General features: G+C 40.5%; 1 protein-coding gene across 1 annotated transcript; it reads right to left on the reverse strand.

The window, feature by feature from the left end:
- Window positions 1–18,868: 18,868 nt before the first annotated feature.
- On the reverse strand, window positions 18,869–88,781 carry LOC136866726 (uncharacterized). The gene is made up of 6 exons (XM_067143837.1): window positions 88,739–88,781; window positions 69,945–69,997; window positions 67,390–67,425; window positions 34,888–35,041; window positions 23,670–23,725; window positions 18,869–19,020 (listed from the first exon to the last, which is right to left on the reverse strand). Exons 1-6 carry the CDS (start codon window positions 88,779–88,781, stop codon window positions 18,991–18,993), a joined length of 372 nt encoding a protein of 123 aa, XP_066999938.1. The 3' UTR covers window positions 18,869–18,990.
- Between the last annotated feature and the right edge of the window lie 55,398 nt (window positions 88,782–144,179).

The following is a 144,179-nucleotide window of genomic DNA, read 5'->3' on the forward strand; positions in this document are numbered from 1 at the left end:
GTCCTAAAAGCCCTGAAGGAAATGAAATTCGAAGATCTCAGTGGAACGGCAATCAAAAACGACCAAATCTTGCAGTCAGTGCGCATGTTGCTTTGCAATTAACACAAAGTACCGTACCGAACACTGCCGCTATTGTTAGGGAGAATCCAACAGTGGGCCTTGGCATGAGGGTTTTATTGGCCACCTTTGTTGGCAAAAATGAACTGTATTGAAATATAGCATTTTCAGAAAGAGTTTTGCGGCCGTATATATCTCAGTATCTCACATGTGCAGCGATATGTTACCTAACTCGCAATGTCATTGCTGAGCTGCACATTCTTTTAATTTCTTTGCTTTGTTGACTCGCCTACAGTCCGAGGACAGTTTTCCTGAGTGCCGGTTCACGCGAACCCTAACATTGGCGTAACGGTTCGTATGTTTTATCAGATTCTTGTTATATTGTTGGCTAAGGATGGTGTTCTTCTCTAACTATTCTCTTCAGTGTAAATAGATGATTAGTATCTGAATATGTTCTTTTTTGTCGAGTCCCTTTTGAAAGTAATTACAAATTAGGCATTCAACATGTTTTATTAATTACGCTTCTAACTTTAGAAAATGGTTCAGAGAATAAAACATGTGCAGCAAGAGCAGATTTTTCAACTTCCCCATTAATTATCACTTCACTGTGTGAACCTCATAAGATAGTTTCTATGATTACCATCACTTTCGAGTTTTTAACTAGGGGTAGCCTCACTCTTCTTACAGGACCAGGTGTATTTCTCACTGGAATAAACCACCTTAAGCACATTTGTGTTCGTTTTGATTTTCTCATAAAATTCCCTGCAGATCAAACTGAAATTTAATTTACAGTAGAGCAAAGCTCGAACTGTGTTTTCGTCCAGTCTATGTCTGTCAGGCGACGACACGTTTTTCATTATGGAGAACACACGTTCCACGGGAGCTGATGTTCCAGGCAGAGAAAAATCAAACTCAGCTACTTTGTGAAAATTACGAGTCGGAATCTTCTGCTCATCGAAGTGTTTGAATATTTTGACCCATTTATCTTAAAGTAGCCCAAAACCTGGTTCTGAATTAACATCTTGCTGTTTAATAAATCTCTTAATCCAAGATACCTCATCACACAAGTCGTCAATGTTTATTCTATACCGGTACTGTGACTATCACACTTTAGTGTTAATTAGTTCTGCTGTTTTCTAAATTTAGGCCACTTAATTTCAGTTTGGTTTATCCATCTGAAGGATTCCATTCCACGTCATGAAAGTTTCCGTCCCACAATTCAATATAGCCTACTCAATGCATTTTGCATAAAATGCAACCATTTCTTCTTTGAAAACAACAGCATTTACACTTCCATTTTCTTCAATTTCTATAAAAAGAGCATTAGCGCCTTCTGGTATGAAGTAGTTCTCTTCTCTGTCTAGTAGGCTTTCTTTCAGTTGTTTGAGTTCGCAGGCCATTTGGTGTTGCAGTGATGTTAGTCTTCTCCATTCTGAGAATTCCTGGTTAAATAAACGCAGTTGTCAACAAACAAACTGCAAGTATGCTTCTGCACATTTATTCTCCGATAACTTATTAATTACTGCCTGAACAGTTCAGCCTAAGCCACTGGCGAGTGCAGACGTATTGAGCGGAGGGTCCCTGGAGTGGGAGAAGGGAGTGTAAGTGCTGAGTGCAGGAAGGTAGTGAGGAGTTTACAGACAATGATTGGTGTGGAGCAATACAGGGTGATCATAGGAGGATGGCAGGGAAGAAAGAAGAAGTGAAGACAAGAGGGTGTAAAATAGAAATGGAATCGAAAGGAGAATTAATGCTATCTGTGGCGGTGATTATGGTAATGCTATGGATTGGGGGGGGGGGGTAGAACTGAACCTAGGTCCCACTTCCAGTGGAAATATGAGCTGGGAAGACATGGAAGCAATCAGAAGAGTTGTAAAAGAGGTGGTTGTAGAAGTCTGCCCCTTTGAGCAACTCAAAAATATGATTCAAGAACAAACGAGGGAGTTTGAAAAAATGAAGGGATGGTTCCGAGAAAGGGCAGAAGACACAGCATCGCAAGTAAGGAAAAATACCGAAGAAGTTGCAGCATTAAGAGAGAAAATAGGACGATTAGAAGAGGAGACGCTGAAACTGAAAGCTGAAGTGGAAGCCAACACTCTAAATCGTAGAAATAAATGCCTATTTATATACGGCGTACCTGAGGAGAAGAGGGAGGGCAAAGTGCTTACAATTTATAAAGTAGTGGGCCTAATTCAGGGGAATATGAAAATCAATTTTAGTCAAGCGGACATAGACGATGTGCAGAGAGTGGGAAGAATTAGAGGCAACAGGCCTATCAAAGTACAACTATTTTCTACATTGATGGCTGATATTGTGGTTGGCCATGCGGGTAACATGCAGAGGGAAAAAATATGGATCAAGAGAGACATGGGAACTGAAACGATTAGGAACGAAAAAATTCTTAGGAAACATATGATACGAGCTAGACATCATGGGTTGAGAGCAATCATCAGAGGACAGGAACTAGTGGTGTCAAGCAACAGCTGGAGTAGAATCTGGTCTGTGAATAGATTGATGGACCTAGACATGAAGATGAAACAAGACGAAGAAATAGAGAGAAGTGTAGCGATTAGTGGGTAAGATAGGCAAGTGAAAGATAGTGATATTGGAGAAGATGAGGATGGTAGAAGTGGAAATACCGAAAGTATCAGTGTGATGTGCGAAGAGAGACAGGGAGAGGTGCCAGGTGAAAGTGCGAATATAAACACCGATAAGGAAGGAACAGTGGATAATGGTGCGGGAGTAGATAGGCTTAGGGACACTGACACAGTCGCGCTAGAGGCAAAGGAAGTCAGCAGAGTGGAAACAGTGAAGAAATGGCGGCCCAGAGAGAAAGGGAACGTTCGGAGGTAACCTGAAAGAGAATAGAGCGGCGCTGGAACGAAGGGTGCAGCAGAAGGGACGAAGGAAGAATAGACGAAGGAAGGTGTAAAACATTAAGAGACATGTGGTGAATAGGTGGCAATGAGAAGGGTGTTGTTACAAGAAGTAAAAACGTTAATAAAGCTAGTAAGAAAATTGTTACAGAAGGCAGGGTGACAACAAAAGGGATGAGCATGGTATTCTTGTGAAATGGGCTATGGTTATTTTACGTTAAGTGTATGTGAATCGGTGCTTGGTACGATGTACGAACAAGAGGCAAATAGGAGGTATGAGATTAGAAAGTTTGAAAGTTCTAAGGAAATTTGGAAAAGTAATTAGTGAGTTGTTTATTAGATTTAGGAGTGAAGTATGGTAATTTTATGTCATTTGCATATGAACTGCGTTTGGTATGAATAGTGAATTGATGAATATGGTAGTATAAGGTTGAGAGAAGTGAGTATTAGGTGTGTAATCTGGGAAAGTAATTAATGGGATATCTGATAATGTTATTTGTTTGGAGGCTTGTTTATGGTGGTATAAGGCTGGAAAAAGTGGTTAATTGGTATAATGATAGTTGATGCAAATTGTATGTGAATATGTGTTTGGTATGATGTACGAATAAGAGGCGAATAGGAGATATGAGATGAGAGAGTTTGAAAGCGTGAAGGAGATTTGGAAAAGTAATTAGTGAGTTGTTTATTGGATTCAGGAGTGAAGTATGACAATTTTATGTTATTCGTGAGTTGTTTATTGGATTTAGGAGTGAAGTATGGTAATTTTATACTATTTGTATGTGAATTGTGTTTGGTATGGATAGTGAACCGATGAATGTGGTGGTATAAGGTTGAGAGAAGTGAGTACCGTATAACGTCTATAGAAATTACACCCACTGCTCTTTGAAGACAATTGTGCACTATATGGGCAGCATAGCCAATACCCAAAAGTTCTCTGTCAAATTCATTATTAAGCTGATGGAAAACATTTTTCCACCTCTTCCTTTCACTCCCCCAAAGTTTGTGTTGCAGTTATCTGCATAGAAACCTATAACTTTCTGCTTAAGTTCATACTACATGATGACAGATACTAAAATGTTGCTTAATGTTTCCGACGTTTCCCTTGGAACTGACGAAATGTCTGTAAAAGTTTTACATTCAATCCCTCCGAAGTTACGAACTGATAACATTTTTATCTCCCGCATGTTACAGGTATCAATGGACACGGCTACAAAAGAGGTTTCTTTTAAATCTTCCGTGATTTCGTCAACTGATGAAGGAGCTAAAACTGCGCATAGCGCTGATTCACATTTCGTACGTGCTAGACTAAATTTGGCGTCAAATAGTTGCGAAATTAGTTTCGAACTACAGTCAGCTGATTTGAAACTGAAATCATGACAGGCTGTGTGGTAAACAAAAGTTGCTTCTTTAGCAGCCATTGAATGAATGAAAGGTTTATTGCAGCAAAAGGCCAGAATAAATACAATAGATACAATAAAAGATATCTACTTGTAGTTAATCACTGCACAATTTTGTTTGTGGTATTTGTCTTTTTTGCACATATTAGCATGATACATTGATTGTTACAAAGTTCGCATAAGCAATCCTCACTTGGAAATTGAAATCTTTTGTTGGTGCATAGCTTGTGGTGAAGACTATGCACTGCAAATCGCGCGATGGCGTGTCTCAGTTTGTAATTGGCCTGTCTCCAGCGTTCTGTCAGTATGGCATCAGTTATATAAAATTCGCCCCAGATGGCGTTTCTTTTCATAAGCAATATTTGATAGTTTTTTCATAAGTCTTGGTATTCGGTAGATGCAATTGCAACCTCATATCTTCTATGAAGCTTTCTTTCATCATAATATAGGTCAGCCTTTATGGTGCTGATATTCATACTCCAAGCACTCTCTTCATAAATCGGACCTTCATTTTTTAGAGTGTTAGGAGGTGTTTTACTGTAAGAGTACCCCATATTATGTCGAGTCCGTAGGTAGCTGTTGGTATTATTGTAGTTTGAAAGAGGTTCATTCCTGTTTGGGTTGCGAGCTGTTGGAGATTTTTGATGTTATATGTTGCTTTTATTGCTGCAGCTGCCCTTTCTTGCACATGTAGGCTACTCTAAAAGATGCCAGCGTTGTAAGGAGGGTGATACCCAATTATTTAAATTTTGAAACAACTTCTAGTGGTTCATCGTGGTGAGTCAAAATGTCTTTCGAAGTTTTCCTCCCTCCTTTCCTGAAGGTCATTTCTTTAGTTTTCCGTTGATTTATTTGTAGACTGTTTGATTCTGTCCATTTTCGAGTCTTAATAGCATTTCTTGTAATTCTTTTATATCAGCTGATCCTAGGACCATGCCATCTGCTTACATTATTAGAGTACTTGAGGTGTTTTCGACGATTGAGGTGATATCTGTTGTCATGATATTGAAGAGTGTAGGACTCATTGGATCACCTTGAAGAACGCCATTTGTGTGTAGTATTTTGTTTGATAATGTTACTCCGTCGTCTGTTTGACTGTAGTTGTGACTGTTATTATTTTTGTAATTGGGTTAGCCTCCCCAACCATCTGTCTAATTTTGTGGACGAATATCTGTCTATGTTGTCGAAAGCTTTCTTGTAGTCTATGAAGACTGTATAATATTTTTTCCAGGATTTCGTAGGGTATTTTGTCTCTGCTCTATCAGGTAAGTGATTGCGTGTTGGGTGCTTCTCCCCTTCCGAAAGCCGAACTGATTTTCTGAGAGAGCTGGGTCTATAATTTCCGTAAGTCTGTTTGTTAAGCTACGGTATTTGAGAACATTTTATATGATATAGATGTTGATTCCCATAGGGAACCTGAAATATTTGTCCCGAATGAGTAAATTTATAATACCAATATAAATGGTCCGTTATTGGACATTATAAATTCTCCAGCTAACTCATTCTTGGTTGCCAGCGTTTCGCTCCCCGTGAGCTGAGTTGGGCTCATCAGTTGGTACATAGCACACCCGCCAAGACGCATGGCTAGTGCATACCGTTGAGGTCACTGCGTAAGCCGGTGGCTCCAAGTAGCCTACGCAGTGGCCTCCACGTAATGCACTAGCCATGCGTCTTAGTGGGTGTGCTACGTACCAACTGATGAACCCAACTTAACACACGGCGGGCGAAACGCTGGCAACCAGGAATGAGTTAGCTGGAAAATGTATTTCAACTAACAGACCATTTATATTGGTATAACATTTAATATGGCATATTTTCATTAGCAGCCATTGCGAGTTCCTTGTTCTTGAGGATCCTCTTGAAATACGAGGTGATAATCGAATTAGACTCTTCTGATACGGCAGATTTGTGCTTCGCACTCCGCACATGCTCTACGATATCAGATCGATCTCCATGTGCCACAGAAAACACACTGCCACAATGTGAACACGTAACTCGGTTTTCTTTATTACACAGTGTTTTCATAAACAGATATTCTTTCCGAAGCTCATCCGTAAACTTACAACTCCTCCGTATTGGCATTTTGGAAATAAAGAAGAATCACTAGCACAAGAGGAAGGCAACATTCGCCAAACAAGAGAGAAAACAATGACCAAACGCCGGTTATTTGCGTCATTATTTTGATTATATTTTCCCGTAGCTAAACGACGTATATGGCGTAAATCAATCAATCAATCAATCAATCAATACTGATCTGCATTTAGGACAGTCGCCCAGGTAGCAGATCCCCTACCTGTTGCTTTCCCTATTTTCTTAAATGATTTTAAAGAAATTGGATATTTATTGAACATCTCCCTTGGTAAGTTATACCAATTCCTAACTCCCCTTCCTATAAACGAAAATTTGCCACAATTTGTCATCTTGAATTCCAACTTTATCTTTATATTGTGATCTTTCCTACTTTTAAAGACAACACTCAAACTTATTCATCTACTAATTACATTCCACGCCACTTCTACGTTGATAGCTCGGAACGTAACACTTAGTCGAACAGCTCGTCTTCTTTCTCCTAAGTCTTCCCAGCCCAAACTTGGCAACATTTCTGTTACGGTACTCTTTTGTCGGAAATCACCAAGAACAAATCGAGCTGCTTTTCTTTGGACTTTCTCCAGTTCTTGAATAGAGCAATCCTGGAACCATACTCTACTTGGGGGTCTTACGAGAGACTTACATGCCCTCATTCATTCATTCATTCATTCATTTATTTCAATTAATTCCAACGAGCCTGCAGGCTCATACATAGGAATTGTACAGGACATTACATACTGGCGGGCACTCCTTTACATCCTGCCGGGCTGAGTGGCTCAGACGGATGAGGAGCTGGCCTTCTGACCCCAGCATGACAGGTTCGATACTCGTTCAGTATGGTGGTATTTGAAGGTACTCAAATACGTCAGCCTCGTGTCGGTAGGCTTACTGGCACGTAAAAGAACTTCTGCGGGACTAAATTCCAATGCCTCGGCGTCTCCGAAAACCGTTAAAGTAGTTAGTGAGACGTAAAGCAAATAACATTATTATTTTCGTTTTGCAAGCTGCTTCACATCGCACCGACACAGATAGGTCTTATGGCGATAGGAAAGGCCTAGGAGTGGGAAGGAAGCGCTCGTGGCTTTCACTAAGGTACAGCCCCAGCATTTGCCTGGTGTGAAAATGGGAAACCACGAAAAAACATTTTCAGGGCTGCCGACAATTGGGTTCGCGCCCGTAACCGCACGGCCAACTCGCCCGGTAACATTATTATTTAAATTCTTACTACAACCCCTAAACACCCTCATAACCATGTACAGAGATCTGTACCCTTTATTTACAATCCCATTTAAGTGATTACTCCAATGAATATATTTCCTTATATTAACACGTAGGTACTTACAGTGATCCCCATAAGGAACTTTAACTCCATCAACGCAGTAATTAAAACTGAGATGACTTTTCCTATTTGTGAAACTCACAACCTGACTTTTAACCCCGTTTATATTCATACCATTGCCTGCTGCCCATCTCACAACATTATCGAGGTGATTTTGCAGTTGCTCACAATCTTGCAACTTATTTATTACTCTATTTAGAATAACATAATCTGCAAAATGTCTTATCTCTGATTCAACTTCTTTACTCATATCAATAATACTGCATTGAGGAATTCCCCTCTTAATTATTACAGGGTCATATAAAGCCTCGGCTACTTTAATTCTCTGAGATCTATTTTCTAGAAATATAGCAACCATTCAGTCACTCTTTTGTCTAGTCCAATTGCAGTCATTATTGCCAGTAGTCTCCCATGATCCGCCCTATCAAATGCTTTAGACAGCCCAATCGTGATACCGTCCATTTGGCCTCCTGAATCCAAGATATCTGCTATATCTTGCTGGAATCCTACAAGTTGAGCTTCAGTGGAATTACCTTTCCCAAACCCAAACTGCCTTCTATCGAACCAGTTATTAATTTCGCAAACATGTCTCATATAATCAGAAAGAATGCCTTCCCAAAACTTACATGAAACGCATGTCAACCTTACTGGCCTGTAATTTTCAGCTTTATGTCTATCACCCTTTCCTTTATACACAGGGGCTACTATAGCAACTCTCCATTCATTTGGTATAGCTCCTTCATGTAAACAATAATCAAAGAAGTACTTCAGATATGGTACTATATCCCAACCCATTGTCTTTAGTATATCCCTAGAAATGTTATCGATTCCAGCCGCTTTTCTAGTTTTCAACTTTTGTATTGAACCGTTCTCCTCATGTGATATTGGGAGTAATATTTATGCAATTATCATAAGTAGACGAGGCCACAGAGGGATGATGTAATGTGCTTAATATGACGCAATAGTGCGCGTTTTTGAGAGCATCATAGCTTCAGTTGGGGTGTAGTTTTGTGCCAAACAAAGAGGGAGATAAGCCAAGCCAGCCACTTCACTTCGGGGATTTTCTGTAGCCAAGATGTGAGAGAGATAAAGCGGGAGAATCCAGGCCTGTCAAAAATTAAGCTTGAGAAGTATCTCCGTCCACGGATGGAATCCAGAAAATATAAAACGATAGGAATACTGAGAGTAATTTTCTGAGCGATTTGATATGCCTCATTAAACTAATTATCATCTCGAATTAATTGATCTTCATCTCGAGTACCGTGGGAAGCAAGCCAGAGCTAAACAAGAAACTCAAGTGGCCCAAGCGGGGAAAACTACGCGTGGCTTGGGATAGTCACTCCAATAAATACTGAGCTGAGAGGACGCGGAGATCATTCTCTACACTCAACTCTGTCCGTGTGATACGTGTCTTGTGTCGGTCGCGCTTAGATAGAACAAAGCATTTTATACTTGTGATTTGCAGTTAGTGAACTTTTCCTTTGTCTGTGTATTTGAGCGAACAGCAGATACAGAAAACTTGTGTCATGAACTGAGCAGAAAGCCGATTAAGATGATACGAGTTAGAAATAATTTTTATTCACTACAATTATTCTTCGAGTAAGTAGAAATCCAGTGTAATCTGAACGTTAACTTGTTCTTAAGTCGGCGTAGGCTCGAAATGAACAATATAATCTAACTGCGTTGTAATGAACCATTTCCACATGCACAGAAATTAATCAGCTGAAACATTAGGCGGTTATCTCGAAGAAACGCCATAAATTGTAAATATGTTAATTAGCGTGGCATAAGTGAAGGAAAGAAGTAGCCCAGAATTTCGTTGCACGTGATATTAGGAGTGAAGTCCGTGTGTGATCTCACATAATTGTCAATTCAAACTTTATGCAAATAAACCTCAGGAGTGCACTGATATGCGAAATAAGGAAATATGCATTTAACCAGACACACATGTTAACATTGCATTTTCCTTCCAGTTGCATTATATCACACAAACGCTCGCACGCAAATGCTAATAGATCACTGCGTGCCCAGCTGTACGAGAAGGTGAAGGGAGACTTCAGTAGCTGCAGGGAGAAGAAGATCCATAATTGTGCTGCGTTGGGTCATCGCGGTCCGATCGAGACATCAGTAGCTGCAGGGAGAACAAGATCCATAATTGTGCAGCGTTAGGTCATCACGGTCCGGCCGAGACATCAGTAGCTGCTGTTCCAGTTAAGAAGACAGAAGACAATGGGGATGTTGTTGGAATCAAACCTGGGAGTGCTGCCCTGTGTCAACGGCAGTAGCACGACCTGCTAAAGGATGCAGTACGCCATGGAGGATTGTTAAGATGAGCAATTAATTAAGGTCAGTCAGATTATAACATTTAAGCATGAGATGGCTTCGCTAATATTGTAAATAGGAATTTTTTGCCCTCCAGGCGACTCTGTTAACAATCTTGCGCTCACAACAAGCATGCAATGGTAGTGTGTGTCATTCTCAATTGTTTATAGTTCTAGGTTGTTTTCTTTGTTTGTGTACATAAATTTGTCATTCAGTTGAAGGAGGGATTATTCTGTAATATCATCAATATTATATATAGGAACCAACCAGCACGGTCTAGTAAATGTGATAGGAAGACTTTGTCAGATAACCGCATGAGAATGTCTTAACGAAATGATGTCATAGGTATTTGTGATTATCGTTAGTAGGGACAAAGGCCGCAGCTGGCCCAGGGGCTAATGCGCAAGATGGCGGCTATACATGGGCTCTTATTATGCGACTAACTCCTGGGAGCTGAGCCAGGAGCTACTGCGCAAGATGACCGCCACGCGCAATCCACCTCTAGCTACGTGCTACGACCTCTGACACCTTCAGACAATAGGATGTCATCATCTTATGGAATACTGTCGAAAGAGGCTACTAAAAGGGACGCCTGACTTGAGAGGGCATGGGTTAGCGAACTGAGGGTCTTTAGCTGAGGCTAGGCATGATGTATTCTAAGTTGTTGTCTATCTAACCTTGGCCAACTCTTGTAGGACACTTCATTCCGAGGGGGTGGGATTGATCAGAGCAAAACTCCTCCAGGGGCACCCTTACCTTAGGTAGGAGCCGAGCAACCTGTGCTGTTGTTGTGTCTGCATTGGCGAACTCGAGGTTTTTACCTGAGTCTAGGCATGATGTGTGCTAAGCTGTTATCTATTTAAGCTCCTTAGTCAACTCTTGTAGGACACTTTATTCTGATGTTGTGGGGGTCGAGTAGAGTAAACCTCCTCCAGGTGAACCCTTGTCTTAGGTAGGAGTCGAGCAACCTGTGCTGTTGTTGTGTTTGCATTACTGAACTAGGGGTCTTTAGCTGAGTCTAGACATGTTGTGCTCTAAGCTGTCGTCTATTTAACTTCCTTGGCTAACTCTTGTAGGGGACACTTCAGCCCTAGGGGAGCAGAGTAAATGTCACTCCTAAGATTTGAACGTGGAGTTGACATAAACTCAAAACTAAAGAGCTTATGTGCAATTCAAATATCCTCACCCTGATTGAAATGTGCGCACGATGGTGGTACTGACTACAGTACATGTGGAGACATGCACATCTCAGCAGAAAGAAAAAATGACTTTGCTAGCTAAGCTGCATTTTTCCTATATGGTGTTGTAAAGGAATGCGACAGTGTGTTATGACGTAAGACACCTAACCTGAGAGAACTTAGAGTTTTTAGCTGCAGGTCAAAGCTTGTTCGCAGTGATGTTACTACAACTCTTGCACTATGATGACGTTACTCTACTTAGATCTGAATTCTTTTATGAGGTAGTGTGGAGGGGTGGAATTTTATTAATGGTATACTGCTAGTCTTAAGGGTGACTAAAAGGGACGGGCTAACTTAGGGGAGAGCTGTGCTAGGACACAGGGGTAAATAGACATACACAGAGCCTTATAGAGGCATTCTCTAATTTTTTCCTTCTTATTTTTTTCTTCTTTATCTCTTTACTATTTAGGGTCGGTTTTCTCCATCGGACTCAGCAAGGGACCCTACTCTACCGCTTCAAGGACAGTTTTCTGGAGGTACAGACTCTGGGTCGAGAGATACAAATGAGGAGGATGGCCAGTACCTCGTCTTACATGGCCTATCGTTAACCTCTTAACACTTAACTGCTGACCTGATTATAGTTAAGAGTGCTAGGTTAACCCATGCATATGACGCTAGGCTTAACTTTACAAGGGCGTTATAGTCTCAAGTTTGAGATTCGATCTTACGCTCAACCTAAGTAGACGAGATGAGACATGATCCATGGACTTTGATGCTGAGATTGGTGGAAGCTTACGGCTACACATAGGACTAGGGACATGGTGTGAGGTGTAATACAAATGCTTTATTTACAGACGGCGTAATATTGGGAAGCATCATCGAAGTTCTAAAAAAACTAAAAAATCCGGCTTTTAACCTCTGCCTTCCTACTATCATACACAATGTCATTCATTTCATCTTAGTATCTTCCTTTATGAGGTTTATGTCAGGAAAGGCATCCGGTTATAAAAAATCCATCTTAAAAGATTCATCTCACCACAAACCAGACACCGTATGGAAACTGGACAACGAATGGACACACATTAGATTTTAACGTCGTGCAGCCTTAGCCAGCAGTCCGCATTTCAAATCACCCACGCTGTGACGTCACAGCTCTGTCAGGAGAAGGCCTGCGCGTTCGGTTCTGTAAAGATAAGCATGCATGTTTAAATCGCCCGCGCTTATTACGTCACAGCTCCGTCACTACAACAAGGGGGAGACTGGCAAATAGCCTGTGAGTGCGTGAGTAATCAGTTTTACAGTAACTTGCAAACTCGCCATCAGAGTGTACCTCAAGCTGATGTACCGCGAGTGTGAGCTTGCCTCCGGGAAATAGTGGGTTCGAATCCCACTGTCGGCAGCCCTGAAGGTGGTTTTCCGTGGTTTCCCATTTTCACACCAATCAAAGGCTGGGGCTGTACCTTAATTAAGGCCATGGCTGCTTCCTTCGAGCTTCTAGGCCTTTCCTATCCCATCGTCGCCATAAAGCGATGTAAAGCCATTACCAACAAAAGCCTAGCTATCACCCTTTGTTTATGTCTCTTGCGGGATCTAATAGGAATTTGTTTACAATAACTCACGAAGTCGCGGCGAGGTTGCACTGTTATATCTCTAGCGAGATCTCATAGTCTTTTGATTACAGTAACTTACGAAGTCGCTGCGAGAGCGCACTAATATGTCTTTTGCAGGATCTGATAGTCATTTGTCACGCTGAGACGTCACATCTCTGTCAGGAGAAGGCCTGGGCGTTCCGGTTATGTAAAGATAAGCATGCATTTTTAAATCACCCGCTCTTATTACGTCACAGCAATGTCACTACTCCGCGGGGTAGACGACAAAGAGCCTGTGAGAGATTAGGTTAACACACGTGTTAACCACACCTACAAGTCACCTCACTAGTTGGACTCCTCCAAAGGGAACCCGTCTGAGGTTAGGTTGGCGTTCCTCGTAGCGAGGTTGGGTTAACACGTCATAATGACGTCTTAATCTCATCAGCAGATCAGCTAACTGATTTGTGGCTCCTCCATGGGCGCCAGATCGATTCGGCTGCTCCAAAGGGGTCCGCGACCCTTCCGACTCTGCTTCTCCTAGCAGTCAAAATCACTCCAGGTTGGCCAGTGAGGTTAAGATTGAACTCGTTCGTACGCGTATGACGTCATAACCTCATCTATGGGGGTCGAAAGCACTCCAGATCATTCCCTGAACAATTAGGGCTAGAACAATTTTGTTACTTTCATAGATCTGTCTCTGTCTTATCCTTGGCTTTGACAATATGAAAGTGAATGAGGTATGAGCGATGCTAGTAATGCCAATCCTTATGCAGCCAGTCCCTGCTATGTACGGTGTGAAAATGTTGCTTATAGGGTCGGTTGGTGTATGCATTTCAGTAAGCTTGGCATACTGATATGTAATAGCAACTCTGGCTCGGTGAAGAAAGCAACGGGAAACTACCTCACTCCTCATGTCCCCAGTACGCCTCTTCAGTGATGCCTAGGCCATCTATGACAGCTGATGGCAGAGCTGGTGAGGATCCCACCAGCGTTAACGCTGACGGACTGAACATACATACATACATACATACATACATACATACATACATACATACATACATACATACATACATACATACATACATACATACAATGGAGTCTGTGAGGTTAGGCTTGTTCTCGTACGCAAGCTTATGGCGTTATTCCGAGTTTAGTGGTCTAGAACCTTACTACTCAACTAGGGGTCAATGACCTCGCATCAGTTTCGGCATAGCCTTACTACTCAACTATGGGTGGGAAAATCCTGACTCAGCACCCATTGTTTTAGAACATACATTGCTCATCTACTTACATAATGCACACTTAAGGTGAAGAGGTAAACCAAAAGATAAAAATACAAAACATTACTTTTGAAATTTTGAATTTTCTTAGAAATTTTTCCTACTTTCAAAATATTCAAAAACTTGCGTTATTTCAAAATGTGACGCGTGTTGCGTGTTTTTATATATTTGGACTAATTCAAGTAAATTTTGAATTATTTAAAAATTGTATTCATCTTTATCGTCGAAATTTGTGGGACACCCTGAACCGCAAGTGTCGAATTTTCTGAGACTTGCACAAAACACGGGCTTCGGTATTTTCCGAGGACAGGACAACAAGCGTCAAATTAAAAAAAACGTCTCTTGGTTTAAACGAAATCGAAAGGTATCACCTGTGCGGTCAGTGGCCATTTATTTTGTTGTGCCGTTTCCTGTTGCACAACCCAGCGTGGGCTATTTTCGGGAGGCGCTTCGCAAGGGAGATTCGTTCTGTCTTCGGGATCATGTAGAACAGACGTGTTGTCCGGGAGCTCTGGTTTTCTTGGGGTTAGCAATTCTTTTATTTCCGAATGTAATTTCATTTAACTTCATTTTGTATCTTTATTTATCACAGGAGTTTACCCGTCGATCTTTCTATCAGAAATAAATTGTAATTTACGATATTGTAAAGAGGATCCATCTTCACTTTGGCACGAGGAAAAACAATTTGTACCTTAAAAATAAAATTCTCACTAAGCTTGTCCTAAGTGAATCTGATTTATTTAAATAGGTTTCCTGTGACCTGTATTTCTCTAGAGTGAATGGTGTCGCTTCACATTTTCAACTTGTAATCGATTACGAATCTTTTCTTTGAATATCAGTAGAGCCCTGCGCGGATATACAAAATAATATCCGCATCCGCACTTCTTTCATCCGCACCCACATCTGCATTCGCGAATGTTCATCCACATCCACATCCACAAAATGGCTATCCGCGGATATTGTAAATATTTAACTACAGTATATTACACCCAAGATATTGAAACGGATAGATCTGTTGACATAATACAATAGGCCTGACACCTGGCACAAGAACCCCTACAGTCACAGGTTCATGAGGGACTTCCTCTTGCGAAAACTTTCGACGTATTGACCTTTGTTCTTTCCAATAATTTAGGACAGGAGCCAGCTAGGCTTAGGTCAGATTTTCGGCTTTATATGGTCGCAAGGCTCTTTATATATCACTATTCTCTCATACCAGTGTCAAGGGTCGCCTAACCACAAGCAAAAATAAGAGTATACCTGAGTGAAAATCAATAAACATAATTATTTAGAAATTATCAGCAAAATTATTCACACTGCCATACAGTTTGTATCCGCCAAGACAGTAACTTCGCGGATATCCGCGGATAAATGTACGGGTATCCGCATCCGTGCAGGGTTCTAAATATCAAACCACTCTGCGCAGTGGACCCATTCGCTTTCTTATCTAAACTTCGAAAGGTATTTTCCTTCAAGGCTAGTACCGGCAAGATCGTTGTAAGACTGCAACTTAATTACCTACATTAGGGTTTGTATTTCAATTTTTGTGTTTATTTCCTTTTATTTAATGTTTTTTATATAATAAATAGGGTTTAACTAAATTATTCTTTGTTGAAGTTTCGGCCTAAAAGACCTTCGATCCATAACCTCGTAGGGCTCCTTTCGCTGTCCACATCCTGCCGTTAGTTGCCATGCATTTTAACTGGTTTACTGTAATTTTGATTTAATGGCATAGTTTTAATGATTCCAAGTTGTTTTGTTCTACATTTCCTTCTTTTTATTTGAATATCCCGCACAAAATAGAAAAAGGAACCGTATACACGTCAAATATTTCTATATTAAACATAGTGAGAATGCATTTTTAGGTAAAATCAGTTATTTATTTGGAACAAAATATTTACAGGAACTCACCTTATTAATTCAGCAATTTCCAAATTGACTCGTATTGGGTGTCAAAATCAGCGGCCTTATGTTTCCGACAAGTTGTTTCATCAGCTGAACGTCTCCCCTTTCGTACCCATGACTTGACATATGGTTGTGGGTTAAATGTATACACAGGAGGTCCAAGGCTGGTTATGAAAATAAGTCCGCTTGATCTTGCAACCGTCAGCCTATTTCTATTTTCGGTGTGGATCACACTCATGGTACTGAAAGCTCTTTCAACTTCTGCTGAAGAGATGGGAATGGTCTGTACAGTCTTGATTAAAGGCATCAGCTCCACTGGAATTTCCTTGGTCTCGATATACTTTCTAAAAGCATTAATGTACCTCCTATTGTCTGACATGTGGAAAAAGTCACAAAGGTTGCCAACACTCTTATCACCACAGCAGATATCCAAAGTAGAAGTGGAGGGCCAATTATTTTTGTATGTTACCTTTGAATCACTGATAACTTTTGTCACTCACTCATGTCTCTGCTGACTAGAGCTGGAAACAATTTGAGATGATGTGGACACATTTTCCATAAGCCTGTTATTTCAATTGCTCACAAGACTTCTGAAAAACTGCTTTCTGGTCAATTTTTACAACTTTTTTAGAATCACCTAATCCTATGTTTCTAAACGTTGTGTTTTCTGCTGCTTTAAGAACTGTTCTGTAGTATTATCCAGAAGCTGAGTTGCACATAGATTCAAACACTTTTATAGTGCGCTTGATTGCATTTTGAGCCACTGTCAGACTTGTCTCTCTTTTTTTCTGCAACTCTAATGACAAATCAGCTAACTCAACAAGAGCATCATACATAATTGCAATATTTTCTAGAAATTCTACACATGTTAACATATTTTCTAGACCTTGGAATTTTTCCCTTTCTTTGGAGTCTCTCTGGTGGTCATTTTTGGCTTCTCTAAAATGTTTTACTAGTGCATTATAGTTTTCCCAGATAGCTTTTACAGTTGTCTGGCTTGATGTTACCCATCTTATTGTAAATATTTTCCCCATCTTCTTAACTCTTTGTTCCAGTGAAGCAGCACAAATGTTGAGTTCCCTTTGATTTTTGGGAGACATGCAGTGTAAAGAATACAATTTGTCAAAGAAAGAATGGAAATGGTTAAAACCTGTAACATCATTTCTTGTATCAGAAACGGCCAATTCCAAGCAATGGTTTAAACAGTGCCAGATTACTATATCTGAAAATAACTTTATAAACTGTGCTCCAACTTAATTTTTTCTACCTAACATTACAGAGGCCCCATCACATGCTAGACAAACTATATGTTTGGCAGAAAGTCTTCATTCATCCCATATGAAGACAGATTCTTCAATATCTCTCAAGTAATAACATCTGTTATAGTTTATTCAAGTTCTATCAAGTCCTAGAAAAGGGAAACAACTTCAGAATTATCTGAAAGAGCACATCTCAAACATAATTCTAAAACAGATTTTGCACTAACTGTTGTTGATTCGTCAATCATAATACTGATTCTCCTCTGATTTTCTGTTGTTGATTTTGCTATTTTATTTCTCATTTCCTGTGAAATGTGTTCAATAATATTAGCACAACTAAAATTTGTATGAAGAACTCGTCCCATATATAAACCATTTAATTGTTGAAGTTTAACATAAACCTGTAGCTCTAGGAAGGGTCTGTTTCTTTTCGCAATTGAGTATGCTGTTCGAAATTCTCGAACGGTGGTTTCTAGGTGTTTGACATTCATATTGTGTCCAAGCAACTTTCAAATATCTTTTTATTAGATTCTGATTTTTCTAACATACCTTTTTTGTGAGATTCTGAAATTTTGTGCTATATTTTTTCCGAAGGCTTGTTTGTTGTTTATTAATATTATTTCTGTTGGGATGAACCTTGCATTCTACCCATACTTTCATTAGTTTAAATCCTGCCCCTTTAGAAACTCCTAATCCTAATTTACTTTCCTCTTTACATATATTGCAGCCTAAATTTTTATTTTCTGCAAATAACCACTTGTTCTCTGACGAAAAATAACGGTACTGGAAAATCTTGTTTTCGGTGGCTGGGTCCTTGAATTTCACAGTCGATGGTAGAAGGGTAGGACCATAACCTAGATTCTCCCTTATAAGCGCATCACGCGTTTCAGATACATTTAACCCAGGCTCTGTCTTTATACTCACGTCCTAAATGAAACTAATGTTCTCGGAACTCCATTCAGCTTCGTTTTTACTTGAGCGATCACACACCCTTTTAGTATTCTTCGATTCTTCATCTTCATTCCCAGCACGTTTTATTGAACCCAGCCACTTCAGTAAACTCATGGCCACACTCACAACTCACTTTCACAGCCTCTGGAAAACATGGAAGGTACTACGGGGCTACTGATGTTCATTAACTGCAGAGAGATTCCATAATATCTGCTTCAGAACAACACATTGAGCAAAACATAAAATAAAACTTGGATTCACACAAACATAACCAGTGAAAGAAAGTTGTTGTGCTCACTTCCCGCTTTCCGATCCAATAGCAGTGTAGCCAAGCTTAGAGAACCAGAAAACCGCCCAGGAGTGTAAAAGCGACCATGAACATAACACCGTGAGGTTCGATAATAGTCCGCTAGAGTACACCCATGACGTTTCAGCGCTATGTACAGATTATAAGGTTTTCTTACTGAATTTAAAAATGTTACGTCATTCTGAAGCGGGAAAATTTCCGCAACGGTCCAACTAAACCACTGGATAAAATAAAGTTAATTATGTGGGGGAAATAGGAGATCAGCTGGGATCCAAAGAGTTAAGATGTAGGTCTAACTAATTTGGTGAAATGTATTATTGAAAGAAGTTATGTTTAATCGAATCTTTTAATATCTTGTATTACATTTTTTACAATAAACATTTGAGTAGAAATATTTCTTATTTTGCAAGAAAATGAAGCAGGAGAATGCCAGATGTAGTCCTCATCCAAACAGCGATTGTACTTTCAAACTCTGTAACGAGAAGAGAACATTTTAAGTGATTACATAGTTGTTCTAATCTTCTTAATTAATGATATGGTCCCGCGTACACTTATATTGAGCTCTTCTGATATGGACCATATCCCTTCAGTTCTAAAGTGCTGATTTAATCATTATAAAAACACACTTCACGCTTCTTAAATTAGACTGCTGAATTACATTATCTTATCTTACACATCACTGCAAGTACTATTTTGGGAACTCGTAGTACCGTACTCTGCGTAACAAGCGAGCGCTCATTATTTTCGAAGTTCTATCGAGTAGCGAGTTCAGTTTCATTTTTTCATTCTTATGGAATTATTTATTTATTTAATCTGACGCAAGTTTTCCTAATGACGCAGAATAATACACAGTATTTTTTGATGAAAGATGATAAATCAGATTAGTCTTAAAGAATATATGTTATAGCTGGCCGTGTTAAATGACATGAACTCTACATAAATAATGTCAAAGAATCGAGACGGTGTATTTGATTATTGAGTTGACTATATCATCTTGCAGATTTACTCGACAGTTGATTTTTTTGTCACCATGTCACGAAAGATTTCAGAATTTTTCCCCTCGCGCCAGAAAGAAGTCCAGTCACAGTAATTTTTCGAATGTTATATGATGATGATGATGCTTGTTGTTTAAGGGGCCACACATCTTCGCGGATAAATGCCACTTAGGGTTATAAGACTCAAGGAAGAAAGCATGGGCATTGGCCGGACTACACTATAAGGCCGGGACAGTGGAGATCCGACAACGTCGCTTGGAATGAAGCCTGTGACTTCTGAGTTCGTAATTTGTAAACAAGTCTAACGTGATGTATCATTATACTTTGTGTTGTGCGTGAATTAACTTGATGGCATTGTTTTCAATTCAGAGTATACTGAAGATATTTTATGTGTTATAGTTTGAAAAATTAACCTACACACTATTTGATACCCTGGAACGACATTAATGTACGTCAAAGGTGAACTTTCTCATGTTGCAGTATGTATAATAGTGACAGTACATATTGTTTTTAAAAGCCATTCTGTGTTTCTATTTTTCAATATTTCAGGTTTCTTTTGGGAATCTACATCTATATCATCTGATGGCCAGGCAGGCATCAATTTTTTGCAAATGAGACAAAGTCTCTCATAGTGCATTGGCACTGCCGGCGGCTCTAAGTAGCCTACGCAGTGGTTGTCCACGGCACAACAGGTCACCTCCGTCTACTGTCCTGTAGAGGAACTTCATCGACCGGTGAGTAATGCTGATCTTTGTTTCGTTATGTCCAATGGGAGCCCTACACCGTACGCTGTCATGGCAATTGAAAGTTGCTTGAAAATGTGGTCAGACAGGTGGACGAAGTGCTCGTTGTGGGGTTTCACTCCGGAACTGTTTTTCTATCTGTGTGTGTCCTGAGCAAGGCAAGGAGGTCGCTTGGGTTGACTTCTGGACTCTGAGGGGTACCAACCCCTATATACTTAGTGAAAAATGGAAGGGTATGTATAGGTATTTTAAGGCAGAAACAGGTTCCAAGAAGGACATTCCAGGAATAATTAATGAACAGGGGGAGTGTGTATGTGAGGATCTTCAAAAGGCAGAAGTATTCAGTCAGCAGTATGTAAAGATTGTTGGTTACAAGGATAATGTCGAGATAGAAGAGGAGACTAAGGCCAAAGAAGTAATAAAATTTACATCTGATAACAATGACATTTACAGTAAGATACAAAAGTTGAAAACTAGAAAAGCGGCTGGAACTGATCAGATTTCTGGGGATATACTAAAGACAAAGCTTTGGGATATAGTGCCATATCTGAAGTACTTATTTGATTATTGTTTGGTCGGAGAAGATATAACAAGATGAATGGAGGGTTGCTATTGTAGCCCCTGTGTATAAAGGAAAGTGTGATAGACATAAAGCTGAAAATTACAGGCCAGTAAGTTTGACATGCATTGTATGTAAGCTTTGGGAAGGCATTCTTTCTGATTATATTAGGCATGTTTGTGAAATTAATAACTGGTTCAATAGAAGGCAGTTCGGTTTTAGGAAAGGTTATTCCACTGAAGCTCAACTTGTAGGATTCCAGCAAGATATAGCAGATATCTTGGATTCTGGAGGTCAAATGGACTGTATCGCGATTGACCTGTCTAAAGCATTTGATAGGGTGGATCATGGGAGGTCCGCCTCTGTGGTGTAGTGGTTAGTGTGATTAGCTGCCACCCCCGGAGGCCCGGGTTCGATTCCCGGCTCTGCCACGAAATTTGAAAAGTGGTACGAGGGCTGGAGCGGGGTCCACTCAGCCTCGGGAGGTCAACTGAGTAGAGGTGGGTTCGATTCCCACCTCAGCCATCCTGGAAGTGGTTTTCCGTGGTTTCCCACTTCTCCTCCAGGCAAATGCCGGGATGGTACCTAACTTAAGGCCACGGCCGCTTCCTTCCCTCTTCCTTGTCTATCCCTTCCAAACTTCCCATCCCCCACCAAGGCACCTGTTCAGTATAGCAGGAGAGGCCGCCTGGGCGAGGTACTGATCATTCTCCCCAGTTGTATCCCCCGATCCAATGTCTGAAGCTCCAGGACACTGCCCTTGAGGCGGTAGAGGTGGGATTCCTCGCTAAGTCCGAGGGAAAAGCCAACCCTGGACAATAAACAGATTAAGAAAGAAAGAAGAAGGATCATGGGAGACTACTGGCAAAAATGAGTGCAATTGGACTAGACAAAAGAGTGACCAAATGGGTTGATTTCTAGAAAATAGATCGCAGAGAATTTTTTTTTTGCTAGGGGCTTTACGTCGCACCGACACAGATAGGTCTTATGGCGACGATGGGATAGGAAAGGCCTAGGAGTTGGAAGGATGCGGCCGTGCCCTTAATTAAGGTACAGCCCCAGCATTTGCCTGGTGTGAAAATGGGAAACCACGGAAAACCATCTTCAGGGTTGCCGATAGTGGGATTCGAACCTACTATCTCCCGGATGCAAGCTCACAGCCGCGCGCCTCTACGCGCACGGCCAACTCGCCCGGTCGCAGAGAATTAGAGTAGGTGAAGCTTTATCTGACCCTGTAATAATTAAGAGGGGAATTCCTCAAGGCAGTATTATCGGACCTTTATGTATAAAGCTTCTGCCCTCACTACCTGTGTATGGGCCGGGCTACTCCTCGACCGGGTCAGGAATGGAACGAATGAGATCCCCATCTCTCCCCTCTCAATGTCATCGCTTCTGAACTCCGCGTCATGCACGGCGGCGTGTAGTCGTAGCGTGTAAGTTAATTAGGAAGCGTGTAGTACACAAGTAGGAGTGAAAATGATAAACAGATATGAGTTTGAAGGCATCCTTCAAGTTGAATGTGATAGATCATGCTGCAGGAAATGAAGAGAACGCGGCGAGTAGTAAATATAAAGTGCAGCCGTGTATGATCCGTTATTGAAGAAGAGAGAAAAATCTAATTCCTTCTACGGCGTGTAGAAAGAAAAATACGAAAGGTGGACATAAAAGTTCTGTAGTGGATTAGAGAAGCAACAGTCAACGGCAACATTGTAAATCACGAAGAGATTCAGTTTAAAGCGCATGAAATTAAACGAACTCTTCGAATTGCAGGAAAGGATTTTAAAGTAAATAGAGGTTGGTCAGAATGCTCTTTGTGCCGAATAAATATATCACTGTGCCAGCGGCTTCCATCAAATTGTACCGACAAAATAATCGAATTTCACCGCTTTATTGCAAGACTTCGGACATTGCAATGCTGGGCACCCGTGAACTCCGTGCGGCGCTGCTGCTGTGGTTTGGGCGCGGTGTTTAGTCTCAGCTGATACAAAACTGTTCAAATGTGCTAATATCACTTTTTTTGCGTGTGGATTTAAATAGCTATTTTGCAAGAGTCAAGAGAAAACAAGGGAGACCGAGAAAAACATGGCATGGAACATTCCAAGAAGACCTTCGAACAGCTGGCATCAGATGGGAGGACAAAGAAATTGCTGCTTTAGACACGATCACTGGAGGAAGCCCAGGGGTGTGAAAAGATTTGATAATGATGCTAAGACCGCTATTGACATATGGATCCTTGATCTGGTGAAACACGACTTTAATATTTTAAGAGTGAGATAATGCGGAAATTCTGTGGTATAGTATCTTTAGTAAGTAACTGGTGCTGTAGGATTAATGATGAGCTCTACCAACTGTTCAGAGGCTGTGACCTTGTGAATTCATTGAGGTAAGCAGGGCAGATGGGTTGGATATGTTGTAAGGACAGATGAAAGTGATCCTGTAGAGAAGGCACTGCCAGTACCCACTAGTATTAGTAGGTACTGGCACTGCTCACTGGATCAGGAGGCTGATATCGAAGAGGATGACCCAAGTTACTCTGGGAAGAGAATCTAGAAGAGGATGCAGCAGGGTTGCAGAAATTGGAGGAAGACTGTCCAAAACAGGGATCTCTGGCTGAAATTATTTAGGAGACGCTGAGGTCCATTCTGGACTCTAACACCATCCATGGTGGAGGTGAACGCAGAATTCAAATATCTTTCTTTATGCAAAATTTGCGCCTAGACTAAAACTGGTGATGAAGATGAGTATTTAATGCTTTACAATAACTTTGTTTACTGGAAAATATTTTTCATGAGATGTGAAATATTCTCTGTATCCGTGTCCTTACCTTTGTTAATGTTCTGAATGCACAGTGCAAGAACTCTGCCGATCTGGAACATTCTCCTGTAAACAGAGTAAGTTTTCATTAAAATGACTGTTTTATTATTTAGTTGCTATTACTACTATCAGGCGCGCCGAATTCGGATAATTATTGCGGGGGGGGGGCATGATTAACATAACACAGGCATGTGAAATGTAGAGCAACCATTAATGCAAACATTCATATATAATAACAAAATTCACAAGAAACGAAAAAAAAAAGAACAATAATAGAGCTTGTTTCTCAAAGATATTTTTAAACAAGTCTTATGTACGGAGTTTTCAATAACATTCACAAGTAAACAGAAAAATTGAACATGATTCATAAATGAATATTTTGAAGGAATATTGTATGTACAAAGCTATCAAAAGTAAAACAATAGAACTTGCTTTATAAGTACATTTTCTTTATAAATACCACATTACCATACTATACCGGTATATTATGAATTTCTCGATCCTAAATGTGAAGAGATCTACCACCATATGTATCGCTTGGACATTCTCCAGTTCTCTGAAGGAATGCCTGCTTTCTAATCTCATTTCTTGATTTACTACCATCTACCACCTTCTCGAGATTTACGCCTTGGTACCCTCCGAAGACTACCAAACTCAACGTTTTAAGGGAACTTAACAGCTAGGAGGGTGTCCGCCTCCATGGTTAGCTAAGTGATTAGCGTGCTGGCCTTTGGTCACAGGGGTCCCGGATTCGATTCCCGGCAGGATCGGGAATTTTAACCATTATTGGTTAATTTCCCTGGCACGGGGCTGAGTGTATGTGTTGTCTTCACCATCATTATTTCATCCTCATCACGACGCGGAGGTCGCCCACGGGTGTCAAATGAAAATACCTGCACCTGGCGAGCCGAACCCGTCCGGGGGGTCTCCCGGCACTAAAAGCCATACGCCATTTCATTTCATTTCTTTTTTTCTAGGAGGGATTCTTTTTTTTGGGGGGGGCGGTCAAATGGCACTCTGCCCCCCCCCCCTAAGATCATAACGCCTTGCTCCTCAAAGTCGACGCCACTGACTACTACTACTGCCACCGGTGGTGGTGCCGACTCCCAGATAACTGGAGAAAAGGCCAGGAAAGGAAATAATAATAATAATAATAATAATAATAATAATAATAATAATAATAATAATAATAATAATAATAATAATAATAATAATAATAATAATAATAATAATCACATGGTCTCGCCTACGGTGGGCAAACATTTTGATTTGACGTCATTTAGACTGCCCGAATATCAATTTTGTCGTTCTATTTCACTCTACCATATGGTAGAGCAAAGGATCTGTGTTGGGTGATCTATGGCTGAGCTATTAATATTGTTGGGTTAACACCAAATGTATCACCAGAGATACTTTACATGCCGACATCATATGACACGGAGTTCCACATGGACTTTCATCCGCCCTTCAAAAATCCGACTTCCATGCTTGAACTCACGACTTTGGGATCCGGAGGTCCGCACTCTACTACTGATCTACCGAGCATAATAATAATAATAATAATAATAATAATAATAATAATAATAATAATAATAATAATAATAATAATAATAATAATAATAACAATAATAATATGACTAAAGTGTCGGGATACAAGTTGCTATGAAATAGGAAATAAGATATTCTGAGCCATGGCCCTCCTTCTGCTCAGTCGACGATTGTAAATTCCACCGGTGATCCCTAAGCCATTAGAATGAAACACTGTCGTTTCTACCATGGAATTCTCCAAGCACGTTCAGAATCGATGTGACCTGCGTCTATGTCATGGACCGACATCTAATCTACTAAGTTACTTTAAAGTCATTGTGGATGATGATCGTAAGGAAATGAGGCTACAATGGCATATGGCCCTAATCTAAGTCACTGAGGTTGATGACCCCCCTGACCATCCAAGTTTCTAGGCTGAAGGCTAAACACAATTAAGTTGATGACCAAAGTTTCCACTTTACTATCCCCAGCACATTCACTGCTCAATCAATCAAAGTTCACTAATTACAACAATAGCAATGCTCACAAACTTTGTGGCAGTAAAATCCATTTCCATCGGATATGTCCCCTTAATCGTTACTTTATATTTAAATATTCCCCCAGAAAAACAAACTAAAATTTCCAGAATGCATCTCCAAATTATTCGCTTGATTAAAGTTATTTCAAATGCTGTTTCACTGAATTTAACAATTAAATAAATTTAAATGATTTAACGAAATGTTAAAGAACAGTAAATTTTATCTCCGTGGACCCTGGTTCCTTCACAAATTCCTACGCAGCTGTGATATGAATTCAATCTAGTGATATTTATCTGGCTGGAAAAGAATTGTTACATAATTCATGTCCAGTTATATATCTTGTCTCCTGATCTCACACTTTTAAAATCTAATCTAGCCCTAACCGTTATTAGCACTTGGATATCCTAATAATCTACGTACAAACCAAACAACTCGCCATATAATTACGATGTCATATCTCGTCATACCATTTATGAATTTTGCACACCCCTCACAGACAAACCAATCATCACGACCATCGCTCTATATTTTGGACAACCCTGAATTTGGTTACTCTGTTCCTTATACTCGACGTTCATGGTTTCAAATGTTCATTACGTCCCCAATTAAACAAATTTTACAGTATTTCACAATACTCAGATCATTACTGGCTATGAATTTCAACTAAATCCAGCATTTTAACGTTTTCCCCGGCCGAGAATACAGTACAATCTCAATTCCACGCCTGTCCCGTTATCACAGCTGAGGCCTCTCGTCCCCAAGTTCGCTTGGCAGTAACATGAAACACCTGGTTTATTCCAGTTTACTGGCTTCTCAAAATGCTCACCTTTTAAACTCTGCCGACATAATTAAACAAATACGATATTCTAACCAACAAAATGCACAGATTAAGCTTCAAGATGCCCACACTAATTATACGCGTCGCCAATTAATACCGCTATGGATTTCTATGAATTTCTTTCCATTCCCAACATTATAAAATATACCTCGGGCTATCGTGTCCCGGCTTCAATGACAGGACTCTAACCTGATTCGCACATCTCATCTCAACTCATATAAAACATTCCTCGGGCTTTCATGTCCCGGCTTCAATGACAGGTCCAACCTGATTCACAAATCTCATATCAACAAACTAACCTCTGTTTCCCAGCTCCACAATTATCATCGACAAAGAACTGGAATAAAATCCTTACTAGAAATCTCGACGTCTAATATCGCACAATGCATTAATCATGAATAACTTCGCATAAATGATATCGTATTTTATAACTTGATTTTTACGAGAAAATGACTGAAACATTCTACTAGATCTTTTATTGTCAGTCAGACACAGTTTAAAATGGGCCTAGAAAAACGTTTCTCTCCGTGACCAAATTCATCACCCTAGGTTCTCACCCGACAGCGCGCTTCCACTCGATTGAAAATGAGTAACCATGGATTTCTACATTATTAACGTCAAATTGCAGACAGGAAAAATTTACGTCGAATGAACATCTTAATTTGACATCACAAAATATAGGCAGTACACTCACACGGATGACGATCTACATTGGACGTGATATCACTTCGGAACCCTATTCAATAACTTTTTACAACCTTATACGGCACTCGCAAGACTTCAAAAATTTATCCAAGTGGAAAATAAAACAAATGACTCTTTTAGTCGTACTCTTACATTTACAAAACTTAGTAGGGGTGACCACTGCGTCGTATATCCCCATTCAAATACACTTTTAGAGATCATGAGACAAGATATAAGAGGTAGTAAGATGGAAAGTCACCTACCTCATGTAGTCACACCATTGTTCGTCATAGGGCTCACCTGCGACCCTGGCATTTTATTTAGCCATTTTTACATTCATGGCTTTACAAACCATTTTTATATTTCTTCAGGTTTCGTGGAATAAAGCATAAAAAAAGAAAATACCCTTCACTTGTTTGCTGAGCGCACACGATGGACTATAATTATTTCCGCACACGAATTACTTAATCACATTAGAATTTATTCAGTACTTTGACCGTCCTATCTGGTACAATTATTTCACTCAAGAAAACTATCTCCTCATGGAGACAAGACCTAGCCACAATGGCTAAAATCTGCAGTTGAACACAGTCTACTTTCGTTGGTTTGATTTCGCAGAGCAGCTCAACAATTTTTCGTCTGCTTTATATCACAAATGCCGGAGAAGGAGACTTCGTCATGGCGTCCCTTCATATTTATAGCAGTTACCCCCTCTCTTCGGATATCTCCCTTTGCCGCCAAGAAAATTTCTATAAATTTTCTGACTTAACTATAAACTGTTTTGAAAGTGACTACATGCTTGCTACATTTCTGGCGGTAGTGTTCATGGACATTTAAAATTTATACGGGTTCGATTTGTGAGATGATTGACCCCCTTTGATAGGCACTATATTTTTTGACTTGGCTTGGGTCACGCCATGTACACGCGCTTTGAAATAGTTCACAGAAATGACTTGAGATTCTTCCGCCGTCGACACGTGTGGCTGACGTCACGTATCCCAGAGCGTGGGACCGAAGGTAATCACCCCCTCGTCACGTGTCAAATCCATGCTATCAAGAATCCAACTTTTAGTTTAATTGTTAATTTATACATAATGTTCTTAGGGCACAAAGGTCATGGGTTCATATTTCCCCCAAGACACGAATTCCTTTCGCACAGTGACAAGGAATTTCCTTTAAATTACTCCAGATGGTGAAATTTCTAATTTTGACGTCTGATGAAACATGACCTTTGAACATAAATTCCTTTCTTCTCTCTTATGCAATTGCTTATCTCCTGGTGTACGAATACTGGTTGATGCCTTCAGCTTCCTGGTAGTTCTTGGTTGCTTGGAGAGTTCGGGGTTGAATTGTAGTTGACTTATTGTATGTTAGGTGGTTTGTCCTTCCAACTTCTCGACGAACTTGCATTCACATCAAAATGCGAAGTTTCTGGGTTCAAATCCCTGTCCTCGTTACTGTCGTTGTCACTGACTTTCTTCATTTTTGCAGGTGGTTTACCGTTCTTCTTCTTCATCATTCTCCTCATCTTCTTCATCTTAGCAGCTGGCTGACCCTTCTTCTTCATCATCCTCCTCATCTTCTTCATTTTAGCAGCTGGCTTACCCTTCCTCATCATCCTCCTCATCTTCTTCATTTTAGCAGCTGGTTTCCACTTCTTCTTCATCATCATCCTCCTCATCCTTTTCATTTTAGCAGCTGGCTTACCCTTCTTCGCATTTGCTTTAGCCTTTCTTGACGGACTATAATCGTCATCGCTGGCATCCTCGTCTGAACTTTCGTCCCTCTCATCACTGCTGCTTTTCTTAGGCCTCTTCTTCTTATTGGCACCAAATCGTTTAGGTTTTGATTTTTCCTCTTCAGACCCATGCCATAGATCAGAATGTCTGGATTTGTAATTATTCCACCTTCTATCGGCTTCATTTCCACAACGGGGTCTGCGTCTTTGGTAAGAATTTTCCCGACATCGATCCTTGTTCCTCCTACATGGATCACGGCGTCTATTCCACTTTCCGTACAGGTAGCTAAGCTGTCCCCAGTTCTTACTATCCTGGTTTGGTATGGTTTCAAACCGTTGCCCATTACTTTCTTGTATGACTGTCTGCGAAACATCCCTATCCGGTCTACTCTCTTGGATGTGGTTTACGACATTCACTTGGTTTTCCACATGCGTAGTTACTTCTGACGCTGATTTGAGAGACTGCATGTCATCTAGCTGTTCCAGTGTAGTGTCCGGTTTAACATTCACTATTTCTAACTTCTCCTTCAATTCTTTCGCATCCGCCCTTATATTTTCACTTAGTTCCTTCAAGTCTGCTTGTACCTCCTCAATACTCCTAGGCGTTTCTTCCTGACTCATACCTAAATTCCTTATATCCTCTTCTACCTCTGTCTTCAGATCGGCCCTAAGCTCAGCTTGATCTGACATCAACTGCTTATGTAGTTCCCTACTTTTGTTGACGTGCCTATCGAGGTCCCCTCTAATTATGTCCTGATTTTCACTGAGAATACGATGTAGCTCGCGACTTTCTATGAACTGCTGATTTATTTCATGTTTAAAGTCAACCTGTGCTTTAGTGTTCTGCTCCACCTTCACATTTAAGTCACCAATGTCCTTCCTAATATCAACGCTAGCTTCCTTACAACTATCCTGAGTGTCCTGCACTTTAATGTCAACATTTTGAACCACTTCCTTCATACCTTTTAATTCTACATCCGCACTATCTAATTTATTGTCCACTGTCTCTAGCTTATTATCCACTGTTTCCAACCTTACACTCATAGATTTAATATTCTCACTTAAGTCCTTGATCATTTGGTACAACTGCCCTGGGGCCATTTCTCCCTTCTGCATAAACATACTGTATTTAACAGAAAACGATAGGTCATCGGTGAGCCCGAGACTTCAACGGCGTATAATAGGACTACAACGATAAACATCACAACATATTCCTATCTAACACATCACACTGTTAATGCAACATTCTCTAAAATTTTATTTAATAAAATGTGAAATTCAATGTTCACTCGATCAAAGTGATCAGCCAAAACACTCAAACCAGTATTCAAAAATTTTGGGAAATTATTCTAACACATACTTAGATTATACCTTTCATTCAGTAGATAAATTATTCTCATAGTGGTATCTCCTAGCCTTACTCATCGGGCGTTTATCTATTTCTTCAAGTTCACTCTCATAAGAGTTTTAGCTTAACCTTACGGGCGTAACCTAACTAGGCAAGATGGCGGCTATACACACTTCCTCTGGGTGTAACGTTATAAAACTATCTCAGGGGCTGATAACTTGTAATATAGGTCCTTTAGCTTTATCGACCTAACTTTTGGGAACGGACGCAAGGGCCATTAGACAAAATGGCTGCTATACACTAGTCTTATGGACCGAAGTCTAAACATCTACCTTAGGGGCTCATAACTTGTACCTTAGAACCTATTAGTTTTATCCGCCTAACTTTTGGGAATTGAGGCAAGGGCTATTAGACTAGATGGCTGCTATACACTATTCTTATGAATCTAATTCTAGAGAGCTATCTCATTTTCTGAACTAGATGGCTATTACACTGTTCTTATTGGTTATGGGACTAGGGAGGCGGTGTAAGGGCTAATGCGTATGCGTTGCTTATATAGGATTAACTCTGGAGGGCTACCTCAGGGACTCGGGAGTTGAGCTACTGCGTTTGAACAAGATGACGGCTATAAATTGTTCTTATGGGACCAGGAAGGTGTTGTTAGAGCTAATACATACGCATTGCTTATATAGGAATAACTATGGAGGGCTATCTCAGGGCCTCGGAGATGAGCTGTAATTCTGAACAAGATGGTGGATATAGATTGGTTTTCTGTCTTAAGGGCTGGGCCAGAGAATAATGCGTATGCATTGCTCTATTGGGCTAATTCAGTGGCCTCATCATCCAGTCCTTGGCGGAGTGATGTAATAACTGCGGCATTTTCTTTCTCTATAGAAGGAAGGGTGGTGGAATACTGCCGTAATATACGGCTAGAAGGGGAACGTAGACACTTTCCTCTTGGGATCGTGGATTGACGACAATAAAACATCTAGCTGAGCCTGGCGTTATTTTAGTTTAACCTTCTCTGAATAGGGAAACGAGGGTTCGGCTGGGTGGTAGATTTTAATACTTCTGACTCGAAAACATTCTACTGCAATAACATGCAGTTTTCTATACACAGCAGATGCTGTCTACCCTTGTAGAACCGAGCTCGATATCTGCAGTCGCTCAAGTGCGGCAAGTATCCAGTATTCGGGAGATAGTGGGTTCGAACCCCACTGTCGGCAGCCCTGAAAATGGTTTTCCGTGGTTTCCCATTTTCACACCAGGCAAATGCTGGGGCTGTACCTTCATTAATGCCACGACCGCTTCCTTCCCAGTCCTAGCCTTTTCCTATCCCATCATCGCCGTGAGACCTATCTGTGTCGGTGCGACGTATAGCCAATAGCAAAAAAGCCCTTGTAGAGACATCGAACTCGGGGACTAGGCACTTCTCTCGAGTATAGTGTGGTATAGCGATGAGGTACCGGCCCACCTGAATTTTTGGATGTGAATTTCTAAGACATGTGACATAACATGTGAGGAGGATACTCGCTTGCTTTCTAAGAACGTTATGATTTGGGATACTGACCGCTTTGTGCCTTCAGGAATCCGCTGACGTGTACAAGAAGCCCTGGTCGTGCGATGTAAGCAATATATTTGATCACAGCTGCTAGTAATTAAAAGTCAGGAACACAACTCTGCTTTGTAAGACTTCAGCATCGGTTGGCGAAAATGGATATATAGCTGAGTCTAGGATTACATCCACTCACTTTTTGCAGAGCTCTTCACTTTTATTTATCCTGTCTAACCATCTCTGTATTGGTAAATGGGGGCTTCAGTCTCTGGCCGGGTAGAGGATTTTAACTCTTCTGACTAGAGGGTTGGGGTGTTGGAGGGCTAATGAAGAAGATGGAGTAATTGAAACTTCCTCAGGGGTCTCACAACTTGTAACTTGGAATCTATTAGTACGGGAGCTAATGGCGATACATTACTCTGATGGGGGCTATATCTGGAGAGCTAACTTGAGGTCTCGGAGCTACTGAAGAAGAAGATGGTTGACATATATTGTTCATAGGGGGTTAAATCTAGAGAGCTGGCACGTGCGCTAATGCCAATGCATTTCATTTACTGGACTAACACTGGACAGCTAGCTCAGGGACTTACATCTTGTAATTTCGAGTTGACTCCTTGACTAATCGTAACCTTACAAGCTCGAGTTTAACCCGCCGGCTAAAGTAGAATGCAATTTCTGAGCTTGAGTTTGAAGCTTCGATTTTCTAAGCTTACAGCTAATTCTGCTACTGGAAGGGGCTCTATCCCCTTCCTCCTCATAAGAGGCTCTATCCACCTCCTCCTCCTCATAAGGACTCTATCCTCCCCCTCATTAGAAATGGCTTTATCCTACTCCTCCTTATAAGGGGCTCTTTCGTCCTCATAAGGGGTTCTATCCTCCTCCTCACCCTCACGAAGGACTCTATCTTCCTCAAACTGCAACAGAGGTGAGTACTATGTTAATTTATGAAGACGGATTGATGGATCTTTTTTGTGTAATAGCAGAGTGATAAATGATCTGAGTGTAACGCGAAAAAATTAAAATCCCCGACCCAACCAGGGATCGAACCCGAGTCCCCTGCCCTTGGACTGAAGAACAGAATGCTGTATACTTAATTATGCGCTAAAAGTTTGAGTTCAATTCAATCAACCTCCCTAGCCATAGGAATTAAAGGTTAGAATCCTTAACGCGCCCGGGAAGAGAATGGCGTAGGCGCTAATGACAATACTTTACATTAAACCGCCAGTAAATAAAAAATAAAAAAAAGCAAACGACCAGTTGGAATGCTTCTGGAAGTTATACATTACAGTTAGTGCTTACTGGAAAATTTGCCAAGCCTATATAGATCATTTAATTTCTATTCCTAGCTTGCCAATGCTTTATTAGAATTCAAGAAAATGCTTGTATAGATACGGAACAGAATATTTTCTAAAGGAAAAATACTTGTTTTGAAAAGAAATTTCGCTTTTTTGGATAATTGCCCTGCTCATACTGTTGCTGACGAAATAGCTTATGATGAACTCAAGGCTTCAAACGATGGACCAAAAGGTGTTAAGAAACATCAAAGGAAACCACAAACGAAGGCAGTTGAAAATTTTTCCCACAATTGAAGAAGAAAGAGGAGTTGTCGAATGATTAATGGCTAATTGAAACTCGATAAAGGATGTAGTTTATATGCCAACAACGGCATGGAAGGGAATTCAACCAGCCAAGTTATATAAAACATGGTTAAAAACTTCTGAGCCATGCAAACAAACCACAAAATAACCTAAAGGGACTTTCTGGACAATCTGAACCTAGCCAAGAATATCGCAGCAGCTGAACGAATAAAGTGAAACGATATAGGTCTAGGCCTATTTTGCTTGAAGGTTCTAAACCAAATAAATATAGAGTTGTTTATAATAGCTCCGGTGGACAAAGGAAAGTGTGATTAGCTTGAAGCGGATAATTACACACCAGTCAACTTGACTGTGTTTTGCATTTAAGCTTCAGCTTTCTAACTATATTAAAAACGTGGCGAAATTACTGACTGGTTTGATATAAGGTAGTTCGTGTTTAGGAAAGGTTATTCCATTAAGGCTCAACTTTAAGCATTCCAGTAAGATATAGCAGATATTTTCGACTCAGGAGGTCAATTGGACTGCATCGCTATTGACCTATCCAAGGCTTTTGATAGAGTGGATTATGGGAGACTACTGACGAAAATCGAGGCTATTGGACTAGACAAAAGAGTGATTGAAATTATTGAAATTATAGAAATTATATAAAACAGAACTCAGAAAATTAGAGTAGGTGAAACATTATCTGATCCTGTAACGATTTAAAAGGAGATTCCCCAAATGAAGTATTATTGGACCTCTATGTTTTTTTACATGAATGATGTGAATAGTGAAATGAATCTCGGATAAACTTTTTGCGGATTACATTATACTGTATAAGTTACATGATTGTAAGAGATTAAAAGATGACCTCGATTACAGATAGACAGCAACAATTGTATGTTAACTGGGTGGAAGGTCGGGTTGAAAGTTTTACGAAGAGGAAAAGTCCTCTCACTTTTAATTCCTGTGTTGATGGAGTTCAAGTACCTCATGGGAATCGTGTTAAGTACTTACGTGTTTAGGTGTTAATATAAAGAAATATATCCATTGGGGTAATCACATTAACGAGGTTGTAAATAAAGATTATGGATCTCTTCGTATGGTTAAGTGAAAACCTGAGTAAGCAATTGATAGGGAATAGCTGTCATTGAACTATTCGATTTTCTGTGCCTGTATATTCCAATTCCTGCCCATTGGATCCTACACACCCAAGTACTTGTAGGATTCTTTCGGAGTAGCATACTTACCCTTTATTCAAACCGGTGTATGTACTTTCATGATCATTAGTAACTAGTGGCCAGAAATATTCATTTTAGGCAAGGACCTGTACAGCTCTTTGAACTCTGCAGTGCCGGCTTACACTCTCTCTCTATGAATTATTCTATTGTACACGTACTTGCATATAAAACATAATTTTACCTTCATCTTCAGTTGAACTCATTGTTTGTCGGCACCGATTTACACCATCTCTCCATCTATCTCCGTCTATCACTGGTACCACTCTATTCAACATATCGATTATGGTATCCATAACGTGTTCCACCATGTTGCTATTAATTGCGCCACCTTCAATCTGCAATCAAAAGAAGAAGCCTTTGACATTTCTCTAGTATTTACGCCAAGTAGATTTCCGTAATATTATTGGTTATTTTCTATTTTGGAATAGAAACCAAGATCATCATTTTAATTTTCATTTATTGTCTATAGCACTTTACAGTTGTCAGACAACGTCAAGCTATACCCTGTATACAACAGAACTTATATTCTAGTTTATATACAAATAACAACCACACATTCTGATTTACAGTTCATTTATGGAATACAGGCACATATTAATTATGTGCTATTTTAATCTTTTGAAATTTTTTCCATTAAGATGTTTGATATCCTTAAACAGTTTGTTATAGGGTAATATACCCTTCACATATGGACTATGGTCCATCTTTCTGGTATGGTGAAAAATCACGTGGTAATCATTCCTAGTTCGTGTGTTGTAATTGTGGATATCACTATTACTTAAAGTCAATGTTTTATTGTGTTTAATAAATAGAGTGAATTTAAAGATACATATGGAAGAAAGTGTCATAATATTATGTGTTATGAAAGAATGTTTGTAAGTACTTCGCTTCGAAATGCGAAAAATGATCCTTAGAGATATATTTGTAGAATAAGAAGTACGGTAGTTCAAAATATTCATTTGCCACACAACGCCAGACAACTATCACATAGCTAAATAACTCCATAGTACACTTTTAGAAATACATTTGTATCTACTATTTTTGATGCCTATGTAATAAATATATTACAGTTACTAACTCTTTTACAGATATGTCTGTTAGGTCATCAGCCCAGAGGCTGGTTGGATCCTCAAATAGCACCACTAAACCAATGACAGCACCAAAATGAGGCGTACTAGGCAAGATGAGGAGTGAGGTAGTTTGCCATTGCTTTCCTCACTGGGTCAGAAAGTACTATTGCAGCACGACTGACCCTATGAGCAGCACCTTGCGTAACACTCAGACGCACTAGTGCTCTGAATGTCATTACTCAGCACTACTCATACCCCAGCAGCTTCCATATTGTCACTGCCATGGATGTTGACTGGGCCTTGGGTGGAAGCTACACTTTACTCTGGCCTGTGCCAAGAGATGGATGCAAAAGTACTGTATCCATCAAGAAATGACAGCAGATATAATTAACGCGATTCTTCCAAGACATGTCAATCTAGGTCAATGCATAAGAATTTAGTACATTTTGTTTGAAGGTATGTGCCATTCAGCCGAATATTTATATCATCATTGCAACGCCTTTTAAAATCAAAGTTCATCACGTTAATTTTATGAGGATTCGCTATAAGGAAAATGGAAGTGAAAAATCGGTTGGTATCTTTTAAGGATGCATTAAGAATTTTTACCATTGAATTGCTATCTTTTGCCCAAGTAATAACAGATATAATGAACTCACCTGCCTCACCGACGACTTGAACTTCCGCAATCTACTGCGAAAGCTAAACAATAGTGATCGCCTCAGTATGTGCTTCGTTAAGAACTGTATACTTGCTATTCCCGCCCGTAACAAGGCCTTATAACTTCTCTAACCTCGCCTTTCGCCTATGGAAAATTCTAGATCTATGTCATGCTTGTACTTGTGCTGGTCACCCGATACATTTCTATCAACCTTTCCAATGACGAAACTACTCCTGATTCGCTATCCATGTGTCCTGCCTTCTGCTTACGTAGCCCTCTCAACCCTATATAAGTTGAGTGCATACACTACTCTCAATTAACTGAAATCCTAACACCATCAGTGCCTCTCTTTGATTCTGTAACTAAAGAAATTCAGGTTCATAACTGCCACTAATTAACACCTAGAAAAGTCTGAACACGTTACAACACAATCATATGACCATCGATGATGGACACTTCAAACTACCTCTGTTCACTAGATTAAAATACATCATCATTTCCCTGTCACTATCCACGAGCAATTCATTTTCAGCCTGCAACATTTTAACGCAGTCATCACACTTTTTCCGTAATATTTCAATCACTTGTAAACTGGTGTGGCTGACAATGCAGACCAAAATCTGCAGTGTTTCAAGTCTTCCAAAGAAAATTAACCAAGTTTCACAGAGCTTTCGCAGACCTGAGATTCAATACAACGAACACTTTGAACTTTCTATCAGACTAAAAAAATTGTTCCTCAGAAACATTATAACTGAATCCACTTTATCTTCTCCAAGCACCAAATCTTTCCTCTAAACTGTCTGTCTGCAATTTGGCAGTAACCACATAAGACCAGTGGTACTTACTGAAAATATATTTACCCAGTTCTACCAGTGTGGTAGGTGTGTGTGTCAAAGCAGTGTATGTTTCATTTGTCAGTCTCCCTTCTATTTGTGACGTGCCATATGCCTATGTATGTTTCTAAGATGTAAGGAATAAACGTTTCACGTCATCGGGCCCATAAATTGGACTAGCATCTCCATTTCTAGTATATTTACCTTTCATGAGACGCTGTACATTACAGACTGACCACCATTTTTGAATTAATTTTAGAAACTCGATTGTGCCATTACTAAAAATCTTTGATCCTAAGAATGTTGCTGGTTTGGAATTGCTTAAAAGATGTGAATGTCTCTTTTGAAACACTCGCCAGGTGCAGGTCTTTTGATTTGATTCCCGTAGGCGACCTGCGCGTCGTGATGAGAATGAAATGATGATGAAGACAACACATACACCCAGTCCCCGTGCCAGGGAAATTAACCAATGATGGTTAGAATTCCCGACCCTGTCAGTAATCGAACCCGGGACCCCTGTGACCAAAGGCCAGCACGCTAACCATTTAGCCATGGAGCCGGACATTGGTACTATCGAAAAGTACTACATAACAAAAGTTATACAGAATACAATTTCCGACCATTCTTGTTTTATTCAATTTTACCGTACCGACTATGATAGTGGTATTTCAGAGTCGGAAGAAAACTAAATGTGAAGGCCTACAATAATGATAGCGCATAACATTGATCAACAATAACATTACATTGACCATTCCCGACCCTGCCAGTAATCGAACCCGGGACCCCTGTGACCAAAGGCCAGCACGCTAACCATTTAGCCATGGAGCCGGACATTGGTATTATCGAAAAGTACTACATAACAAAAGTTATACAGAATACAATTTCCGACCATTCATGTTTTATTCAATTTTACCGTACCGACTATGATAGTGGTATTTCAGAGTCGTAAGAAAACTAAATGTGAAGGCCTACAATAATGATAGCGCATAACATTGATCAACAATAACATTACATTGACCATTGTTTGTGGTGATGTTCTTTGTCTCTTATGTTGCCGCTCAACTCCGATAGATGGGATCAATGCTGCGTACCGAGTATAACAGCCTGACTGGATATTGGCGGGAAATGGGTGGGGAGTTAGAAAACTTTCTTCTTCAGCATGTCATTCCTCTGGTTCATACATTTTCTGAAACCGTACTGCTGGTACGTAACTCACTGGTTCATCATAGTATTCCAGCTATTCGACCCCTACTCTGACGGGCTGTTTTGAATGAACAGTGTTCACTCTTAAGGCAGAGGCTCAATCAGTAGTATTAGTAGTAGTAGTACTAGTAGTAGTATGACCTGGTCTAGAATTACAAATTAGGCATATTCCAAATTATACCACCACAATTCACTAAATAAATCAAAATTCAACCCTGAAAAGAGCCGTTTCTTAAAAAGAGATTCTTCCTCTTCATTTTTATTAAATTCTACATTCATTTTATTCAAAATTAGCTGCGAAGAGGGGGTTTCTCCTCTGGCTTGGAGGGAAAAATTGCATCCAATTCAGATAGATTTTCCCGCCGCCAGTGTAGTGAATTGAGATTTTTCGACTCATCGGGTGCTCCTAGGAAACAGATTAGTAGAAGGGCATAGTTTTTGCCCTGGGACTCTCCACTATTCGAGGCCCTCCCCTCCGAAAAAAGACTAAGAGTGTTCACGGATCACGGTTGTCTGCGGCCTGGTCATTCCAGCTCTGGAACGTTGGACTGTTAAATCGACAGCGTAGTACTGTTCGTTAAAAGTGAGAAAATGTGTGGTTTTTCATTTGATCGAGTATTTCATGTGAAATCATTGCTTTTACTCGCGCCATTCCTACTGACGTCATTGTAATGACTAGAGCTCGGATTTCCATGCTCAATCAAATATCAAATTATGCATGCATTCATGCACGATCATATGGGAAAACATGCGCAATAAACTGGAAAACGTGCACTATCAAAATTCAGTTCCTTTTGAAACATTGTACAACTAATTTCTCCTAATTGTTTTGATTTAAGCTTATCCGTTTATATGTCAGCACATTCTTAAGCACAGAAAAAGACCTTTCTACGTCACAAGAAGTAACAGGTGCATTTTTAATTGTGGACTTTTGGGACAAAGTGAGGTCGAATTGTACGTCTTTTGCTCTTTCACCACAATACGTCTTTTATAAGCTTGACGAATTCAAAATCAGAACTTGAACGGATCACTTTCTTCAACCTATCTGTACCTGCCGCAGCTACTTCTCCGTGCGATTATTGCAGACACATTTGAATGTCCTCAATAACTGGTAAGATTGTATGCTGCGATAACAAAGACATGTGGCAATTGAGAGTTCCGGGTAGAAAATTCCAGGATAACAACAGAAGAGGATTCAATGCAAAACCGAGGTTTGTAAGCTAATATCTCAGTAACGCGCCACCACAGAAGAGCGATATAAGTTCTGTTTTGTTCATCTAACATAAACGAAAAAATGAGCCGTCAATGAGTAATGAACAATTTGCGGTTCAATTTATAGCAATGTATAACTGGGACTTTCAGTACACGGCTTTCACTACAAGCTGTGTATTAACAAGCGATTTCACAAACCAGACGGAGATTGCGTGTGTGTGCTGTGCGGCAAAAATTGTGACACATACCATATACTAAAGTGCACGAAAAGAACGAAGTCGATTACAGACTACAGTAAGGACTAAGATGCTCAGCTGAGCGCACCTTCTTCTTATTATTATAACTGGGACACCTTATTCCTAAGAATTACAGAGATCGACGTGGAGCCTTCCTGCTTACGTTAATGTTTATTCAAGCAACGGATAAGAAAGTGCTTGGTTAAATTGGATTATAGGACCTCTACCGTATGTACTAACTTTGGTTGTAACATAGGTTGCCAGGAATACATTCTCTCCGTCTCTCAGTAATAGACATACTGTGTAACATGGAAAACCAACATTCATAAAGGGCACTATCATGCTAGTTACCATTATATATGCACCAAAGTCATATTATGCAATATCAAACGTTCAAATATTCGCTATTAAGTCCAAAATCTTCAAAGTATGCATTATGCATGAATTTTGCCCTAAAAAGTCCGAAGCATGCAAACATGTACGGAAAAAAGAACGGTTACTTGGAATTGTTAAGCCATAAAACGCATATTTGCAAAGTTTGAGAAGTGTAACTAATTTAAAAACATGCATTTGCATGGAAATCCGGGCTCTAGTAATGACCTATGATCATTTCAATTGGGAAAACCACTACGACAGCCTTACTGAAGATATAAAAAAGCAGGGGAGAGTGAGTGTCTGCCATTATAATGCAATTCCCCAACCTGACTGATGGTAGGCAAGCGGGCCTACCATTACAATGAAAATTCCCTAACGCAGTCTTCATATGAGAAAAGAAGTTTGGTGATTTCTCCGTCGCGTTTCCAGGGTAACGTTAAGAGCTATGCAATTTAATACATTCTTTCTCACAACGTGTACTCCACCTAACCTACAATTCTGTATATACTATATAATTCCGTAGCGAAGCACGACTACATCAGTAAATAAATAAATAAATAAATAAATAAATAAATAAATAAATAAATAAATAAATAAATAAATAAATAAATAAATAAATAGATAGATAGATAGATAGATAAGTAAATAAATAAATAAATAAATAATGAGCGTATATACTTTTATATCATGCCAGTTTGAGTTTAATTTCATTTATTTTACCCCGTATTTCCAGCAGGACTAGGCTAGTGAATGCATATTTTATTTCACTGTCCTGGGTAATTTGCGTTTTTCTTGTAATATGTTGTGCATTGATGTGGTTTACCAATGAATGTTGGTTTAATTAAGCCATTTTAAAGTGTACTGGCTGTAGCTTTATGTTAGTGTGACATGTAAATATTTAAAGTAGCCTTGGTTGCTGAATTTCTTATTTACTGAGTGCAGTATGTCATTTCACTTTTATGGACGTTCTGTGTTTTTCTTGTAATGTGATGTGAAGTATTGTTTTACCAACGAACATTAATTACATTTTCACATTGTTAAATGTACTGGCTGTAAGGTTATTTTAGTCGAATACCTGTTTCGATTTTGGTGTATTATTTCAAACCGTTTCTTTCCTATCTATGGAAATATGATTTATATTTCATATACTAATTCCTTTTTACGGAGATTATGAACGTTATCGGTGTTAATGATATTACCTTGTTAGGAATTAATATCCAGCTGCGTCTCACAGCAGACAGTGGCCAAATGTTTCCGCCATGTTGCATTCTGATAAATTGTAGTTGGTGTTGGGATATCTGTGCTTTACGCATTCGCAATATGTCACTCTCACACAATAAAATACATGAAACAGGCTAGAATTTACAAGTCCCCGAGGACAGAGAAACCTTGGTTTGATGCCGTGTGTTACAGCCTACGCAGCCTCTGTTATACAGAGCTAAACAAACAACTGCATAAGGACCACTGGAGATTTATGCTAAGAAGAAGAGGGCATATACGAAATAATTGAAACAAAAACAATCAGAATATTTATAAAATCAAGCAAAACAACAGGCTGAAGATGCATTACAAAACCCATATATTGCGCTGAAGAAAAACTATAAAACTTCAAACACTGAAATTTGGGTAAACACATGGGAAATCAATTTCTCAGACTTACAGATTCAGGAATCCAGTAAATCAACTCTCCAAATTAGGAAAACACAAACTACTGAAACGGATTTAATAACTCTAGCACCGAGCTCGATAGCTGCAGTCGCTTAAGTGCGGCCAGTATCCAGTATTCGGGAGATAGTAGGTTCGAACCCCACTGTCGGCAGCCCTGAAAAGGGTTTTCCGTGGTTTCCCATTTTCACACCAGGCAAATGCTGGGGCTGTACCTTAATTAAGGCCACGGCCGCTTCCTTCCCATTCCTAGCCCTTCCCTGTCCCTTCGTCGCCATAAGACCTATCTGTGTTGGTGCGACGTAAAGCAACTAGCAAAAAATAACTCTAGCAGAAATTGAACCAGCCATCTTTGATACAAAGAATAATAAAGCAGCTGGCCCAGATGGAGTATTTAATGAAAATTTAAAGGACACTGCCAATACACTTTCACACATATGGTTTCTGATATTCAATAAGTGCTTCGCTACAGCAAACATACCTTAAAATTGGAGACTATCACATATAAAATGCTGTATAAAGGAAAAGTGGAAAAGAAGACCCAAACTCATATAGAGGAACAATATCTGCAGAACAATATCTATGAAATACTTTCCAGAATTGTTACAAACAAGTTCATCAAAGAGATAGAAACACACCTTCCAGAACAACAATTTGGTTTTAGAAAAGAAAGAGGGACTGTACACGCAATAAGAAATCTTCTAGGTTATATAGCGAAGCCTTACGAATGCCAAGAAGGAAATTTTAAGCTATTTTGGTAGATTTCACTAAGGCTTTCCAACTACTGAGCAGAACAACATTACTTAAGAGATTAGAAAACATGATCGGCTAGGACAACCCTTGAGAGTTGTTATTAATAACATACTCGCATATAGTGAAATTGAAATTAAATACGGGTTGGCAAGTTCAAAATACATAATACAGACAAATGGTGTTCCACAAGGTGACCCAGCCAGTCTAATCATAATAATAATAATAATAATAATAATAATAATAATAATAATAATAATAATAATAATAATAATAATAATAATAATAATAATAATTTCGTGTGGCTATTTCTAGCAGAGTGCAGCCCTTGTAAGGCAGACCCTCCGATGAGGGTGGGCCGCATCTGCCATGTGTAGGTAACTGCGTGTTATTGTGGTGTAGAATAGTGTTATGTGTGGTGTGTGAGTTGCAGGGATGTTGGGGACAGCACAAACACCCAGCCCCCGAGCCATTGGAATTAACCAATGAAGGTTAAAATCCCCGATCCGGCCGGGAATCGAACCCGGGACCCTCTGGGCCGAAGGCCAGTGCGCTGACCATTCAGCCAACGAGTCACCCTGCCAGTCTGATACCCTTCAATGTAGCTACTGCAGATATCACCAAGATATTGGACAGTAACACAGTATCAATGTACATATATGCAGACGACATAGTTCTGGGATCACACAATAGAGAAGACCCACAAACTACAATGGACAGGTTACAATAGTATGTGGACGACAATAGACTGACAATAAACACTGATAAGGCAGTTCTAATGATATTCAGAAAAGGTGGAAGAACCGCCACTGTGGACTAAATAACGAACAAAACAAAAGACATAAAAATTGTAAACTCTTTTAAGTATTAGGAATCACCTCCCAAACTACGGCAATTTCCTTCAGAATACACATAAGAACGAACAGTTGCGGCAACCAAAGAGCATATACGAAGTAAACGAGCCTACCAGATTATCGATAAAAACAGCTATGATGATTTTTAACGCCAATATTCTACCAGTAATAACATAAGGCTTAGAACTAATTTGGGAAAAGATAACGGTAGGTAATTTAAAACACAATAGATGATGTGAAAGCCAGATATTTAAAACGAGTTTTAGGAATCTCAAGAATAACTGCCTCAAGATTAGCATATGAACTAGCCAACGAAACTTTCCTAACAGAAGAGTTCAGATTGAAAGTACAGCTGCCTTCTATCCGTTCAAAACAAGAACTCAGCAAATCCAGAGAAGAAAAACGAAAGAAGATTCACCTGGACTTCTACTCCACAGATGCAAGGTTAGATCGTAAGTGGACAGGACCAAATAATTGCATGCGCAGTTCTCTTTTAAGATTAGCAGTACATGGCTTCCATCATAAGATATCCATACGAACAGGTTTTCACGAACCAAGTGACCAATGTGTGTGTGTGACTTGTGTGAGAATTTATGCGAACGGTATAACTTCAACAAGTGTAAAAAATAACTAAATCACTGCCGGAATATAGTGAAAATTACATTAAAACGATCATACATATGTGTGTCACGTTATGGCCTTTCGGCTGAAATAAATAATTAAAATATGCTACTCTCCCTCCCTCTCTTCGTTATCGCAAGTCATGTTATTGAGGTTAAGAACTAGTATGTTCCTGCCCTTACAATAATTTAACTATGGCAGCAGAGAACAGTGCACTTAGCGCTAGTGTTAAAAAGTATAATTAGTACCAAATATATCACTACCTGTTCTTAATAAACATCTATTAATTTTGAGTTCTGTGGAGTAATTCCTTTTTGGAAAGGAACTTAACTTAAACATCATTGAGGCAAAGAGAAGCAGGAAGGTAATAGTAATGAAAACGCTAATTGCCTAGCCCACACGAGTTCTTAAAATTAAGTAAACTTACCAAAATTGTCAACAGTGAGAACACACATCCCTGAATTTTCCTCGTGGTTTTCAAGTGTAATACTTGTGTTTAGAGAAGTTTTCTGTAATTATCGTAATTCGTAATATTATTGTACGCTGTTTTCCTGCACTGTTGTGCTGTTGTTCAGAAACGTAATTTTTAGGACATAAAGAAACAATATTTTGTTCATTTGTGTGTTTTTGTGCATTGCAGTTGCGTCCACAAACTTTGCGCCCGGGATAGGTAAGGAGCTGCAAAATGTGTTAGAACAGTGTACAAATACTTAAGAAAACAAACTTTTCTTCTTTCTCTCTCGAACGCAACTTTCGGATTAGGAGTGCCGGGCGCCCATTGCCTGATCTTGATGTAACGAGGCAGACTAAAAGTAAAAGTAAAGAAATCGGGAATAAATTCAGAATGGGCATATACAAAAGAACCGAGTGAATAAAGAAGAGATTTGTACCTGTTAAGAAGGGTAAAATGACCTCAGACCCTGTTTATTATACAAGCGAAATAAGAAAATTAAAAAGAAAATGTAGAATAGTAAATAGGAAAATCAAGGAAGGTAGGGAGAGTAGAGAAAGTAGAAAACAGCTAATGAGGGAACTGAATAGAGTGAAAAAGGAAGCAAAAGAGAATTATATGAATGGCATCCTTCAAGAGCGTAATGACCACAAAGGGAAATGGAAAAAGCTGTATTCATATATCAGGAATCAAAAAGAAAAAGGAATCCAAATTCCTACAATGGTGGGAGAAGGGGATGAACACTATTTAACAGACACTGAGAAAGCAAACCTCTTTAGTAGGGAATTCAGAGATTCAGTAGATGATTGTCAGGAGTTGGAAACCGAAACAGAAGATACAGAGGGAGAGACACAGAGGGAAACAAGAAGCTTCTTATTCACAAATGAAGATATTTTCAGAGAAATCCAACTGCTTCAGCAAGGAAAAGCAGCAGGAAGTGATCAAATTACTGGGGAGGTAATAAAGACAATGAGGTGGTACATAGTGCCTTATTTAAAATTTCTCTTTGACTATGTCATAAATAATAGTGTAATACCAAAGGAATGGAAGGAATCTATAATAATACCAATTTATAAAGGAAAGGGTGATAAAAGGAAACCAGAGAACTACAGACCAATCAGCCTGACCAGTATAGTTTGTAAAATACTGGAGAGTTTAATATCAAAGTGCATTAGAGGGATATGTGATGATAAAAATTGGTTCATGAGGAGCCAGTATGGATTTAGAAAGAAATTTTCTTGTGAGGCACAACTGGTGGGATTTCAGCAGGACATATCAGATAAATTGGATTCAGGAGGCCAGTTAGATTGCATAGCCATAGATCTTTACAAAGCCTTTGATAGAGTGAACATGGAATATTATTAAAGAAATTGGAGGGAATAGGATTGGACGTAAGGGTTACACGTTCAGAAAGTCAAAGTAGGAATTAACATATCGCAGGAAGAGAAAGTTTGGAAGGGAATTGCACAGGGTAGTATAATCGGTCCGTTACTTGTTAATACGGCTATAGTCTCGGTAAGTCACGTACTTAGGTTTATGTTTAGGGCATTGCAGTGCGTAAGACATAAAGATGATGTCATGGGCTGACAGTCCGGGAGCAGATGTCTGGCCGTGATGTAATACTCTGTCAGGGTTGTTCGTTACTATTAGGTCCAGTAGTGTGTGTGAAGTTTTAGTGTGGTGAGTGGGAGAAAGTGGGAGGACCGCCATGCTGCATGCCTGAAACGTATTCAATATCAATAGATGCGTGGCTTCGGAAGAATCTGGATCTAGAAGATTTGTATTAAAATCTCCCATCATTATAAAATGTTCGTACATAGGTAACAGTCTGTTAATATCAGTCTCTAAGTCATTCAGACGGCGAGCTTTAGGCGGTTTGTGTACTACACCTACCAAGCATTTCACAGTAGCGACCTGTATCTCTATGAACATGTACTCAGGTTTATGCTCGTACTGTTGAGCCGACTGACAGATAATTTGAGGTTTTAAGAGAGAAGAGACAAAAGCACAGACCCCACCTCTCCCTTTGCCAAGTCTGTCATTCTTCAGAAGGCAGTAGCCAGGTAATTCAAGATTCTTAGCTTGATGTTTGACTTTCAACCAACTTTCACTACATAAGATGATATCAAAGGACAGTGGAATGAAAATCGCTTTTAGTTCATCTGTACGAGTTTGAGAAACTAAACTCTGGGCATTAAGGTGACATATGTGAAGTGCGCTTTTATGTCTATTTAGGGCTCACTGGAGAATGTGTGTTGTAGCTTCAAGGGGTGGGGTTCGGGTCAATGGACTAGCAGGTAGACAAGTTGAAGGGATGGGCGGGGAAGGGGAAGTGTGACAAGGAAAAGTATTGCAATGGTCAGAGGGATTACTGCTGTTAGTGGTATGCATTGCCAATTGCTAAAATGAAAACTAACTAGAAGTAGAACACAACATGCGAATACATCTAATGAATAATCAGAAATTTACGTATTTTAGATAGCTAAATTGTCTATAATAATTGTACCGAGCGGTACACCTCCACACCGCTAATTCAAAATGTGCGCCAGTTGAAACTCCTCTGTTGGAGGAAGTCTGAACTTTATCTACGCTATTAATTCTCTACTTTCTCTGAAGATGTCACCACATGGAAAACTTTGAGTTTTTGAACTGTGTCATTTTTGATGTGTTTTTGTTTCGCTTGAAGTAAGAAGTGTGAACTTTCTCTTCTAGAGGACACTACTGAAGATCAACAATAGTGCAACCTAGTGCGCAGTCAAAGAACTATTTTGTTGGAGAAATTTTTATTTCAAATGTTTGTTCTTTGCTAAATTTCCTTCTGTTATTGTTTAAGTTGGCTGTATACCCCTCTTTTTCCCCTTGTTTTAGATTTATCCAATCCCGAATTTCTTTGAGTTTTTTCTCGACCAATCCGATGTATCTTCCCCCTACTTGGATATGTTTCTGTACCCTAGCCAATAAAGAATGTGCGGGAGGGTGTTTTCATTCCCCTAATGCCTAGAAACTTCTGCGAGAGGATATAAACTGCTGATTTTAGGGTCTCCGGGCCACTTCTGTTCCATCTTTCAGTGTATTAAGTACATAGCAGGAGGCGGGAAGCGCCTCTTTCCTCGGCAGCGGTCAACAACAAGGTAATGGCCGATTAATAACTTCTTTCTTTGCTAGCTCAGCAGTTTAACTCTCGGGGCGGGTTCTAAGCTTTCCACCATGTAACCGTTTCCTAAATGTAACTACTCTTTTCATTTATTCTCTTTTAAAGCTACATACTGGGATAGAGAGTGCTAACCCTCTCGAGCTCCCACTCATATTGTTTTGAGGTGAACTTATTTTTCTCAACCTATTCTTCGATAACGTAAAACAAATTGTTCTCTTCTTAAGTCACCTCTTTAGTATGGGATTAGCCCTTGTATTAACGGCCTAGTGCCAAGTAGGTCTTAATCAAAGTGTATTAGGAGTGCAAGTTCGCCTCCTCTCAAATTGTTATTTTAGAGGTCATTTAATTAACCTGCTTTTCATTTAATAGACCTCAGTAGATTGGGTATTTTACCCCTGTGTTTATGTCCGTTGAGGACAACTTGAAGGTGGAGTTTGGTGTGGCCTGGGAGAGGCTTAAATTAGAGAGCGAGTGGCTCTTTTGAAAATTGAGTGTTGTACGCCTCGTGGAGGCTTTTCAGTGCAATTTGGAGCAAGGGCTCCTAGGCATGAATGGGGTTTTCTGCCCCTCTGTTGAAACTTGTGTTTGGGGTAAAACTGAGCTGATTGCCCAAGCAGTGTAAAGTCAGGGCGCGAAGCCCAAATTCTGTAAATATTGTAACTACCCTTTTGATTTGCTACTTTGTACCTGCCATGCTTGTTATTTCTTTGTTTTTGAAAAGAAAATATAACCTTGTTAAATTTTACATTAACTTTGATTCCGTAGTTTGAGACCCGTTCACGCCCGCACCTTCTTTCACGCATAACTACCACGGATATCTCCGTAACAAGTGGTAGCAGAGCGTGGTTGAATGGGTCTCAAATTAGCCCCTTTTGACGGCTAAACATTGTTTGTTCCGAACTCTAACTATTTTCCCAGTTGCTGGAATTTTTTTGAGTTTTTCAAAATTGTTCTGTCTCCATGCCCGGCCCTCGCGATGTTCTCCATCTTAACTATTTGCGCAAGGAGGAGTTGATCTATGAATTGACTATTAGAAATGTACAATCTGGAGGCACGGTTGCAGTAGACACAAACAAGCTTAGAGAGTCCCTAGATTTGCCCATTTCCATCCCCAATTTGGGAGAGAAAGAAATTGACGACTCTCTTTCCACGATCACGGAGAATATTACTGGGCTAGCTTCTGTAGTTAGTTTTTTTGATGAAAATGATCCTTCTCCTAATCAAATTAAACGTGTGCAAGCTAGGCTGTTTCATTTTTCAAATAGAGTTAACGATCTATTGTCTCTAAAGTTGAATGACGTTCAGAAGAAGGAAGCTAGTACGCTGCTTGAAAATATGTCTGAATTATCTAGCAAGGTCACTCAATTGTTAACAGGGGAGGTTCCTCCCAAAAGCGATCTACCCACCACAGTGAATGTAGGTAGCGAGGAAGAGCCTCATAATGGAGAAGTTAATAGGATAACCGTTGCTGCTCAAACTATCTCTGCCCCATTGGACAACGAATCTGAACGCCGTGCATCGTTGAGTAACATCCGTTCGGAATTAACTTCCTTGCCTTTGAAACCTTTACCTACTATGTCACCCGGGTTTAGCAGCTTGCCTCATCCATTGGCAATGTTGCTCAGAGGTATCTCTAAGTTTTCGGTTAATACCACCAGTGAAGTAATTTCATTTTTAAGATTTCTGGTTGAATTTCAGGATCATGCACTTGTGTTTTCTCTTTCTCCATGTCAAATTTTGCAAATTATCTATCCGTATGCTATTGGTATTCTCTCAGATAAAATCGTAAGAGCCATTGCCGAGCAATCATCTATTGAGGATTTCCATGCCCACTTGCTAGCTAACTTCATCCCGGCTAGGGCCAGGTCCTCCCTTATTCAGAAGTACTATTATCGTGTACAGCGCTTGGATGAGAACTTGGCTGATTTCATACAGGACATTAAGTTTTATACTAGGGTGTTTGCTCTGCACTTCCCTGAGGACCAGATTGTACAGGCTATTGTAGAAGGCATTTCACCATCTTATAGGTCATATTTGTGTTTCGCGGCGTGCCCGCAAACTTTCTCTGAACTTGAAGCGTTGGCCGTCTCAGCGGAAGGAGTTAGGTACGCTGATTCTTTGCGTGTGGCAAAAGAACCCCCTCCTTCGTTTAGTAATACTCGGCCTCCACCTCGCCGACCAGTCACACCCCGTAAATGTTATGCTTGCGGGTCGCCTGACCATCTTCGCAATAAATGTCCATTGGTCAAACCTAGTAGGGCAAATAATGGAGCTGGTTCAGCACAAGGCTGTTTTAAATGTGGGGCTTTCTCACATATCGCCAAGAATTGCCCAAACTCGAATAGCACCCCCTCCTGCTCAACTTCTGGTGCAAATTCTACCTATGCCAATAATAAAAAGTGACTAGTGGCTTCGGCTGAGTCGACTAATCCATCTTCCCGAGACTCAGCCCCTGGTAAACAGGTTGTAAATTCAGGGAACGAGCAATTTTCAAATTTATCTTTTGAAGGTCCCAAAGAGTGTCTTAGGATTGCGGCGGATTCCCCCGCATCGGTTCCTTTTCTTAAGATCGAGTTAAATAACGAGCCTATAACAGCTCTCTTAGATTCAGGCAGTGTTTGTTCGATTATTTCGGCTGAATGGTATTCTAAATTGAAATCTGTTTGTAAACTACCTGACTATGTCTCATCTCCTGTTCAATATGTTTCGGCTAATTCATCCCCATTAGAAATTCTCGGTTCCTTATATATCAAAATTCGTATTTTTAAATTCACATGGAAAGTTAAATTGTTTGTGGCCAAGCTCTTGTCTTGCCCCATTATATTGGGAGCGGACTTTATTTCTCACACTGGTCTTGTGCTCGATCTTCAGAGTAGGTCTTGCACTTTCAAATTTGCCTCTAATTGTAACATCCCTTTATTAAAGTGTAATTCTGCATTATGTTCTTCTATTTCGCCTACCCAGGATGAGATATTGTTAGACCTTAGACATCTACCTGAGGAGCAGGCTGATAGTATTCGCAAATTGTGTCAGTCGTTTCCCGAGGTGTTCTCTGATACTCTTGGTGTTACTGACCTGATCGAATACAAAATTGAGGTCACGGATTCGATTCCTGTCCGTTTTCCACCGTATAGGCTATCTCCACCTAAAATGAAGGCTCTGAAAGAAATTATCGATCAGATGTTGAAGGATGGTATTATTAGGCCCTCTAAGTCGGCGTATTCTTCGCCTATTTTTCTAGTTCCGAAGCCCCAAGGAGGCTTCAGGCCTGTCATTGATTATAGGGCTCTCAATCGGAAGGTGGTGTTGCAATCTGTGCCCCTTCCTGACCTTCATTCTTGTTTTTCATGGTTTCGTAAGGCCAAGTTCTTTACTATCTTGGACTTGAATCAGGCCTACAATCAAATTCCCCTTGCCGAAGAGTCTAAACACCTTACAGCGTTTGCCACGGACTGGAATTTATATGAATACAACCGCGTGCCTTTCGGGCTCCCCACGGGAGCAGCTGTACTCACTAGGCTACTAGATAGGGTCTTCTCCGACATCAAATTTGAGTACTTATATCACTACTTGGATGATGTCGTCGTATTTTCAGAGACTTTTGAAGAGCATCTAGATCATCTGCGAGAAGTTCTCGATCGCCTTCGTAAGGCTGGGTTAACTGTTAAGTTGTCCAAGGTTGCCTTCGCTAAGCCCTCTATGTCTTTCCTAGGGCATATTGTGTCACCTGATGGTGTAGCTGTCGATCATTCTAGAACACAGGCCATCCGTGATTTTAAACCTCCCAAGGACATTAAAGGCATCGCCAGGTTCATTGGTATGGTGAATTTCTTCAGGAAGTTTATTCCTAACTTCGCTAATAGAGCGGCACCCTTAAACCTCCTTCGTAGGAAAGGCATCAAATTTGAGTGGGGACCTTCTCAACAAGCCGCTTTTGAAGACCTTAAATTAGCACTTTGTAATGCCCCTGTACTTGCTATGCCTGATTTCTCGAAGAAATTCATCGTCCAAACCGACGCGTCGTCGTCAGCAGTAGCGGCAGTCCTTCTTCAAGAGACTGAACTAGGGAGGCGACCCATTGCCTATGCATCTAGGACTTTGTCGGCTCAAGAAGCCAAGTATTCCATCTATGAGCTCGAAGGTTTGGCAGTCTTATTCGCCTTAGAGAAATTCCGTCTCTATCTGGAACATGTTAAATTCGACCTGGAGACAGATAATCAAGCCTTAAGCTGGGTCTTAGGTAGGCCGCGTCGTACTGGTCGTATAGCCCGTTGGGCCATCCGTATTTCTGCCTTCCAATTCGATGTCAGGCATATCAGAGGTACCGAAAATGTTGTTGCTGATGGACTCAGTCGTATGTTTTCAAACGACGTTGAGATCCATGAACCGGTCGACCGTTCATCACCTCCCGAGTCCACACTATTTGATGTTAATACCATCTTAACGGATGCCCCCATGCTCTTTAGGGATATCGAGAAATACCAACGTGAAGATCCGACGCTGGCTCCGATAATGGAAACCCTTTCTTCTGGGGAACATGTTGTCCCTTATGTTCTGCGGAATGGTGTTTTATGTTGCCCTTCGAGGCATGACAAGATGATGAAGGTTGTCGTTCCAGCTGTTCTTGTGCCTATGATCTTCAAGTACTATCATGAGACACCATTAGGGGGGCATCTTGGAAACTTTAAAACTCGTGAAAAGATTCGTGAAATGTTCATCTGGAAAGGTATGGACGGTGAAATCCGTGAACTTGTAAAAGCTTGTAAATCTTGTTTGATTAGTAAACCAACCATGTCCACCAAGGTAGGCCTTTTGTCTTCCCATCAAGCGTCGCGCCCCATGGAACGCCTGTACATTGATTATGTAGGACCCTTCCCCCAGTCAAAGGGTAATGCTAACAAGTTCATCTTTGTATGCGTAGATGGTTTTACCAGATTTTCTTGGTTATTTCCGACTAAGCTGGCTACCACTCAGTCCACCATTACTTGCCTAAATTCTATTTTTGCTTCTTTTGGTCCGTGCCAATATATTGTGTCTGATAACGCTAAGGCGTTTACATCAAATCTTTTTCGTAAATTCTGTTTTGATTTATCCATCTCTCATGTAACTACTTCCGCTTATTACCCTCAACCATCTCTGGCTGAACGGGTTAATCGTAATCTCAGGTCCGCACTCATTGCCTATCATCATGAAGATCATTCCAGGTGGGACACGTCCCTGCATTGGTTAGCTTTTGATTTGAATTCGGCGGTTCATGAATCACATAAATTCACTCCAGCCTCTTTAATGTTCAAATTTGTTCCCAACTCGCCGCTCTCTAACCTCTGGTCTCTGAGTGACATTCTACCCGAGACAATAGATCCGGATAACATTAAAGATCTTTGGAAGAAGGCTAAAGCCAATCTTAAGGTATCTCATGAAAAGGTTAGGGAAAGGTATGATCGTGGACGGAGACCCACCACTTTGAAGGTAGGTGACCAGGTGATGGTCAAGAACTTTGTTCCCGCGGGCAAGCTTGCCCCCAGATTCCATGGGCCATGCATTATTCTGGATTTCCTTACGCCGGTTACCTTATTGTTAAGTAATCCAGCCACCGAGAGGATATTTAGAGTTCACCTGTCCCAGGTGAAACCGGTGTAATTTCTGTGTTAACTTGCTTCATATTATTTTGAAAGGAATATGAAGGTTATATTTTTTTTGAGTTTCACTTTTAAGGCTTTCTGCCCCTTCTATAATATTTTGTTTTATATGTAAGCATTTGTGTGAAACCTCCCCCGATTTGTTAAACTGCCATTCTGTCCTTGCCTCGGCCATTACCACGCTCCCGTCTCCTGCTCCAATATACACTGTGGCTTGATTGCATTGAATGCCATGGACAACTGCACGCCGCTGACCCCTCAACCTTTTCACCAAGACTGTGCCCTCAAAAAAATGATGATGGTCCAACAATATTCTGCCGCCTAGCTTTAATGTTTCAGTGCCCCCGCAGCCGCGCGGCGCTGTGCCGCGACTGGGTTCGAGGACGGGCCCCCTCGGCCCCAGCAAGGACGACATGTGCACGGCGAGCCGGAGCTCTCCTCCCAGCCAAGGCTGATGTGCGGCGCACGACCTGCTACTTGCCCGCAGCCTGTATTCCTTCACCGCGGGCGCGGCGTGTTTCAACACCACTGCTCCCCTCATAGTGCGGGTGAGCGGTATCTCAGGGTACTTGAGGGGTCCGAGCGGCCTCCTTTGGACGCAAGCTGCAACGGCCGGTCTGGCCATCCAACTTCATCAACATCAACTACATGGACAGTTACGATAAGCAATGACTACACTTGGGAATTCAACAGCAATATTTGGTGGACATTGCAAAATTTTTCATCACTTTTAGTATTAAAAGGTTATCTTCAGAATTCTACTTCTACAAACTTAAAAACTATACTTCATCTGCAACAACAAAATTTTGAAACTAAATCAAACCAAACTAAGAAAATCTTATAAATTTTTTTTTGGCAATTAATCTCCATATCTACATCAAAACTTGGACCTTGTTTTCAAACCATTTCATGTGTCACCCCGGGAGGAACTTTTGGGGGGGGGGGAGGTCTGTACCGGGCGGTACACCTCCACACCGCTAATTCAAAATGTGCGCCAGTTGAAACTCCTCTGTTGGAGGAAGTCTGAACTTTATCTACGCTATTAATTCTCTACTTTCTCTGAAGATGTCACCACATGGAAAACTTTGAGTTTTTGAACTGTGTCATTTTTGATGTGTTTTTGTTTCGCTTGAAGTAAGAAGTGTGAACTTTCTCTTCTAGAGGACACTACTGAAGATCAACAATAGTGCAACCTAGTGCGCAGTCAAAGAACTATTTTGTTGGAGAAATTTTTATTTCAAATGTTTGTTCTTTGCTAAATTTCCTTCTGTTATTGTTTAAGTTGGCTGTATACCCCTCTTTTTCCCCTTGTTTTAGATTTATCCAATCCCGAATTTCTTTGAGTTTTTTCTCGACCAATCCGATGTATCTTCCCCCTACTTGGATATGTTTCTGTACCCTAGCCAATAAAGAATGTGCGGGAGGGTGTTTTCATTCCCCTAATGCCTAGAAACTTCTGCGAGAGGATATAAACTGCTGATTTTAGGGTCTCCGGGCCACTTCTGTTCCATCTTTCAGTGTATTAAGTACATAGCAGGAGGCGGGAAGCGCCTCTTTCCTCGGCAGCGGTCAACAACAAGGTAATGGCCGATTAATAACTTCTTTCTTTGCTAGCTCAGCAGTTTAACTCTCGGGGCGGGTTCTAAGCTTTCCACCATGTAACCGTTTCCTAAATGTAACTACTCTTTTCATTTATTCTCTTTTAAAGCTACATACTGGGATAGAGAGTGCTAACCCTCTCGAGCTCCCACTCATATTGTTTTGAGGTGAACTTATTTTTCTCAACCTATTCTTCGATAACGTAAAACAAATTGTTCTCTTCTTAAGTCACCTCTTTAGTATGGGATTAGCCCTTGTATTAACGGCCTAGTGCCAAGTAGGTCTTAATCAAAGTGTATTAGGAGTGCAAGTTCGCCTCCTCTCAAATTGTTATTTTAGAGGTCATTTAATTAACCTGCTTTTCATTTAATAGACCTCAGTAGATTGGGTATTTTACCCCTGTGTTTATGTCCGTTGAGGACAACTTGAAGGTGGAGTTTGGTGTGGCCTGGGAGAGGCTTAAATTAGAGAGCGAGTGGCTCTTTTGAAAATTGAGTGTTGTACGCCTCGTGGAGGCTTTTCAGTGCAATTTGGAGCAAGGGCTCCTAGGCATGAATGGGGTTTTCTGCCCCTCTGTTGAAACTTGTGTTTGGGGTAAAACTGAGCTGATTGCCCAAGCAGTGTAAAGTCAGGGCGCGAAGCCCAAATTCTGTAAATATTGTAACTACCCTTTTGATTTGCTACTTTGTACCTGCCATGCTTGTTATTTCTTTGTTTTTGAAAAGAAAATATAACCTTGTTAAATTTTACATTAACTTTGATTCCGTAGTTTGAGACCCGTTCACGCCCGCACCTTCTTTCACGCATAACTACCACGGATATCTCCGTAACAATAATAATAATAATAATAATAATAATAATAATAATAATAATAATAATAATAATAATAATAATAATAATAATAATAATAATAATGATGACGTGCAACAGCAGATTACGCGTACAGAATAACTCGAGTAGGAGCTTATTCTACGTAGTGTAGATGTTAGATCTATGTAGACGTAAATACAGGGGCCTGATTTAAATTAGAAGCAGTTAGGAAAGTGATTAAAGAGTAAGTCATTCGACAGATGGTAGGATAAGAAGACAGATAAGCTAATGGATATTTAGATCAATTAATACGGTAAATGGATGGATATGTAGATAGCCAGATGATAGGCAGATAGATAGGCAGATGATAGATAGATAGATAGATAGATAGATAGATAGATAGATAGATAGATAGATAGATAGATAGATAGATAGATAGATAGATAGATTTTCTTAAACTAAATAAAAATATAGCTTCTCGGCTGTGACTTACGGTAAAGGATGGGAGTAGACTCACATTGTCAAGTGATAAAGCAGCACTGCAACAGAAACTTATGCCATAGGAAGTTCCTTTAACTGGCAAACTCTTAATTTCATCCCGTCCGCCTTCTTGATTATGATGTCTCCTGAATCAGTCCAAGTGTTTGTAAGTCCAAAACGCTGGATTGCTGTCTTCAAGATGGACATTCTGGCAGCCGTAAGATCTTCACGGATTGTTGTAGATGATCCTTTCAGTTTCCTTTTCTTCGTGAAGACGTCCTGCCGTGAGCGATAAGACACAAATTTCACTAGGATAGGTCGTGTTTTTCCTGGAGATCGAGGCCCTACTCTGTGACACCTATCGATGTCATTAAGTCTCACATCTGCACCTACTGCTTTGCACACGTTGAGCACTAGTTCATCGCAGTTTTCGTTCGAACTTTCAGGAATGCCGAAAATTCTTACATTATTTCTCCTGCTATATTGCTCCAATGAATCACACTTAGCGTCCATATCCTCCTTCAGTTTGCGGATTTCCGCCTCCTTCTTATCAAGTTTTTCAGTTAACTCTGACAACGCTTCGATATTAAATTTTAAACTTTTTTCAAGTTCTTTTATGACCACTTCTGTTATGCGGGTCGAAATGGCCTGCACAATTTTTTCAAGGAAGCTGTCCGAGTTAATGAAGTCGTCCAGCGCGCACTTCACGAGGCGGTCTACGTTGGCAGCACTGGTAATGGCTTGGCTTCCAACTCCGTTGTTTCGGCGACCCATTTTCTTTACAATGCGAATTTGGAAGGAAAAGAGGATCAATACCAACAAAACGTGTGTGTATATTGATTGGTAAATACAAATGTAACACTTCCGCAAATTTTTGTCACTTTCACTGCTGTATAACACCTTCAAATCACTTGATTACTGTGGAGCCTCACTCACTCACGTCCGTCACCAAGCATGGAACTAAACAAGTAGGGGACTGCCTGTAGGGGTGAAGTACAGTGGGGACTTCGAGGGCCCTGGAACCGCTACGGTAGCTGTGAAGGCCCTTCAGGAACTCTGAAAAGTGGTGGTAAAAGGGGCTCTGGTTAAGACGCAGCAGGTCGTTATGCTACTTAGGTTCCAGAATGGGTAAAGAAAAGAAAAAGTAAATAAATCCAATGTAAATTGTAATCTTATACCAGTTGTACAGTATCATTTGAAGTAATTCCACATACTGTATATCAGTTGACTATATTTGTAAGTAGTACAGGAGATATTATAAGTAGAATTTTGTAAACAATGTAAATTTATTAAGGATGAGCTGTGTGTTTAATAGAAAAAAATGTTAGCGTAAATTTTACAATATTGTATTACCAGGAAAATTTTATTCTCTTGTTAATTTAATATTTAGTGCTTGACAATAATGTATTTTATTGTACCATTTGCCACCGAGGTAGACACCTCATTTGCAAATACAGAGATTTTGAATTTTGAATCTGTGGGTGCGAAATTACTAACAGATTGTTTTCCATGTTTATGTTTCGTGAGTGATGACAGCGTCGGGACTTGGACCAAAGTCAGAGTTTTAGACTTAGGATATTTGCCCCCAAAATAAAGAAACATGAAAGTTGTAAATCTCATATGCTTGCCCAGTTGATCTACTGGGAATACACGATATCCGGCAGCAACTTGACTGTGCTTACAGGCATCTGTGGTTAGATACAACGATCAAGTACGGAAGAATCGTTATGTGCAGTCAAAAATTATCCACTATGTTAAGTTCTTCCTTCTGTTGAACCCTCAGGGACTAAAGTCAAACGCCGGCACTGTGAAGGCGTTAATATTCTGGACACCTCTCTCGTGAGTTGGACTGCTATTTCAAAGACAAGTGTAAAGTGTTAGGTCTGTGATTAATCATATACTTACATGAAAGTCTAGGCATAAAATTTGTCCCTACACTTGACTTGTGTAGTCTCTACTACGGCCAACAGTTTAAAGTGCTTTCCTTTTCATGACATATGATTGTAAAATACAATTATTTTGTAAGTACTTGTCTTCAATATTAACCTCATTGTTTAAGTGTCGTTAAGCTAGACTTTGTGTCTGTCTCACCTTGATGTAGCATCTGAGGGTACCTGAACATAGTCTGATTAAAAAAAGAATATTGTGCTAGTCTCTCCCTTCGTGGAAATAAATTTTTAGAGTGCACCAGGAATGCATAAGCCCCGGCACATTATTCTTATAAATCTTTAATAATTAAAGGACGGCTGAGTTGTAACGTCAGAAACAGCTACGCGAAGGAATGTTCTAGTCTCTACTGCTCCGTACAAGTGTGAAGAAGACAGCGAGAGAGGGGAACAAGAAGGTCAAGTGACGTCAGCGCCACATGTTTTTCACCTCCCCTATGGAAAAGTACAGAAATTATTTTATAACTTCTAAACGGCTTAAAATATAAAAATGAGACATACATCACCGTGAAGCCCATATTTCAAATGCATAACGATTAAAATTTGAGATCAATCCATCTATTAGTTCAAAAGATATAACAAGTAGATGTTTGGCATACGTAACCACTCATCTGTCGCTTGACACAGTGAACTCGCCTCCAGCGGGGTATATATAGGTCAACGACTTGAGAGGGATAGTCAGTTGAAATGTGCAACTCAATCATGACTGAAGGTCATGCTGCTTCGTCGCGTTGCGCGAGATACGAGTAAGTCGTATTGTAAGACTTTAAATGTCATTGTGCGAGATCGTAATACAGTAAGTGGAAAACTTCAACCGCGTCATGAACGTGTGGAATATTATAAAGTATTATAAAATTGAGTTTCGTCGTATCAGACGAATTTCTTGAATAAATAGTGATCTTGTGATATTAACTGTGTATTTATGTAGAACTTAGAATACAAGTGTTAAATTTGCCAAGTTGACAACCTTATGGACTTTGTTAGTTCGACGTATATTTGAACTCTGTTGCGATCACGTACGGTAATGAGCATATTGGGAAAATGTGAGTGATAAATTAAACTTTCAACTAGTGACAATTTCATGAGTTCTGAGACATGTTTCTCGTCTATAATTACTATTATGGACTATTTTAAGTATTATTCCAATCGAATATTCAGTGGTTGATAGGACTGAGTGTAGACAATTCTCACGTATTTTCTTGAACATTCGACCAGTGTCGTGAGAAAAGGACTGAATATTAAGGACATTTTATGGTGATATTAGGTAATACGAACACTTATCCTGAAAACTCACAAATAAAATCCAATTAAGCAGTGAATGCCAGAATTCTAGAGACTGTTGTAGAAGTTGTGTTAATTGCATTTACTAGTGAATTTAATGGACTGTGATACTCGTTCTAATGCTGAATTTACGACATAATTTGTGGATATTATGAACTGTGCTCATGTCTAATTTCATTTCAAACCAACCGTGTAGTGAAAGAATGTGCTTTCGACTTCAGAAGTGATCTCATTTTATTACCACAGAAACTTAACTTGTAGTTCGAACTGTGACATAGACTGTGCTATTTCAAGTCACATATTCACTGCCATATTATAAAAGTGCAAGTACAAACTGTGCATTTAAACTTATCTCTGTGTGGAATGCAACTCAGTATTAAGACTTGACAGTGCTACGTCGTGCAGTATAGTGCCAATTGGACTTTCCCATGTTTCTACATTTCGTTTTAAAACACCGGAAATCTTGGCGAAGTATCGTATTCTTATACTACTTTTAACGTCGTATCTAGCGTAGGATAAGCGACTTCGAGGGAGCATTCGTGGTATCTTCGAGGGACTATTCGTGATAACTTCGTGGGATAGAACGTGGTTCACTGCTGGTGCCAAGTTCGACTCCGGGCTGTTCGCTGCAGAAGTTCCAGTCATCAAGCTGCAGAGCAGTACTTCAACTACCCTTATAAGCAGAGCTCAGGTGATATAAGTGTATTTTACATTTTCTTGAGTGAGTGATTACACTTAAACATTAACTGACTTATTAATTAGGCACTCAATCATTCTCAATATTCAACAGTGCTACGCATATTAAGTGAAAAGTGCCTGGACTAACAAAATAATTTTTGATCGTGTGAATTCCAATCCTACTACTTGTAGGAATTGTAGGAGGTCATTTAACAAGACTTTAGGTCATATTTAAATGAACCTTAGGTTTCTCTCAAAAACAAGTATAACTGGAGATCAATTTTAAAATGAACTTTAGAATGTTCTTTTTGAAGTCAATGTAATCTGAAGTCATTTCATAACAACCTAATTGAACTGTAGGGCTTGTTCTACAAGTGCACAATTTAAACATTATGTTTAATTTATTTATCTGGACTGTAGGATGTCTGAAACAAGTGATTGAAAATCATTAATTGGACTGTAGGATTCAGAAAGCAAGAGCGATTTGATATTATGTTTAATGATTTTAAACCGACTTTAGGCTTTGAATTCTTTGAATTCTAAAAACCTTGGTCAATTGACAATGTGATTGAATGAAGGTTTATGATCAAAGCTTTTATTTTTGAATTTGAATCTATGTGTGAAATTAGTGAAAGCTGGTATTCATTTTGAACATTATATAAACATCAAGTGGATATGTAGGACAAAGACTCTATTTTGTTCAATCGTAACAGCGTATACAGTTCAGTCATTTAATTTCATTTTGAAGAGATCAATGGAAGGTTTAATTTTTGATGAATGAGAAGCAGGGTTATTTTCTTGAAATTACTAATAAAATCTTGTCAAAATTTTATTACCATCTATTATTCGCCCTGCGAAATAATACGTCTCTGTACCTGCTCCAGTAGCCACCGCACACAACCTGAGATCCTTCCTATGCTCTTGCCCAACAACTATTTCCCGGTACAATAGTCGGTCGAAATTCCTTACAATTAGTGTAATTTATTCATTTTTTGTTATTTGTATTATTCACTCCTGGTTCTTACCACTTTTATATTGTTTGCTGATTCATAGGTCGTATATCTGCCCTTTTCTGTATTTGTTAGGATTTTGTAAAAATCACCCCCTCCCTTTTCCTTTAAATCGTGTCGTTATTTACATGTACACGTATTTAAATATATAAACTTATTGTAAATATGCTGTTCGTGAAAGCTTTCCTTGTTCGGCTCTCGACAGCTTGTTCTGGAGGTTTGGTTCACAGCTTCTCACCTTGTTATTATGATTCTCAACCACGATACCAGATACACATCCTATCGTTACTATGTGTTAATGCTATGTACAGTGAGATTGTAACATGCTTCTCCCATGAGTCAGCCTAAGGCTTCGTGACGCAAACCTGTCATCTGCATAGGACACCGTAGTGGCGATTACAGGGTCTGAAATTTCATTAACAATGGTTCTCAATGGTTGATTCTAATTCTTGAGTACTAATCTAGGTAGGTTGTTAATCTCGTGAAGACAATTTCCTGTATTATTTCCATTAGTGACTTACCAAATAATTTATTGAAAGTCATTTCTTTCTTATTTCATTTACAATTATCAATGCAGATTAGTCATGTTATCGGATTTGTCGGCTTTCTAGTAATATTTTTAGCCTTTAATTTATCAAGAGTTTTTCTCCAGCGAACTCTGAGAAATATGAACTCATTGTAATGGTACTTGGAATTGGTTGACTTGAAAATCTCATCTGCTGCTTTCAGCTTCTCTTGAATGAAGTTCAGTTCTGATGTTTCTACCCTACCTACCGATGTTATTTTATTATCAACATTCTTTTTCACATTATAGGCTTTGTTATAGTGGATTATGAAAATCTCATAAAATACATCCCACGTACTATTGACAGTGACTGTGAAGATTAGATTCCACTTTTCTGTCTGAAGACCTCCTTTTAAATAACTAATACTGAGCACCCATATATCCTGATACAATAGTCACTGTGAAGATTAGATTCCACTTTTCTCTCTGAAGACCTCCTTTTAAGTAACTAATACTGAGCACCCTTATGTACTGATACGTGTATTAATTTATGTTCTTATACTGGATTGAAATTTTAAATGAGAGGGCCTGTATGACCACTGGGATGAGAAATATGACTGTGAATAACCTTAGCATGGTAAAAATTGTAATCTTTATTTTTATAATGTGATCTATTCCTGTTTTGGGGTTGGTGTAATTCTTTTTGGACACTGCAAAATACCTCTAGAATTTTATATTCTGAGTATATTACACAGTTTTTGTTAAGAGACAGTTTTAGTTAAACAATCTATACTTAGATCTACTAGCAGTTACAACTTCCTTATTTCTGTCCACTTTGTTATCCATTAACTCATCCAAATTTTCAAGGGAAATGTTTATAATACCTTCTGGGCACCTGTACACCAATTAAACTTTTCAGTTCTAATTTCTGCATTTACAGCAACAAATTCTATTTCCATTTATACACTAGTTTGTTTTACATTTGTTGCCTTATTACGAATAAAAAACCTGTCATATATACTTATCTACGCATTGAATACTAGCAAATGTACCCGTGCTTCGCTACGGTATTCTACATTGTATTCGAATATCGAAGTAAATATTGTACATGCAGTAAATAAGATTGTTTTAAAATTGCAGTTCTCTTAGTGTTATCCGAGAAACAGCATGGGGAGGTCCCCATACGCTGTTTCCAATGAAAAGTGTTTGCTACGGATTTGTGATATAACGGCAGACTCACTTGCCTACTGCCATTCAGAATCGAGTTGGGAAGTTTACATTATCAGGCCCCATTGCCTACTGCGCGATCACGATCGATTTGGGGAGTTTTCGTTACAATGGCAGCCCCCTTTCCTACTCCCAGACAGATAACAGTTGAGGAGTTTTTTATAATTGCAGGCAACTACCCTACCATCAGTCGAAATTGAGTTGTGCAGTTATCATTGTAATGTCAGGCCCCTTTTCCTACTGCCAGACAACCAGCTTACTGCTAGTCACACCAAGTTGGTGAGTTTCCATCAAAATAGCAGGCCACTATGCCTAATGACAGTCACATTTTAGATGACGACATTTGTTTATAGTTGCGGGCACCCTTGCCTACTGCCAAACACAATCGGGTAGGGGAGTTTTAAGCAAAACTGCATGCTTCCTTGCCTTCTGCAAGTCAAATAGAGAAGTGAACTATTCCTTACAATGGTAGGCCTTCCTTACTAATGCCAGTTATACAGGAGTTGGAGAAGGACTCCATTCCTACTGCCAGTCAAAGTCGGTGTGGGGAGTACTGATTACAATAGCAGACACACCCTTTCTCGATCGCTACAAATCGACATCAGTGAATACATATAGATCGGCATACGAAAGTATATGCGTGTTTACAATATTGCAGACCTTCATTTACAGATTAACTGCTGCCAAACGTACGTCATATCGACAAAGGATTGTACCATAAGACGCCGGATTTAGTGGCCTAAATGGCTGGTCCTATGATATCTCATCTATTCTTGGGTCAGATTGAGTTAGAAACGTTGAACAGGGTATTTTTTGTAAGATTATCTCACATTGCATTACTTTTCGGATAATTATGTGACAGCTACATACATAGCATTTGGCTCACATGTGGCTACTGGGTGGGCCAATTTGAGTTTCATGATTCTATATTTCCTATAAGTGATTGAAAGTATGAATTATGCATGTGAAACGTCCAAATTTACTTAACATCGATTAATAGAGAAAAATCAAACGTAAAAGGGATACAGATACCAAAAAAAGTAATAAGACCAAGGTTGTAGATCATTCCAAATTGAACGGAGATTGTGCAATCCGTTATGTGATAGGACTTCCCGAAGGCCTGCACCATCATTAAAATTGCCTCCATATGTCGATATTCTTCGGGGTTAAAAAGTGAAAAAAATAAAGATCTTGGAAGTTTTCCGTCCGTTACAGGCTAAAACGTATAATTTTGTCAAATTTAAATTTTCTTTTTCGTCTGGCAGATTATGCCGCAATCTGGATTTTGGATGAGGAAAGTAAAAATTAGGACTTTCAGGAAACTAAACCAAAAAATGCAGATGGTCATTATTACCCCTTAATCGGGTAGCTGTGCAAAAATTTCGCCAAATTAGTCAATATAGAGGCACACAGTCGTTACGATTTTATTTATAAAGATACATAAGGGATCTGCTCCACGTACAACACCTTTTGGGCTATGTCCGCTGGACGTAACCTACAAAACTGACCATTTATGATATCTCCCTTATTAATACTCCTGACGAAAAAATGCACATGAAAAAAGTTTTAGAGATGGAATTCCATCACGTTTGATCGATTTCCAGTCAGGTTGGTCTTGTACTGTATATATTGTGGAAGAGTAAAATCGCCATTTCGGTTCCCTATAAACTACCAGTCCATTCCGGGAACATGAAATGCTATTGACCTTTAAAACCTACCTTTGGATAGGTGGATGCTAAATATAAAGTTCGGTTCGAATGTCTTCAGTAGTTTTCAAGTTGTAAGAAATACGCTTTACAAGCACCCGCTCTTGAGTTAAGTCCGATGCGACTTGTACCGAAAAACGGTCCGTTAATGATATCTCCCTCATTAATCCTCGTATCGAAATGATGCACACGAGAAAAAATGTTTAGACATTCGTTTCCATTAAGGCAGGTAGATTTCCATTAAGTTTGGTTGTGTATATTTTGCGGGAGTGCAAAATCACGGTTTCGGTTTCGTATAAACCCCCAGTCAGTTCAGGGATTTAGAAACAATATTTGCCCTAAAACCTGCCCAAGAACAGGTGGTTTCTAAATATGAAGTTTGGTGGAAATATATCCAGTAGACTCGAGCACTTGCGTACATACGGGGTAAGTAAGGAAGAAAATAATACAATTAAGAAAGTTGAAATTAATAGAAAATGGATTATAACTGAGGATAGCCAGATAACGACAAATATGTAAATGCCAAGTGAATGTATTGGAACATCAAATGCCCCTTTATAAATGATGCTCGTGTGTTATGGATATAATAAAGCGGTAACAGAGGATAAATTTAGGCGCAGTGATTCTTAGGTAAACAGATAAGAAGATGACTAATGGTGTTATTATTTAATCTATTCGAGGGCGGGTATAACCTGCAACGATATTCCGCCAATATCCCGCAGATAGGCCGATTGACGCCGCTCTTGCCTTCTACCCAAGGAACAGCCACGAATTTAAAAGCATGATGAGGAAAATGGCAATACGTTACTTCCCTGCTGGCAATCAGAGACGTTGCCATGGTAACCTGTAGGTTCGTTGTCGGTCTGTCGGTCACTCAGTGCAGAGCATGATACCCGCGGAGTAAATTTCTCTGTCATTTTAAGAGTAAGGTAAATTATGAACATAACGAAAGTTGTTTATAATGAAGAGACTTTTCACGTACGGTCCACGGAGTTTACAGAAATCAATAGCGTAAGAGAAAATGGAGGAAAAACCGGTTTGGTTTTCCTATAATCCCCCGTCTATTCAAAGATTTTAAAATGAGATACGTATCAGAACCTTCCCCGGGATGAGTATACTCTAAATGTGAAGTTTGGTTGAGATCTATCCAGCCGTTTCGACGTGATGGTTGAGGACAGACAAACAGAACGAAAAGTAAAAATCACCGATTCGGTCTTGAGTTGACCTAAAACGGATAAATATCTGAAAAATTGGCAAAACAAAATAAATTACAGTCAGCGGACCCCCTACAACTTTATTTATATAGATTACATCAATCTCCTGTTACTCTAGCCATTTAGAAAGACCATTCGCAGTAAAATTCCCGAGCTTTTCAATAGAAACACATTACAAATACGCCACATTAGTTGATATCTATGATTTTATGTTACTGTTGTTTCGATTATCAACCATAGACTTCCCTAGTAACAATATCCATTTACTTTCTCGAATAATTGATGCATTCTTTCATCAAAACCTATATTGTGCTAAACTCATCTCTAGGTAATTATAACATCTAACATGTACTCTAATATTATAGACATAATAATGTTTTTGCCTTTCGCCACCATTCCTAACCCCTATACTTCCATCCAAAACTAACTGAACAAGTCCAGGTTGTCTAAAACAGGATATGTTCTGTCAAGGTATGACTTCTTCTGGTCAGATTCCTTTCCTATCACCAGCTTGATTCAGTATGTCTTCATTTGTGATGCGACGTAACCATCTCATCTTCCACATTCTTCGCTTCAAAGGCTTCTATTCTATTTCCTTCCGCACCGGCTACATTCCATGTTTCACTTCCGTGCAATGTCAGGTCAACACATAATTGTTCAGACACATATTTCTAATATGCGTATCCTTAAGGCCAAAATTCTTTAGTAAGGAAAACCTTTCTTTTCTTGGGCTAGTACACAGTTCAGATAAATACTCTCGTATCTAAAATTTTTCATGCTTTACATTAAACCAAATTAAAACATGGAGATGTATGGGTGTCAGCTTTCTAAGCAATACTAACAGCTGTAATATCAAGGGTGATTTCTAGCATACACAGGAATGTTTAATTTGCTTTAATGTAACATCTGAGAAATGCTAGTTACGATAGTATTACTCTGAACCGTCGAGTCTTTTTTTATCTCTACCACCAGTGTCGTCGACTTCCCTAGTAAACAATATCCATTTACTTTCTTGAATAATGTTTTATAATATTTCATCATATTGCTTGTCTTACTTGACTTCATTCAACTTAATTTCATAGTATTGTATTAATTTCGTATTCATCTCGTGTTCCTTCTCCAAGACTATGTCCAGTTTCTTCAAATTCTCTGCACGTTCAGATAAAATAAAATTCTTCAGTAAAACTTATTGTTTGAATTTCATCTCTGAACTGTATACCTTCGAAATTTATCTTCCATTTCCTTTATTGCCTGATCTATATAATATTTAAAAGAGAGACGTAAATAAAAAAGTCAATTCAGAAGATATCTGTATATCAGTGCAGCTATTCAGACAATTGTAATGAAAAGAAGAACAACATCTGAGAGAGAGAAAGAGAAGCAGTGAAAAAGGTGAAATCGTAAATAATCGAGCGGGGAACTTCCATAAATTGCAAATAAGTATAATGAAATTAGGCCAAAATGTAAGACTTACATAAATGTGTTAGAACAGCATGGGCTACTTACCAAACCTGTTTCCTCCGCCATGCACGAAACTCCGCACTGTAAGCAAAAGAAAATACTGAACAAATACATATTAGTAGAATGAGCGGCAAGTACTGATGATTAAATCACTAGCACGCAATATAGGCTAGAATGTGCTGACTACATGTTTACATGTAAAATATTCATGACATTATGACTGTCGACCTTGGATAAGTTTTATTCATCAGATACATCAACATATTAATGTCAATTTTGCACTTACTTTTCACATAGTAATTTTGGCTGTCAGAGATAGGTTTACATATCTAATAGCACCTTTATGCAATAAAAATTATGTAATAAAATATGTAGCATACGTTTTACAACTGAACGATTTTTGTTTCGTTCTTGATCTTTTCGAGTACAGAGACTTGCCTGGTAAATTTCAGTCAGTCCCATGAGACGAGACTGTGGCATGAATCCCATAATAGCTTGTGAGGAATATACTGTACTATAAGTGTGCAGCTTCACATGAGTACAGACGTGATCTTTGTTAACAAGTTTTATTTGTCTAGGACTAAACAGTTTAATAATAATAATAATAATAATAATAATAATAATAATAATAATAATAATAATAATAATAATAATAATAATAATAATAATAATAATAATAATAATATAGCTTCAGCTACCAAGTCCAGACATTTTGATTTTAAGCAGGGGCGTAGCCAGGGGGCATTACTGGGATTAAAACCACCATGGAATTTTTACAAAAAGAAAATGAACAGAAAGTGACAATAAACTAAATAAACATTCAGAAACATACCGTAATTGTAGAACTAACAGATCTGTAATTCACTTGTATCAATGTCCTTATAATGACAAGTCATTCATGCACCTTCATTGTGTTATAGCCTGCCATCATTTTGTAACTACAATCCCCCCCCGCCAATCGGCTGATCCTGGCTATGCTACTGAATTTACGCCGTCAATGCTTTCGACTGTTTGATGTGTCGTTTGACTTTACCAGATGGGAGAGAATAGAGCAACCTATCACTGATGTTATAATCAATTTTGTCGGCTAAATTCCGAATTGTCACTAGTGCGAATATACTTTCTCCCGCCCTTCAAAATTCTGACTACCTCTGCTGGGTTTAACCTATGATCTTGGAATCCGAAGACCGACACTCTACCACTGACCCACAGAGGGAGCATTGTGTGGAATGATCTACATGAAAAGAGTGATTTACACTCTACACAATTCACGTATCCCTAAGAGTTCGTTGAGACCCACGGTCACTCAACAGCAAATATGAAGACATGCTCACAAAAACGGTCTAACCCTCAAAATTAAAAAAAATGAGTGAGTTGCTGCTGTCTATTGAGCAACATGACTATTAACTATTCCTATATGCGCTAATATCAGCAGGGATCATTTAGAGGAAATACAGTGGGTGAAAATTTGAGTGTTTAACCTGAGAGCCTTTGTCAGAATGCAAAAATTGTGCTAACCCTTATCTGAGGATGTCTTGGGAAGAGGGGCCGATGATACAATCTCATGGCTTCCGCATTATGTAATGACTTCCGTCCCTGATAATGTTAATCACCTGTTTGTATATTCTGATTCTTGTTTTGGTCAAAACGATAACTTTTCTTTAGTTAACTTTTGGATGTTTTAAGTCCAGACTGAAAGATTTAATATAATAGAACATAAATATTTAGTGCCAGGTCACACGTATTTGCCTTGTGACAGAGACTTTGGCCTTGTAGAGAAGAAAAAGAGGCAAATGTCATCAATTTACATTCCAGATCGATGGATGGAACTTGTTAGGAAGCCTAGGGTTAAGAAGCCGTTTGCAGTGGTATTGAAGAGTATGATTCTGTAGATCTCAGAAAGAAAGTAACTTGTAATTCGGTATTGAACACCAACCATGCAAGTACGGCAGACCTAGGCCTGTACTTCCAGCCAAAATGAAGGATATTTTAGAATTATTATATTACATACCCCCTGTGTATCATACGTACTACAGAAATCTTGCTACCAATGCATGTAGTCCTGTGTAAGAAGAAGAGGATCCACTTTTTGATATTCCTGATTATGATTAGGTTAAGGTACAGGATTAAGTACCTGTAGGCCAACCTCATTATTGCATTTGTTAATAAAGTATGTATTATTTGTTTGTAAGAACACTTTCCTTATCTATATTTTATAATGTATTACCAGAATTATTTGTATTTCCTTTCCATTTATCACAAAGTCAGGTGATATGTTATAAAACTAACACATGTACATTGAGTATACAACTTCCCTTAAGTTCATTTAGCTACTGCATCGCTAGTCTACAATAAAACAACTTAAAATTGCTATGAAATGATTTTCCTGAATGTATACTTTGATTTGATATGCAATACACCAAGTAAAATTAATGCAGTATATATATATTTTTTTGCTCCATTTACAAAACTTAAATTTTCTCCTTTCAAGCAAAGTGAATGTTGGACCGTTTTTGCGAGCATGTCTTCATATACGGTAGTACATAAACTACCGATTATTTTTTAATGTTACAGGCATCATTTTAGAAGTCTATACTTACCAACATTTTCTTCGGCAGGTGTCCACTTAGCATCATATATTTTATCATCCCAGCTGAAAAGAGGAAATAATTTTTTGAGTAAACATGATGTAAATATAAATTAGTAGGAACTACTGGTGGCGGTGATTATTGTTTTAAGGGGAAGTGCAACTGGACAATCATCCTATATTAACAGTAATGAGAGCAAAATGGAAAAGATCCGAACCTTCGAAGAGTGAAGTTACAAGGAAAGGAAAAGGTCACGAAAGGTTTAAAAAGGAAGTCGCCCTAGACCTCGCAAGCATAATCCCATCGGGGTCGGAAAAGAGGAGGTGACCAAAGGGGGTCGTCAGGGTAGATCAATCAATCAATCACCATAGATCGGCATTTAGGGCTGTAGCACAGGTGGCAGATTCATTATCGATTCGTTACCTAGTTTGTTCTTAAATGATTTCAAAGAAGTTGGAAATTTATCAAACATCTCCCTTGATAGAGTATTCCAAACTCTTATTCCTGTTCCTATAAACGAATATTTGCCCCAATTTATTCTCTTAAATTCAAACTTGATCTTCAATTTATGATCTTTCCTACTTTTAGAAATTCCACTCAAGCTTATTCGTCTATTAATATCATTCCAAGCCAACTATCCACTGACAGTTCGCAGTCGAGCAGCTCGTCTCCTTCCAATTCGACCTTCTGAATCAAATTATCTGTTATATGCTGCTGAAATCCTACAAGTTGAGCCTTACAGCTATAACCATTCCTAAATCCGAACTGCCTTCTATCAAACCAATTGGTAATTTCACAAATGTGTCTAATATAAACAGAAATAATGCTTTGCCAAAGCGCACAGGTACCACACATTAAGCTGATATGCCTGTTTTTGCTTTATGTTTATGACCCTTTCCTTTGTACAACTGTTCATTCATTTGGTAAATCTCATTTATGAAAACATATCAGTTAAATATTTTAGATATGGCACTATATCCCAACCCATTGCCTTTAGTATATCCTCAGAAATCTTACCAATCCCAACTGCTTTTCTAGCCTTCAGCTTCGGCTCTTTTTGTAAATATCTTCATTATCAAAAGAAAATGTCAGAACATCACCAGTATTAGTCGCTTCCTCTACCTGGTCAATATCCTTAAATCTAACTACCTTTACATAATGCTGACCAAATACTTCTGCCTTTCGTGGATTAAAGCGAGGAGCCTGTCATAAGTGGAAACAATATGAACCTCATCTTGGAGCCACGATGCTGCCAATTCACACTCCCAGGATGGCAGCTCCTTGTGGTTCCACTTCTAGTCACGTCTTAAAGCAGGCACCTTCACAGGCACGAACTGCTCAGCCAACAAATACTGAGGAAGGAATAAGTCTACACGCTTTGTTTGGGCTATGCTGAACTAATACATACGAACGGTTGAGATGAGCCTTCGATAGCCGTTGAATAAAAACAAACCCAGCCTTAATGGGCCTTGCCTTACCAAACGTCTGCTGCTCAGCCCGAAGGCCTGAAGTTTGCGAAGTGACACGTGGTCGATGCGACGACTCCTCGCGGCTGTTATTATTGGTTATCTAGACTGGGGCTATGATTTCACCGTCAGATAGCTCCTCAATTGTGATCACAAAGATTGAGTGGAACTCAAAGCAGCTCTCATATCCAGTAAAAATCCCTGACCTAGCCGGGAATCGAAACCGGGCACTCTGGGTAAGAAACAGTCACGCTTTCACTAGACCACAGGGTCGGCAACTGTTGAAGAACGCCCCTTCTATTCCGTTGTTAATTCATATTACGGGTTAGCGGACCTCAAAGCAGCTCTCATATCCAGTAAAAATCCTTGACCTGGCCGGGAATCGAAACCGGGCACTCTGGGTAAGAGACAGTCACGCTTCCACTAGACGACAGGGTCGGCAACCGTTGAAGAACGCCCTTTCTATTCCGTTGTTAATTCATATTACGGGTTGGGGCACATTAAGCCACCAGTTCGTGACTGATATATACCTGATAGTCAGTGTTTGTTTGTTTCTTTCAAATAGCCTGTAATGCCTGTAACTGCCGCAATATGTTCAACATTTTCAGCTGTAGAATTTACTCAAAAGTTTATAAAGTTTATCTAGTATACATATCTAATTATGAATAGCGTTCACAACACTAAAAACTTGTTCTGTAACAAGGTCAATTATTTGAGCCATACAATGTACAGTACACTGATCAAGTGCGAAGAAATGATCTTCCGTATTCTACCTGCAACACTTTCATTCTTTCTTGTAAATACTGTCATCGATTCGAACCAAATGCAACAATTATTTCAACACATTTGCCATCTTCTGCAAATGTTTGGATATGTTTTTCTTGAAATGACTTTGCGTCATCATTTTCCACAGGTACTAGTTTATAGAAACAACAGATTGCAAGCGCCAATTTGTTCGTTGACATACGTAACATACAAAATAACGTGTTTTTCAGAAACTCTATCTGTAGATTCATCCATAGAGGTGAAAAACCAGTCAGTGACTTTGAAAAAATTTGCTAATTTCAAACATAATTATTGTTTCGTTAGGAAACGAGTCGTAGTTGCAGCGGTCTTCTCTGTATGAAGATGAGTTCCCATGTCTAAGCAATTTGCAGTTTGTAAGCTGAAAATCTCCGGATGATCATAGAACTTCCACTCTCTTTATGCTGGTAAATAAACAGACCTTAAGACCCTAACAGTTAAATCTAATTTTCTTCTTGATTTTTTATGAACTGTCCACGAGTACGTTTTGCAGACTTTTCTAGGATCTGCTTTTAAGCATTTTGTCCTGCTGCACACAAATAGAATAAATAACTTTTTTATTTTTATACCTAGCATTGAGATTCTTTCCTTTTATTCTTCTTCATTACACTGCCTTTGTCCAATGTAAACCACTAGATGAGATTCCAACGGTTTTACGCATTTATTGTGAATGTGTAATTCAAAATATACACCCCATGGCATTACTTGATTGCCCTTTTCATTGGTAGTGAATATTAACGAGGTCCGGTTTTTCTTTTGCCAAGACGCTGAAAACTTCTCGGTGGCCGCCGTTTTAATGATTCAATATTATCTTCATTGTTGCACGCAATATACAGAGTCTCTCAAACCTTTTGGGTCAAATTGAAACAGGTGATAGTGGGTCCACAACCGATTATATTGAACCATGTGACCTTGCCGCGGTGGGGAGGCTTGCGTGTCCCAATGATGCAGATAGCCGAGCCGCAGGTGCAACCATATCGGATGGGTATCTGTTGAGAGACCAGACTAACGAATGGTTCATCGAAAGGGGGGTAGCAGCCTTTCGGTAGTTGCAAGGGCGGCAGTCTAGATGATTGACTGATACGGCCTTGTAATAATACTCAACATGGCTTAGCTGTGTTGATACTGCTACACGGCTGAAAGCAACGGGAAACTACAGCCGTAACTAACTCCCGAGGACATGCAGCTCTCTCTGTATGAATGATGTACTGATGATGGCTACCTCCCGGGTAAAATATTCCGGAGGTAAACTAGTCCCCCATTCGGATCTCCGGGTGGGGACTACACGATAGGGGGCGATCATCAGGAAGATGGATACTGACATACTGCGAGTCGGAGCATGGAATGTTAGAAGTTTGAATCGTTGTGGTAGGTTAGAGAACCTGAAAAGGGAGATGGATAGGCTAAAGTTAGATGTAGTTGGCATAAGTGAAGTACGTTGGCAGGAAGAACAAGATTTTTGGTCAGGCGACTACCGAATTATCAACACAAAATCAAACAGGGGAAATGCAGGAGTTGGTTTAATAATGAATAAGAAAATAGGGCAGCGGGTAAGCTACTACGACCAGCATAGTGAAAGAATTATTGTCGTCAAGATAGACACCAAACCAATGCCCACCACAATAGTGCAGGTCTATATGCCTACTAGTTCTGCGGATGATGAAGAAATCGAAAGAATATATGAGGAGATAGAAGATTTAATACAATATGTAAAAGGTGACGAGAATCTAATTGTGATGGGAGACTGGAATGCAGTGGTAGGCCAAGGAAGAGAAGGTAATACAGTAGGAGAATTTTGATTGGGACAAAGGAACGAAAGAGGAAGTCGGCTGGTTGAATTCTGCACTGATCATAATTTAGTCCTTGCCAATACTTGGTCCAAACACCACAAACGACGGCTGTATACGTGGACGAGACCTGGAGACACCGGAAGGTATCAAATAGACTTCATTATGATTAGGCAGAGATTCAGAAACCAGGTGTTGGATTGCAAAACTTTCCCAGGAGCAGACGTGGACTCTGACCATAATTTGTTGGTCATGAAATGCCATCTGAAGTTGAAGAAATTGAAGAAAGGAAAGAATGCAAAAAATGGGATCTAGACAAGTTGAAAGAAAAGAGTGTGAGGGATTGTTTCAAGGAACATGTTGCACAAGGACTAAATGAAAAGGCTGAAGGAAACACTATAGAGGAAGAGTGGAGAGTCATGAAGAATGAAGTCAGTAGGGCTGCTGAAGAAATGTTAGGAAGGAAGAAAAGATCAACTAAGAGTCAGTGGATAACTCAGGAGATACTAGACCTGATTGATGAACGACGAAAATACAAGAATGCTAGAAATGAAGAGGGCAGAAAAGAATACAGGCGATTAAAGAATCAAGTGGATAGAAAGTGCAAGGTAGCTAAGGAAGAATGGCTGAAGGAGAAGTGCAAGGATGTCGAAGGCTGTATGGTCCTGGGTAAGGTAGATGCTGCACACAGGAAAATCAAGGAAACCTTTGGAGAAAGGAAATCTAGGTGTATGAATATTAAGAGCTCAGATGGAAAGCCACTTGTAGGGAAAGTAGACAAAGCAGAAAGATGGCAGGAGCATATCCAACAGTTGTATCAATGTAAAGATGTAAATAATTTGGTTTTGGAACATGAAGAGGCTGTTGATGCTGATGAAATGGGAGACCCAATTTTGAGGTCAGAGTTTGACAGAGCTGTGAGTGACCTAAATAGGAACAAGGCACCTGGAATTGATGACATTCCCTCTGAATTACTGACTGCCTTAGGAGAAACCAGCATGGCAAGGTTATTTCATTTAGTGTGCAAGATGTATGAGACAGGAGAAGTCCCATCCGATTTTCGGAAGAATGTTGTTATACCTATTCCCAAGAAACCCGGTGCTGACAGGTGTAAAAACTACCGCACCATTAGTTTAGTATCTCATGCCTGCAAAATTTGAACATGTATTATTTACAGAAGAATGGAAAAACAAGTAGAAGCTGAGTTGGGAGAAGATCAATTTGGCTTCAGAAGAAATGTAGGCACACGTGAAGCAATACTGACTTTACGTCTGATCTTAGAGGATCGAATCAAGAAGGACAAGCCCACGTACATGGCATTCGTAGATCTAGAAAAGGCATTCGATAATGTTGATTGGACCAAGCTATTTATGATTCTGAAGATGATAGGGATCAGATACCGAGAATGAAGAATTATCTACAATTTGTATAAAAATCAGTCTGCAGTGATAAAAATCGAGGGCTTTGAAAAATAAAGCAGCAATCCAGAAAGGAGTGAGGCAAGGCTGCAGTTTGTCCCCTCTCCTTTTCAATGTTTACATAGAACAGGCAGTAAAGGAAATCAAAGAGAAAGTTGGAAATGGAATCACAGTCCAAGGAGTGGAAATCAAAACCTTGAGATTTGCCGATGATATTGTTATTTTATCTGAGACTGCAGAAGATCTCGAGAAGTTGCTGAATGGTATGGATGAAGTCTTGGGTAAGGAATACAAGATGAAAATAAATAAGTCCAAAACAAAAGTAATGGAGTGCAGTCGAACGAAGGCAGGTGATGTAGGAAATATTAGATTAGGAAATGAAGTCTTAAAGGAAGTAGATGAATATTGTTACTTGGGTAGTAAAATAACTAACGATAGCAGAAGTAAGGAGGACATAAAATGCAGACTAGCACAAGCAAGGAAGAGCTTTCTTAAGAAAAGAAATCTGTTCACTTCAAACATTGATATCGGAATTAGAAATAGGTTTTTGAAGACTTTCACGTGGAGCGTAGCATTGTATGGAAGTGAAACATGAACGATAACTAGCTCAGAAAGAAAGAGAATAGAAGCTTTTGAAATGTGGTGTTACAGAAGAATGCTGAAGGTGAGATGGATAGATCGAATCACGAATGAAGAGATACTGAATCGAATTGGTGAGAGGAGATCGATTTGGCTAAATTTGACGAAAAGAAGAGATAGAATGATAGGACACATCTTAAGACACCCAGGACTTGTTCAGTTGGTTTTTGAAGGAAGTGTAGGTGGTAAGAACGGTAGGGGTAGACCAAGGTATGAATATGACAAGCAGATTAGAGCAGATGTAGGATGCAATGGTTACGTAGAAATGAAAAGTTTAGCGCAGGATAGAGTGGCATGGAGAGCTGCATCAAACCAGTCTATGGACTGATGACTCAAACACACAGTGAGCCAATGGTAGGAAATGCGTATTTATTGTGTTTTAGACATACACAGCGTACACCACATAATAACAACGTAGCTCATAGTAAATTGTTCAAAGCGACGACCGCCAATCTCAGTTCATGAATTGCAACGGCGCGAACAGTTCTGCCGCACTCTGGCAAAGACCCTGGGTGTCTGTTGTACACTGGAGCAGGCAGCGGGTGATAAACAGCGTACACCCCTGACCACCAAATAGAGGTACTGTAGATAACTTAGCTTATAGCATATGTGTCATAGGACGACCGCATTTATCGCACCGGCGCATTTACCTATGCCGCATGGACGCCATTACCCCTGGTGTCAGTTGTCCATTGCATCAGACAGCCTGTGATGTCCATGATGAGGTGTGTGACTGTGTACAGTGCATGACGCGTAGTCAAAGATGGAACGGTACCCGTCATGAGAGTTGGTAGACATGCATTTAATGTACGGTGCAGCAGGATGTAGTGCCCGTAAAGCAGTACGAGCGTACAAAGAACGCTTTTCCAACAGGCGTCATCCTAATTGGAGGACGTTTATCTCCGTAGATCCCAACTTACGAGAGACGGGGTCGTTCTCGCCACAGAGAGCCGGCCAAGGTTCCCGCCAAAGACATGTTCGAACACCAGACTTTGAGGAGATGGTGTTGTATCGTGTGGAGAGTACTGGCGGAACAAGTAGTACATCCTTATCATAAAGAACGTGTGCAAGCACTGGGACCAACTGATTTTGAGCTCCGCGGTCACTTCTCTCAATGGACAATCCACCGCAGTGCGGTAGTGCCGAACTTTGTGCAGTTTGTATTGTTCACGGTTGGGGCTTCATTTGCTTATTTGCTGCCGCCCCATTTGAATGGTCCACATTACCTGTTGTTCCTCCAAGATATGCTGCCACAGTTCCTGGAGACTGTACCCTTGTTGTCCACGAAAGGATGTGTATTCAACACGACGGTGCTCCAGCCGACTTCGATGTTAACGTTCGCGAGCACTTGAACAACACGTATCCTCATCGTTGGATAGGAAGGGGTAGTCCTGACCCATGGCCAGCGCGATCGCCGGATCTCACACCTCTGGACTTTTCCTCTGGGGTTACGTCAGGTCGTTGGTGTATGATACCTCCGTAGCGTCCAAGCTGCCTGTCTCCTGCTACAACAGACGCCAGGGAACTTTGAAAGTGTGCGGCAGAACTTCATGCGCCGTTGCCATGCATGCATTGAGACTGGCGGTCGTCAGTTTGAAGAATTACTATGATCTACGTTGTTGTTGTGTGGTGTACGCTGTGTATGTCCATAACACAATAAATATGCATTTTCGACTATTGGTTTCCTATCTCGATATAATCGGTTGTGGGCCCACTATCACGTCTTTCAGTTTGACCCAGAAGGTTTGAGACACCATGTATAACACTTTAGAGTATCACAACTAGGCTTTTTTGGATATTTTCTGTACGTCATCTTAACTTACCGATGGGGCACATGAATTCAGCACCGGTAAGGACTGTATATTCCCATTATCACTTTAAAACAGTAACTCGATTTTATTGTAGGTTTCACCGGGCGAGTTGGCCGTACGGTTAGGAGCACGCAGCTGTGAGCTTGCATCCGAGAGATAGTGGGTTCGAACTGCACTATCAGCAGCCTTGAGGATGCTTTTCCGGGGTTCCCCATTTTTACACCAGGCAAATGCTGGGTCTGTACTTTAATTAAGGCCACGGTCGCTTCCTTCCCATTCCCAGCCCTTTCCTATCCCATCGTCGCCATAAGACCTAACTGCGACGTAACGCAATTTCTATTGTACGTTTCATTACTAAAACGCATTAAAGGTGGTTCGTTACTGAAAGGAAGCTTGCAGACTGAGCGGCTAGCAGTTAATAGAAACTTAAATACCTGAAACATCATTCTAGAATCGGGTTGTTGCTGTACATGACCGCACGGTATAACTGCCATATTGTCATTCTATTATTTGTCTAAAAATGTGTTATTTTTGTTATCTTCTTTGAGTTACACATGATAAAGACATTCTTTTCAGTAACATTTGTGTTTTTTATTCTAATTTTATAAAGAAAGGATTCTCCCATCCGAGAAATGTCAGTAGGGGATATTTTGAGAATAAAATCGTCGGAGTGGAAGGGAAACCCCACCATGCCGCCCCGCAATTTTACACCCTGGTATAATGTCCAGGTAAAGGAAGTAACTAATACTAGCGAACTACCAAAATTCAATCATCATCATCATCATCATCATCATCATCAATCACCACTGGTCTGCATTTAGGGAAGTCGCTCAAGTGGCTGATTCCCCATCTGTTGTTTGTCTAGTCAAATGATTTCAAAGAATTTGTAAAAATATTGAGCATCTCCCTTGGTAAATTATTTCAATCCCTACCTCCTCTTCTTATAAACGAATATTTGCCCAAATTTGTCCTATTGAATTCCAGCTTTATCTTCATATTGTGATCTTTCCTACAAAAACACCACTCAAGCTTACTAATGTCATTCCACGCTATCTCTCCACTGACAGTTCGGAACATACCACTTCATCGAGTAGCTCGTCTCCTTTCTCCCAAGTCTTCCCAGCCTAAATTTTGCAACATTTTTGTAACGCTACTCTTTTGTCGGAAATCACCCAGAACAAATCGAGCTGCTTTCCGTTGGATTTTTTCCAGTCCTCGAAGCAAGTAATCCTGGTGGCATCACAAATGTTCACAAAAAGACACAAAAATTGAAAGCTAGCAAAGCAATTAGCATTGATGAGATTTCTGGGAATTAACTAAAGGTCGGTTTGGGATTTAGAATCGTATCTGAAGTACTTATTTGATTACTGTTTGATTGAAGGGGCTATATATCTAAAGAATTCGGAGTTGCTCTAGTAGCCCCAGTGTACAAAGGAAAGAGTGATAAACATAAAATGGAGATATATATTTTACAAGTTGCATTACGTCGCACCGACACAGATAGGTCATATGGCGACGTTGAGGCACAAAAAGGCTAGGAGTGGGAAGGAAGCGGCCGTGGCCTTAATTAGGGTACAGCTCCAGAATTTGCCTGGTATAAAAACGGGAAACCACGGAAAACCATCTTAAGGGTTGCCGACAGTGGGTTTTGAACTCACTATCTCCCGAATAACTGGATACTGGCCGCACTTAACGACTGCAGGTATCGATCTCAGTAAGCGGTTATTTACAGGTCAACCAGCCTGACAGGTTGTTGCATGTAAGCTTAGAGTTTGTCCCATTTACGATCACTCAAAAAAAAAAAAAAGTGAAGAAAGACTAGTTCGTGTTCTAAATACGATCACTGTAAAATTTTCAGCAACCTATCAGGGTTTTCCAACGTCCATGCAGGGATGGGGGCAGTTAATTAGGGCTTACTCCAATAAGCGTGTGTTAAGGCTAGGCTTAGGTGTTCTCTCAACCTGTCCCATCTCTTTTGAACTATTTTTGAGGTAATATTAGCTTATATTTTTCAACATAATTATTCCAGATGTAGAAATCCATCAATGATGTAGCTTTTGTTGCTATCTGCGTACTTAGTTTCAACATGGAGTTCTTGTGACGAATATAGGTAAGCCTTGTGCTTTATACCAGGCGACCGTACTTTCTACTTACGAATGTCCCGCATGCACTAGTGATTCACGGGATGCCTAAGCACGTGTTTTCGAAGGAGCGCTACGACGTGCTGTATTGCGGATGTGAAACAAATAGCAGTTATTTTACTCCAAACGTTCCATAACAGGGTGCATTTGTAAATACGCCACAGATGCAGGAAAGAACATTTAATAACTTATTAATTTATACACGTGTAGAAATATCATTCTACAAAAGAGTTGTTTGTATGAAACAAAAACTGATGCTGTTTGGCGAGGCAGACGTCAGTTTGGAGCTTCTGCTGCATTCCGACCAGATTCTCCATGGATTAAAATGATGTCTGTGTATTCGTCGTTGCTGAACACACAAGCCATTGCCGATCTACAGAAAGCAAGTGCTGTTGTACCATACACCAGCCTAGTACTATGCCGTCGAAAACGAGGTTTACTAATGCAAGGGGTCGTTAGACGGGTAGCGCTGTGGAACATGCTGCGAGCGACCTTCCGGTTATTATCTCTTCATATTGTGACGTAACCTGCCTGCTGGCAGTAGTACCCCTATGAAAATGAGTCAGTAGACATCCCGTTCATCATGTGTGCATGTGGGACATGTATGCGTAGAAAGTACGGCGCTCACGAGCCGCCTGGTATAATCTCTCTATATATAAAATACGAGTTTTGTCTGTACATTGCTCAGAATTCGAAAAGAATGGTATTTCTGTATCGGTCATTTCCCCAGTAACAAGGAAATGCACTTTTTACTTTTCCGTAATTTCTGTCTGTCTGTCTGTCTGTCTGTATGTCTGTCTGTCTGTATGTATGTATGTATGTACACGCATCACTAGAAAACGGCTAAAGAGAATTGAATGAAAAAAGGTATGCAAAGTCGGGGAATAAGTCGCTACAATCTAGGCTATAAATAATTTTATTCACGCTGAGTAAAATGGTGGATTAGGGGAAAGCCAAAAATTTCATTCTTAAATATTTACGTTATTAGTGGTCCTATCTCAATTAAAATTTTCATGCATAGTCGGAGAATGAGCCACTACGATCTAGGCTATAAATAATTTTATTCACGCTGAGTGAAATGGTAGTTTAGGGGAAGGCCTAAAATGTTATTCTCAAACATTTATATTATTATTGGTCGTATCGATAAATACTACTTAACCAAAGTTATATAGAATCAAATTTCCGACCATTTATGCCTTATACATTTTTACCGTACCGGCTATGATAACGCAGATATTCATCAATTTTGTAATTTTGTTGCTAAGACCATATCAACGCAGAGCCACGAGAAAATGGGCTAACAGAATTTAATGAAAATCGGTATATAGAGTCGGGGAATAAGAAACAACAGTCTAAGCTATAAACAATTGTATTCAACCTGAATGAAATTGTAGTTTACGGGACGGCGCCTAAAATGTAATTTTTAAATACCTATGTTATTGGTCCTATCGAGAAGTACTACATAACAAAAGTTACAGAGAATAAAATTTCCGATCATTTATGTTTTATTCATTTTTACCGTACCGTCTATGGTAAGAGTGGCATTTCAGAGTCGGAAGAAAACTAAATGTCAAGGCCTACAATGTCAACAATAACATTACATTGACCATTGTTTGTTGTGATGTTCTTTGTCCCTTATGCTGCCTCTCAACTCCGATAGATGGGATTACTGTTGCATACCAAGTATAACAGTCTGACTGAATATTGGCGGGAAATAGCTGGGGAGTTAGAAAACTTTCTACTTTAGCAAACTATTCCTCTGGTTCATAAATTTTCTGATACAGCTGGTACGTAACGCACTGGTTCATCATAGTATTCTGGTCATTCGAACCCTACTCTGACGCGCTATTTTGAATGTGCAGTGTGCACACTGAAGGCAGAGGCTCACGTAGTAGTAGTAGTAGTAGTAGTAGTAGTAGTAGTAGAATGACCTGGTCTAGAATTACAATTTAGGCCTATTCCAAATTATAGCACCACAATTCACTAAATAACTCAAAATTCAACCCTGAAAAGAGTCGTTTCTTAAGAAAAGCTCCTTACTCTTCACTTTTATTAAATTCTACATTCATTTTATTCCAAATTAGCAGTGAAGAGAGGGTTTCTCCTCCGGCTTGGAGGAAAAATTTGCCGCCATTTCTACTGACGTCATTTAATGACGTATGTTAATTTCAGTTGGGAAAACCACTAAGACAGTCTTTCTGAGGATGTACAAATGCAGGTGGAGAGTGAGTGTCGACCATTATAATGAAAACTCCCCAACCTGATTGTGACTGATGGTAGGCAAGTGGGCGTACCATTACAATGAAAATTCCCTAACCCCGTCGCGTTTCTAGGGTAACGTTAAGAGCTATGCAATTTAATGCAATCTTGCTCACAACGCGTACACTACCCAACGTAGAATACTGTATACAATGTAAGATTCCGTGGCGAAGCACGGGTACATCAGCTAGTGGATGTATATAATGGATTCTCTTACAGAAAGTTACGAGAAAGTCAAGAAAGGATGGTGACATGGGTATGTTTAAAACAGAATAAATCGCAGTATAAAGGAAGACTAGTGTGTCAGAAAGATACACTAGTGAGAATGGTCGATCATCAGGGCGTTCCTCACGAGGCGAACTTGGACACGTCAAGGCGAGTTCACACAGAGTTGAGAACTGGGTGAGAACAGTACTTATTCTGAGCATGCGCTGGAACTTTCTTATTCAACATTGGTCGTTTGTTTCTCGCTCGTTGTTCAATCGTGGCAGAAAGTGAATCTGCGATAGTTCTTTGCGAACTATTAATACATAAGTTGAGAAATCATCTATATATATATAAAATAACTTGTCCTGACTGACTGATTCATCATCGCCGAGCCAAAACTACTGGACATAAAGAGATGAAATTTTGGGGATATATTCATATTAAGACGTAGGTGCTCGCTAAGAGAGGATTTTGGGATATTCCTTCGCTAAGGGGGTGAAAACGGGGGTGAAATTTTAAAATGAGTTGCTCTATATCTCAAAACTTTAAAAGTTTACAGATGTAAAAATTGGTATTTAGAATCGTCTTTAAAAATAAGGAAACACGTATTTTTTTGTTTTCAGAAAATCCCAATAGGAGGGGTGAAAAAGGGTGAAAATGGGGAAAATGGGTTGAATGCCTTTAATCAGGATACCGGTACCTATATCTCAGAAACTGAAGATATTACAGACCTGAAAATTGGTACGTTTGATCTCTTTTAAAAATAAAGAAACACGTATTTTTTTGTTTTTGGAAAATCCAATTAATGGGAGGGTGAAAAGGGGGTGAATTTTTAAAATGAGTGAATCTATATCTCCAAACTTTTAAAGTTTGCAGCTGTAAAAATTGGTATTTAGAATCTTCATTAAAAATAAAGGAACACGTATTTTTTTGTTTTCGGAAAATCGCAATAGGAGGAGTGAAAAGGGGCTAAAAAGTGGTTGAATGCCTTTAATGAGGGTACTTATATATCAGAAACTGAAGATATTACAGACCTGAAAATTGGTGTTTGGGATCTCCGTTAAAAATAAAGAAACACGTATTTTTTGTTTCTGGAAAATCCAATTTAGGGGGGGGTGAAAAGGGAGTAATATTCTAAAATGAGTGTATCTATCTCAAAATTTTTAAAGGTTATATATGTGAAAATTGGTATTTAGAATCTCCTTTAAAAATAAATAAACACACGCATTTTTTCGTTTTTGGAAAATCCAAATATTGGGGGGTAAAAAGGGGGGAGGGTAAATTTTTTAAAATGAGTGTGTATACATCTTAAAACTTTAAAATTTACAGATGTAAAAATTGGTAGTTAGAATCTCCTCTAAAAATAAAGGAAAACGTATTTTTTTGTTTCCTGTAAATCCCAATAGGAGGGGTGTAAAAGGGTGAAAAATGGGTTGAATGCCTTTAATGAGGATACATATATCTCAGAAACGAAAGATATTACAGAACTGAAAATTTGTATATGGGATCTCCTTTAAAAATAAAGAAACACGTATTTTTTAGTTTTGGAAAATCCAATTAATGGCGGTTAAACAGGAGTGACAAATTTTGAAAGACTATATCTACAGAATATCTTGGAAACGTAAAATGTTACAGACGTAAAAAGTGGGTGTTGGTAATCTCCTGTAAATCTAAAGAAACATAGGTGATTTGTGTTTGGAAACTCCACTTAAGGGGAACTCAAAAGTGGTGAAATTTTAAAATAGGAATTTTTACAGTTTATCTCAAAAAACTTAACATGTTACAGAAGTGAAAAATGATATTTTTTTATCTCTATTAAACATAAAGAAACGTGTATTTTTAGCTTTCGGAAATACCACTTGGGTGAAGGGGGGGGGTAAAAGTGACTGAAAATGGTGTTGAATTCTTTTAATTAGGCTACTGATATCTTAAAAATGAAGATGTTACAGACGTGAAATTTGATATTTGCAATCTGCTTTAAAAATAAAGAAATACGTATTCTCGGAAAATCCAATGAATGGGGAGAGGGGGGTGAAAGAATTGAAAAATTAATTGAATTAATTGAATGAGAATACATACATCTAATAAAAACTAAAGTTGTTACAGACGTGAAAATTCGTATTTGGATCTCCTTTAAAAACAAGGAAAAACGCGTTTTGGGGGGAAACCATCTTGGAGGGCGGGAGTGTAAAGGAGTTGAATTCCTTTCATGAGGACACATAAATCAAAAACTGAAGAAGTTAGACTCGTGATAATTGGTATTTAGAAGATCCTTTACTATTAAAGAAACAAGTATTTTTTGCGGGAAAATTCACTTAGAGGGGGGGGGGGAGTAGTGTGAAATGAAGTGAACAAAGTAAATTATTTTTATGGGGATACTTATATCTCAAAACTGAAGGTAAGGTAGTAGACCGTAACATTGGTGTTTGAAATCTTCTTTAAACATAAGAAACAAGCCTTCTTTTAATTTTTTTGTGGGGGGGGGGCGGCAAATAAACTTAACGGTGGTGGGGTGTAGAAGGAGGTGAGACCAATTGATTTTACTGTTCTTAATGTACTTATAAGGATCCTCGGCAGCGCGCCGGCCTCTCACAACTGGGTTCCGTGGTTCAAATCCCGTTCACTCCATGTGACATTCGTGCTGGACAAAACGGAGGCGGGACAGGTTTTTCTCCGGATACTCCGGTTTTCCTGTCATCATCCATTCCAGCAACACATAATAATAATAATAATAATAATAATAATAATAATAATAATAATAATAATAATAATAATAATAATAATGTTCCGGACCGTCGTCAAATGTGCGGACCGCGCTGGAAACGGCTCCTGGACGGGTAATGACTAAGAATGCAGTCCGGCCGCGGGTTCAGTGCCTTCTAGGCACCCAATATGACACCACGCCGGATCTCCTGAAGGATTTTATCCATATTAAAAATGATTATAGGAAAAGATGGCAAAGATTTACGGACCCAACTGACCGGGAGGAATACCTGAGCCTAGCCCGGGAAGTACGAAATCGATTGCTGGAAGAGAAGATTGAAAAATGGGAGGAAACGTGCCGTAATCTAATAGAAAACGAGTCAGATCGGGAATTTTGGTGGGTTCTCGCAGAAAACGAGTCAGACCGCGAATTTCGGCGGATTATATATCTAAAACAATAAGCATTCAATTCTAAATTTCAGTATAATACCGTAGCGAAGCACGGGTATCTTGCTAGTTTGAAATAAAAGTAGGCATCTATGGGTTCATGACAGGGTGAAGAGGGGGAATTTACTCGGTGCCACCAGTAGTATTTACAAGGAGCTGTCCTTGGAAAATTAAAATAGCTACAGAAACTTTTCTTTCCGAGGGCGTGCTGGACCTTTACTCCCACTACCGACGGTTCACACGAGGTAGTGACCTCGACCGGTTGGGTGATGGCTAGTGCTATCACTCAGTTCACGACTTCGTTTGAACTCGTCTTAAAAAAGGCTATATTTCGAGCCAGTGGCGGCGGTAAGGATCCAGCAGACCCCGTGGGGTGAGAGGCACCCATGGCTTGTGAGTTGCCCATGATTGTTTCTAAATTGTAGCTGAAGAGTGGTTTTACATATTGATAAAGCTGCAGCACACAGCACAGTATTATTTGTATTACAGAGGGCTATTCCAAACTTAGGCCATCGTATTGCAGAGCTTCTTTCGTCAATAAGAGTACGGTAGTTATTTCTGAAAGAATGTGGCTTTCCCAACCTGTTCCAATAATAACCATCCCTTGCTGCCACTCACAACAATCAACAAGGCTTTTGAAGTAATTAGCCAGTTCTGAGAACCCAGTAGTCAGCGAAGATGCAATAACATAGACATCCTCCTTATCTAAACTCTAAAGACTGAAGTTTCGAACCTGTTTATAACTCTCGACAATCAATGTAACTAAGTAGGCCTACGATGGACGGTTGAGTTGTAAACAGTAGTCCTAGGAACGAGATCATTTCTTAATATTGTGCCGGTCAGCGTGTTTTAGTTACTGTAATTGGAATATACATTTCATGTATGTGTGTGTGTGTGTGTGTGTGCGTACCCTGTAAGTACATTATCTTAATTCCTTAGGATTTGAAATTTAAATTGTGTATTATTATTATTATTATTATTATTATTCATTGTAATATTATACAACCTTGAACTACGAAATAAATTTGTAACTTTCTTTATCAGGAAAAGAGAGGCCCATTTTCAATTATTGTGGGGCTGGGGGGCGAGCTGCTTAGCGCCGTCACTGTATTCGAGCGAAGCGATCCTGCGAGGACTATACTGCGGCAGTTTCTCAGCTATTTGACGAAGAAATTCAGCTTTTACTAAACAGGGGTTAAGAATTCGTTACAAGGATGCCGCATTCTACAGTTTAAAAGAGTACGCTGTATCGAAATAGAAACCATGCTCAAGGAGTAAAAAAAAGTACCAAGAAGTTTCGAGGAGGTTGTTCTTCGTGAGGAAATCCTAAAAATGTCTGACGGGGAGAATTTTCTCATGGCATAAAGTTAGGTTGTCTGTGTTCGGTGGAGGCAGAGGAAAGGAAATTTTGAGAAGAGAAATGTATTTTTTCGTGCACGGGACATTCAAACGCCGCAGTAGTCATTTTAATGAAATCTATTCCATACATGTCGACCTTGGAAGCACAAAAGATGAACAAACGTTGCACCAGTCGTCTTTGCTCTTCTTCCTGACAGAAACTTATTTACGAATGGTTTCTACGAAAAGTACTTGATTGGAAGCCTGAGACGGTGTATACTGATTTTGAAACATCGGCTATCTTATAGGAGGTATTTTCCTCGGTTAATATCCGCAGGTGTTTTTTTTTTTCATTGTACGCATTGTCTCTGGAGGGGAGTTCAGCATTTTGGTATGACTACACTATACAAGGAACAAAAAGACGTCAGACTGTGTGTACGAATGAGTGTTGATCTTGCTCTTCTCAAGCCTGATAATGTTGAAGAAAGTTGACTATATATCCACGGGCAAGCACAAGAAGAAGAAGAAGAAGAAGAAGAAGAAAAGAAAAGCTTGTCCAATTCCTTGACTACTTCGTGGACCAATGGCTACTGCCACCTGAATTATTGAACTGCTACCGGTGACGTCATAGGACGAATAATTCAGTAGAAGGGTGGAATCATAAACTGAACAGTCGAATTCGAAGACCACACCCCAGAGTGAACGACCTCACTATGTTCTTAAAATATGAAGCTGAGAAACCTAATCATAAGATTCTAAGGACGGACTTTAATTTAGAAGGAGTGAAAAGGAAAACCTGTATAAGGAGATGGGTGGAAGAATAGCAAGGATTACTGGATGACACGAAGAAGATTCTGATGTTAGAATGTTTCTTACGACGATGTCTTACGTTCTGAAACCTGGCTAATGCCAAGAGGGCAACATGTAGGCCGATCAAGAAAATAAGAAAAGAGGGACAAATTTGAGAGAAAGAAAATGAAAAATATATGATAAGGCAGTTAATATTGCTGCATATAGAACTAAGTCTTTAATTGAAGATTGAATACGGTCACCCCTGCGGGTCCATGGGTCACTTGAACCCCTGTCTTGACGGTGAAGCATGTGAAAAGACAGGCTTACCTCAAAATAGTTGAGGTCTCTATTAACGAAAAAAAAAGAACCACGCAGTTCTGGCTGGCGCTAACAATGTACCTTTTCGAACTATCATTATAGAATATTTTTAGTGTTGCGCAGCTCTGAGGTTGCATTCGGGAGATGGTGGGTTTGAACCCCACCGCCGGCAGCCATGAAGATGATTTTCCATGGTAATTCACACCACGCAAATGTTTGGGCTGTATCTTTATTAAGGCCACGTCTGCCTCCTCACCACTAGCCCTTTCCTGTCCTATCATCGCCGTAAGACCTATCTGTGTCGGCGCGACGCTAAACAAGTATCAAAAAATATCCGGCTGAAAATGATCCATGTTCTAGCACATACCAAACGACATAGTGCAATGTAAACAGTATATTTCACATGAGATGAAGCTGAGTTTGAGTTATAAAGATTAGTTCCTTCTGAAGGTCACAAAACGTTTCAGGAGGGTTCTGCTGGAGAATAATGTACACGATATTGGAAATCATGGATCATTTTTCACTTCGAATTTTTGAAAAATTCGATCGAGATCAATCTTGCGATCATAGGAACACGATACTTGCTCTGTCACATTCATTTACGAGGGAGCTTTTGTGCAGTTAACAGACATACAGATAACTATCAGAAGCTTTTTATTGGTAAGGATTAACTTACGTTGTAGTCCGTACTCTCCAGCGCACTTTTGAACGGCCCGCATCATGTCCGCTGGCAGAGTGAACTGTAAAGATAATAATAATAATAATAATAATAATAATAATAATAATAATAATAATAATAATAATAATAATAATAATAAATGTTCTGGAGATATCCGTGGTCAGCAGAGGTGAGGAAGCGTGTGGGGTCAACAGATGGGCAATGCACAAATTAGACTACAAGATTCGAGAAATGTTATTTCTTTCCTTTTTGATTAATTTTAAAATAATGTTAGCAGTAACAACATCCAAAAATAAAATGATAGCATAATTACTACCGGAGTTCGTCAGCTCTGAAAAATGAAAAAGAGCTCGTAAGCTCTGAAGCAGGTACAAAATAGTAAGCGTTAGCTTCAAATAGGTACAATAATCAGGGAAAGAATTCCTATTTTTCTATAACATACCAAGGGAGCATATCAGCAGAGTACAAATTCCTATTCACAAATAGGTTAACCACCATTTAAATGGAATGCTTAGTAAAAAAAAAAAAAAAAAAAGAAAAAGAAAAAAGAGAGAGCCAGTCTCTTGTTATATTATTAATTGGAATGTCACCACCCGGTGACACATACCACCAAGTATGACCATGTTGGGCAATATAATTTTCTCTGGAAAAATATGACAGATTATTTAAATTTAAGATTACCCTCAACTGACAAGTACGTGCAGAGGCATACGACCAACGAGAAAAGTAAACATTTAATACAGGCTGTAATCAAAAAATTGAATGGAGGCGGAAAACGAATATTCCGAAAAATTTAAGGACGAGAAACCTAAGCGGGCTTAAGGCCCAAAGAAACAGGGGCTAATTCCACTCTACCGCGAGACTAAAAGGGAAAACTTTTAAGGCTGAGAACGGATTTACAATTCAGAAGGTAAGAAATTTCACTCCCCCAATATGAATACAGGGGGAGAATTCCGACGGGAACCACTCGTGCTCCCTTACATTTCATTAACTTCCCAGTACGTGTAAATCTAAGTCCGAAGACTGTGCTGAAAGTCCTACATTACTAGAAAAGAATGGTCTGTTACATTCTAAATGAAAAACCGCTGAAGTCTTCGCCAAAATGTCACCACCTGGTAACACATACCACCAAATATGCCCATGATGGGCAATATAATTTTCCCTGGGAAAAGATCACAGATTATTCAAAGTCAAGGTTACTCTCAACAGCAGTAAATGAGCATATGGCCCATACTACTCGGCCGGAATCCAAAAATTAAATGGAGGCGGAAAACGCCCCGCGGTACAGGGGTAGCGTGCCTATCTGTTACCCGGTGTCCCCGGGTTCTATTCCCAGCCAGATAAGGGATTTTTACCTATATTTGAGGGCTGGTTCGAGGTCCATTCAGCCTGCATGACTACAATTACGGAGCTGACCACACGACACTTCATAATCTCAAGGCCTTCGGGCGACATGGTGTTTGGTTTTAGTAGTAGTGTATCCATGGATCGGAAGCTCTATTTTTGAACAGGAAAGACTACATCGACAATACTGAGAAAATAGATCGCACATTATAAGGGAAATTCTAGGCCCAAAACTCATAAGTGAGCAATGCAAACTCAGAAACAAACAATGTTATACGTAGACATTCATACAACATTATAAAACGCAGATTAATATTTTACGTACACATCAAAAGATTTAAATCTCATAGGCCTACAAACCACAGAGTCCAGTTGTATGAAATCGGGAGTAAATCCAAAACAATCAGGGGCGGTTCTAGTACTTAGTAAGTGTGCAGTGCATGCATGCAGACAGGAAACCAAATACCTGGGGAGGCCGATACAATAAAGCTGAAATATAATTAACCAAGCAGCTATGGCTTGAAACAGAGTTCTGCATTCGGGAGGCGGTGGGCTAATCCCATCGTCGACCGTCCTCTAAATGGTCTTCCGTGGGTTTCCATTTTCCTCTAAGGCAAATGCAGGGACAGTTCGTTTCATAGGCCGCGGCCTATCTCCGCACTTCAGTTCACCACAACACATCTGGCCTAATATAGGGCTTCACTCTCTAGGAGGCCCGCCGTACCCCCATTAGGGTATAGAAATAAAGCTTTTAGCAGCAGTAAATTTAATTAAATAATAATGCTGTATAGTGAAAAGCTATGGCATAGGATAGGAATAACATTTGTTCTAGAATACTGACAGTCTTAAATTCATCTTTAAGTAATTTTTAACGATTGTTGATGGAACGAAAAGAAATGTAAAATATAAAAATGCACGGACGCTAAAAATGTTCGATAGTTACTTCCCTTATCACCCGCTTTAATCGTTTCCACAGCCATAAAAAAAATCAAAAGAGTTATTTTATTCCCACTCCTCAACGAGGAGAGGGCGGGCCGTCAGCTAAACTGGTAGCTCTTTGGCCATTGAGAAGAGAGAAAGTTCATAGAAATAAAGGTCGAAAGTGGTGGTATGTCTTGTACATACAAGGGTGAGAAGGAAAATTATTGAACTGGCGCAAGGATCCGCGGCAACAAGCCGGAACCCAGGGAAGACCCGCAAAGCACCCCACCCATGCAGACCCCTCAAGCACCAGGAGAAAAAGGACAGAATTTTATTGACGTATCTCGGGCACGCGATCTGGAAAGGGAACTGTTACACAGAGATACAAGTTTGAGTTAATACAGAGAATAGTGAACTAAGTATAGAATGAGAGAACAGTACAATGAGTTACATAGAGTGAGGGGGAACAATAAGAGGGGTCGGGTTGGAGGGAAAGTAAGGAGAAGGTTGGTAGTATTGGGACAAGAGGTAATAGAGAATGGTTGTGATATCTGTAACGGAAGTGGCTAGGAGGCGGAGAAGTTCCAATATCGAGAAGGGCGGAAGGGAAATATGTTGTGGGAAAGCGAAAGAGTGGACTGCTTGCGGAGGAGGGGTGGGTAGCCGAGCGGATTGGAGAGGAGGAGAAGATACAGAGGGAGGAGGACGGCCAGACTGAGGCAAGGAACACGAGTATTCCACACGGTGGTGTCGACGGCGGAGACGAAGCCCGGAGGTGACCAACTGATGGACATCGTCATCACAGGGGAGCAGCAAACGGACCATGAACGTTGGACCTCGGTCGTTGTTGATACGACAGACGCGTTGAGCCGGAATGCCCGCGGAGTGAAGTTCGTGCATGAGGTCTTGTTCCGTGATGGCCGGGTCAACGCCGCGGACGACACAACTCGGGGAAGGAAGAGATTGTTTCGTCGTCGTCATGTTAGCAGCTAGTCCGCCGGAAGCTGACTGAGCCATGGTGTTGGCATCCGTGGAGTGGTCGGTTCCACAGCCATAGATCACAATCTTATGTAGGCCTATAAAAATCGTCTTTTTGTTTGTAGTTTTTAAACACTGACCTGATGGGCCTACTTGTTTTTCTCACCGGACCGGACAAATAATAGCCTATGTGTTGTTCAGTTTAATTTTTGCCTGTTTGCCTGTCTTTCACAGCATCACGGGAGAATAGATTGGTAGATTTTCATGAAACTTTGTATTTAATTTTAGGATACGGGCGAGTAAAATCTTAGCTATAATTTCTTCAAAAATATTCATGTAGGAGGGGAGCTTCAGAGGGAGCCTTAAATATAAAACTCGATGTAAACATACATACCGGTACCTCTTTTTCGGTTGTTTTATAGGAACATTGCCCGAGACAAAATTTATTTAGAATATAATTTACAAACATTGTTTGTTCTGTAGGGGATGCCTGGCCGAGGCGGTAAAGGTGTGCCCGGATCACCCAGAAGGATTTAGGTTCGATTCCCCGCCAGGAAGTCGAAAATTTAAGAAACTAGATTTCCACTTCTGGAGGTGAACATGGCCCTGAGATTCACTCAGTCTATGTTAAAAATGAGTGCCAGGTTAATTCCTGGGGACAAAGGCAGCCGGGCGTACGGTTAACCGTGGAAGCCTTTAACTTTTACCCCACCAAGGGCCTCTGCACGGAGATGGCTTTGCTTTTTTGTTTGTTCTTTAATTTTTAGCGATAAAATTAAAAATAAGGGAAGTATCAGAGTCGGTCGTGTGAAAGTTTATGTCCAAGAACTGATAAACACACACCTACAATACAGAAATACCGAATACCTGCCCAACGTAAAGTCTCGATGTACATCGAACAAGTTGAACTCCATGCTACAGAACACGACACCAATACCTACTGAATATTACAGAAAATGATATAAGGGGACAAGTCATTTGTGAGAAATTAAGGAGCAGTGGGTCAAGCAAAGCATTTAAAGTTAGAATACCATTATATACATGGACGAGGCATTTAATCACGTTTCTGGCTTAAGGGAGTAACTTTTCGTCGCTACAGATTTCGCTACAAAGGAATCAAAATTACCTATAAAGCACATTAGACAGACAGAATTGGACAGGACAAAACCCACCGCGATAAAACTATGGAATGTAGAAGGTGTCACCAGTATTCTAAGCATGGCATCGAGATACTTTTCTAAAGGCGACATTGCTGTTCTAACAGAAAATTTCTTAACACATAATGCATTTGTCAAGTCTTACTACGTTGACCGTATGATTTCACGTTTGTCCTACAGAGATCAAGAAGACCAATTGGAGGCATATCCTGCCTAATAGACCCTTGACTAGCGCCTGCACATCTACAGACTACTACTACTAAAATGTCTTCATTCCTCCCCTGAAGAGAGGGGCGGTCCTCTTAGAGGGTAACGCTGTCTCTCAGGCCGAGAGATTGGTAACGGTGAAGGAGATGCTCAGAGAAGGTGAGGGGGTTGGCGGCCATGGCCTATACTAGGAACTGTCCCGTCATTCGCCTTAGTGCAGGAGTATTGAAACCCACGGGAAACCATTCTCAGGTCAGCCGACGGTGAAGACCAGCCGTGAAGACCAGCCCTTTTCCGTTTCCCGAATACAGAGGCGTAGAGCCATGGTAGAGCCGTGGCCACTTGTGGGCCGAGACCCACTCTGCATCTACCGACCCATATACAGAGTGTTTCATTGAAAGTGTACCAAACGGAAACTGGCAATAGGGGCCACTACATTGTACAGGGAAAGATTCCCCAGCAGGCATCATCCACCACGGCGAGTGCTTAGTTCGGTCGATCGGCGGTTACGGGAGACTGGAATGTTGCAAACTCGCAGGGAGGGACCGGTTAACACGAGGACGACCATTACACCTGCCTTTGAAAAGGAGGTGCTGGAACATGCGGTCTGCGAGGCCAGCCAAAGGTGATATGTACGTAAACATGTGTAACACAAATAAATAAGGTTTCGTGAGTAATTACGATGGCGAATCAAAAATTAAGTTACACTATCTTGCCGCGAGAGCACGTTGTGTTACGTGACCGTGGCCAATACCGAGCAAGTTTCAGTAGCTACTGACACGTCTGATAGGAAGGTTGGTATAGTACGCGTATCTCGTCGTGTTGTGTGTGTAGAGCGTGCTAGACTCAATGGCGCGTCAATTGGATGTTCACTCCAAATTGGACGTGCGTACATCGATCAGATTTCTATGGGCTAAACGGCTCAATTGCACGGACATTCATCTTGGAATTACTGCTAGCGTACAACTCGCCCAGGTATTGTAAACTGGTGTAAGCAGTTTGAAAACGGACGCGAAGATCTCACGGACAAATATCGCTAAGGCAGAGCCGCAACGTCCAATACCGTTGCAAATGTTTACCGTGTGTATGGGATCATTAGAGAGAATCGGCGCATAACACTGCAGGAAACTGCCAGCGTGCTGAACATTTCGTTTGGCAGTATGTTCTCCACTGTTCGCCAGCACCTTGGATTTCGTAAACCGTGTCAAGGATGGGTCCCACGTCTGCTCACCGATGTTCACAAGGGACAACGTTTCCAATCGTCTGGCATTTTTACAACAGTATCCGGTGAAGGGAAACAAGTTTCTGCGACGAATCGTCAAGTGGATGAAACGTGGGTCCACCACTTCACCCCCGAAACGAAGAGAAAATCGATGGAATGGGTGCATACCACATCACCACTACGAAAGAAGGCCAAGGTCCAACCTTCAGCAGGAAAGGTAATTGCGACAGTGTTCTTTGATATGGAGGGTGTGGTGCACGTTAAATTTATGCCGAATGGCAACCTGATGAACTCATGCCACGTTGAAATTATGTTACAGATTTGCACTTCACTTTTGCGAAACGATCACCTCGAATTTGTTCGATATCTAACACCATGAGTAACATAAGGTGAGTGTAACTTTACTTTAACACAAGATAACCTCTTCGTTGAAATAATTATGTATATCTGTTTTCGACCTTGCATTCTAAACGATTCATGTTTAAATACACTCAAGTTCAACACGATGGACCACATAAAAGAAAATGTAGCTTGATTATATGTCAATGATCGACGTGCACATGCCACACTTTGTAGAATGAATGCACATTAAAGGAAATGTAGCTTGACCATATGCCAAGGATTGACGTGCACATGTCACAGTATGTAAAACACCAGAACATTGTTTTGTTAACAAAATTACTGGATATTTACACTAATTTTGTGTTACATCTCTGCGTTTGTCAGTTCATTTCAAAGTAACTCACCTTAATGTGCCAAGATGCCCTATCCAAACGCGCGTGGGCTTCGACTGTCAAGATTACTGTTCAATTTAACAATTTAACAAAAGCTCCAACACATTTATACACTGGGGCCGATGACCTCCATGTTAGGCCCCTTTAAACAAGCATCATCATCATCATCATCATCATTTATACACTATAGCGCTTGCATGCTCGCATTAGTGTGTGTAAGTGTTCAAAATCCAAGCTTGGTAGAAACTACTGTCACGACAAAAGTAAAGTTCATGAACACGTGTTTAAATCTTATCTAACTTCATTACGACAACCTTTTCAAGATTTCAAACAACTGACAACGTACAGACACTTCGCTGTTGTAAAGACGGTATTCCGAAATGTAAAGAGAACAAAGTTCTTCTCTGAGTCTGCTTTTATTCCCCTTTATGTTGTTCAAAGACGCCAGGCGGAAAGATATATCACTTCTCAGTATTACCGAGTGGTCCAAAGAACACAAAAATAAAGCATACCGACAAAATAGAGATGAAAATAAATGTTTGCTATGTTCTGAAGAAATGGAATGGGCGCACTTTGTAGAAGATTATTTAGACGCAAAGGAGATAAGAGAGAAATGTATAGATGAGTAGGATATGCGAAAAATGTATTACGAAAATCAGCTGTATACGATTGTAAAGTTACTGAACAGAGAGTGGATGCACCCGGGAAGAATTGCAAAATAATTATTCATCATTATTAGGGGAATATAGAGTAGTAAACTGGTGGAAGGAAAAGAACTGATACATTCTAGTTAGTAACAGAATTGTGCCTAAGGCAACATGGACAATATAATTCCGTTGAAGTCTAGAGCCGTTAGGCACGTAGATTTGTGATAGTACATATATCACACCCTCGCACTGTAATTAGAAGAGAGATATACTATTGTCAGTATTCGATTTATTATTAATATTATTATTATATTATTATTTCATCTGTACGTTTATTCTTAATATTGTAAGCTGGAAGGTCCCCATATGTAGTATGAGTAATTTGTTTTGTACAACGGCTGGGAAAATCATTGCTATCATAACTCAGGAAATTTGTATGACTCATGCAGGAATCCCAGAGTCTGATGAGATGGACTTGTTGACGTATCGGGAAGTTCTATGACTTTTGTGAAACACCCCAGAGTCTGTTGATCTTGTGATTGTTTTGTGACACGGCAGAGATTCAGAGCTTGGTCTTGACAAGGAGATCTCGTGATTGGCTGGATAGGATCAATGTCGACGTATCTTTTGAGAGGAAGGGGAAGGCTGACGTCTATATAGGCATGTGTTCAAACTTCGTCGAGACACACGATATGGGAGTGAAACGTCACAACACAGTACTGGAGTGACACTGCTGCACTATGTTGGACTGGACTTCAAACGTTTGTGGAACGTAGTCGTTTTATGTTTGTGGAACGTGACTGACCTACAAACTGTGGAGTGCTTAGGCACTTGATATTGCATCGCTTGTGGCGGCTTGGTATTATATGTTGGTGAAAGCTATCTCAGAATTTCCATAGTGTATGTTCAGGAACGACCAGCGTGTGTTGCTCAAGTGAATGTATCTTTAAAACAAGTGTTAGAGTCAGTGAACACAGTATTATGAGGTACAGTATCTGTGTGATATAATAAGTGCCAATTATGAGAATCTGCAAGTCGTGTTGACACAGAGACAGTGAAGGTTACTTATCTACATATATGTGTATTGTTCATCGGACCAACTAAAATGGTGGCTTGGTCCTCACTTTCGTTTTTCCACTGTCTTCATTGTTGTTGTTGTAAATATGGGGTCTTCCATCAATATTTTGTGTGTGTATTATATGTATATTTTGGTGTGTTAATGAGGTGCTCATGCACGGATTTCATTGAGAATATAGTTAGTTATTTTAGAATCAGTGGAGTTATTGATGTACCTAGGTGCATTTCCTACCTACAGTATTTAGTCGTTTTCTGAAGGTTAGGTAAGGCCTGAAGCAGGTGTATCAGTACGCAGATTTTATGTACACGCCCTGGGAGATAAATTTATCATGCTCTATCCAAATTCGAGGGATCCATTCTGGTGAACCCTAGCGCCCATGCTACGGATATTTCGATTAATGATTTTTATTAATTTATGTGATTTTAATTATGTTCAGTTATTTATTCATATAATTTGAATCAGAATACAATATACGCTCAAGGATGAGGCGATTAATTATTTTATTTGATTATTTTAATAATATTACAATGGTTAATTATTATTATTTTATTTGTTATTCACAGAATATTACAGATTATAGTTATAGCATATAATTCTTTATCGTCGTAGTTCTATTAGTCTGCATGTGTTTTGTTTTTCTTTCGATAGTCAATATTAATATTCATTTCAGGAGTCAGACATGGTATGGGGGGGGGAACTGAGGATGACTACAGTGATCACCTCTTTGGGGGGTCATGTTTCCGGGGTATATAATGAACCTCGATAGCATGTCTGAGAAGTTTAATTTCTTACAATAATATTTCTGACACTCCTTTCAGCCATTCTTTCTCTGTTCAAATTATCACAAATATTATATATTATAATTATATTATATATATATATATTCATTCAGGATGTTTTCCGGTGACATTCTTTATTTGTGCTTTTACTGTATGTGTTTTCAACTATGCTATAGAACTGCATGTATCGAAAAGTAAGATTACAATAAATAATATTCTCTTAGATCTATAGTTTTCGAGATTATGGAAGATGGGTGTTATAATTAATTAACTCATTCACTGTATTTCTGAAATCACTTGCTATTTACTATTTTCTTTGCGTCGCACCGATACAGATAGGTCTTATGGCGACGATAGCACAGGAAGGGTCTAGGAATGGGAAGGAAGCGGCCGTGAGCTTAATTAAGGTACAGCCTCAGCATTTGCCTGGTGTGAAAATGGGAAACCACGGAAAACCATCTTCAGGGCTGCCGACAGTGAGATTCGAGCCCACTATCTACCGGATGCGAGCTCACAGCTGCGCGCCCCTAACCGCACGGACAACTCGCCCGGTCTGAAATCCCTTTAGGTAGGAAGATCATACTTATTATTATTATTATTATTATTATTATTATTATTATTATTATTATTATTATTATTATTATTATTATGCATCTGCGAAGCTTAAAAAGAATCTAGCCCTCACTAATGAATAGGCGTAAGTAGGTGAGCCGGCCTGAGTTGCTCAGACGGCTGAGGTGCTGGCTTTCTGACCCCAGCTTGGCAGGTTCGATCCTGACTCAGTCCGATGGTATTTGAAGGTGCTCAGGTATGTCAGTCTTGTATCGGTAGATTTCAGGCACGTAAAACCTCCAGCGGGACAACATTCTGGCACCTTGGCGTCTCGGAAAACCGTCAAAAGTAGTTAGTGGGACGTAAGAAAATATTACTGTAACTAAGGAGCATGTTTAGCCATGTTCGTCATCATTCGTGCAAAGCTGTTGTTCGTTTGTTAACAGGCGAGTCGAAGAGTACGCCCGCCTTTCTGTAGGTTGTACTGCTGAGGGTGCTAAGCGTGATCATTCTTATTTGAGAACTGCTGTGGGTTGTAGTTTAATTATTCAGCCATTCTCATTTTCATCGTCATCGTGCTATATTTATATTCCAACTTCTATCTTTTTTAATATTGTGTAGGTTTAGCAGCCAGCCCCGCGGTGTAGGGGTAGCGTTCCTGCCTCTTACCCGGAGGGTCCGGGTTCGATTCCCGGCCAAGTTAGGGATTTTTACCCGGATCTGAGTTTTGGTTCGAGGTCCATTCAGCCTACGTGATCACAATTGAGGAGCTATCTGACGGCGAGATGGCGGCCCCGGTCTTGAGATCCAAGAATATCAATTTATCGGCCGAGAGGATTCGTCGTGCTGACCACACGACACATCACAATCTGCAGGCCTTCGGGCTGAGCAGCGGTCGCTTGGTAGGCCATGGCCCTTGGGGGCTGTTGCGCGATGAGGTTTGGTTTGGTTTGGTTTTTGGTAGGTTTAGGACCTGCTCACCTGATGAGTTAAACTGAGCACTGTCCCTGCATTGCAGGAGGCCAAAGCGCTTAGGGGATTCACAAGGCTATTTATTATTATTATTATTATTATTATTATTATTATTATTATTATTATTATTATTAAATAATTCATATATGAGTAGGTACAGAATTCAAATTTCATTTTACAATTTACATCTCGTATTCAGTCATTATTATTATTATTATTATTATTATTATTATTATTATTATTATTATTATTATTATTATTATTATTATTATTATTATTATAATATTCTTTGGAATCTCCCGTTTATATTTATAGTCAGAGTGACATCCTCAGCCTAATTGTTAACTTCCGATACTGGAACCCTAGAGAATGTACGAAACCTACTGTGGAACCCTTAAATGTTTGTCACACCTCCTTTCCTTCTACAAGTAAATAAAACCTCTTTTAGCTTCAGTTAAGTACTTTGTATTTTTTTTGTGTCCGGGTCCTTGGCTGAATGGTCGGTTCAGATGGATCCGGGTTTGATTCCCTGCCCGGTCGGGGATTTTAATCTTAAATGGTTAATTCCATTGGCTCGGGGCTGGGTGTTTGTGCAGTCCCCAACATTCCTGCAACTTCTACACCACACACAACACTATCCTCTACCACAATAACACGCAGTTTCCCCTACACGGCAGATGCTGCCCTCCCTCGTCGAAGCTCTGCCTTACAAGTGCTGCACCAGTCTAGTAATAACCACACGAAATTAAAGTAAATATTACATATATACATCTTCATTATAGACTGTTTTGTCTGCAAGCCTATGTGAAGTTACTGAAAGCCGTCACATACCTCTGTTTGTAACTAGCTCTGTGCCCTTGTTTACTTCTATACCTCTTATCTTTAAATCGTTAGTAACTGGGTCTAAATCATCGTCGTCTTGGTCTCCCTCTCCTTCTCTTACCATTCATGACCAAGTCCATTATTCTCCTAGGTAACTTATCTTCCTTCATTCGCCTCACATGACCCTGACATCGAAGCCGGGGTATGCGTACAGCTTCATCAATCGAGTTCATTCCTAACTTAGCCTTGATCTCCTCATTCCGAGTACAGACTTTGTCTCAGCTGATATGGCAGTGATGTTCTACGCGGCCACCAACTGCCACATACAAGGGGGCATTCTCTACTCGTCACCACCGATTTCGCTCAAATTTATAGAACATGCAGGGCTTGGCTAGAAATGGAAGTACCCTATGTGGGAACTCCAGATGGCCAAGCGCATAGAAAATAAAAATAAAAATAGAAATGTTGACGCGGCTCTCGCACCGTATAAGCCACTTACGTCAATCCGCACGCCGAACAGTTGTTGGCGTAGCGGTAAGAGCTCGGATTGGTAATTCGATGGTCGCGGTTCGACTACCCGTGTGGAGACTGTTTTTCTGTCAATTTTTATATCATTCATTTTCCAGTTAAGCAAAGAGGTAAACAATTGGGATTTAATTGTCAGACTTTTTTCTACCTGCGCCAAGTATCTATTGTTTGTGTTCAGCCGACAGGAGCAACCTTCACTTGTCAGGTGAAAGCGAATCTTACAGCGCAACGACTATTCACGTTTATGGCACATTCCCCAAGGAGGGAGGTAGCCAATAAAGGAGAAAAAAGAAGAATTTCTGTTTGAACACGCCGGGAAAAGTTCGAACTCCAAATTTTCTACAATTGTGCACTCATTACAAAAATGATCCGCCTCTGTGGTGTAGTGGTTAGCGTGATTAGCTGCCATCCCCGCAGGCCCGGGTTCGATTCCCGGCTCTGCCACGAAATTTGAAAAGTGGTACGAGGGCTGGAACGGGGTCCACTCAGCCTCGGGAGGTCAACTGAGTAGAGGTGGGTTCGATTCCTACCTCAGCCATCCTGGAAGTGGTTTTCCGTGGTTTCCCACTTCTCCTCCAGGCGAATGCCGGGATGGTACCTAACTTAAGGCCACGGCCGCTTCCTTCCCTCTTCCTTGCCTATCCCTTCCAATCTTCCCATCCCTCCACAAGGCCCCTGTTCAGCATAGCAGGTGAGGCCGCCTGGGCGAGGTACTGGTCATATTCCCCAGTTGTATCCCCGACCAAGAGTGTGAAGCTCCAGGACACTGCCCTTGAGGCGGTAGAGGTGGGATCCCTCGCTGAGTCCGAGGGAAAAACCGAACCTGGAGGGTAAACAGATGATGATGATGATGATGATGATTACAAAAATGACGTCCTATATGCCTTTTGCATACAAATAAATAAAATAAAAATAAATGAATAATATAGAAATTGAAAAAATACTCCCCATCGAATTACTAGTCCAAGCTCCTACCGCTACGCCAACTACTGCCTGGTGTCCGCGCTAATGTATGTGGCTTATACGGCGCGAGAGCAGCGTCAACATTATTATTTTTATTTTTAATTTCTATACGCTTGGCCATCTGGAGTTCCCACTTTGCGTACTTTCATTTCTAGCCAAGCCCTGCATGTTCTATAAATTTGAGCGAAATCGGTGGTGACGAGTAGGGAATGCCCCCTTGTAAGTTCAGCCTGCCATATCAACATGATATCCAGTGTGAACATTTATTACGAATAGCGTAGTAATCCTCTTGAGAATAACACAACCTTACCTAAGTACACTTTACAAATTTAACTCTTCACAAGTGAGCACTCGCGTCTGGAATTATTTTCATTGACAAGAAAATATGTCCGCCTCTGTGGTGTAGTGGTTAGCGTGATTAGCTGCCACCCCCGGAGGTCCGGGTTCGATTCCCGGCTCTGCCACGAAATTTGAAAAGTGGTACGAGGGCTGGAACGGGGTCCACTCAGCCTCGGGAGGTCAACTGAGTAGAGGTGGGTTCGATTCCCACCTCAGCCATCCTGGAAGTGGTTTTCCGTGGTTTCCCACTTCTCCTCCAGGCAAATGCCGGGATGGTACCTCACTTAAGGCCACGGCCGCTTCCTTCCCTCTTCCTTGTCTATCCCTTCCAATCTTCCCATCCCTCCACAAGGCCCCTGTTCAGCATAGCAGGTGCGGCCGCCTGGGCGAGGTACTGGTCATTCTCCCCAGTTGTACCCGACCCAAAAGTCTGAAACTCCAGGACACTGCCCTTGAGGCGGTAGAGGTGGGTTCCCTCGCCGAGTCCGAGGGAAAAGCCAACCCTGGAGGGTAAACAGATTAAGATAGAAGATAGATAGACAACAAAATATGTCGTCACCTATTAACTTTGGCACCATATCACTGTTCCGCACAAGTTTTTAGAAACTTTTATCTCACAAATCATTACCGCCTTGAATCATAAACTAAAAATTCGGCGTTTTGTCTACAAAAAGTACCTAAGACTCTGGCTAAAATGACGTATTGCTTATCGTACACGCAAATCCTGGATCAGAGTGTCATGTTAAAGTGTGTACAGTGGCTAATTTTACGCCAGTAGATTTTGTCATGTAACGGCTTAACTGTTCTTTTACGAATCAAGATGTTGAGTGTGGATATAATTAGGGATATCGTGTGTAAAAAGGTGTATCTAAAAATCATATATAAATATAAATATAAATATAAATATAAATATAAATATAAATATAAATATAAATATAAATATAAATATAAATATAAAACAAATAATGTAAAAATGTATGCAGATGTCGGAAAAAGGTCATCCATGACCCTATTTATCATTAGGGATAAATAATGAGTGTTAATTTTACGGGTATCGGGTAACATTTTCCGTTACATCATATTGCATTTACAGTTTTGGGTTGGTAAAAGTTTCAGGATTTAAATACTCGTATATTTATTAGATTGTTTGTGTGTGTGGGTGGTTAATGGTTAGCTAACAGATAAGTCGTCACATGACAAAATCTACTGGTCTAAAATTAGCCACTGTACACACTTTAATACGACACTCTGATCCAGGATTTGCGTGTACGATAAGCGATACTTTAACATTTTGTACACAAAACGCTGAATTTTTAGTTTATGAGTCAAGGCGGTAATGGTTTATGAGGCATAAATATCCAGTCAAAATTTTGGAAAGGCAAGGGATCAATGTCACATTTTCCAAGAATAATTTGAGATCAGATGGTGAATGTTACGGCCAGTAGAGATGAAAATTATTAAAATAATAAAAGGTTGAAGCCATGATATTAGTGAACCATGAAGTCTATGCTGATAATTATCCAGAAAGTGCAATGATCAGGCCCTGGGATAATCATCATCATCATCATCTGTTTACCCTCCAGGTTCGGCTTTTCCCTCGGACTCAGCGAGGGATCCCACCTCTACCGCCTCAAGGGCAGTGTCCTGGAGCTTCACACTCTTGGTCGGGGGATACAACTGGGGAGAATGACCAGTACCTCGCCCAGGCGGCCTCACCTGCTATGCTGAACAGGGGCCTTGTGGAGGGATGGGAAGATTGGAAGGGATAGACAAGGAAGAGGGAAGGAAGCGGCCGTGGCCTTAAGTTAGGTACCATCCCGGCATTCGCCTGGAGGAGAAGTGGGAAGCCACGGAAAGCCACTTCGAGGATGGCTGAGATGGGAATCGAACCCACCTCTACTCAGTTGACCTCCCGAGGCTGAGTGGACCTCGTTCCAGCCCTCGTACCACTTTCCAAATTTTCGTGGCAGAGCCGGGAATCGAACCCGGACCTCCGGGGGTGGCAGCTAATCACGCTAACCACTACACCACAGAGGAGGACCCCTAGGATAATATTAGTTGTTATAATTGAGTCCGAGAAGAGTTGATATGCCCGTGGTTGTACTGTGGGATGGTTTTCATGCTAATTCGAATTGGGTCGTGGGAGAAACCGACCATTTAAAATTAAGATATTGGAGGCTTTAATGCTGTTTGATCTCAAAGGATAATATTTAATGAAGCCTATATGAATAAACTTAGTACAATGTTTAATGTGCGGGTAGAATTTAAGCTTGTTTTAGATGAATTCCACTCATTAACTTGCTACTTCTGACGCAGTCCCTGGCCAGGTGTGATTTGTCACATAGGTGGGCGAGCTAAGTGTGATACCGTTATGGAAAGGGATAAATGTGGGATTATTTCAGACAGACTGCCAGCTTATTGCTTGATATTTAATCATAATTAGGGCTCGGAAGTTGAAGACCTATAAATTGCATGTAAAAATATCCGAAAAGTACCTAAGACTCTGGATAAAATGACGTAAAAATGCGATCCAAATGCATTCATAATTTTAGTTTCAATTGCATATTTAATGAAGGAATATGATGTTTAAACATTCTGGTGGTATGCAACCTGCAGTGCAAAAATATACGAGTGAAATACTGTACATTCAGACATTACATATTTCTCGATTAACATAATTTACAAAAGTAATTCCGTGTTTGTTAAAAAAAAAGTACTTGCAGAATTTAGAATGGGATACTTTTTCCATCTAGAATGAATTCAGCGAACCCGCAATGGGCATTCTAGGAAAATTAATTTAAATTAGTATAACTGGAATAATATTTGGCTTAACCACAGAAACTGGAATTCGGAAACCCTACCTGAGTTAGTTTTGCAGTATATCACAGCAGTCATCTCCAGGTTCTTAGGTGTAAAGGATCGTTGGTTTTCAGACAGTACGTCGCGAAACATCGAGAAACTTCTCTGCACATCAACGGATGTTAAGGGTTCATACTTGAATCAGGTCATACTAAAATTTTCTCTTTTCAATATTTCACTTACCTTACACATAATTTGATACTCCCGGTTACTTCAAGCACTGGTTTCATTAATTCATTTTATTTCATTTCATTTCATTTCCGTTTTATTTCATTTTACCTCTTTTCGGATATGTTTCAAACATATACATTTCCTACAGAAAAGATGTTTTAGAGGTGATGGATGAAATAATGATTATTATTATTCAGCGTATGGCTACACATTGGAATATACAAAATTATATAATATGATGATTCTATTTGAAAATGGGCAGTAAGATCTAGTCGCAAAAAAGCGAACTTGCAAAGAAACTGTTAAATCCTACAAAGTTTAAAAAAGGACCGATAAGCCAAAAGAGCCGAAAAAAGCAACAAAAAAAGGACAAATAAAACCCACCAGATACTGGCCTACAATGACCCAGAATGAGCATATATTATGTCGGGCCTCTTCATCGGACACTCAATTTCAGAGCCCTTTCTTTTCTTTCGTAAATGGGAACATATAGATAGGATGAATCCCAAAAATTCGGTGTTTTAGATGAAGATGATGTCTCATTGTTGTACATAATGATAAATAATTGACGTAATATTTAGAGATTGGTTTACGTACACCCGTATTTTTCGTAGGGAGGAGTATGGTTTCGTGTCAGTGCTGCAAATTTAAATATGTATTATTATCTGGGTAGATCATGTGCTAACCGAATGCAGTTTGACTCGTGGGCATTGATGATTATTATTAATATAGGGATCCACAAATGACGGTTCACATTATTTCACATTTGTATTAAGTTAGGGTTGGTTAACACGACAATGTAATATTATTTATGCACTATTTATTTTAGACCTTGTCACGGCTGATTTCTCAACATCAATATATTCGGAGAGATCATTAGTTCGAATAATAAAATAATGTTATTTGCTTTACGTCCCATTAACTGCTTTTACGGTTTTCGGAGAAGCCGATGTGCCGGAATTTAGTCCCGCAGGAGTTATTTTATCTGCCAGTAAATCTACTGACACGAGGCTGACGTGTTTGAGCACCTTCAAATACCACCGGACTGAGCCAGGATCGAACCTGCCAAGTTGGGGTCAGAAAGCCAGCGCCTCAACAGTCTGAGCCACCCAGCCCGCTGCTTTAGTTCGATCTAGTTTGAAAATTTAACTTCAGTTTGACATCGATGGTATTGATTATTAAACTCTTGCATAGTTTAACATTAGTTTGCCATGTTTGATTACCAAATTCGTTCGCCTCTGTAGTGTAGTGGTTAGCGTGATTAGCTGCCACCCCCGGAGGCCCGGGTTCGATTCCCGGCTCTGCCACGAAATTTGAAAAGTGGTACGAGGGCTGGAACGGGGTCCACTCAGCCTCGGGAGGCCATCCTGGGAGTGGTTTTCCGTGGTTTCCCCACTTCTCCTCCAGCGAATGCTGGGATGGTACCTAACTTAAGGCCACGGCCGCTTCCTTCCCTCTTCCTTGCCTATCCCTTCCAATCTTCCCATCCCTCCACAAGGCCCCTGTTCGGCATAGCAGGTGAGGCCGCCTGGGCGAGTTACTGGTCATTCTCCCCAGTTGTATCCCTCGACCAAGAGTGTGAAGCTCCAGGACACTGCCCTTGAGGCGGTAGAGGTGGGATCCCTCGCTGAGTCCGAGGGAAAAGCCGAACCTGGAGGGTAAACAGATGATGATGATGATGATTACCAAATTCAGTGATAGTTTCACTTTACTTTATCAGATCGATGATATTGATTTTTTCTGATAGTTTACGTTAGTTTACCAGATTGGGGACAGTGATTATCAAACAGTAGAATTTAGCTTCACTTTTGCAGGGATGCCAACGGCCGTAGCCATGTTGAAACACCGGATCCCGTCAGATCTCCGAAGTTAAGCAACATTGGGCGTGGTCAGGAGTTGGATGGGTTGCCACGCGCTGTTGGTGGAGGGTAAGGGAATGGAGGAGCGGAAAGGAACTGGCCACCCTACCGCATGTAAACTCCTGCTCAGGAACACCTCTGCGGAGGTTCGGACCTGCCTTCGGGCAGAATAACCCTTACCTTACCTTTACAGGGATGGTAGCGATTACCAAATCCAGTTTATTTTTATTTTACCATAAGAATGATAGTGTTTATTAAAGCGTTTTACGTAGTTATTTTGCCATAAGTATTGGTAGTGATTACAAAACTAATGCATTTTTTGTTGGATAATGGTAGCAATTAGTAAGGTCACTTTACGTTATTTTTCCAGCGATGATGGTGTTGATTATTAATTTTAGTTCTGAATTTGATGTCATTCGTAGACGGTTGAGTTTTTCATGTATTTATTTTATTGTTTCCGTTCATAAACTGTGTGTTAAATTAATTTAATTACAATTCATGGGTGCTTATTGGATTTTCCATTCACAACTTTATTCTAACATAACCTGAAAATTAGTTCTTTATTAACTTCAATGTTAAATATAATTTCATTAATTGATTTGTAGTTCAGTGGAACATTTAATATAAATGTATCTTTTACATGGTAAATGTAACATATTTTCATGGTGTCAACATGGTGCGATCATTTTGTTCGTTGATTTTTACAATATTCAGTGTTATTGAACTTTGGAGCACTATGCTTTGGAGATGAGCAAGTTAACTAATTAATTCACTTTTTAATTATTGATTGATCGATTCAAGTAAAACTAGAAGCTATCTCGATTCGAATATGGGTCCATTCAGTGGCTTCGGTATCCTACGTGATATTGGAAATTGGTGGATAACCTTAGTTAAAGAAAAACTCAGAGTCCGGTCACGGAAACTGAATTTTCACGGGCAAGTGAATCAACCAGCGGTGTTGCTTAAAATCCCATGTAATAATTTTCTGGTTTTCTTTTCCTTCCTTTCTTTCGTAACAGTGGTAAAGTTACATTCGAATAATTCAAGAAATAACGTAGAGGGTTAAGAAAGAAGTTCTAGTTTTAGTTCACATTTCATATAAAAATATTGTCATCTGCGATGTAAAATTGTCCTTTCTTTATTGATGTTTCACATCATTCGTTTCACTTCCATAACATCAGTTTTATGATAAATAAATTAAATATTTCTCACTTCTTAATGTAAGGTAGATTTCCTTTTATAACTCGTAGTTTCATGTCAACAAGTGACAGCAGAGCCCGAAACCACTGAAATAGAAAAATCTCATGACATGCCAAGACATCTCTTGACAATCGACAACCAAGTGTGCAGTACCTAGAATGCTCACTAACTCTAGAATGGGCTCCGGTTGTAGAAATAAAAACTATTGGCATGCAACATGTTTTTTTGAAATTACAACATCTTGTCTGCATTAGTGATCTCCGGTTCGAAATGCGTGGGTATCGTGAATTACTGATGATGTATTGTAGTGTCCAAGGATGGGCTTCGTCAATGGACGGACTGTAGGCCTTTGTAATGTGACGGTATGACAGAACATTCAAGCCCATGGATAGACCGCGCTACTGACGAGGAGACACTCCGTCAAGCTGGCAAATCATGTGAGGTCTCGGCCCTTGAAAAAACTGCAGGGAAGCAGCCTATTTAGGTGACATTTTCAGAAATGACAAATAAAGCCTGGTGCAACTGATCGTAGTGGAGGAGATATCCCGAACGTGCGGCCTCTGACAGTAGTTCGGCATCCACGGTACGGTAACTCTGATAAGAGAAACTCAGAATAGGAAAACTACTTCATGATAGTCGCCAATCTTCTTCGAGGAGATAACACAGAAGAAGAAGAGGAATTAGTGTGCATATTCTGTTTTATCGAGTGTTGGCATTTGACATGTTCTACTAATTATCGAGCGGAGTTGCATTCGGGAGATGAACAGGTTCGAACCCCACTATTGGGTGTCCTGGGAATCGTTTTCTGTGGTTTCCCACTTTCACTTCCAGGCAAATGCCGGGGCAGTAATGTTGTCAAAACTGAGAATTTATTTTAACACTTGTCGATTTTTATTTTGGGTCTAAAATTATCGTAGCATTAGCACAACGCGTAATCTGTTAAATTATCTATTTTGGGGGATATCTACAAATACGTGGAACAGTAGGACTAATTAATAAGTGAACTTACGAGAAATTAGCTCACAGGAAACACGGGAGGAAATTTACTCTGATTTTATACAAACTTCTCAAATTGTTTGTAGACCTCCCGTAGGATGGTTGTCTTAGATCACACAATTGTGGAACAATGTAGTTGCATTAACATTAGATATAAATGTATGACAATAGCAATAATGTTATCTAATCACTACACTGTGATACTTACGGGGATCATAGCCATTGAAGAGGAAATCAGTACAAACGCGACGATAACAGTCCTCATGATGTCTGGTGGAGCGTTATGTGGCTGCTGCGACAATATATAGCAGTATGGCAAATTTATAGGAGGTATTATATAATTTCAACTTTGGACTAAATTATTGAAGGTTCCATTAAGCATGATAAAAATGTATTAGTGAGTTTCATAATAACTTTTTTATCCTCTCACATGACATCGGCGTATTATTGAAGTACTGAAGTGTAACAGGTGTCAGTATGAAACTGCATATTTTACGTACAGAGTTTGAAATGAACTTAATGGCGAAATGTGGATAAGGGAAAAATAACGCAAAATACTTTCCCCTCAACAGGGGAAGAAGTATAATTCAAAAGAAGGGGTGGGCAGATAATTATATTCTAAAGACTTATTACATCAACAAAAATTCAAGTAGCCGGGATGAATTGCTTAGATGTTGCAACACTGGCCTTTACGTGTTCAGATAGGCCAGCTTCGTGTCGGTGGATTTATCGGCACTAAAATAACTCGTGAGAGACAAAACTTCGGCTTCTCCACACACCGTAAAAGTAGTTAGTGGGATGTAAAACCAGTAACACTATTTTATCAATCAATCAATCAATCAATCAATCAATCAATCAATCAATCAATCAATCAATCAATCAATCAATCAATCAATCAATCAATCAATCAATCAATCAATCAATCAATCAATCAATTATCTGAATTTAGGGCTGTCGCTAGGTGGCAGATTCCCTATCAGTTGTTTACCTAGTCTTTTCCTGAAATAATTTCAAAGTAGTTGGACATTTATCAAACATGTCCCTCGAAAAATTATTCCAATTCGTACTTCCTCTTTCTATAAACGAGTATTTGCCCCAATTTGACCTCTTGAATTCCAGCTTTATCTTCATTCTTTCCTACGTTTAAAAACTCCGCTTAAGTTTATTACTCTACTAATGTAATTCCAAACCATCTCTCCACTGACAGTTCGAAACATTCAGCTTAGTCGAGCTGCTCGTGTCCTTATTTCAAACTCTTCCCAACCCAAAAGTTTGCGACATTTCCGTACTAACTTCTGTTGGAATTCACCCACAACAACTCGTGCTGCTGTCCTTTGTATCTTTTCCAGTTCTTGTATCAAGTATTCCTAGCGAGGGTCCCATGCTCTAGAGCCATATTCTAACTAGGGTCTTTCCAGTGACTTAGGCCTACATACTCTCTCCTTTATATCCTTCCTACAACCCCTAAATACCTTCTTAACCATACGGAAAGATCTGTAACCTTTATTTACAATCCCGTTTGTGTGATCTCTCCTCGTATTTACACCTGGGTACTTACAGTGGTCCCCATGAGGAATTTTCACCCAATCAACACAGTAATTATAACTGAGAGAACTTCTCTTCTTTATGAAACTTACAACGTGGCTTTCCACCCCGTTTATCATATTATCATTGTCGGTTGTCCGTCAAGCATCTTTGTTGAGGTCTTTGTGCATTGTACAGTGCTTTATACATTACTGGTACATAAGCCTGTCTTCGACAGCCGAAATTACTATCTAAGCAGTAATTATAAATTATAATTTGTATGAACAAAAGCTACACTTTCCAGGTTTCATATGGCATTTGAATGGAATCAAAGCAGGTATTGTAGAATTTCCTTAAAAAACATACTGAGTGCAGTTGTAGCTCAGAGTTGTACTTCGATGTCTATGGATCTGCGTACTCCGAAAAAAGCTACATACAACAGCTGAACAAAACAGTGGAATTGGAAGATTTATTCCAACTTTAAAATTTATCCTGGAGACTTAATTAATTGTGACAGAGATTGCTAACTTTAGAGGAAATTGCCTCTATTTAAGAAAGTATGGTATACCCGGATTTACTGGTTCTAAGTCTGTTCTCGGTATAAAACACTTTCTACCTGAAGCCGAGTCTCGTTGAATTTCTCATGAACGATATTTCTGTTTAGCTTCCAGAGTTTCAATCTCGTTCCATTGTATAAAACAGCTTCATTAACTTCATAAACACCATCGCACATTATGGAGGCAATGTTAATGTATGTTATTTGGTCACCTGTCAAACTATTGGTTGGTGATGTTAACTTGTTCTTTTATTGGGCAAAACATTTGCTACTTTGAAAAACCTTGCACTCTGACTTGGACGAAAAGCAGAACCAATTGAATAATGTAAAATACTGTTTTAAAATACTGTTTTGTTGAATCTCAATAGTGCCATTTGGCCTAGTTCACCGTTTTCGAGGTTTAGTAGCCTTTCAGTAAAGTTAAAAATTTTGGGCCATAATATTTAAAACTGTTCTGTAACAGTGACGAATTACTGTCAGACACTGTCTGAAGTCAGCAATAAGGATAATCACTTTTCCAGCGAAAGGTGATATGTTGTTTATTATAAGTAGCTGACCTACAGCTGAAAGAGCGTAAAGGGGAACCAAATGATTAACTTAACCTGTCTCATGTATTCCGCGTCTTCTGACATTCTTATGTTAGACGAACGGGTCTGCGAATTACTCTCTCCTTCCTCCTCCTTCTTCTTCTTCTTCTTCTTCTTCTTCTTCTTCTTTTTTACAGCCCCGTGTCGGTAGATTTACTGGCACGTAAAAGAACTCCTGCGGGACTAAATTCCGGCACCTCGGCGTCTCCGAAGACCTTAGAAAGCAGCTAGTGGGACGTAAAACAAATAGCATTATTATTATTATTATTATTATTATTATTATTATCTTCTTTTTCTTCTTTATCTGTTTACCATCCAGGGTCGGTTTTTTCCTCGGACTCAGCGAGGGATCCCACATCTACTGCCTCAAGGGCAGTGTCCTGGAGCTTCAGACTCTGGGTCGGGGATACAACTAGGGAGGATGACCAGTACCTCGCCCAGGTGGCCTCACCTGCTATCCTGAACAGGGACTTTGCAGGGGGATTGGAAGGGATAGACAAGGAAGAGGAAAAGAAGCGGCCGTGGCCTTAAGTTAGGTACCATCCCGGCATTTTCCTGGAGAAGAAGTGGGAAACCACGGAAAACCACTTCCAGGATGGCTGAGGTGGGAATCGAACCCATCTCTACTCAGTTGGCCTCCCGAAGCCGAGTGGACCCCGTTCCAGCCCTCGTACCACTTTTCAAATTTCGTGGCAGAGCCGGGAATCGAACTCGAGCCTCCGGGGGTAGCAGCTAATCACACTAACCACTAAATTTTCTCAATTCATCTTTCTCGAAAGGTATCGTTTTAGCTTCAGTTGTTTGTCTCTGTAATTGCGTATTTTACAGGGCCATAGCCAAGGGGGGCGGGGTCACTGGGGGGTTATAACCCCCCTCCCAATGAAAGTTTTTACAAAATAAAATAAACGGAAACTGACAATAAATAAAAGTCGATTCAATGTGTCGGCTTTTTTGAACATTGACAGAGACATAATTGTAAAATCAACGAATCTCTTGAATCTATTTTCTAAGAAGCCTCGAAAGTTGGATTTTATATTGTAATCTGAACGTACCACTCGCTGTAAAACCGTTGACCTGATCATATTGTACTCGTTCTGTATTTTAATGGAATATTTTATAGTGTACTGCAATCTGAATATCAACATAATTCACTTGTATCAGGGTCCTTATAAAAAAACCTTGCATGCGCAATCCACACACTCACAAACACCTTCATTATGTTCTATCGTAATTTTGTAATCACTCCTCCCCCGCGGTGGGTCGATCCTGGCTACGCTACTGAACTCTATAGTATCATGTTCGTATATCCACTCTCGAGTAACTAGGATAAAAATTAAATAATTATTGAACCCGACAGAGGCATGATCCAAGGACCTTTGGTTGATATTGATCTTCGTAATTACGCACGCAATGCTATTTAAGGGAAACAATGCTGAAACTGATTTTCATATCATTGACAGAGGTAATACCGAAACTAATTAATATTCATACCATTGAGATAGATAAATTGTGTCTTTTAAAAATTGTTCTACGAGATTTCTTTGTCTGCGACCTATTGCGCAGTATTATCCCTTGTGTAGCGGGAGCCCGCAGAGGAAGCCAAGCCAACTTAGACCCGGGAGGGGTTATGAATGGGGATTCCCCGTGACATCACTCGAGAGAAGACATCCCTCCTCCAGACTCACAGAATGAGGGGAAACCAACTTTTTCGAAACGAAATGTAGGAGCCATCTTGGATTCGGACTAGCCAACTTAATTACCTACGATCTAGAAAATTAATGAAACTCAAATTATGGAGTAGTCTCCCGATTTAAAAGGGATAAATGTCACTGGGACATTTATTTAGAGTGTTTAATGTCATTTTTCTTGATAACTTTCAGAAGAAGAAAGAATACTGTGTTGTTTCTGCGTGGAAAACTACTGGGCCATCTGGTTATTCTCATGACACGTCCTCGAAGAACGGAGTTCACCACGCCGGGTGGGGGAAGCCGGATAGATTTTAATTAATTGAAGGAGATCCATCGAAGGATAATTGAATGGTTATGTCTCAATCGCATCAACTAAATATTGGTCACCGATTAGCCGCACTATTATACCTCGAGTATGCCGTGAATAGGCAATACGCAAATTAGTGGAAGGGGTATCGCTCCCTTGTAAAAACCACTGCAGTAAGGGACGAGGGTCATTCTGGACTCGCGGCTCATCGACGGCGAAGCTATGCTCGGTTAAGCCCTCGTTAGTTCTTTGTTCAAGTGAAGTTAACTCCCATTTTAAGTGAAATAATAGAATTCGTATAAACAGTGTATAGTTTTGGTCTCTGTGACGCCAGTGCTAACTTTTTATAAAACCGTGATGTGTAAAGTAATATTATTATCATTACTATAGCCCGATAGTATTACGTAGCGGCGGACTGAATAGTGGCTGAGAGATAGACGGGATTCGGTACTGAACCGCGGACTACGTAGTCGCATACGAGATCGTGACCGGACGTTCACATTGAACGCTGTTAACCGGAGTGTGGAATTAAACAGTGGCGTTGTGTGTGTACAGGATTAACTGCCAGCGGCTCCACCAGCACGGAACCATGGACTCTCAACTTCAAGGTGGTATGGAAATGCAAGTAATCACCGCGGTGCCCATGGACCAGGAGTAAGTCCAGGATGGACTTCCCGAGCTGACGAAGGTGTTGTCATGTGATAGAGATGAGTACAAAATTTTCAATATCTGGCATGCCTAATGGGGATGGAAATATCTATTGTAAGCTGACGCTATAAAGGATTAAAGATGTAGTCCAGTTGAAATAGAGCGCCGAAAGGGGCGCGTAGTTATTAATTCTTAGTTTAGGAAGCCGACGACAGGTCTGAGTAATTGATTGTAAATAATTTAGGGAATATAATACTTTAGTTTTGCATGTGGTAGAGAGTTATTCAATTATTTCTTTCTTGGGAGATTTTGTTTGATTATTTGCGTCAGAAGACCAGGAGTAGTGAGTTTAGGGGAGTGCAGTGAGAGAAGTTATTAATTAGAGTAATTATTATTTTGATAAGTGCATGACAAGTAAAACGGTAAGTACTATAGTGTGTAAGGCACGTAACTACGAGGCTCAGCGGCCGAACTGACAGCCAAAAACCCCTCCTCTTGAAATACTTAGATAGGGAGCGTTGTGATTTTAATTGATTATGTGATTAAGCTTACCAGGATGTGATCATAATGCGAGTGTCAAATATCGATTCGTGTGAATATTAATTAATTAATAAATGTATTGCCGTGTGACGATAAAGTAACCAAGTGCTGACCATTGTTTAATTAGCAGTCAGTAATCAGATGTTAATTGCCGTGCGAGTTCGTAATTGTGTTGTAATTGCTGAATAGAATCCGCACGATGACCAAGTATGATTAATGCAGCGGGTAAGTCATGTAGAATGGTAATAATAATAATAATAATAATAATAATAATAATAATAATAATAATAATAATAATAATAATAATAATAATAATAATAATAATAATAATAATAATAATAATAATGATCGGGCAAATATTAGCATTGTAATACCGGAGCCGTGCTGTGAAAGCGATGTGATACTGTTGGAAAAAATATGTGTTGAATTCGAGGTGATTTGCGCGAGTGTTTGAGACCTCGGTTTACTGTAGACTTGCTTCTTAGTGGAGTGGTCTTGTGTCCTTATGAAAGGGAATGTTACGCCTGTTTATGGTGGGTTGTCGACCGCGTGTGGAATGGGGAGCATTTCGTCTGCCCTGCCACCAGTCGTGTTTTTTTAATGTCCCAGATGTGTGGAAAGCAGGGGCTTTTTGAGGTAAGAGAAAGAGGCCTGTTTGACGGCAAAATATGCGATTCATTCAACACGCCAGAGTAGTGTATTTATTAACAAATGGCCCGGCCGATAATGCTAATGTTTACTCGTGAATGATTGTTAATTGTTCGAGTATAATATAGATAGGGATTACAGGACCCCGTCTTCATTGCAAGAGGTTGTCAGTTCGATGCTCAACGTAGACATTGGAGGTTTACGGCGTCTGAAGGAAGATCAAAGTGCCTTACATATCTGTTGCATATCATGTATGATTTTTTGTGTTCTTTGTGTCATGTGTGTTGTAAATAAGGTCAGTGGTGGTTCTGTCCATCAGCCTGGCGATGTCTATACTAGCGAGGGTCGGTTCGAACCCAGGTGTTGTTTCATATCTGTGCATTTTTCTTTTACGTCTTTTCATTGGGAAATCTAGGTCTTCATTAGAGTAGGGATTGCTCAGACACGTTGTCGGTGCATGTTAGTTTTATGTGTTAGTTATAATATAGCCTCAGTGTTATGATAAAATTTCCATTCGCTACATGTCACGATACATCGCTTCGCGATAAACGTACTCGTTTCTATCAAGCACAATGGACAGATGTCTATATAATAATTCACAACAAGTATGTGTAGTAATGTATTTCATTAGTGTGTCTTAATGCGCCATTTCCCATCATCATTAGGGTTGAATAAACCGGTTTGTGAGTTAAATTTTTAATTCGAATGTGTTCTCATTGTAGTTAAGTATGCCCGTCATCCTACCCTGTACGCCTTTATGATAATGTTAGATAAGCGCCTATTTAATATACTTTGACCCATGTGCGACCCTGTTGATCCTATGCCGGTGCCTTAAAGGGTAGGGGCGGGTGCATTATGTACATAACTATTTGAATATGAAAATAATAATACAGATCGCATGAGCTACAGATTTAAATTACATCACAATGGTTAACGCAAAATCCAAGTGTACATCAGTGCGCATGCGTGAGCATGTGATTCTTGTCTGTTGATGAATTTATGGCTTAAGGGTGGATGTTGTTTGGGAACACGTCGAGCAAAGGTCGGCCGACCCCAGAGGGGAAACCGGAGCCGTTACCCCTGTTGTCTGAAATACAGGGAGGTCTCTATGTCCGTTTGTTTAAAAGTAGATAGTTGGCCCCTGCTATGCGGGTTGCCTACTTTACAGGCGCTACCCCCATTTTAAATTCAACACTTCAACAACTTCCCTTACATCGTATTTCTTCCTTACCATATCCTGGACATTGGCGGCTTTTTTCAGAATTCCTTAGTTCATATTTTCTCTTCCGCCATATTTCCGATATTTGCTTCTAAGATTCTGAAGCCATCCATGTCTCCGCCATGACACCTTCTATTTAGCTGTTCCTATAGGCTGTTCTGTACCTTCACGTCCTTGGCACTCTATAACTGAAAATTATATTTATTTAGTATTCAGTAAAAATACTTCGTGCTATTGGGATTTGAACTCCAACGTTCTGCATTCGTACTCCAGTGCGTTAACCCAAGACCATACATGACTGTCGGACGTTGACATTAAGACACTGGGTAATAAAGTTCTAAAGAGAAGAGAGCTAGAATTTTGTAGGCACAATGTACTGTAGTTTGAAAAGTGGTACAAAGGCTGGAACGGGGATCACTCAGACTCGGGAGGTCAACAGAGTAGAGGGGTTCGAGGGGGCGATGTACTGGTCATCCTCCCCAGTTGTATGCCGACCCAGAGTCTGAAGCGCCAGGACACTGCCCTTGAGGCGGTAGAGGTGGAATCCCTCGCCGAGTCCGAGGGAAAAGCAGACCCTGGAGGGTAAACAGATAAAGAAGAATTTAATTTTTTAGGCACAATGTAGTTTGAAAAGTGGTACGAAGGTTGGGACGGGGTTCACTCAGACTCGGGAGGTCAACTGAGTAGAGGGGTTCGATTGCCATCTCAGCCATCCTGGAAGTGGTTTTCCGTGGTTTCCCACTTCTCCTCCAGTCAAATGCGGCGATGGTCTCTAACTTAAGGCCACGGTCACTTCCTTCCCTTTTCCTGGTCTATCCCTTCCGATCTATCCATTCCGCCACAAGGCCCCTATTTAGCATAGCATATGAGACCTCCTGGAAGAGGTACTGGTCCTCCTACCCAATTTAATTCCCCGACCCAAAGCCTCACGCTCCAGGATACTGTCCTTGAGGTGGCAGAGGTGGGATCCCTCGCTGAGTCCGAGGGAAAAACCAATCCGGGGGGGGGGGGTAAACGGATTAAGACACAAAGAAAGAAAGAAAGAAAGAAAGAAAGAAAGAAAGGCACAATGTAGAAAAAAAGATGCCGTAATGAATGTATCGGTCCGCCCCTGTGGTGTCGTGGTTAGTGTGATTAGCTGCCACTATACCAAAGAGGCGGACTCATAAAAATTTTACTTGTAGAAATGGATTGTATTAAGCCTTTTATTTATTACAATTCATTACCCGTGATTTCAGCGTAACTGCTTGACAGTGAAGTGTGGTCTCGGGTTAAGGCACTAGAGTGCGAATGCGGAACTCTTGGAGTTCGATTCCCGGTCGGGATGGCAATTTTTACTGAAAAGTAAATTAATATAACTTTGAATAATAGTGTACCAAGGAAGTGAGAAGTGCAGAGCAGCCAATAGGAAACAGTTTGCATACGACCGTGGCGGAGACATGGACGACTTCAGACACTTAGAAGCAAAAATCTGAAATATGGCGGATGAGTAAGGAATTCTGAAAAACGAGTGTGTCCAGGAGATGGTTCGGAAGAAATACGATATGAGTAAGATAGGGTGTTGAAGGGTAGAATTGAAAATTTGTGGATGGGGTGCATTGGGGGGCAGGGGGGGGGGGGTAATCGCCTGTGAGGTAGGCAAGCCGCACAGCAAGACCTACTTTTAAACAAACCCTGTATTTTGGACAGCCGGGGTAATGGCTCCGGTTTCGCCTCTGGGGTCAGCCGAGCGCTGCCTTCGATGTGTTTCCAACCACAAGCCCGCTCTTGGGTCTACATCATTTATCAACAGACCAGAAGTTCACGATTTGGTTCTGGTTACTGTTTGGTTAAAAGCGATCAAATGCTCACGCATGCTCACTACAGTACACTGACTGACAGAGCAAATGCAACACCAAGGAGGAGTGGTTCGAAAGGGATGAAAGTTGGGGAAAAAACAGAGTCGGCACGGAAGAATAATTGATGTTTATTTCAAACCGATATGCAGGTTACACAATGCGCACGGCATCGACTCAGTAGGATGTAGGACCACCGCGAGCGGCGATGCACGCAGAAACACGTCGAGGTACAGAGTCAATAAGAGTGCGGATGGTGTCCTGAGGGATGGTTCTCCATTCTCTGTCAACCATTTGCCACAGTTGGTCGTCCGTACGAGGCTGGGGCAGAGTTTGCAAACGGCGTCCAATGAGATCCCACACGTGTTCGATTGGTGAGAGATCCGGAGAGTACGCTGGCCACGGAAGCATCTGTACACCTCGTAGAGCCTGTTGGGAGATGCGAGCAGTGTGTGGGCGGGCATTATCCTGCTGAAACAGAGCATTGGGCAGCCCCTGAAGGTACGGGAGTGCCACCGGCCGCAGCACATGCTGCACGTAGCGGTGGGCATTTAACGTGCCTTGAATACGCACTAGAGGTGACGTGGAATCATACGCAATAGCGCTCCAAACCATGATGCCGCGTTGTCTAGCGGTAGGGCGCTCCACAGTTACTGCCGAATTTGACCTTTCTCCACGCCGACGCCACACTCGTCTGCGGTGACTATCACTGACAGAACAGAAGCGTGACTCATCGGAGAACACGACGTTCCGCCATTCCCTCATCCAAGTCGCTCTAGCCCGGCACCATGCCAGGCGTGCACGTCTATGCTGTGGAGTCAATGGTAGTCTTCTGAGCGGACGCCGAGAGTGCAGGCCTCCTTCAACCAATCGACGGGAAATTGTTCTGGTCGATATTGGAACGGCCAGGGTGTCTTGCACATGCTGAAGAATGGCGGTTGACGTGGCGTGTGGGGCTGCCACCGCTTGGCGGCGGATGCGCCGATCCTCGCGTGCTGACGTCACTCGGGCTGCGCCTGGACCCCTCGCACGTGCCACATGTCCCTGCGCCAACCATCTTCGCCACAGGCGCTGCACCGTGGACAGATCCCTATGGGTATCGGCTGCGATTTGACGAAGCGACCAACCTGCCCTTCTCAGCCCGATCACCATACCCCTCGTAAAGTCGTCTGTCTGCTGGAAATGCCTCCGTTGACGGCGGCCTGGCATTCTTAGCTATACACGTGTCCTGTGGCACACGACAACACGTTCTACAATGACTGTCGGCTGAGAAATCACGGTACGAAGTGGGCCATTCGCCAACGCCGTGTCCCATTTATCGTTCGCTACGTGCGCAGCACAGTGGCGCATTTCACATCATGAGCATACCTCAGTGACGTCAGTCTACCCTGCAATTGGCATAAAGTTCTGACCACTCCTTCTTGGTGTTGCATTTGCTCTGTCAGTCAGTGTATATTGGGACTTGTTATTGTTCTTTAGAACCATCACAGTCATTTCCATTATCACGGATACCAACACGTATGTTTTTCCGCTCGTAAACTACTTCATTATATTTATTGTTTGAGTTTCTGTATGTTTTATGTTTTTCATCCCGCAATTTTTTGTGCTGACGGCACTACTTAGTGATGTCTAATCGACTTCCGTCATCAGACCTTATTATAGATTTTATGATTTTATTTCACTACTTTTATAATCATCTGACCAGATAGTAATTATTCATATTGTGTAAACTTCTTCTTCTTCTTCTTCTGCATTTGTTTACCCTCCAGGGTCAGTATTTCCCTCGGACTCAGCGAGGGATCCCACCGGTTACGTGAATGATGTTGATCCACGAAATATCACTGTAATACTTGTCACAAATGAAAGGTAATCATTGATTTACTCAAATGAAGTCTCAAAATCGGAGGTTGATTACGAAATACCGTCGTTACTAGCGAGAAATATGTATACGTATTTACGGGCTGTAAAAAAGACTTCATTATGTTGCATTCCGCTGCTCGCGCCGTCTTTTGTTTCTTTCTTGAGGTCCAGGGCTGGCACCGATGAATGGGAGTGCTATGTCTGCGAATTCTAATTTTTTTCCATACGTCCAACGCGGGTATTTTGTTGAAAGAAAAATAGCATGATCCCTGGACATATATTTAAAAAAAAGGAAATTAGCATGATCCCTGGACCAATAAATCGTTTAATGAATCAGTTAGAGCACATGAAGTGACAAGTCTTCAAATTACAGCGAATTAGAAAAATCAATAAAACGACACCAAAGATCTTCAGTGAGCAAAGACATCACACACGACAGTGTTAGACAAATAAAACACTTACGGAAGCGCTGCGACGTGGCAGAAATAGTAGTTGTAAGGCAGTAAAGTATATATTCCCCAAAATAAAATATTTCGTATTATTTCTTAACCAACCTCCGATTTTAGACTTTATTTAAATAAATTATTATCTTCCATTTGTGCCAAATATTACAGTGATATTTCGCGTATCAACATCATTCACATAACCGATCCCATCTCTACCGCCTCAAGGGCAGTGTCCTGTAGCTTCAGATTTTGGGTCGGGGGATACAACTGCTGAGGATAGCCAGTACCTCGCCCAGGCGGCCTCACTTGCTATGCTGAATAGGAGCCTTGTGGGGGGATGGGAAGTTTGAAAGGGGTAGACAAGAAAGAGGGAAGGAAGCGGCCGTGGCCTTAAGTTAAGTACCATCCCGACATTTGCCTGGAGGAGAAGTGGGAAACCACGGAAAACCACTTCCAGGATGGCTGAGGAGGGAATCGAACACCCCTCTACCCAGTTGACCTCCCGAGGCTGAGTGGACCCCGTTCCAGCCCTCGTACCACTTTTCAAATTTCGTGGCAGAGTCCGGAATTGAACCTGGGCCTCCGGGGGTGGCAGCTAATCACACTAACCACTACACCACAGAGGCGGACTCGTCTGAAATCACCCAGAACAAACCGTGTGCTCTCATTTGAATTTTTTCCAGTTCTCGTATCAAGTAATCGTGGTGATGGTCCCATATACTAGAGCCATACTGTAACTGCGGTCTTACCAGAGACTTATATGCCCCCTCCTTTACATTCGTACTCATGTGTGAGCTCGCAATGATTTCGCAGGTTTGACATCTTATACCAAACCATAGGATAGCCCTATGATAAGTGTAAGCATCATGGAAGCCGATATCAAACATGGAGTTTTCCGGATGTGATGACGTAAGAACACGTCAATGAGTTATTATCCTTAAAGAATTGGCTAAAATATATCGATGTGCATATGAGGTAGTGGTCAGTGGTTAATTTCCAAAGAATAAAGGGTTACCTGAACAGGGGCCTTGTGGGGGGATGGGAAGTTTGGAAGGGATAGACAAGGCCCCTGAAGGTACTGGATGAGGTGATCCACAGGATTTTGCGTATTCTCAGCGGCAACACGCTCTTCTACATATTTTATCCCCATACCAGAACACTGGGATCTAATTATTGCTTCTGACTGAGGACGTTAAATTGTCACTCTTCCGCACTTTCAGGAAGATATTTCGGTATTGTTCACTGTGAATAAATAAAATTATTACGTATCCTCCCCACCCCCTCAATTCTTGCAATACCCGCTTGATTCAGCGACCGGTCGCCATAGACAGAAGAGTGACGGGTTGCTCCTTGTACATCTTACATACACCTCTACATTTCTATTCACCTCGTTCACCCCTGAGGTGCCGCTTTACTCCGGTGTTCGTCGTCTAATACTCACAGGGATCCTCTCTTCCAGCACTGTTACCCCATTATCCCGTCATTTCTCATCATATTCAAGTCCACTTTGCACTCTATGTTTTGAAAGGAAAATTAAATTGTTCTTTTGCCTTGCAATTTATTTCCAGATATTCGTGTTCATGCCTGGCACATTTATTTTCACGCACACATGTGCTAGTTTTATTCGGTATAAATTAAACTGAAAATGGATTTCTGATAGACCTACATTGCCATTTCATTTTACACTTCCGTGCTTTCCATTATTGTTCAAAAGTCTGACGAGTTCTTTTCAGGTATTTGTGTTTCTTCTTCATTAGAGTCAAATTTAAAATAATAATCGTATTTTCGTTGTCTCTTTTCTTGGCTGTCTCTGTCCCATCAGTACGAGTGTGAGTTAAACACCCTTTGTGGCCTGTTCTACCCTTCAGTTGTGATAACATCTATCCTCTCTCTTTCTGTCCTTATGTATTCTGCGATGGACTAAAATGAACAAACGATTTAAAGAAGCCTATTTTCTAATATACATAATTATTTCAACTTTAATGTACCACGGCCCGGATTTTCCCAAGCAAATATATAGTGTACATAACATTAAACCCTCATGACAATGGCATCTTACTAACAAAATCCTAGTATTGTGATGTACTATTGAACGTAGGTAAGTATGTAAAGCAGGCAACACAGATAATAAAAATTAAATAAAAGGATTTGAATCTGAACGTAGCGAATGCACTGCGGACTTTTACCTAGGGCTAGACTTGAGAACTATTAGGAGAGCGAAACTAAAGCATTTGCACCATACCAGCTAAGTAAATAAATATCTCCTGGTTATTACTTATGACTTATGAGGAACTTCTAAAGCATCAAGCTCGTGTATCCACGGTCGAGTAAATACGATAACAATTAAATAATTAAGAAAATAAATCTTTGAATACGACGATGTCCGACTCTGTGGTGTCGTGATTAGCGTGATTAGCTGTCACCCCCGGAGGCCTGGGTTCGATTCCCAGCTCTGCCACGAAATTGGAAAGTGGTACGAGGACTGGAACGGGATCCACTCAGCCTCGGGAAGTCAAATTAGTAGAGATGGATTCGATTCCCACCTCAGCCATTTTGGAAGTCTTTTTCTGTGGTTTCCCACTTTCCCAGGCAAATGCCGGGATGGTACCTAACTTAAGGCCACGGCTGCTTCCTTCCCTCTTCCTTGTCTATCCCTTCCAATCTTCCCATCCCGTACAAGGCCCCTGTTCAGCATAGCAGGTGAGGCCGCCTGGGCGAGGTACTGGTCATCCTCCCCAGTTGTATCCCCGACCCAAAGTCTCACGCTCCAGGACACTGCCCTTGAGGCGGTAGAGGTGGAATCCCTCGCTGAGTCTGAGGGAAAAGCCAACCCTGGAGGGTAAACAGATTAAGAAAGAATTAGATGATGATAATACGGATCACATGAGCTACATATTTAAATTATTTCGCAATGAATAACGCCAGAGTCCGCCTCTGTTGTGTAGTGGTTCGTGTGATTAGCTGCCACCCCCGTAGGCCCGGGTTCGATTCCCGACTCTGCCACGAAATTTGAAAAGTGGTACGAGGGCTGGAGCAGAGTCCACTCAGCCTCGCGGGAGGTCAACTGAGTAGAGATGGGTTCGATTCCCACCTCAGCCATCCTGGAAGTGGTTTTCCGTGGTTTCCCCACTTCTCCTCCAGGCAAATGCTGGGATGGTACTGTACCTGTCCAAGGCTTCAGTACATAAACAAGTTACCGTGGTTCATAAGTATGATATTAGAATGGAGCACCTCCGATGAGCTTCGAACTCAGCCCGGTTATCGAAGCCTCACCTTCCCCTACTAAAATTATTCACTAGCTGAGTCGGTGTTGCATTTTGGGTCTGACTGGTGCGTCCGATGGGGCTATAATTTTCTAATAATCTCTATAGTAGGGGAATATTAATTATGAGAGGAACACTATTTCATTACTAATGAGAAGAGAAACAATATCTTGTATAACAATTTTACTATACTAGTGAAACACATCTTATTAACATGGATATGCCATACAACGCACTTTGCACATATTATTCAAACTTATAGAGGCGTTTCTCTTGAATCAATTACACTTATCACTTTGCGCACACGTTTAATTAGTATGGACATACCCTGCTGTAATTCTGTTATCTGTTGAGAATTAATGTATTCAAATTATATCAAGTTACGATATCCTATGATCGGATGAACTGAAATGTACGTATGTTACTTATGTATACATTCCCAAATCTTTGAAAGTCGTATCACAACACTTCCGTAAATTAATCATAGCTGAATATGCTATATAATACACACGCTCGTTTCACTAGGATTTTTATCAATACACATAACACGACATTATTTACACAACGTTGCTACCTGCGGACAAAAAATAAAGCAACTCAAATACCCTAACATCATAGACAGAGTATCATAGCACTTCCTGCAAGAGATGGGCAAGGACAAATACATTTCAAACACACACGATGAGTCACAGATGGTACAAATCATCGGTTGCTGGTGGCAGTGAGTAGAAGCTTTCACTGTCTCCTGGAATGAACTCAGGATCTTCTGAGACGGGGTATATTTAACCTGGAATTCCCTACACGCTGTAAATAATTAAGGAAAGAAATTGGAGGGACCCTTCCTTTAACACACATTGGAATCTATGCGACGTTGGTAATATTTAAATTGATGCACGTAATCGTTGTGCCGAGAGGAATGAACCAACTACTTGTATTCTTTTCCCTTTCACTGGAACAACACTTCACTCCGTCCCTTTGACGGGCTCGTAAATCACCCAGCTGTGCGTCGCCCACGACCCACTTCCAATAGCGGCCACTGGGTCCTCTCATACAATTGCTTCACGGCAAATAATCTCACTTCTTTCTTTTCCAGCCACAATGGCAGCACATTAAATATTGGCTCTAAATCCGGCCGTAATCGTCATCTTCGTAGCATGGTATCCACCTCGTGCATATTAATAACAGACTCCAGGGGAAACTCTACATTTCTAATATACATTAGGGCTACAGCCTGCCTAGTTGCCTCGTCTCTCCTCTCAGTATCTCGAATACAGTGCTATTTTATGATGAACACCTGCCACATGGGTCCAAATTACATCACGCACTCTCGAGCTAAATAATTCGACGATATATACACCAATGTCATGTCTCCATCCGTTGTTCCAGCAGCCTTAATTACTAGTTAGGAGGACTCCCTAAGAGCGTGTGAAGTGCAAAAAAAAAAATCAATTACTGAGAGATCTTTGATGACTCATATTTGCTATAGAGAAGATAACTGGAGTCATTTTTACGGAATATTTAAGCCCTCTTTACTCGACAGCGCTTCACACTTAATTAATCTAAGGTCCTTAGAATTACGTCATGCATTATCAAAACCCTTCTAAAACGGAAGTAAAATATGGTTATTCCAAACCATGATGAAGGTATTCCATTAAAAAAAACCTAAATAAAATGAAATTATTATTATCCCTCTGAAACGGCATATTGGCGATTTACGTTACGTCTACATGCAAATTTATTCTATATTTACAATAGGATATGACTTTCAAAGCTACTAATATTTGGAAATGTACTCATCCTTCTGGATACCACGAACACAGCATTACAGGAGGGCACGTCCATGTATTTACTCTGCCTTCATGACGTCATCAGCGATGTGAAGTCCTTTGATGACCAACTGGCAAGTCACGAACATGATGGCTTGATCTCGTGCGAACTTCCAGACGATCTTTGCTACACCAGGCGAAATTCCGGCAGGCAGCTAGATGTCTCGTTCTCTCTGCTACACAGGCGGATAGATACCTCGTTCACTCCGACGTTCTTGTAGACTCCTTATGTAAATGAGGGGAAGTTACCTCATATGAATGCGTTAGTTTATATTACACATCACAGATTAAATATGTGGTTGGGTCTGCTCAGTAACACAAGCATCCCGACCTAACGTCGGTTGTGTCCCTGAAGCCTGACATTATTCCCTCCTCATCCACCTATATTTTTTTTTAAATTAACAGCACTCTAAGTCCTGAAGCTCCACTGGTTCACTTAGAACGTCACTGGTTAGGCCACTAATGTGTTAGCACTCTCGTTTACACAACAATAATTCAGGCATACTATATTGCACTTAGTCATACGTAAGTCGAGCTCTCTACTGCGTTAGGGATCGATCTGACGTGGCACTGCCCTTAATCATGCCGACAATGAGCCGTTCATTTCCTTTCCTTATATTTCACATTCATATCGAGTACACACGCTCCACGCACTTAGTTAAATACGTGCCTATTTATGTTAATTGAGCCGTATATATGAGGCTCGATGCACGACCTCTTCGACACACGGACAGCGATCATCACGGTTTCTTACCGTTCCTACTATATTTGTTAGCGGCACACTGTACGCGCCAACAACTTACTCAGATTGTGGTTCTTTCCACATACATTCACAGACTCTAATAAATCACTGCATTACACTGCTAACATTACAGAATTATTTCTTCATAAAAGACTCACACACACATTACGGCGAACTGGTAACGAACTGGCGTCGAACTGAAAATGAACTGATGGTGTTCGTTCCTCAGCCCCTTACTATATAGGCGAGATGCCCTGGTACTAGCAGTGGGGGTAAAACACAACCCCTTCTCAAAATGTGCTCCGGTAATACGCAACGTAGAGTGACGAACAGGATATCAAATTGTAGCTCCTGTATTCCCATTTTCACTGAGTGAATATTATTGAAATAGCTTCGTAGATTCTCAAGCAATCTTAAAAGCGTCCTTCTGTCTCTGTCGGTGAATGATGACGAGCGCCAGGGAAATCTTCGAGTTGGCTGCCACGGTCTGGACCCAACATCTGCTAACCATTAAGATAGGCCCTTGTTACGGCGTAGCTACCGTTCTTTCAATTAAGTAGAGCACTTCTCGGTCTCATAATTAGGTATAAAATTTCCTGATTCAAATGAATGTTTGCACGTAACTCTCCGTCGAGTACCTTGCGATTTATAAAAATTATCAGGGGAAAAACAATTGAACTCGATGAGTTGGCAGTGGTGAATGAGTGAGGGAAATAGGTTATAATGTCAGTTTTCACGTTGGATATACTCCCTGAACTCTGCTAGTGACCTAGATTCTCTGTCACGTGATAACGCGTCTCTTTCTGTCTTGCTCGTGGTTGGAGTGAGAAAACTTCGAGTACCAGCGCTCCTGCAATTCCTCGCTGCTAATTACCGACAACGAGAGTTGGGTCGCGCGAGTCGGCATACTGCAAATCGCATCCCGGAGCGGATGGATAAATCCTAACTTGGGCAGTTTTTACCGCAGAATGACGCGGAAAATGGCATGTTTCATCTCCTGGATATCATGACATACTGTATGTGACGTTGTGAACGGTCACAGTACCTAACTTAAGGCCACGGCCGCTTCCTTCCCTCTTCCTTGTCTATCCCTTCCAATCTTCCCCGCTCCCTCCCGCAAGGCCCCTGTTCAGCATAGCAGGTGAGGCCGCCTGAGCGAGGTACTGGTCATCCTCCCCAGTTGTATACCCCGACCCAGAGTCTTAAGCTCCAGAATAGTGCCCTTGAGGCGTTAGAGGTGGGATCCCTCGCTGAGTCGAAGGGAAAAACCGACTCTGGAGGGTAAACAGATAAAGAAGAAGAATTACATCATTATATTCCATTTTACTAGAGTATCCAGCCATTAGCTGACGACAGGTTTAATGAGAATTACAATATGATACAACATACGACTTGACGTCACGCTCGAACAGCCAATGACCACAAGTTGGCCGTTGTGGGTAACCTGTTATATACTAGCCTTGGTATGCCACCTTCTTCAAAGGCGATTAATAATAATAATCAAAGTTTTCCAGTCATCCTGAAAAGTTAGTCTTGTGAGGACTGATTGGGGTGGCAAGGCAAGATATCCTGCAAACTTCTTGTACACTTGAACTCTTGAAGGCACCTTTAGAAAAACTTTCTTGGTTTGGCTGGTTAGTGAATCAACAGTAGAAAATTGCTCTCTAATTATTTCTGTAGCCCGATGACAAGAATGTGCAGCACATGCCACTCGTATCATGCCTGGATAAAACACACCTAGATTTTTCGTGTCATTCACCATGTATGGTGCATCACTGATAATCAGAAACAGCTTCTCCTCTTGGCCAGGCTCTTCCCATAAGATGCCTAAAAGGACGTATGAAGAACTTAAACTCTTTGTTATTCTTTGCAAATATATATTTTAATATGTATGTGGCATTTAGTAGAGTTAAAGCTGGGAGGGATGTCAAAATTATAACTACACCAAGAAAGGATCAGTTTCCCGAAACTGAAGGGTACCTATTTCACAAAATACGTAGTTTACAATGAAATACTAAAATCAGTCAATGAATAGGACAGTCAAATGCAATAATTTACAGTGAACTTTAGCCTGATTTATTAAAGTGATTAAAACGTGACTGTTATAAACATGCACAAGAAGATTATGATAGGGAAATTACCAAGGTCCAAACATTCCATTATGTATTGTAACCGCATCGGTCATACATATAATTGAAAATTGGTTTAGGCAGTGGAAACTTTTGTCAAGTACCTTTGTACATATCGAAGTCAAGTTGCATCAGATTGCACATCACCTCCGACTTGGTGGTGCAAACACAAGTCCGTCATAGCTGGAGAGATCCCCATGAAGAGAGCGACCTACGAAAGCGACAAGGGAAGAAAATACATAGTGATAACTCCGCCCACTAAAAAAAAAAAAGCCGAAACACGGTAATGCCAACGTGCAAGCTTGATTTGTGTTATACGATTTCGAGATAAGCGCATTAATTGGTAAGGGAAACCTCGGCATGTCATATGTTTGTTTAGTAGACCTCTGCCAAAATTATAATTGTTTGTAAAATTTCAACGTGTGGAAAATTACGCTACCAGAAGATTATATAAGCACCAGTAGCATAGCTACGCTAGCCAAGAACCCAGACTCCGGACGGGGAATCCCCGAAAAGGCATCGTATTTGATGGTAAATATTATACAAATCGCCGACCGATTTGTTTTCCGCACATAACGAAATTACTTAGAATTCTGAGCTACACGTTAGACTGTATCGCCGGTGTCACAGGACTCGTAGAACGGCTGATATGCAAATTGTGGTGGGGACCGTTCGCCATCTGTTGTTCGTATTGTGGTAAAATTATAAAAGAACCCGCGCTGATGCGGAAGAGGAGGACTTGACGTGAAGTATTGAAGGCAGACACACGGTCCGCTGGTGTCCTGGCCTTGCCTGTGTCCGGAAGTGCTAGTGTACATTTGGTCAATACGCTATATGAAAGACTATGTTAAAGTTACCGATAAAGCTAAATTACTGAAAGTATGTGAAAATTTGACTAACAGGGCGATTGTATCGCTGTAAAGACGACCGCGGGAACTGTATTCATAAACTGTATTGGTGAAAGATGTAATTGAATTGGACGTCATTAACATTAGACTTGTTCCAGAGAAGACGACTTCAGGATTATGAAGGTGCTCAAGAGGACCAGAAGAGGATTTGAACCAGTGATCCACGCTAGCACCATGATGGGTTAAGCGTCGCCAAGGGACCTCCCAAGGTCCGAGCCATGGATTTCTCAACATGACGATGAGTACATTAAATTTGAAATACTAGCCTAGTAAATGCGGGATTATTTTATGTAAATATGTAGTGTAACGGTTCAAATCACGTTACAAGGTGATATCTGAATTATTATTATTATTATTATTATTATTATTATTATTATTATTATTATTATTACTATTATTGTAATTATTGTTATTGTTCAATTCAACTAAGCAATGATGATCGCTTGCGTGATTGTAGGTAAATTGTTACGTATATACGTGTGTGTAGATTAACATTTAAGACGTGTACTGTACAGTGAGAGTTGCTGTGTGATATCAAGAGGTGGATGTAGTGTGTGTAATAACTTGTGACATTACAATATGTTGCAATACTGCTAGCGTAACTGCCGAATCATCGCTCTGTCATTGAGTGCATTTAGCAGTGAGCTCACTTTTTGGAGATACCTACTGCCACCCCAGGTAATTTCAACATAATATGTGACATTTGTTGCCGTGTGGGAGTAGTATTACAGTTATTTCTGGATATTGCATATGTGTGTCAGCTATGGCTATATAAGCTGGACCAGTGTCTTATAGCGTCAGTCAAATGGATGGTGAACAATGAGTGAGTCAATTGGAAGGACAGACCTCAGTCGGTCAGTTAGTTGAAGTCATATAGAAGGAGAGAATTGCCATGAAGTCATATAGAAGGAGAGACTGGTGATGATTATGCTTGTTGTTTTAAGGGGCCTAACATCAAAGGTCATCGGCCCCTAGAAGGAGAGACTTGCCAAGAAGTCATGAGGATGGAGACACTTGCCAAGAAGTGTTGTAATGAGATTATAGTAGTCAGACATCCTGATGGAGAAGCAGCAGTCACATGGATACTTATTCGTCCGTGAAACAAAAAGGACACATCACCAAATTAGGCTTGATACACCTACAGCAAAACACCAACCCAAAGGAATACATCGTAATTACAGTCAAATTGTTGAAGGTACAGTCAAGTGAGGGAAAAATTTCTTGTATAATTTTTAAATGTCCGGTCAAGAAGAATTCAAATTTAAAGCCGAGTTTCTTTCAGCTGTAATGTATTTTGTATTTTCTATTTTTACATACAATTTAAGAATATATTTTGTTCTATCAAAGTAAAGTAAAGCATGTGCACACCCTAGAGATATTCAAGACTCCCATTCTATTATTTCTGCACTGAGTTGTAGCTGGTGCCCATCAAATATTATATGTGTTAATCAGGTAAGAACCAAGTGTGAGTACATAGTCCGAGGAATGAGTATTTTATTTAATGAATATTAATTTTCATATTCTTAATTTTAATTCAGAGTTATATGTTTTTAAAGTAAGTAAGTGAGTTAGGAACTTCTCAGTAGATCACGTAAGATAGGAGAGTAAATGTGAAATACGTGTGTTTTTGAATTAAGAGTGGTCTTCATATTGTATTAAATAATGTTTTTCTTGATGGGAAAGGAAATTCTGGAATATGGGATAGATTTTCGATCCTATAGAATGTTGATTTAAAGTAAAGCATGTGCATGGATTTATAGATGAAATATCCGAAGGTTGAGAGTGCTTTAGATTGAGTGGGTAAAATATAGATTTTTTTAAAGATTTCAAACGATAAAATTAATATCATTCTTTATATGGAATATTTAATTGATGTTGGTAATGCATGACGGAAGTGTCTTCAAGATGCCAGTATTGGTGTGATAATTGTGGGGGTAGCAATGCACTCTGATTTTAAAGTAAATTTGCATGAGTAGAAGATAGAGATGGCTGTATCAATTTGTGTGATATGTGACAAGCCAGGACTCGAACGGACGTCCTCCCATTTTAGATAGGATGTTCCTTCTATGTCAAGAAGTATATACTTTACTTTTAAATTACAATAAAGTTATGGCTACGTTCAGATCCATTTGAGATATTTGTTTGCGTCCAGATTTGTAGGGAAACTATAGTCTGATTTTTCTGTGCGATTGACTAGTTGTGAACCCGGGTATTCCATGCGTATTGATGCGACATTGATAAGATGAATAGTGGCTTGATGTAAGTGGGCAGAGAATGAACAAGCGAATGAAGCTTTTGAATATGATAAGAGGATATTGATTGAAATGATATACACTGACTGACAGAGCAAATGCAACACCAAGAAGGAGTGGTTCGAAAGGGATGAAAGTTGGGGAAAAACAGAGACGGCACGGACGAATAATTGATGTTTATTTCAAACCGATATGCAGGTTACACAATGTGCACGGCATCGACTCAGTGGGATGTAGGACCACCGCGAGCGGCGATGCACGCAGAAACACGTCGAGGTACAGAGTCAATAAGAGTGCGGATGGTGTCCTGAGGGATGGTTCTCCATTCTCTGTCAACCATTTGCCACAGTTGGTCGTCCGTACGAGGCTGGGGCAGAGTTTGCAAACGGCGTCCAATGAGATCCCACACGTGTTCGATTGGTGAGAGATCCGGAGAGTACGCTGGCCACGGAAGCATCTGTACACCTCGTAGAGCCTGTTGGGAGATGCGAGCAGTGTGTGGGCGGGCATTATCCTGCTGAAACAGAGCATTGGGCAGCCCCTGAAGGTACGGGAGTGCCACCGGCCGCAGCACATGCTGCACGTAGCGGTGGGCATTTAACGTGCCTTGAATACGCACTAGAGGTGACGTGGAATCATACGCAATAGCGCCCCAAACCATGATGCCGCGTTGTCTAGCGGTAGGGCGCTCCACAGTTACTGCCGGATTTGACCTTTCTCCACGCCGACGCCACACTCGTCTGCGGTGACTATCACTGACAGAACAGAAGCGTGACTCATCGGAGAACACGACGTTCCGCCATTCCCTCATCCAAGTCGCTCTAGCCCGGCACCATGCCAGGCGTGCACGTCTATGCTGTGGAGTCAATGGTAGTCTTCTGAGCGGACGCCGAGAGTGCAGGCCTCCTTCAACCAATCGACGGGAAATTGTTCTGGTCGATATTGGAACAGCCAGGGTGTCTTGCACATGCTGAAGAATGGCGGTTGACGTGGCGTGCGGGGCTGCCACCGCTTGGCGGCGGATGCGCCGATCCTCGCGTGCTGACGTCACTCGGGCTGCGCCTGGACCCCTCGCACGTGTCACATGTCCCTGCGCCAACCATCTTCGCCACAGGCGCTGCACCGTGGACACATCCCTATGGGTATCGGCTGCGATTTGACGAAGCGACCAACCTGCCCTTCTCAGCCCGATCACCATACCCCTCGTAAAGTCGTCTGTCTGCTGGAAATGCCTCCGTTGACGGCGGCCTGGCATTCTTAGCTATACACGTGTCCTGTGGCCCACGACAACACGTTCTACAATGACTGTCGGCTGAGAAATCACGGTACGAAGTGGGCCATTCGCCAACGCCGTGTCCCATTTATCGTTCGCTACGTGCGCAGCACAGCGGCGCATTTCACATCATGAGCATACCTCAGTGACGTCAGTCTACCCTGCAATTGGCATAAAGGTCTGACCACTCCTTCTTGGTGTTGCATTTGCTCTGTCAGTCAGTGTATATTTACCACGATGTTTTTTCAGGGAGACTAATTGCCTCGCTTTGAGAATGTTTAAAATGAAGGGTCTCCATCCAGCATTTACAAGCACGGCTTTGCGACGTTATGATTTATGGTTTGTTGGGAGGGGAAACCTGGCCACTCTCGTGAGAAAGAATTCTGCCAAGAGTATTGTTCAAGCCTGTGCACCAATACGGGGAAACTTAGGGGCTCGTAAATATACGATCGCATTTAGAAGCTTTCCTGTTAATTCTTTCATGATTATCTCTGCAAAGAAATTGAGTAACTTTTGAATAATTTAGATAGGGATTTCCAGAGACCCATTTGTCGGTGGCATCCAGGAGACCACCGGTTCGAAGTCCAAGGCAAACCCTGGATTTTCCGTCACACACAATTTTATTGTTTTGTTCCATGAAATACAGCCAGTCGTATGAGTTTATTGTTTACACTTCTGTTTGTAGTGTGTGCACATAATGTTTGAAAATAGTGTTAGTTTCTATTATTTTGTTTATTAATTAGTAGTGTAGTTAATTAGTTAGGCGACCATTCAAAGTTGTCTCCAATTTTTGCGTAGATAGTCTGTTTCTTCTGGTCCGACTCGTTGGCTGAATGGTCAGCGTACTGGCCTTCGGTTCAGAGGGTTCCGGGTTCGATTTCCGGCCGGGTCGAGGAAATCGCTTCTGATTAATTCTTCTGGCTCGGGGACTGAGGGTTTGTGTCCATCCCAACACTCTCCTCTTCATATTCACACAATACACTACACTACCAACCATCACAGAAACACGCACTAGTGGTTGCATATCTCCATATAGGGTTGGCGTCAAGAAGGGCATCCGTCCGTAAAACAGGACGAAATCCACATGTGCGGCGCCATTTGCACTCGCGACCCCACGGGTATGGGAATAGCGGTAGGAAAAGTAGAAGAAGAAGAGTGTGTTTCTTCTGAAGGTGAAGAAAGTCTTTGATGAGAACCATCGCATTTACAAGGATATTCCTGTTCTCAAGAATATTTCAAATGAATGTAGGTGTTTTCGTCGTCATGTCGTAAAGGAGAAGAACGTTGAATTTGATTTAATTTGATTTAATTTTTTTAAATGAACGGAGTCATATCTCCGAATTTATGTATTCAGTCCATCTGACATTGTACAGTTTTATTGATTGTAGTGCTATTCAGGGTTACATTGAATAATGTATTTGTTTTATCAAGGTATATTAAATAGGGTTTAATAGTTTGTCTGCTTATCATTTGCCGAAGTTAAATGCATCCTAGTTTCTCTCCGTTCATTTATGCCTTTAAGTTACTTTAGTATTGCATTTTTTATATTATGCCGCGAACGCTCTGTGGCCCCGGGAGGCCGGACTGTGTATTTTGGAACGGAGGGAGTACAGTTGATCCTTGCACGGTCGGAAGAGCTTTTGCTCACCCATCAGTTTGGATTTTACTTTTCGTCGCTTTCCAGATGAAATAGCATTTGATTCTAGACTGAAAAGATCCCATACCATCGAACGCCTTAACGTATGTACCCGTACGGCGATAGCCCAGTTTGGGGCAGTGTTGCTGTTGTATGGTTCTATGGGGCAATGGCGTGGATGGTATGGTGCCAGTATGGTCACAACGGCAGTGTAAGTTCAAAGGCAAATAATTGGTCTTCCTGAGTTCAATATGTTTTCCGTTAATTTCTCACGCTTCCTTTATCATCAGTTTCATTTTAGTCTTTGTTCGCACATATTACTGCGACAGGTCACTAGTAGAAAGTAATTAAAATGCCGTGCTGAGTAACAATGAAAGGTCAAATTCAACGAGCTAGAATATTCTAGCTCCTTGGTCAAACTACACGAAATACCTAATCATTATGTTGCCAAAGCGTCATAGGCCTACCTAGTGTTGCCAACGTATTCTTATTTCATTTCAAATATCTATAAATAGTAACCCTAGGGCCTATGTAGAACAAAACCCTCAGAAACCCACTGAATAGATTGCCGCGACACTGACAATTCAACAAAGGAGTCGGGTACAAGCATGTTATCAACGAAATTATTTCTTCCTTGGATGCAGGCTAAACCAAGGTATTTGTAAACGAACCTCGGACGTATTGAAACAATCATATTATCTACAGAGGTTTATTACAGGATAAACAGTCTTCTGTAAATTAAGCTACAGATACCTAAATTGATTCCACAGAATATCTACTAATTCTACATTGAACGCACCATATCACTTGATGGATCCAATTTTTTTAAGCTTCCTGCGCGGCTATTATACAGTATGTTGTGTTACGGGCTGGCGGGATCTGAGAGGAAATGACAGAACAGTATGTAATTTTCCGCTTATTGAGTAATCATTGAAATTACATCTCTCGGATATAAAAATGTTAACACGTTTTTCAAGTCAGATGATGTAATCAGGATGACAAAACATGTGAAACGTTACAGCTAAGATGAAGACAGAGAAAAGCAATATCCAATCAATGCTGTGTAAGAGGCGATAATAATAATAATAATAATAATAATAATAATAATAATAATAATAATAATAATAATAATAATACCGGGCGAATTGGCCATGCGGTTAGGAGCGCGCAGCTGTGAGCTCGCATCCGGGAGATAGTGGGTTCGAACCCCACTGTTGGCAGCCCTGAAAATGGTTTTCCGTGGTTTTCCATTTTCACACCAGGCAAATGCTGGGGCTGTACTTTAACTTATTGTGGGTGTGGTGAGGCATTGAGGGGTATGAGGGAGGAGTTGGAAAGTTTGAGGGAGATAATTAGGATTCTCACAGAAGACAGGAAAGAAGATAGGACTCCCTCAAACTATGAACAGGTTACAGTAGGTGTACAAGAGGGAGGGGAAGGAAAGGGAGGAGTTATAGAAGACAGGTGGTCTAATGTTCTAAGGGGAAGGAGAATGCAGGCCAAGGGCTCTATTCAGGATCAGAATACAGGACAGGTGTCTGTGCGAAATCGGTACGAGTCACTTCAGGTAGAACAACAGAGGGAAGATGAGGGACAGGGAACTGTTGCTGAGATGCGTGGAAGTAGGAGGAAGGGAAAAGGTAGGAAAGGGAAATGTAGAGTAGATGATAGGAAAAGACAGGTGGAACAGGGTCATGGGAAGGAGAAAAGGGAGGAGGAAGTAGCTTCTGCAGCTATCAGGAAAGATAGGGCTGACCAGGAGGGGAGGGGATCAAATGAGGTGGGTAGGGTTGAGGCTCTGGTCATGGGGGATTCCATCGTTAGACACGTGGGGAAAGTGTGTGGAGGAAAGGGAACCAGGGTAGAATGTTATCCAGGAATTAGGTTGAGGCAGATGTTGAGGAAAGTAGAAGAGAGGGAGGAGGGGAAGGAGAAGGTGATAGTGTTTCACGTTGGTACCAACAACGTAAGGCAAGCTGATATAAGTACCAACATAGTTGGAGATGTGTGGGATCTGGTAAATGCAGCACGGGTGAAGTTTAAGAAAGCGAAGATTGTTATTAGTGGAATACTGTGTAGGAGGGATACTGACTGGAGGGTGATTGGGGATTTAAATGAGACTATGGAGTGGGTATGTGGGAAACTGGGAGTGAAATTTCTAGATCCTAATGGGTGGGTAGGAGATAGGGATCTGCGCTCGGATGGCCTTCATTTAAACCGCAGTGGTACGTATAAGTTAGGAAATTTGTTTAGAAGGGTAATAGGGAGGTACATTCAGGGAAACAGGATGGCATAGGGAGCGGTGATAAGGGAACAGGGAACTGGAAATCAAGTAGGGATGACATAAAATTGTTAGTGTTGAACTGTAGAAGTATTGTAAAGAAAGAAATAGAATTAAGTAATTTAATAGATATATATTTACCAGATATTGTAATAGGAGTTGAATCATGGCTGAGAAATGATATAATGGATGCAGAAATTTTCTCACGGCACTGGAGTGTGTATCGTAGAGATAAGATAGGAAAGGTGGGAGGGGGAGTTTTCATTCTGGTGAAAGAAGAATTTGTAAGCTACGAAAAAGTTAAAGATGAGACACATGAAATTCTAGGTGTAAGGCTCATTTCTAAAGATAATAGGCAACTTGATATATTTGGAGTGTACAGATCGGGAAAGGGTAGCACTGATGCGGATTCGGAATTATTTGATAGGATAGTCAGCTATGTGGGAAACGACATGGAAAGAAATGTGATTGTAGCGGGAGATCTGAATTTGCCAGATGTCAATTGGGAAGGAAATGCGAACGACAGGAAGCATGACCAACAAATGGCAAATAAGCTAATATGGGAAGGACAGCTGATTCAGAAAGTGATGGAACCAACCAGAGGGAAAAATATTTTGGATGTGGTGCTGATAAAACCAGATGAGCTCTATAGGGAAACTGAAGTAATAGATGGTATTAGTGATCATGAAGCTGTTTTTGTGGTAGTTAAAAATAAATGTGATAGAAAGGAAGGTCTTAAAAGTAGGACTGTTAGGCAGTACCATATGGCTGATAAAGCAGGTATGAGGCAGTTTCTAAAAAGTAACTATGATCGGTGGAAAACGGTAAATAAAAATGTAAACAGACTCTGGGATGGGTTTAAAGAAATTGTTGAGGAATGCGTAAAGACCCACCTTATTATAATAGAGAAATAAAGAGACTAAGAAGGAGGTGCCGACTGGAAAGAAATAGAGTTAGAAATGGCTGTGGAAGTAAGGAGAAATTGAAGTAACTTACTAGAAAATTGAATCTAGCAAAGAAGGCAGCTAAGGATAACATGATGGCAAGCATAATTGGCAGTCATACAAATTTTAGTGAAAAATGGAAGGGTATGTATAGGTATTTTAAGGCAGAAACAGGTTCCAAGAAGGACATTCCAGGAATAATTAATGAACAAGGGGAGTGTGTATGTGAGGATCTTCAAAAGGCAGAAGTATTCAGTCAGCAGTATGTAAAGATTGTTGGTTACAAGGATAATGTCGAGATAGAGGAAGAGACTAAGGCCAAAGAAGTAATAAAATTTACATATGATAACAATGACATTTACAATAAGATACAAAAGTTGAAAACTAGAAAAGCGGCTGGAATTGATCAGATTTCTGGGGATATACTAAAGACAATGGGTTGGGATATAGTACCATATCTGAAGTACTTATTTGATTATTGTCTGGTCGAAGGAGCTATACCAGATGAATGGAGAGTTGCTATAGTAGCCCCTGTGTATAAAGGAAAGGGTGATAGACATAAAGCTGAAAATTACAGGCCAGTAAGTTTGACATGCATTGTATGTAAGCTTTGGGAAGGCATTCTTTCTGATTATATTAGACATGTTTGTGAAATTAATAACTGGTTCGATAGAAGGCAATTCGGTTTTAGGAAAGGTTATTCCACTGAAGCTCAACTTGTAGGATTCCAGCAAGATATAGCAGATATCTTGGATTCTCTAGGTCAAATGGACTGTATCGCGATTGACATGTCTTAGCATTTGATAGGGTGGATCATGGGAGACTACTGGCAAAAATGAGTGAAATTGGACTAGACAAAAGAGTGACTGAATGGGTTGCTATATTTCTAGAAAATAGATCTCAGAGAGTTAGAGTAGGTGAAGCTTTGTCTGACCCTGTAATAATTGAGAGGGGAGTTCCTCAAGGCAGTGTTATCGGACCTTTATGTTTTCTTATATATATAAATGATATGAGTAAAGGAGTGGAATCGGAGGTAAGTCTTTTTGCGGATGATGTTATTCTCTATAGAGTGATAAATAAGTTACAAGATTGTGAGCAACTGCAACGTGACCTCGAAAATATTGTGAGATGGACAGCAGGCAATGGTATGTTGATAAACGGGGCTAAAAGTCAGGTTGTGAGTTTCACAAATAGGAAAAGTCCTCTCTGTTTTAATTACTGCGTTGATGGGGTGAAAGTTCCTTTTGGGGATCATTGTAAGTATCTAGGTGTTAATATAAGGAAAGATCTTCACTGGGGTAATCACATAAATGGGATTGTAAATAAAGGGTACCGATCTCTGCACATGGTTATGAGGGTATTTAGGGGTTGTAGTAAGGATGTAAAGGAGAGTGCATATAAGTCTCTGGTAAGACCCCAACTAGAGTATGGTTCCAGTGTATGGGACCCTCACCAGGATTACCTGATTCAAGAACTGGAAAAAATCCAAAGAAAAGCAGCTCGATTTGTTCTGGGTGATTTCCGACAAAAGAGTAGCGTTACAAAAATGTTGCAATGTTTGGGTTGGGAAGAATTGAGAGAAAGAAGAAGAGCTGCTCGACTAAGTGGTATGTTCCGAGCTGTCAGCGGAGAGATGGCGTGGAATGACATTAGTAGACGAATAGGTTTGAATGGCGTCTATAAAAGTAGGAAAGATCACAATATGAAGATAAAGTTGGAATTCAAGAGGACAAACTGGGGCAAATATTCATTTATAGGAAGGGGAGTTAGGGATTGGAATAACTTACCAAGGGATATGTTCAATAAATTTCCAATTTCTTTGAAATCGTTTCGGAAAAGGCTAGGAAAGCAACAGATAGGGAATATGCCACCTGGGCGACTGCCCTAAATGCAGATCAGTATTGATTGATTGATTAACTAAGACCACGGCCACTTCCTTCCCATTCCTAGGCCATTCCTGTCCCATCGTCGCCATAAGACCTATCTGTGTCGGTACGACGTAAAGCAACTAGCAATAATAATAATAATAATAATAATAATAATAATAATAATAATAATAATAATAATAATAATAATAATAATAATAATAATAATAATAATTGTTACCGTGTTTTTGCGGCAGTTAGAGGTGAAAGAAGGTGCGGGTGTGAACGGGTCTCAAGCTACGAAATTAGAGTTCATGTAAAATTAACAAGGTTATATTTTCTTTTCAAAATAAAGAAATAACAAGCATGGCAGGTACAGAGTAGCAACGCAACAAAATGTAGTTACAATATTTACCGGATTTGGGCTTCGCGCCCCGACTTCACAATTCTTGGGCAATCAGCCCAACCTTACTCCAAAATAAGTTTTAACAGGGGGGGCAGAAAACCCCATTCATGCTCAGGAGCACTTGCTCCAAATTACACAGAAAAGCCTCCTCGAGGCATACAACACTCAATTTTCAAGAAAGAGCCACTCGCTCTCAAACTTTAAGCCTCTCAAAGGCCACACCAAACTCCACCTTCAAGTTGTCCTCTAAGGACATAGATACAGGGGTAAAATACCCAACCTACTGAGGTCTATTAAGTAAGAAAAACAAGGTTAATTACATGACCTCTAAAATAACAATTTGAGAGGAGGCGAACTTGCGCTCCTAATACACTTTGTTTAAAACCTACTTGGCACTAGGCCGTTAATACAAGGGCTAATCCCATACTAAAGAGGTGACTTAAGAAAGAAACAATTTACATTACTGTTACGGAAGAATCGGTTGAGAAAAATAAGTTCACCTCAGAACAATATGAGTGGGAGCTCGAGAGGGTTAAGCACTCTCTATCCCGATATGCAGTTTAAAGATAGAATAGATACCAAGGGTCTTTACATTTTAAGGAAGGTTACATTATGGAAAAACTTCGGACCCGCCCCGAGAGTTAAACTGCTGAGCTAGCAAAGAAAGAAGTTATTAATCGGCCATTACCTTGTTGTTGACCGCTGCCGAAGAAAGAGGCGCTTCCCGCCCCCTGCTATGTACTTTACACACTGAAAGATGGTACAGAAATGGCGCAGAGACCCTAAAATCAGCAGTTTATATACTCTCGCGGAAAGTTCGAGGCGTTTCAGGAAGGAAAACACCCGCCCACAATCATTTTATTGGATAGGGATAAGCAGCATATTCAAGTTGGGGGAAGATACATCAGATTGGTCAGAAATTAATTAAAGAAATTCGGGATTGGCTAAATACAAAACAAGGGGAAAGAGAGGGGTATACAGCCAACTTAAACAATAACAGAAAGAAATTTAACAAGAAACAAACTTATGAAATAAAAATTTCTCCAAAAAACAGTTCTTTCACATCGCACTAGGGTGCACCATTGTAGTTTTTCAGTAGTGTCCGCTAGAAGAGAAAGTTCACACTTCTTACTACCGGTAAAACAAAAATACATCAAAAGTGGCACAGTTCAAAAACTCCAAACTTTCCAAGTAGTGACATCTTCTGAGAAACTTGAAAATTAACACCGTCGATAAAGTTCAGACTTCCTCCAGCAGAGGAGTTTCAACTGGCGCACATTTTAAATTAGCGGCGTGGAGGTGTACCGCCCGGTACAATAATAATAATAATAATAATAATAATAATAATAATAATAATAATAATAATAATAATAATAATAATAATAATAATAATAATAATAATAATAGTAGTTTGTCATCGGCTATCATATAAGCTATCTACGCGTCAATTTTGACATTCCGTTCCACTCTACCAGATGGGATTTTTATTGGGCGATCTATGGCTCTGAGTTTATATTATTTTCTTGGGGGTAAACACCAAGTGTATCTCCAGGGGTCTTTTACATGCCGACAAAAATAATATACTACTAGCTAAAGTAGGTACGGTACCCGTTCTTCCTCCCATTTTATTAGGAAGGATTAAAGTGATTAAATTAAGGTGGTCCGCAAATATCAGTGTGTCTTACAACATGCTCTCGTAGACAAGAAATGGGTAAGTTATGCCCACTCGACACTCGAGACCACGCCACGTTAAGCTTTCCGCGATTGAAGCACTGGTTCTCTAGATCGAGTCATACTGCTTTCATTGTCTGACCTTGCGACTCTTGTTTATCGACATACCAAAGGCCAATCTGACAGGGAACTGCAATTTTTGAATCTGAGTAGGAAGTCTGATGGTATTAACGAGATGTGTGGGATGGAAACACGCTGGCCTTTGGTACAGCCTGTCATAATAATGCCCTCGATAATATTGAACCCAATGGCTTTGACAACCACTCTAGGTTTATCCAAACTGCACGTCAACATGACCGGTGCGTTCACTTTCAGATGGGGTTTGTGGGATGGTACCCCGTGGATTTCCAACGAATTTACTGTAAAACTTCGGTCGAATAACTAACGGCTTACTCATCATCCATAATGGTGTCAATGGAGAGGAAGGTAGTGCTCTCTCCGAGTAACTGCTTCATGATCCTCTTGATGATAGAATTCAATGCTCACTTTTTGGAGCAGTATTATGCAATCACACAACCAGTCAGATGACACGGTGTACAGTATATCATGAAACATTGATGAAATAGGGTTATCGGTGCAAGTGACCAGAGTGCCGAAGTTCGAAGGGAGTACGATTCTCTGCTGGTCGTCAGCAGAAAATATCCCTTCGCTTATTTTAAGGTGCTCCACTCAAAACTTTCTGAATTTGTGTCGTTGTGTAGATGTACACTCATGCTCTTCGTCTGGTTAAGTTTAACGACACGGTTTCACATGAGACATCCTCAGGCAGGTATTGATCTCGTAAAGAGGGGTTATTTCTGTATGAATGGCAACGTCTGTCATGTTTAGCCATCTCCTTTTTTAAGTTCTCTAGCTTACCACAAATGTTGAGAGATCGTACATTCCAAGTTCCTAAAATAATGTTTCTTGTGTTTCTTCCACGCTTTGTCCCTGGCCCCAGCCGGAAATCCGAATTGGGGACTATTTTACCTCCGGAATTACATTTAGTTCCAAAGCCCACCATCATTGCTGCATAGCAAGGGATATCCAGTGGATCTTTAATGGAGTGGTTTCCCTCTGGCCTTCTCCATCCTATGCCGTTGACCCTATTGGTTCATCCGCCTTTAGGAGCAGTTTCCCACTCCAAGGGCAAGAGAGTGCCCTACCCTATACCCGCTCATCCGCCCTCCTTGGAGACCGTTGGCACTTAGTAAAGGGGGCCCCCTTATCCCGGGGGGTATTCGGTCCATATCTTTTATCCAAGAATAATACCAACTTGGTGATACTTTGGGCTAGTTCTTCCGCCCTCCAAGCCGTTGGGAGATCTCCTCTTCCGCCTTAGAGACCGTTGACCATTTTCTTTATAGCCTCATTTGGTCCGCGCTTGCTTATTTGACCATGCTTTATTCGCGCCTGTCCTGCATATCTACAGGACGTTCCCTATCAGTCATTGGGACGCGCCGTGTCGGGGGACTGAGTGAAATAAAGTGGCCTGAGAAGGGGGACTTTTGGAGTGATAACTTTAGAATTATATACTCTGGAGCCAAAGGAAGCCATGCAGGTGTAGGGATAGTATTAAGTAAAAACGTAGGTGTACGAGTTCAGAGCTATGTACAATACAGTGATAGAATAATTATGGTGAGAATAGAAAATGAACCAGTTGACATGATAATAATAAAGGTGTACATGCCAACAACGAATCATACAGATGAAGAAGTTGATCAGGTATATGATCAGTTAGAGGAGTTGATGGATACAATTAAGGACAACGAGAACCTCATTCTTCTTGGAGACTGGAACGCCTCTGTTGGTGAAGGAAAAGATGGGAAGGCTGTAGGTCAGTATGGTCTCGGAATAAGAAATGACAGAGGACAACAACTAATAGACTTTTGTAAAGCAAAAGGACTAATAATTACAAACACCTTGTTCAAACAGCACAAGAGAAGAAGGTACACCTGGACTGCACCTGGAGATAAAGCGAGATACCAAATAGATTATATTATGGTAAAGGAAAGAT

This window comes from Anabrus simplex, chromosome 3 (assembly GCF_040414725.1).
Source record: "Anabrus simplex isolate iqAnaSimp1 chromosome 3, ASM4041472v1, whole genome shotgun sequence".
In the NCBI taxonomy this organism is placed as follows: Eukaryota; Metazoa; Arthropoda; class Insecta; order Orthoptera; family Tettigoniidae; genus Anabrus; species Anabrus simplex.

Bases quoted from the DNA above. Each gene is read 5' to 3' on its own strand.
- LOC136866726 (XM_067143837.1), bottom strand. From the start codon at position 88,781: ATGCGGGCCGTTCAAAAGTGCGCTGGAGAGTACGGACTACAAC. The intron at 69,998-88,738 runs GTAAGTTAATCC...TCCTCTTTTCAG, and splicing joins TGGAGAGTACGGACTACAAC to CTGGGATGATAAAATATATG. The intron at 67,426-69,944 runs GTAAGTATAGAC...TTTTGCTTACAG, and splicing joins ACCTGCCGAAGAAAATGTTG to TGCGGAGTTTCGTGCATGGC.